Genomic DNA, 144,179 nt, shown 5'->3' with positions numbered 1-144,179 from the left:
GACTGGTGTGCAAGATGTGCATAAAGGTGCAAGAAGTGGCATTCACACGTCAGTGGCAACCGGCAATGACCTAATTGCACTGAAGACTCACTCAAAAGGAGAAAGATCATGCCTGGCTCTGGAAACCTAGTCAGCACTCTGGGGCTAGTGAGGGCTTGTGAACTTTTTTAAAAAAAAAGAGTCAGTTATTGTCACTTTGCTAGATAATTTTACTATATTCTAAAACTTATCCTTGTATCCACAGATAAATACTACAAATTTTATTGATTAATAGCTATTGGTATGGTACAAAGAAACACTTTAGGAAATATTTATTTTTAACTTTTATTAGCATATCTTCATTATAAAAAATAGTGTTCCATTGTGATATTTTCATACAGATCCATAATGCATCTTGCTATGCACCGTCTTTAATCACCCTTCTCCAGCCCACTTGCTCACTCCTCTTCTCGATTATTCTATCTTCTGTTACTATGTCTTACTTTTTAAAATCTAGACTCCATGAAACAAAACATGCAATGTTTGTCTTTCTAAGTCTAGCTCCTTTTGATCAACATGGCGATCTCTTGTCCTGTTTTCCTGCAGGTGACATAGTTTCATTTGTGTTTGTGGTCAAATGGAACTTTATTGTGTGTAAGTATGTCACTTTTCTTTATCCATTCATCCACTGATAAAACTGTAGGCTAGTTCAGGGTGTTGGGTCTTGTGAATAGTACTGATAAAGATGGATAAGCAAATATTCCAATGGCTTAGTTTAGTTTTCTTTGGAAATATACCTCGTGGTGACATAGTTGGTGAACATATATATTTTTATGTATTTATTTTTCTTTTGAGGAAATCTTATAATGACTTCCATAGTGGCTGCATTAATTTGTATTACCCCTAATGGTATAAAGATTCCTTTCTCCTGTACCTTTGCCAGCATTTGTTGTTTAATTCGTGTTGGGAGCACAGATATCCTCCTATCCACAGATCTCCAAGGAAACCAGGAATGTTAAGCATACAGAATTGTATTTTAAATGTGAAAGATATAAAACCTGCACTTCCATTCAGAAAGCTTGCAATCGGAGGTAATTAATAGCCTGGTGATCTGTGATATCTATGGTGCCAGGCCATATTAAGCTGATTAGTAATCTAAATGATCCTTACATTTCCTGTATAGCCAGAGGCAAACCCAAGGTCCCACAAGCAGGACCAGTGGTGGCTAAATGACCCAAACATTATCTATATGACTGAGACCAGGCCATAGCCTTCTCTAGGCCCTTAAACTAGTACAGGTAGCCTGTCTCCAGACCCCATCTTCTGAGAAGAAATGGCATGTACCCTGAGTTTAGTTTCTATGCAGTTATGCTTCTTTGTGCCCCAGGGACTGCATAACCAGCAAATTTTTCTTCCCAAATTACATTTGCTTAAATATTCTGGCAATAAACCAACCAGCTTCATATTCCCTGAGGTTTGATCAAGGTTAACGAAGTCAATCGAAACCTAGTTTTCCTTTGCCGTCTTCATGGATCCCTGTCTGCCCTGACACCTGCAGAGATCCCCTCAGACTTGAAGATAATCATTCTTACTAGGGTAAGATGAGATAGCAATGAAATGTATTATTGCAGAAAAAAGCAAACATCTAAGTTTCTCTGCCTATTGTTCATTTCAAATATTTCTATCCATGCTTTAAAAAAAAAAAAACCTCAACATGCTTCTGAAAATAAAGCCAAGCATCCGACACTCACCAAAAATTTTGCTTAGGTGTTTAAGTAGACAGAGATTGGATTTCTCAGCCAAAGACTCTAGAGCTACATAGTCCAGGTTCCTATGCTAAATTCAATTAACATCCCACTGTTGCACACATAATTTTCTGTTTCTTACTCACTGACACTGCTGGATCAACTAAAATTCCTTTACTTAGTAACCAGAGGTAGCAGTAAAATTTATGATTGCTGGAAATAGATTTCTAAGTTTAGAATTTTTTTTATCCACTTATGTGAATTTAACCTGAATTTTCTCATGCCCGAAACAATGAAAGAATTTTTTAACTTCAGTGGTTACTGTGATGATGTTAAGAGCACCTGGCATGCAGGGTTTAAAGTGCATTGGGGTCATTCAAAGATTGCATGTGATTGTCCTTTCTCTGATTCCTATGTGACATTTATCTCTTGGTATATACCTTTGACCTTTTATTATATTTTCTAAATCCCAGCACAGTGTTTAATACAATATACATATCAAAAATAGGCTTCACAAAAATGAGTTAGTTGATAATTCATCAGTACATCATTGAGCTTTATTTATTAAAAGGGCACCTTCTGTACAATACAAAAAACAATTTTCATTAATAATTTTTTATTCATTACTAATTAGAAAGACTGCATACCTAGATACTGATCTGATGTCAGTCATTAAATTTTGATCTCACCGAAAAGTCTGTCCGGCTAGTTTCAAACCAATGGCCACAAATGTGATTCTGATTAAATTCAGTATGTCTCGACAAACAAAGCAACAACAAAAGATAAAAATATGAGAAGGGACTTTTAGGAAAGAGGGTGAATAAAAGTGAAAGTGGAATTACAATAACCTATTAGAAATTGTAAAAAATACCATAAAAGGTTTTATATGTGTGTGTGCATGCCTTTGATTGTTTCCCTACAGAAAAAAAGCATCATTTTGAAAAATCTGAGAAATTATTTACACTATTTAGACCAATCTATATCATGAAAATTCATTATAAAAATAATATTTATTCTGGGGCTACAGAGACGGCTCAGCAGCAAAAAGCAGGTACTGTCCTTGTAGAGGGCTAGAGTTCAGTTTCCAGCACTCACTTCAGAAAGCCCATTTTCATATGCAGCTCCAGCTCTGTGGGCTCTCTCACTCATGTCTGGACTGTTCTGGTATTTATACTCACACATTCCACCCCCTCACACATGTAAGTATAAATTTTAAAAAACTTAAAAACTTTAATGTCTGATACAGTTTTATATGTGATCTTAAGCAAGTGAAAGTGATTCTGGAAGGAATGAAGAGGACAATATGAAGTGATGCTATAAAACACATTGTATGAACTTCTCAAGGAACTAGTGAAGTTTTTATTCAGAAAGAACTATAGAACCTCACACATTTTAAGTGTTATTAGGATTTCATAGTTTAATTGTGGCCACCTCTGCGGCAGGAAAGGAATTATATATATGGACTCACAGTTCTTTTATACCAAGCATAAGACCTGCACAAGATCAAGTCAGAAAGAAAAACTCTCCCACCATGGAGAGCAGAAGTGAATGAACTCCTACCTCCGGTGGGGGTAGGGAGCTATCGGTGATCAATAGCTGCCAGGAGAGCAAGAGTTCACTTGCTTTAATTGTGTGGCATCTGGTGGGTTGGCCATGTTCCAGTGGGAGGCCACACATCTAAGTATATAGGCAACAAAAATTGACCTTGATGGGTTCAAAACAAAAGAAGTGAGGACACAAAGTTGGGTGGGTATGAGATAAGGGCTGAATCTAAGGAGGTGGTGGAGGGGAAGGAATGAGATTGAATTAAAATGTATGAATTATCCAAGATTATTTAAAGTATTTTAAAAATAAAAATTCAGGATGAAGAGAGTCTGTGCTTCTATTCGGTGCATTAGCATAGGTTAGTTCTTTCTGGACTTGATCATTTTTGATGCTCTTACGTTCAGATACTTGAACTAAATTTTTATTGTTAATCTTTGTTTTCCTCCAATCAAAATTCTTCAAGATAAAACCTAATTTTGTTGAAAGGTCAAAACAGAGCCTCAGTTCATTTTCTCATAAATTTCCCCTCTGAGATTTTGGAGAAACTCTCTATGGTATCCTTGGAGTGGTGAAAAACCAATGGTTAGAGAAACTTTAGCTAACTTTCTGCTTCTTAAACAGTAGAAATTCATATGTATTTTAACCAGAATCCAAAAACCTGCTACCATTATATCCATAATTATGTCCCAGTCAGGTACATGAAAATGTAACACATGGTTAAATCTAAGAATAACTATTGTGTATATTTATGTTCATGCTGAGTTTTTGCAGGCACAGAGGATATCCACAAGGTTTTAGTACACGTTTATCTTCTGCCTGGTTACTAGCTATGGTTTAGCTCTTAATACATTGCTTCTCTGTGAGCGCCTCTGAAAACCAATGAGGAAATGCTGTCCTCTTGTAAGAAGCAATATTTAGGTCCTGGCAAATGCTAGTTACAATAACAGCCCGCACTCAAAAACATTTAAGACAAGTCCTACTCAAAGGCCAGTTGCTTATAACTTCAGAAGGGCATGCATTCTGACAGCACAGACCCTACCTTGTGAGCATTTATAGTTATTGCTTCTCATCACGATTGACAGCTGGGTCCCTTCAGGGGAGCTATTTTAGTAAGTTAACGGATATATGATTTTTCTCCAAAATGCTAATTAGTCCCAGTTTCATGGTTAAAATACTTACAGAAACTGTAAGAACTAAAACTCACTCAAACCAACGAAATAATTTTATATACCCTGTTGATTTCATATGCAAATATTGAAGAATATTTCCTTTTATTTATATCAGGGTATGACCGTAAACATAGAAAATACATAAACATAAAAAAATTTACTTTTTGTTGTGTTGTCCTTTAATGCCATCATTACCAGCGATTCCATGGTTAAGATCATAAAGTTCATGCGTCAGTAAAGGGCACAGAGATAAAGCACCCCAAAGATGGTTTCAGGGAACAGGGTTTGCTTTAGTGGATGTGAACAACTACTTACATTGTGGAAGCCTATTCACTGTGTTCGTTTAGTGCATTGCCTCCAATTCAACAGTGAGCACACATACCACAAGGATTCCTATGTGGAAGACGCTTATGGAAGGAGATGTGGAGAGTGCAGACTCATCAGCAGGCTAGACTAGCCCCCGGCTACTCACACTACTTCAGAACTCAGTGTTCTGATTTCTGGAATACTCTGGAGCCTGGTGTACCGTGCTTCTTATCTAGAAGTGCAATGTGCCAGGTAGGCTGGCCGCCAGATCTTGCCTTCATCTTCTCCTACATTATAAAGTAAAACACCAGAGTTTAAGTATGTTATATGACAGTATTTCTTTCCTATACTACTCTTTGGACTTGCCTAGCCTCTCATTAAAAGAAGTAGAAATTTTTAAAGGATACGTATCGCATGAGGAAGAACTGGTCTCACGTTCTGGTAGTCTAGTCTCCACAAACACGCTTCTAAATGATAAAGCAGAGAATGTTGTTCATGAGCCTCATCTTGAAATAACGACCTGTGAAATCAACTCAATATCTGTTGAATTTACTTATATTAACACTGTAACTATAACTATATATCCACTCCTAGTTTTGATTGAAGAGGTTAACATAAAAAGAACAATGCATTTCCTGCCTTCAGAAATATTTTAACTTTGACCTTAGATCGTATTGATAAAGATGATGTTGAGACACTCAAAAAAAAAAAAACAAAAACAAAAACAAAAACCTATGGCTGAAAGTATCTCTCCGTAGTAGAGTACATGCTTAGCATGCACAAGATACTTAATTCAGTGCCCCCGGTACTACCAGAGGGGACAGGGGTCCTCACTAACAAAATTGCTTTTCTTTTCTTTCCTTTCCTGTCTCATTCTTTCTATTTATGAGACTGGTCTTGAATATGGATAATTTAGTAGACAGTAATGTTTTGACTGCTAATGAAAACCTTTTCCACATTTGTTAGATATTGAAAGTTTCTATTCTTTTTTTTTAAAGTGTCAGTTGTCAAGTAACAAAATATACAAATGAAAAACAGTGAGTAAAAAACATTAGGTGGGAAAAAATAAATTAATTAATTAAAAAAAAACATTAGGTGGGTAATATTGTCCTTCACCATTAGGAGAATAGTTATTAGTAATTACATTATGGCACAGTGCTGTCTTGTTTCTGTTAAAAAGAATAATGGTGTATGTATATACAAAACTAGAAAGCTATGCCATATTTATGCATACATATAATTCACTCTTAAAAAACATTGCAAACACATATGGTATAGGTATTATTTGTAAGAAATCTTGCAGTGCATACAAAAGAATAAATGAAATTGGGTAGAGCACTATAACTGACTGCAGAGCCATATGCAGACTTCAGTAACATTTTTATTCAATAATATATCTGATAAAGATTATTAAGAATCGTTCTATTTCAGGTATACTAATCTCCATATATTAGATTTTCTTTGCCTGTCTACTTTAATAATCTTCAAGACTTATTTCTTGGTGAGGATTTCCACAGTAGTTGAGTGCTTCCTTAGAAAAAAGACAAAGCCCAAAGTTCAGTTCTCAACACCCCAAGTACAGAAAGAAAACCTTCTTTGCTTTTCACTTTTAATTTTCTTTCGAGATACTATCATGGGTCACATTCAGTAATGATTTCTTCCTCTGGAATTGAAAAAATGAAGCTCAAGCTCCACACTGTGAAATGAGGGAAAAGTTGGAAAGTGTTAGAACAGAGAAGAATGGGTGTATGCAGCTCTAGCACCCATCACCTCTTCCTCCCCACCTCCCCTCTGCTTCAGCAATGATGCTCTGGCAGGGACTTAGGTCAAGTTTCAGCATGATCTAATTGACTGTGCGGGCCATCCTTTCTATTTCCCAGTGTGTAGTGACCGATTGCCCACACTGCTCAACTGCCCAATCCAATTTTCAACTTTCCTGCTGTTTTGTAGACGACAAAGGATAGTGTTTCTCACTCTATTATTTTCTAAACACCTGCACAAAAATAAGGCTCTTGGCCAAATACTGTGTAAGTAGAAGGACCACATTGGAACATTATCTGATCTATGTTTGCTACAGACATTGTGGGGTTCAAAAATACGTGAATCAAAGCACAGGCTGCGTTTTTAACCTTATACAGGATTTTGATGCCTATTTGCATAAAGGATTAGGCCAGCTTTATGTGAGAGACACATAACAAGCTGAGGGCTCAATCTACAGCCCATGGTTTGTTTTGGTCTGTGACAGTCCTATTGACTTAAACAGCTACTGTTAATTACATTGTGATTTTTTGACACTGTGAGATTTAAAAAAAAATATCAATAATTTAGTTGTTTATTTATCTAATTTATTCAAATAATCACTGCACAGTATCAGCCGGAATGCAGGCCACTCTTGGTACCTGAACAGTCCTCATTAACGGTTTTAACCTACTATGTATCAAAAGTATTTTAGAAAAAAACCAATTGCATCAGGACTTAACATGTTCAGAATTTTTCTTGTTATAACTAATATAGAGGTGCTTTAATGTTTTCAGAAGAGTATATAAGTTGTATGTGGATTTCACATTATTTTCCACAATGAACTTGTACACCTATGAATTTTAGAAACATGGGGTTTCTGGGCACCAATCGAAAGAATACCACCAGAAGACTGCATTGACATTGAGATGTTGTTTGATGACTGTTACCAAGAACTTCTTTGGTTTCCCCTTTCAATCTCATTAAAAACTCATAAGTGGTACCTGGTACTCTGATACTTTTTATCTTTCATACACCTAAGTCTATTTTCTGGTTCAGTTCATTGGCAATGCCACATATGTAGAAAGTCACATTGTATCATTATGATGATAATCATATTTAACTGATACCATGAGGGAAACTTCCCTGAGTTCTGCTTCTTTTGTAAACTAATCACTACCTCCTTGCTTTGAGGGTAGGGTTGACCATCATCACAGGGCGTATAATTTTCTGGCTAGCAACTCAAACTCTAATTCAGTATTTGTAGACTGTGTTATATGTTTAGCTTCTCGTCATTGTTGAAAGAGCATCATTGAGATTCTTTAATTGAATAGCTGGGTTATTTTTTAAGAAGATCTGATGAGGATCTAAAGATACAATGGTCTCATTTTCATTCATGCAACTGATATCTTCTGTGGCTTATTATGTTCTACAATTATGAATGCATTGTCTATTTTCTTTTAATTTTTTATCCTTCTAAAAAAAGAAACTATCAAATCCACATCCATGCCCCATCCTACATTCCTTCTTCTAATGTCTCTCCAACTCCCATACTACCATTCTGCTATTCTTTTACCAATTTAATTTCCCCCTCTCCCCCTCCCCCTCTTCTCTCTCTGAACCCACCGAGTCTACTAAGCATGACCAGACTCTTCATGTATGTAGAGCCATCTACTAGGGTTTAGGTGACCTCCCAGGGGCCTTATCGCTTAAGGAAACCGGCTCTCCTCTCCCCCGCAGCCATCAATTGGCAACAACTTCTCAACAACCGCTGAGACTACTGACTTCCTGTATGTTAGACTTTTTTCAACATGACACAAATTAGAGTCATCTGCTATGAAAGTGTTCAGTTGAGGAACTGCTTCCTTCAAATTAGCCCATAAGGAAGTCTGCAGTACATTTTCTAGATTAAAGATTGCATGAAAAAAAAATCCCAGGAGACTATGGGCAGTGCCGCCTCTGAGAAAACTGGTTGGTTACACTATAAGAAGCTGACCTAGGACTTCTGCATGTGTGTGACAGCTGTGTAGCTTGATCTGCTTGTGGGAAGGGGAAGTAAGGCCTGTCCCTAACATTTCCCAGGAACCGATTCCTCATACTGGGTTGCATTATCCAGTTTTAATATAAGCGGAGGAGCTTAGTCAAATTTCAATTTAATATTCCATGCTGTGTTAATACCCATGGGAGGTCTGCCACTTTCTGAACAGAAATGGAAGAGTAATGGGTTGCAGGCAGGGGAAGGTGGGGGAGGGAATGGGAGGAGAGGAGGAAGGGGAAACTGCAGTTGGGATGTAAAATAAATAAACAAATTTAATTACAAAAAAAAAAAGTAACTGAGCTGAGCAAGATATCCCTCCATAGAAAATGGGCTCCAAAGAGCCAGTTCATGCACTAGGGATAAATACTGGCTCCACTGCTAGTGGCCCCACAAACTGCCTTGGTCCTGCCTCAAGTGATGTGACAGACTTTGTTGATTCCATACGGGAGGCCTCGCCCTTTCTGGAGAGTGGATGGGGGATGGGATGGGGAGAAGGTGGGGGAGTGGAGAACAGCAGGGAGAGGGAACTGGGGTTGTTATGTAAAATACCAAGTAAACAATTGTTTTAAAAAGAGAGAAAAAGAAACCGAACAAGTCATGGCATGCAAGCCAGTAAGCAGAGATCATCCATGGCTTTTAGTTCAAATCCCTCACGCAGGTTTCTGCCTTAGGTTCCTATGATGACTTTTATACAGGATGGACTGTAAGCTATACAATAAAATAAACCCTCACCTCCCCATATTTCTTTCGGTCATGGTGTTTACCAAAGCAATTTAGAAAGCAAATTAATACACTCCCTCCCTTACCCATGCTTGAACTTTGTCTGATTGAGTTTTCATTCAAGTCCTGTACTTGCAGCCACCGCCTCTATGAGTTCATGTGCGCAGCAGAATCCTCATGTGCAGTCATTCACGCCTGCTGGGCTTTATGGTTTTTCTTCCTTGTCTTCTGTAATAGAATATTAAAGATGGGTTGTATTATTTTGTGCTGTGGAACATTTGTTCAATGATGCAAAGATGTGTTGAGTTCTTTTATGTTGCCTTTGTTGAGCTCTGCGAAGCTGTGGTACTGTGCCTGTCTAAAACACCTGTTTTTTTCTAATATAGAACTGAGCAGCTAAGAGCTAGTCAGGAGAAAGGATAAACGGGGCTGGCAGGCAGAGAAAATAAATAGGTGGAGAAATCTGGGAAAAGGAATGGAGGAGTGAGAAAAATTAAAGGGGGATACTAGGATCCAGTCACCCAGCCAAGCAGCCAGACACAAAATAAGAAGAAAAGAAAAAATATACAGAAATTTAAAAAGGTAAAATCCCAGAGACAAAAGGTAAATTGGATAATTTAAATTAAGAAAAAATGGCTAGAAATAAGCAAAGTTAAGGCCAGGCATTCATAAGTAAAAATAAGTCTCCATGTGTGTCAATATTTGGGAACTGAGTGGCAGACCCCCAAAGAGCAAAAAGAAACAAAAACAAACCCCAACTACAGACTTCTACAATGAAATTTTTTAAAACAATTTTTTTATTTATTTATTAAAAATTTCCACCTCTTTCCTGCCTCCCTTTTCCCTCCCCCTCCCAACTTCCCCCTCCCTACCTTCCCCTCCCCATCTCCCCCTCCCTCTCTAGTCTTAAGAGCAGTCAGGGTTCCCTGCCCCATGGGAAGTCCAAGGTCCTCCCCCATCCATACAGGTCTTTAAAGGTGAACAGCCAAACAAACCAGGCTCCCACAAAGTCAGACCATGCCGCAGAATCAAATCCCAATGCCATTGTCCTTGGCTTCTCAGTCAGCCTTCATTGCCCGCCACGTTCAGAGTGTCCATTTTGATCACATTCTCCATCGCTCCCAGTCCAGCAGGCCTTGATGAACTCCTATTAGATCAGTCCCACCATCTCAGTGGGTGGACACACCCTTTGTGATCCTGACTTCCTTGTTCATTTTTTCCCTCTTTCTGCTCTGCATTTGAACCTAGGGAGCTAAGTCCAGTGCTCCAGTGTGGGACTCTGTCTCTATCTCCATCCATCGCCAGATGAAGGTTCTATGGTGACATGCAAAATATTCATCAGTATGGTTATGGGACAAGGCCAGTTCATGCACCCTCTCCTCTGGAGCGCATGGAACAATTTGGGGATCTCTCCTTGGACCTGGGACCCCCCTCTAGAATCAAGTCTCTTCCAAACCCTAAAATGGCTCCCTTAGTTGAGATATTTACTTCCCTGCTCCCATATCCATCCTTCCTCCATCACACCCATCCTATTCCCCCAAACTATCCCGAATCCTCCCCTTCTCACCTTCTCTCTACCCAACTCCCCTTACATCCACGCCCCAACCTCCCACCTCACCCTCTGAGCCCCCAAGTTTGCCTGGCAATCTTGTCTACTTCCAATATCCAGGAGGATAACTATATGATTTTCTTCAGGTTCACTTTCTTATTTAGCTTCTCTAAGATCACGAATTATAGGCTCAAAGACCTTTAATTATGGCTAGAATCCATTTATGTGTGAGTACATACCATATTCCTCTTTTTGGGTCTGGGTTACCTCACACAGTAAAGCGTTTTCTATTTCCATCCATTTGCATGCAAAATTCAAGATGTCATTGTTTTTTACCGCTGAGTAAAACTCTAATGTGTATATGTTCCACACCTTCTTTAACCACTCTTCTATTGAGGGGCACCTAGGTTGTTTCCAGGTTCTGGCTATTACAAATAGTGCTGCTATGAACATAGTTGAACAAATGCTTTTGTAGTATGATAGGGCATCTCTTGGGTATATTCCCAAGAGTGGAATTGCTGGGTCCTGAGGTAGGTTGACTCCCAGTTTCCTGAGAAACTGCCACACTGATTTCCACAGTGGCTGCACAAGTTTGCATTCCCACCAACAATGGATGAGTGTTCCCCTCACTCCACATCCTCTCCAGCATAGGCTATCATTGGTGTTTTTGAGTTTAGCTATTCTGACAGGTGTAAGATGGTATCTCAATGTTGTTTTGATTTGCATTTCCCTGATCACTAAGGAGGTTGAGCATGACATTAAGTGTCTTTTGGCCATTCGAAGTTCTTCTGTTGAGAATTCTCCATTCAGTTCAGTACCCCATTTTTTTATTGGGTTAATTAGAGTTTTAGTGTCTAGTTTCTTGAGTTCTTTGTATATTTTGGAGATCAGACCTTTGTCTGATGAGGGGTTGGTGAAGATCTTCTTTCAGTCAGAAGGTAGCCTTTTTGTCTTAGTAAACAGTGTCCTTTGCATTACAGAAGCTTCTCAGTTTCAGGAGGTCCCATTTTTCATTGTTTCTCTTATTGTCTGTGCTACTGTGGTTCTACCTAGGAAATAGTATCCTGTGCCCATGCCTTATAGACTACTTTCCACTTTCTCTTCTCTCAGGTTCAATGTGGTCAGATTAATATTGAGGTCTTTAATTCATTTGGACTTGAGTTTTGTGCATGGTGATAGATATGGATCTACTTTCATTCTTCTACAGATTGACATCCAGTTGTGCCAGCACCATTTGTTAAAGATGCTTTCCTTCTTCCATTGTATACATTTAGCTCCCTTGCCGAAAATCAGGTGTTCATAGGTTTGTGGGTTAATATCCGGGTCTTCTATTCGATTCCATAGGTCGACTTCTCTGTTCTTATGCCAATACCAAGCTGTTTTCAACACTGTAGCTCTGTGATAGAGTTTGAAGTCAGGGATGGTAATGCCTCCAGAAGTTCCTTTATTGTATAAGATTGTTTTGGCTATCCTGGGTTTTTTGTTTTTCCATATAAACTTGATTATCGTTCTCTCAAGATCTGTGAAGAATTTTGATGGGATTTTGATGGGAATTGCCTTGAATCTATAGATTGCTTTTGGTAGCATTGCCATTTTTACTATGTTGATCCTCCTAATCCAAGAGCAGGGGAGATCTTTCCATTTTTCTGGTATCCTCCTCAATTTCTTTCTTCAAAGACTTAAAGTTCTTGTCAAATAGGTCTTTCACTTCCTTGGTTAGAGTTACTCCAAGATATTTTATGCTATTTATGGCTATCGTGAAAGGTGATGTTTCTCTGATTTCCCTCTCTGCTTCTTTATCCTTTGTGTATAGGAGGGCAACTGATTTTTTTTTGGAGTTGATCTTGTATCCTGCCACATTGCTAAAGGTGTTTATCAGCTGTAGGAGTTCCTTGGTAGAGTTTTTGGGGAGATTTTCGATAACAGCTTCTAATTCTTCACGACTAACAGGTCTATTTAGATTGTTCACCTGGTCTAGGTTCAATTTTGGTATATGGTACTTATCTAAAAAAATGTTCATTTCTTTTACATTTTCCAATTTTGTGGCATACAGGCTTTTGTAGTAAGATCTAATGATTTTCTGAATTTCCTTCGTGTCTGTGGTTATGTCCCACTTTACATTTCTGATCTTATTAATTTGCATGTTCTCTCTCTGCCGTTTGATTAGTTTGGATAGGGATTTGTCGATCTTGTTGATTTTCTCCAAGAACCAGCTTTTTGTTTCATTGATTCTTTGGATTGTTTTCTGTGTTTCTATTTTGTTTATTTCAGCCCTCAGTTTGATTATCTCCAGTCTTCTACTCCTCCTGGGTGGGAATCTGCTTATTTTTTTTCTAGAGCTTGCAAGTGTGCTGTTAAGTCTCCAATGTGTGCTTTCTCTGTTTTCTTTAATAGGGCACTTAGTGCTATGAACTTTCCTCTTAGCACTGCTTTCATAGTGTCCCATAGGTTTGAGTATGTTGTGTCTTTATTTTCATTAAATTCAAGGAAGACTTTAATTTCTTTCTTTTTCTCTTCCTTGACCCAGGGGTGATTCAGTAGTTGACTGTTCAGCTTCCATGAGTTTGTTGGCTTCCTGGAGGTAGCATTGTTGTTGAATTCTAACTTTAATCCATGGTGATCTGACAAGACACAGGTGGTTACTAATATTTTTTTGTATCTGTGGAAGTTTGCTTTGTTACCGAGTATGTGGTCAATTTTCGAGAAGGTTCCATGAACTGCAGAGAAGAAGGTATATTCTTTCCTATATGGGTGGAATGTTCTATAGATGTCTGTTAAGTCCATTTGATTCAGTACCTGCAATAATTCTCTTATTTCTCTGTTGGGTTTCTGTCTGATTGACCTGTCCATTGGTGAGAGAGATGTGTTGAAGACTCTTACTATTAGTGTGTGTGGTTTGATGACTGCCTTGAGTTCTAGAAGTGTTTCTTTTACATAAGTGGGTGCCTTTATATTAGGGGCATAGACATTCTACAATGAAATTTAAGATTTTGTGGGGAGGGAGGGTGTGTGATATAAATTTGTCTTTAGAGCTAAGCACTCTCACTGTTGTAGTCTCTATACTTTGACCAATTATGGATAGTATATTAATCACTATCTACTGCAAAAGAAGACAGCTCTCTGATAAGGACTTAGAGATGAATTACTCTGAGGCTATAAAAATAAGAACTATGAGGAACTATGCTAATATATTAATTTATCAGAATAATAGTACTAAGTTGTATCCTGGAGTATACAACGTAAAAAAACATGAGTTCTGGACCCAGTTAAATTATCAAAAAAGTATTATGTCTTTAGTAGTGAATGTTAAATCCAGTCATACAGAGGTTGATTGTTTCCATAATAGTCATGCCACTAATATTGATCTCAGTTTCTTTTTTCAGGGAATGTTACCATGGAGTAGTGATTTTTGAGAGAAACATAGTGTCTTGTGTGTGTGCATTGTAATGGGACCTAGACATCTGGAGTTGGGTTCTCAATAATTTCTTTTAGTGTAAATATCTGTTAGACCTCTGTAGTGTACGTGCTTGGATCTCTATTTGCTGTTAGCCCCTATTTGTCGGGTAACTGTATATTTCAGATACTTCCAACATTCTTTAATGGACCAGCATGAGACTCTGATAAATATGACGGTGTTCTGGTATCTTGAAGCTTAGAGGAAACCAATTCTTACAAAGCTTCCTTTAAAGTTAGTGTTTTCCTATTAATTTAATAAATAATGGAGAATGAAATTTCCAGATGTTCTGTGTTTTCTTCAGAAGTTGTAAAAAGTAAAATCAGTCTTTCTCCCTCTTAATTTGACTTTTGGAACTGACAGAAAAAATAGGTTATCTTTGATTGTCTGAAAGCCATATCCAGTCATTTCTGTGCACATGGATTCTAGGAGCTTCCATATTTGGTGTAACCCCTGTGCTTCAGTAGACTGACCATTCATCCTTCAGAAGTTATATAAATGTTAATTATTTGCCACTCAGTTCTCTCTTGGTCTCATACTGAGACATCAACAGAATAGTATCAGTGCAAGAGAAAATAAATGTTTTTCTCCTAACTCAAATGTAAGTCTCCTCTCTCCATATTTTGACATTAGTATCAATTTATATATTTTTTAGAAGTTAATATATGAATAATAAAGACCATGCCACAAGAATGAAAAATTGAGTTTGGGTTCCTTACAAAATAAAGATGAAAAGGATGAAATTAACTGGATAAGTTGTCAAAAATCCTATTTTATTTCTTATCTTGCACTTTTGATGTCAAACAGGGCACAGCTAATGCTATCTGAAGCATTACTGTTATTGTATAACTAATAGTTCATCTCTATGATCTACCATCTTTTCTTTCAGATGTTTTTGGTGATGAGTGGGGTATGCTAATATCTGCATCAAGTAAATCCGAAATTAAAATGAAATGTATTTATGATTTTCATTTACTGTGTGTATTTGAAGTGAATTCAAATTTGACTGGGTTGCTCAGATAGTTGAAGGGATTCTGATCTAACATTCTCAAATAAGAACAGGATGAATAAATGATATAAACAGATTCCCTTCTCCATTGTTTTGGACAAGGGAAACTTTTCTATGTTTCTATGTTGTAACAATTACTCCAGTAATATGTTTTACTTCAAGAACAGAGAGTTCATGACCATGCTTGAATTTATAAACTTCATTCATCAGTTCCTACTTGGAGCTATTTTTCTCACTGCTGGGCTTTATTTAGTCTAATAGGTATTTCAATTATGCAACTTTGGATTCAATCATTCATCTTTTCAAGTTTTTGCTGGGAGGCATCAGTGTGACAGAACAGTCAACACAAGTGTTCGTCAGTTCTAATAATGTCTCCTCTATACAGACACAGCTGACTTCAGCGCCCTGCCCCTCTTCCGGTGACTTGGTTGTTCCACTTCTAGGGAAGCAGATGAAGTGAAGCCCATAGTCCAACCAGAGACATTTAGTCACTTAATTTCTCCTCTATCTTTTGCCTGTTTCCACTCCAGTCAGACAAAGAAATGACTTCTCCACACAAGTAATCAATTTCTTTTAAACCCAGGGAGATGATTTATAAGCCCCAGCCTGAAAATGTAACTCTATAAACAAGCTCCCTTTTCATAAATTTAGACTCTAAAGTCTGAGAAACATAATCCTATTTGCAGCACAGGCAAGCAATGTTTTGTATTGTCCAATAACAAATTTCAGTGACCTAAAAAGAACAGGGGAGGTGTTTCAGAGAATCAGAAATTTTTCCCCTTTTTAAAAGTGATTTATTCCTTATTTAAAAGTGATTTTTTAAAAGGATTCCTGTAAAAAAATATTTTGTCTTGTTTCTCTCTAGGAAGAAAATTACCAATTGTATATTAATATATTTCTAGTATACTAGTCATTGAAATCTCTGAAGAAATGACTGATGTTTTTGAAATAGAATACCAAACATCAGAGTTGGATTAAAAGTTTCCTGTGAATACAGGAAATTATAAGCATAATTGCTTAAAGTTAAAGAAGAAAAGCTGTATTGTAGCTTCACACTGCTTCTGGGAACCAGAAAGCCTGTTCCAAAACAGAAAGTAAATGTGGCTTTCTTTCCCCCATGGCATCCTTGAAGTGCTGCAAGTTGAAGTCAATGGGGAAAAAAATCTTCGGGAGGCAGAGAACAATGGCCATGCACCTTTTCTATGTCCAGGGAATGATGGTAACAGTGGGAGAAAGGACAACCATAAAAACATTAGCATAAAAGGCTTTTATTAGATCTCCTCCAATCAAAGAGTGTGCACACATATCACACGTATATGGTCGTTACTTTACAAATTACATCTTTAATAATGTGTAAAGAATGAGATGAAGATTGAACACACAGATGGCCTGCTGTATCCGCCTAGGCACTATTAAGTAGTTTTCAGCACCACATGAAGAATGTGACTTTCTTGGGTGGCAATGAGTAGACACATACACACTAACTTAGACAAAGTGATGTCTACTTTCAATGCTGTGTAAATGTGGTCATTGCTAAAACCTTTTGAACATTGACTTTTCAGCACTTTCACGTTTCCATGCTATTTTGTTTTATATCAAAAATTTTTCAAAGTCCGAAAAAAAAAGATTTTTAGTGTAGAGATTTAACTATTCTAAAGTATTGGTTTGTCGTTGTTTAGAAAGCAGAGTTTTCTTAGAATTTTTGAGAAGGGTAGATATATTATAATCTGCAACACAAGTTTATAGATCATAAATCACATTTATTATCTTATTGTTCTATTGCTGTGAAGAGACACCACATCCATGGCAACTTCATAAAGGAAAACATTTCATTGTGGCTACTTTACAGTTTCAGAGGTTTAGGATATTGTCATCATGGCAGGAAACATGGTGGCATGCAGGCAGACATGGGGTAGGAGAGTGTTGAGAGTTCTACATTCAGATACACAGGCAGCAGACAGAAAGAGAGAGAGCGAGAGAGAGAGAGAGAAGTTGGCAGACAAAGAAAGCCACATTCTCCTCATCCACTGACTTCTCAGTAAAACTGAGGCCAAAAACTGGGGTATTGATGATCATGAGCTATGCACACCTCAACTGAACCCTGACCTTGCCAGATGCATCTCAAATTACTTCACTGTTTCTCAGTTTTCTCATTTACAAATTAGAGCTATTAATAGTAATCATACATAGGAATCTCTGTCACATTAATATCGATGTTCACGGATGACTTTCACATTTGGAGAGGAAAGTTACATTCTTTTTTTTTTTTAAAGATTTATTTATTCATTCATTCATACAGTATCCTGCCTATAGGCCAGAAGAGGGCACCAGATCTCATTTTAGGTGGTTGTGAGCCACCATGTGGTTGCTGGGAATTGAACTCAGGACCTCTGGAAGAGCAGTCAGTGCTCTTAACTGCCTAGCCATCTCTCCAGCCCCGAAAGTTACATTCTTTAATAAAGCAGACATATATGGAAAATACTGTTGAGGATATCTCTCAAAATGCATAAATTTAGTAACAAAGGCACTACCAAAATATGATAATGAGTTCCGTCAAAGATTCTCAGCATCTGGAGGAGGCTCAGCAAACATTAAAAATGAATGAGCATCCCAACCTTCTCTAACATTGTCATCATATGCAGAACAAGTTCTTCAATGACTGGTGTAGACTATCAGATATGTATATGTTGTGTAAAGATGTACATATCAACAGCATATACTTTCTCTATGGTCATGATTAACCAAATATTACTCTATCCAGTATATTTTGTAACTATCTGGTTACAATTCTTTTTTCCAAAATTAGTTATATTTGAAACTCAATCAAAATTATGTTGGCAATACAATTAAATTAGCTAATGGCTATAGATTATGTTCTTAGAAATATTATTAGGCATTATGTACAGTTGAGTAAAAGCCAAACATGAAAATTTCTTACACAAAAACAGTTGAGACCAATACCCACGTAATGTGTGATTATGGTGTGTGTGTGTGTGTGTGTGTGTGTGTGTGTGTGTGTGTGCGTGTGTGTGTGTGTGTGTGTGAAAGAGAGAGAGTGTGTTTGTGTGTGCGCATTTAGAAATATTAATAATGAAAAGGTTGTACAGTCATTGGCCATGCCAGAGGAGCAGCAACTGGTAACTGAAGTCCCAGGTTTCAGCCCACCAGAAGGAAATTCTCTGATGGGCCAATCTTGTTTAAGTAAGGCCGCAGTACTGCAGACGCCTGAATGTCTTGCTTCTGCATATTTGTGGCAGCTCTCTTTCTCTGGTATCTAACATGGTGTGAGCAGATGTGGGGAGATCTCCACTGCCTGTAATATCGTGTGTTTATCTCTTGGAACCTCCTGCTCTACTGGGCATCTTACCTGTGGATTGCTAAGAAGATGACCCTTCTCTAAGCTATACTGTCTAATTTGATAATAATAATGGCAGCCTATACAGAGTTTTGATGAATAAAAGTAAATACAAGGATATGTTTCACAACTAAGGCCTATGAATTCCACCTTAAGAGCTGCTCAGGTTAATGATTAAAAGAAATGCACCTGAGTTCAGGACCCAAGCTGGTTCTAATTTTCTTAATGCTGAATAGAGGCAGTCATATACCATTAGCTAAAACAAAGCTGCAAAATAACTTGGGTTAGCCAAGAATCTTTGCTAGGAGTTTTAAGATAAATAATCTCAAAAAACAAGTGAAAATTCACAAGGACACATAGCTGAGTGGTCTGACTCATTAGACTAGGGTCAAAAATACAATACAGTCTGATGATTGCTAGCTCTCCTTGCTAGGTTTGGTTGATGACCAAAGGTGATAGATTCCTTATACACATATCTGTCCTCAATCTCCTGATACAAAAAACTATTAATGAGTGGATATGTACCCGAAGATTTAAAGAAGAGCTGACTGATTCTTTTTCATATATAAAAATTTAGATTTGTGATTGCTTTAAGACTCCTTATGAGATTACTTTTCAAGACAAGTAATGAAGTAATTGACCTTTTTTTTGTAACTGCAGCATGCAGCCTGCCAGTAAAAGATCTGACAAAAGCACCTTGCTTGCCCACACAGTTAAGCTATAACAAGTTGTTGAGAATGTATGTGGGTTCTTTTGATAATTTGTTTTTCACTTGTAGTACATAAAATGTTTAATCATGGAAGGGATATGGGAAACATGCTGTTTTTACTGTTTGTTTTGTATTCATTGTAATCATTCACTTGCTAAACAAAATGTGACTGCCTTGTAATTCCTATATTGCTTGAAACACTTTGTTGGGATATATAAGTTGCAAAAAAAAAGTATACAGCTGAAAGAACATGAGGAAAGAGAGAATAAAGAAGGACGCCATTAAGAGAGTGTGTGAGTGTCTGTTCCTTAAAATTCCCTCAGACAGAAAAGTCTAGTTCATGCCTTCTCTGTGGATTCCTCTCAAAGCACTATGCTGTTGGAGACCGACCTCCCAGACAGTGGTAGTGCAGAACCATTACAGTGGATCCTAACCAATTCTAGAACATGGTTTCATCCTTAAATCAATGTTTGTTCAGACCTCTTTTGTTGACTATACCTTGAATCCAAAGATATTCTTTGCTGCATGTCTGTCTATCTGAATGTCAGCAAAACATATCACTGATATTAGACACAAGTCCTTGCTGCTCCATTAAATAGTGACACTCTTCTTTAGTGTGGGTCTTTCAAGCTCAACTCCAGAACCTATGCATCAACGTATTCCGGGCACACCCTCACAAACATATCTAGATATGTGTTTTTCCAGTTGTCTCTTGATCTGGTAAAGTTTATAACCAAGATTAAACCATAAATTTAGGTTTCTATTTGGGAATACAGGGTTGGCATTTGTAATCTATTTATCAATAAAGTTCAAGCTTATAGTCTGCCCTTGATAATGGGAAGTTCTATTACTACTGACTATTTTGATGAATGAACTCCACATGAGTTAGAAAATTCATGTTTTATAATGAATTACTCATCTATTTGCTTCCATTTAATAAATTCTTTCTTGAATTTTTATGTCTTTTTAAGGTCAAAAAAATTCCAAAACTTGCAAAACTATATCTAACCCAAATGCTTCTAGAACAGCCTGAATGTCAATCTTTATATTTCACTGACTCTTCCTACCAATTATTGCTGTTAAAGTTGTGACTCAGGAACACCATTGGTGGAGTCCTTTGATCATTCCACTTTCTAGGAAAACGCTCAGCTTTATCAGTTGCTCCCACTTGGCAACCACTCGCTTCGTCTTCATACAATATTGAATTGCATGAGTCAATCTGACTCTGCATATGGCTCGCTGGGACTGATGTCATCCACAGGTTTTATTAAAAGCTTTACTGTCCTTTTTTCATGTTTCAGTAGAAGAAGAGCAATGTAATATCTTTGGACCATCAATTTTAACTTGATATTTCCCTTTTTAGTTTAAAAGACTTTTCTGTTTTTCCTTTTGCTCTGTCTGGTTTTATTTTCCTCAGATGAGCTAGTAACAGGAGGAAATAACATTGTATTGACTCTCAGTTGCAAATCCAGCTCCTCATTTAAACTATTTGTAAATTGCTTTATTTGATTGTTTATTTATTTTATTAGATTGATGGTATAATAAAATTATTAATATAGTAGACTCCTATACCAAATGTTGGGTATAATTCTATCTCCTATTATTTTTGGAGATTATGTGAGAATTCAGCCATGTTATTTAACCTCCTTATGTCTTAGCTCTTAACTCAAAAATTGGAATACAATTGACATCATCACAAAGGATGCTTATGACACAAGAGTGAGTTAGTGCTTAGATATGTCATACTTGAAATCCTCAGTACATACAAAATGCTCAATAAACTCAACTTTTATTTTATGAGATTCATTTTCTATATTTATGTGCTTGGGTATTCTATACTTAGCATACATTATGCAATAGACTTTTAATATAAAAGATGTATGAGTTAATATAATCATCACTAATTTATTGAGCACAAGACTAAGCCTAAAAGAAGGTAGTACCAAAAATAGACAGTGAGATTCCTCAGTTTTAACCTTAGCCTCTCAGTGCTCAAATCTTAGTTCATTATCTCTATCCAGGAATAGTAAAAAAAAGTAAACAATAAAGAGGTATTTATTGATTTATTAGTTACATCCAAAGTCTAACTTTCTTAAAACAGAGAGCACTAATTTAAGACTAAGTATGTACTGCCTTATTCTTGTTCCTTAGTCTGTGATATTCTTTGGAGAATATCAGCAGTAGTATGTCAATATCATTAAAATGTTACCTGATTAAATTAGCTTGTGAATCAAGAATATCAATTCCTCAATAAAACTATCCCTTCATGTGAGATTTTTTTGAATCACCCTAAAATATATATTTATTTCAATTACTCAGATCAAAAGAATGTTTTCTCAATTCTCTTCTTTCTCAGTATCATAAATTCTCTAGGCCACAACATCCTTTATTTAAAAGGTATATAAGTGATAAAAATGTAGAAATAAAAAGAATTATAAGTGTAAAAGTTAAAGTCATAAACAAGTCTAAATCAATCATTAACTTCTGTCGTTAAGAAGGTTGAATACCCTTAACTTCTCCATTTCTGTCTGTGAACATACAAGAGATTTCATTGCTCATGCATTAAAATTTAAGGTACATACACAATTTGTATGTTTCACTTAATTTTTTTAATACAACCCATTCACTAACAGTCTTTAAAATATGCTCTTCATAAGGAGAAAAGTGTATCTTTGAAATATGACATTATTAATTTTATTGGCATTTCAAAAATCATTTTACAGTTATACTTCTAATGTCTTTACTCCCAAAATTAGGCTACAATGTGTGCAAGTTTTTCATAAATTTCTGTGTGACGTTCTGATTATGTCCTTGCATCAAGTTACCAGGTGCCACTAGCAATGAACTTACTTTACAGAAGAACTTTTTAAATTACTATATTTGGTATATATTAGTAATTTAGTTTCTAGTGTATCAACTCTACCTCATTAATGATATATTGACCCCCATTGGGCATTGTTACTTTGAGAACATTTGCTCTTTGCGGGGCAGGAGAGATTAATTCAGGGAATCATCGTAACAGTCTCTTTACACATGGCTTACCACCCAATGCTTCACTCCGTGACATCTGTGAACAGGAGTAGAGCTGCCATTCTCCCATTTAAAACCCACCTAAATGTCACCTTCAACACCGAACTTGTTCAACACAGCAGGGGAATTCATGTTTTCATCCTGTGTTTCCATGTTTCTCCCATGTTTTCAGCAGTGTCTCCCTCCTCTTGTTACCCTTGTACAGATTACTCAAAGCCTTTGTTTGCTCTACTGTCAGAAGAGAATTGCAAACCTGTATTATAAGAAGAGATGAAATTTTTATAACTATAATATTTTTCAGAATAAATGTTCCATAACTGATAGCAGTATGAACTAAGTTAAGTGATAAATTCATCTATTAATTGAGCTTATTCACTGTTTTTTACAATTTCTACTGTGACGAGCTTATGTTTTAACTGTTTTCCCCAAAGGTTCCTGTCCTGAAAGTTTTGTTCTCGGTGTGACAATGATAAAGCTACTGGAAGATTTTCAGGTCATTGGAGGCACTACACTCACACAGCATTATTACAGTTTTTTAAGGACATCAGTCACTTCCAAAAAATATTGCAGCAAGAGGACATAGAAACTTCCTTAAATTCCTCTTGCTTCCTCTCAAGCCATGCACTGTTTCCCTCTTACAGATGTACCCACTATGATGTCATCTACGATGCTGTGATTAGCCAAAAGACTTTCTACAAAAGCTTCACAGATGAAGATGCCAAAACTGTGACCTCAATAAACTTCTCTTTTGTATAAAGAACCTATCCACTGATATTTCTTGATAGCAACAGAACACATACTAAGATCTCTAGAAAGAAAGTGTGGTTATAGAAATTCTACACGTAAGCTGAATCAGAGTCTAAGTCGTACATGATTATTAACCCTATAAAAAAATGTGAAGTCACAAGTTTTTGAAGGACTTGCTAACAAAACCTCCTTTCAGTTAAAATCTCTAAGGAAGCTATGATTGTATGTACCAAACATTCAAGCATTTCTGGTGTCCTCTTTTGATAACGGGGAGATACATACTAGAAAAACAAACACTGCAGATTCAAAGCCTATGCCAATTTTACTGAGAGCTCTCTGGGTTTTGTTGTTGTTGTTGTTGTTTGGTTTTTTGGTTTTTTTTTTTGTCTCCTTGGCTGTACATATCTTTGCTTCCCACACAAGGTGTAGCAGAGAAAGAATAACTATATGGATGATAATTCATTCCACATGATGTAAACTTTAGAAGTGATTCACAAGTCAAAAGAAGAGTAAGAATAATCAAAGAAGAATTAACTCCAGATTCTCTTTTGTAAGATACATATTTTAATGAAAGATTATTATAAAATAACATCAATAATTGTTTCTTTGTAGCTGAAACCTCTGAGGAAGTGATTATACTCTCGCTTCAACAGATGATTCATTTAATGGGTCTAAAAAACAACCATATTTCCAAACGATTTAATTTCTTATACTCTCATCCAATATAATATAGTTTTGTACTTTTCTGAAATGTCAAAATCTTCTCAGCCAATTGACTATAAAAAGGCTATTTTAAAATCACTGTTTGAAATACAAACCAAGATTGTGACATGAATCACATCTCTTTTCCTGAGCTTTATTAGAGAAAATATACACAAGAATTGGTAATGATACCATCAGTACAACTGATTGGTAATAATACATCAGTAAAACTGATAAGGTACAATTTGAAGACATCTACAGGTTTGTCTCTGAACTGTGTAAGTAGCTGTTTTGAGAGTCACACTGCTACTGTTGCCACCCAGTAATGTGAATAATGCAGGCCAAAATCAAGTGATATATGACGAGTCTGCCATAGGACACACAGGAGAAAAAATAACAAACTCTTAAAATAGGACACTACCACTAGATGAAAAACAAGAAAAATTCTATTAAGCATTATATTAAAAACTATTAACAATGTTGAATCTTATTGCTGTAAGAAGAAAAGAGGAAAATGCAAGAAGTCTAAGTTATCACTCTAGGTTCTAGTGTGAGCAATTACAAGTTTCAAAGACATTATATGCTAAACTTATTCTAATATTTAGAGATAAAAATTGATTTTTTTATTTAATTAAGTTTGTTTCAAAGATGTTGAAATAACATGGGTAGAAGAATACCAGGCTTACTCCAACATAAACTATTTATATTTTATTTATTATTATAAGGGTCAAATTCACAAAGCAGAAACACAGGAATGAGAAGTCCAAGCTTAGCTATATAGTGTAGGAACCACAGAGAAAGAGAGAGAACCCTGGGCCACAGGGCCCTTTTCTCTGGGTACCCCAAAAGTCACACACTAACCTGGTCCCACATCTTAAAAATCATTGGCTGACAGAGATTCCCCATCACCTCCCTATTTTGTCTAAATAAGAGAGTTCCAAATCCAATACAAAACTGTACACTCTAGGAACAGATATCAAGTATAAAATCAGGATTACAACCAGCATAAACAATATTAAGCAAGGATCCCATGCTAAATGTTTAATAAACATTCTATTCTAAAGAGTTTAAGTCTTGTATTGAAAATAGTTTGGCTAAATCATAAAAGGAAGGTTACTCAGACTATCTAATCTTCAACCCCACTAAATACCTGAGAAGGGAGATAATATTACTTGAGTAGAAAGGAAATGCAATCAAGTAGCTTCCAAAGCATACAGTATATGATAGAGATAACTGGCTACCTAAACAATCACCCAAAGTCTCATTTGTAATGTTGAAGCAACCAACTCTGTCTAAAGCCTAGACTAACTTACAAACTATTTTCAGGGGCAGGAAAATTTTCAGAGCCATTTTACCCTGTCTTGGCAAGGTTTGGAAGTCCTTGTCCTTGTGTTCTGCTTATCCAGTCTGGACACCTTGTACTTTGTCAGTGATTAAGGCATGGACAATTTCTTGCCCAAAGACCAATTTTGTCAAGAAGAAAACAAATTCCAAGTGGAGTGTCTTTGGTGCTCAACATTCTCTCAGAAATAGATTGGTGCTATTAGGAACAATCGTGTATCATGTCAACCAAACCCCAAGTTATTTAAATGCTGTGTTCTACAGATCTTTGAAGTGATTGAAGAGTACCTACCTAGGCAGAATACAATCTCTATGTATCTAAAGAACCTAATTAATCTGACTATATGTATAACAAATATGAATAACTATTGACCTATAATACTTAATACCTCTATAACTTCATATCAGAATATTAAATGACTTGTAAACAACTGTCCAGTAAATAAGGAAAATGACCTCAAAATGTAAACAATGTATAGGTATCTTGAACAGAGGTAGAAATATATAATGCAATATGAAAATACAGCCTAAAAATTGTATCAATATGCAAAATGTCTTTAACAGAGGTAGAAACATGCATGTATACAATCTGACAAAATATTGTAAACAGAAATAACAAATATAATTTGAACTTGTATCAATGTACAAAAACTATACCATTGTAAATTGTCCATAAACAATAACTCACAAGAATTTACTCTATTTCCCACTACTATTATTATTAGTGTGAAAAAGTTCACACTAAATTATCTATTATCCTATTCAATTTTTCCTCTTTTTCATATCTCTGGGCCTAGAGTATTTGAATGCAATGTTCAATGTGTGCACACATAAGAATGTAAATTTATTATATATGATGGCTAATCTTGGCTGTAAACTTGGCACACCTGGGAGAAGGGGACCTCTTCAGGCTTTATCAGATTAGTCTGTGGGTATATATGTGGGGCACTTTCTTGACTGCTCGTTTATGTAAGAGGGCCTAGTTGACTGTGAATGGTACCATTCCCAGGTAGAAAGGGCTGAGTGTATAAAAGACAGCTGAATGTGAACTTAGAAACAAGCCAGTAAGATAAATTCCTGTGTGGTCTCTGCTTCAGTTCCTGCCTCCAGGTTCCTGCCTCAAGTTCCAGAACGCCTTGGCTTCCCTGGATGATGGACTCTAGCCTGTAAGCTGGAATAAACTCTTTCCTCCCCAAGCTGCTTCTCATCATGGTGTTTATCATAGAGACAGAAATCAAAGTACAGCACCATTCGAGGAAGTATGAAAAAACTGAAAGAGCATTAAATGAGCACACCTAAGTTTGAAACAAAATCTGAATGAGTTTCTGTAAATCCACTGAAGACAGCAGGTCTCCTCAGCCTTCTGAACAAGGAAGAATGACTGGTAATCCAGTACATTACATCTACCACGAAGCATGCTAGCATGTTTTCTTAACCAAAACATAAATTAAAGTCTTCCCTATATAATTTAAGATACAGACTAACTTCAAAAATTATTAGCAATAGAGTGTAAATTCCATCTAAAAATGACAAATACAATGAAATAACACACATTACTGAGAGGTTATGGTTTGATAAACCAAATGTGTTCTTAATTCAGTATCCAATTGAAGGCTATGAATTTTATGTTTGAAACAAGAGATGGTATGCTAAGCACATAGTAATTTAATTAAAATATTTATTATAGACTCTGTGATGCTCATCCTTATAAAATTAAATGTCCTGTAGTTTATTTGGGAAGAGATACAGGTAAATTTGAAATATAGACTGGTGCAGAAAGTACTAAGCTGAAATAAATAGAACTTTATAATGAGCTGAGCTGTCCTGCGAACTTCCCTTTGAAACAGAATAAGTGAAGTTATGTTTAAATATCAAGTAATGTAGAAATGGGGGAGGGGTGTAAAGTGGTTGTTCAATCCCGAAATGTTTTTGGAAAATAAATGTTTCCTTTTTTTTTTAATGCAATAGAGAGTAGGGAAACTGCAAACTAAAATCGCAGCATTTCGTTATGAGCCTGTCATGGAATCCACAAGAGAAATAAGAAGAGTTGGTCTGTGGAAGCAACACTGGAGTGTTAGCTGGGTTTTTTATTGCTGTGATAAAACCCCATAGCCAAGAGCAATTTGGGGAAAAATAAGATGCATTTGACATACATATCCAGGGTTGCAGTTCACTGAGAGAAGTCAAGGCAGGAACTGAAGCCTACATAGACCCTTTAGTTCTACGTATTATTTGTATTATTCTTCAGTACATGGTACTGGAAAATACTTTGCAAGCTACTTAGCTGCAAGATAGACTGGGGCTTGAAGTAGACAGATAATATCAGTTACAAAAAAACTGGTTAGAAACATAACAAGTTAAGGCCAGGCATTCATTAGTAAGCATAAGTCTTTGTTTATTTGGGAGCTGAGTGGAAGGCCCCCAAAGAGCAGAGTAAGAATTTTAAAAAAGCCAACTACACATATGTAGGCATAGTCTTCTCAAATAGTGTCAGTTTATTTGAAGGGATTTATGTAATAACATGCAATACTAAATCTAAATACTAAAATCTGAAGTAATTTTCCTACAAGCTTAGAACACCAAAGACTGTGCAGTGGAGCCAAGGGACAGACATGCAACAGATTCTCCCAAGTCAGACCTCAGCCTCTCCAACTGTGAAAGAATACATTTCTGTTATTTCAAGCCACTTGGTCCATGGTACTTCGTCATGGGGAAATTAATTAAAATGTCAAGCATGACTGCTATAGGAATATGAAGTAAGTCAAGGATATAACTTCACTAATAAGTTCAGTATGCAAATATTTAATAGGAAAGTGCATTGTTAAAGAGTAGCAAGTACTTAATATTTAGAGTGAGGGCTGTATAAGTGGAAACATAAATGCAGATATTTTGATAAAAAATTCACTTAAGGATAAAAAAGGAAAACAGCAGTGAAAGTAAATCTTAAAAGAAGATGTGTTCAAGAAGTGTCTACTTGAGTAAAAATTGTTTCTTTTTGAAAGTAAAGGGAAAGGACAAGAAATAATGAAGTGTTTAAGAGAGAAAAGTGGTATCAAAAAAAAGTAGTAAAAAATATGACTTTTTCACTTAGATGGACAAAAGAGGCCAAGATAATGCTAACAAACATACATACATGCATGCATGCATACATACACACATACATACATACATATATGTGTGTGTGTAAGTGTGTGTGTGTTAAATTGTTGGATGAGAGTGTGTTAAATGTAGCGGAGGCAGCAGCATTGGCTAAGCATAAAGAGAAGATGGAAGAAACAATTCAAGGAACATGCAACATTTACAATTAAGAGCCTAGACAACAATGAGGACCGTAAAAGAGACAGACATAGATCAAATATACATGGGAAGTAGAAAAAGACAAGATCTCCTGAGTAAACTGGGAGCATGGGGACCTTGGAAGAGGGTTAAAAGGGAGGGGAGAGGCAGGGAGTGGAGCAGAGAAAAGTATAGGGCTCAATAAAAATCAATTAAATAAAAGAAACCCCAATAATAGCACAGGTAGAGGGACTGTTTGGTATAGACAAAAGCACTTTTTCTTTTATTGAAAATAGGCATTTTTCAAACAATATATTCTGATTATGGTTGCCCTTCCCCAGCCCCTCCTTACTTCCCCTTCCCCACCCATCCATATCCACACACTTTCCCTTTCTGTTTCTTCTTAGAAAACAAAAAGGTATAAAAGAAATAACAACAAATTAATAATAAGGTAAAAAAACAAGCAAATTAGAACAAGACAGAACAAACAGAAGTAAAAGAGCCTCAGAGAAAAACACAAGAAACATATATAGTCTCAGTGACACATATATTTGCACACATAGGAATCCCATAAAAACAAAACTGAAAACCAACATATAACCCCAAAGATCTATAGGAGAAAAAAAAACACCCTGACAACATTGTGAGGCAAAGAATCTCCAGAGATACCATTGAGTTCTTATACTGTTGGCCATCTACTGCTGGGCATGGTTTGCTCCCCCCAGAGAGACTTCCTCGGAGAAAACTAATATTTCATTTACAAGTGGTTACCATTTGGGGATAGATTTTGGATCGGGGTGGGTGAGAGTGTTCCCATTTCCCCTCAGCTCTAGGACCCTATCTGGTGCAGACCCACGCAGGCCCTGTGCATGCTGCCCCAGTCTCTGCGAGTCCTCAGCTCTTCTGGATCTAGAATGTCTTGATTCCTTGATGTCCTCTATTTTCTTAGCTCTTCTAACGCTCTTTCTGCCTCCTTTTCTGCAGAGTTGCTTGAACCCTAAAGGGAGGGATTGATGGAGACAACCTCTTAGGGCTGAGTGCACCAAGGTCTCTCATTCTTGGCACCTTTTTTTCAGCTGTGGGTCTCAGTCTTAGGTTTTGTCTACTGCAGGAGAAAGCTTCTCTGATGATGGCTGAGCAAGGTATTTCTCTATGAGTATAGCAGATTGTTATTAGGGGTCATTTTATTGCTATGCTCCTTTAGCAGAACAGCAATATCTGGTTTTACCCTAGGTTACTAGCCTGTCTAGTCTCAGGGTTCTTGGCTACCCAAGTAGGACTAGGTATGGGTTCTAGCTCATGAACTGGTCGTTAAGTCTAATTAGATATTGGTTTGTTATTCCCACAATCTTTGTGCCACTATTACCCCAGCGTATTTTGCAGGCATGTTACCATGTACATTGAAGGGTAGCTGGGTTGGTGCTAACATTTTTCCTTTGGTAGCTTGCAGAGCATTTTCCAGTACTATGTACTGAACAATAGTACAAATAATACATAGAGTTGAAGGCTCTATGTAGGCACCAGCTCAACTTCTCTGTGTTCAATGAGTTGTACAGGTGTTGTAGTGTTGTCTTCAGAAATGAGCCCTACCAAGAGTTTGTGGAGAGCAGTCAATAGCCTTGGAAATTGCCTGGATTGTTGGGAGTTCCAATAGGACCCCTTTGGTCAACAACTAGATTAGATGTAACCCACTCCTGGTAGTGGAAGCATCATATGATGAAAAGAGATGATCAGGGAAGGCTCTGTCTCCCACATTTCTTTTTTGTTTATATCATTTAGATGTCTTCATATATGTATATATTTTAGGAATCTTCGACTGTATTGGGTTTCCATGTAACCCCTCAACTGGCCCTTAATTTTAGTTTTTCCTCCCCACATTCACTCCCCAACCCCCTTTCTTTTCCCCATCTCTAATCGTGCCACTCCACCCTTCTTCATCTATCCATAACTATCTTTTATATTTATCCTTCCTAGAGAGGCCCATCTCTTTTATCTAGTCCTTACTCTATGCCTAACTTCTGTAGTTATACAGATTGTAGCATGTTTATCAATGACTTAACAGCTAACATCCACATATAAGTAAATACATAACATATTTGTCTTTCTGGGCAGGTTTACCTCCCTCAGTATGATTTTTCCTAGCTCCATTCATTTATCTGCAAATTTCAGTTTTAAACAGATGATTAATATGGTAACTAGAAAAAAATTTTAAGGAGCATCTGTCTGCACAAATGAAAGGAGCTGTATTGATTGACTGACCATCTTTGTTGCTATTCTTGTACTGTGATAAAGCACCACAGCCAAGTCAACTTACAGAAGAAAGAGTTGATTTTGGGAATACAGTTCCAGAGGGTTAGGTCCATAATGAGGTAAACAAGCAGCAGACATTGAGGTGGGAGCTGAAATTTGAGAGCTGAGTGCTCACATTTTGAAACACAAACAGGAAACTGAGAGAGTGCAATGGAAAGAGCACATGACTTTTGAAACTTTAAAACCAGACCCCAGCAGTATAGTTCCTCCAGCAAGGCCATACTTCTTAGCCTTCCCAAACAGACAACAACTAAGAGTTAAAGATGCAGATGCCTAAGGATATGGGAAATATCTCATGATATGGGAATTATCTCATGATATGGGAAATATCTCATTCAAACCACCACATTTGCTACAAATAGCATTCACTGGCTTGATGGTAACAGCCCAGAACTCCAAATCTAGAAATGGATTGCTATGATTACAAAGCAGTTCTGTTGAAATTGCAAAGAAAAACATGTAAATCCAGGGCCAAAGGATGATGAGGATCTGAAATTGATAAGAAAAATATTTCAACATAGTGATAATAAGCTGAGTGTACTGAAAAGGAGTTCTCTGCGAAGGCTGTCAAACAGAAGGTTATTGTCAGAGACATAAATCTGCAGCTTAGACAAATTCTCCTTTCCAAACAGCAGTTGCTCCACCAGACAGCAGCCTTACCTGAAATACCATCTTATTATACTTATTTTGGGAAAGCCTGCTCAAATAAACATTCCCATAACAATAACGCATGACAAGTGCTCATTCTCCTTCATATGTGGCTAACAAATAGCTAGAGCTCATGTCCATTGTATATCCTAAGCAAATGTGGCTAGCAAATAAAGTGGAGAAAAATATAATCTACATATAAGACCTTATAATAAAATGCATAAGAGCTTTTTGACCAGTAGTAGTAGTAACAAATATTCACATAAATGATAGAAAATTTTATTCTACTTACATAATTAAGTAATTTTAGTTTGTGAGCATGTAAAACATATCAACATTTCAAGCTGAGCTGTCTCCCACCCTGGCTACATTTTCCAACGTCCTCCATATCTCGTCATGGTATGAGGTACTCACTTGTCGTGCATACACACTCAAAGGTTTTAAATTCCAGTCCTGCTCAAAAGTTTGCTTCTGATGTTCTACCACGTACCTTGTGTTTTTGTTCATTCTTTAAAGGCTATGACTTTTGAAGTTCTTATGGTAATACAAAGAGAAAAAGAATACTATATTAAAAAAAAAACCTGTGAGGAGGTTGGAATAACAGTAAGATTCCGAATCTGACTATTTGGGTAAACTGTTGTCCAAAATCCCTTAATCACTTAATCAGGAAATCACTCTTAACTACTGTATCATAAGCTTTACTTTTCAAATGTGTGTGTGTGTGTGTGTATTATGTGTGTCTGCATACACTAAGATATTCTGTATTTCAAGAATTTGCTCCAACCTCACAAACTAATATACTAAGATTGAAAGAATCCTAAAGAGACCTGTGGTTTCAGCACCCTTCCACATTATTAAACAGTCCAATAGTTTTCTGTACCTTCCTTTTCTTTAGAGAAAGAATGCACTGCTAGACTTCAGGCTCCATTATAGCTGGCTGCCTTCTTGCTACATTCCCCGCACCTGACATGGCATGTGGGAGGAAGTACCATCAATAACTACCCAAGAAATACGACAAACAACCACCTATTGAGATGCAGAGAGAAAAGATCTAGGAAGAAAAGTCTTGACTGGAATTGCTCCCTTTGAGAAAAAAAGAAACTCTTTTAAATCCTTTTCATTTTATTTTCTTCTAATTCTATTAAGCAGGGAGTGTGAAATCTTTAATAGTCTTACCTATTAATACTCTGAGAAGAAGTATTAATACTTGATAACTATCCTGTCCCCCATGTATTTGTTTTGAAAGATGGTTTTGTCAATATAATGGTTACCAGGTTGGCTAAACCCATGTTTCATGCTCAGTTGTCCTTTTGTGCAATAATCACACCAGGCTTTTGAACAACATGTAAAAACGCAGAATGCCTCCAGGCCAGCTTCCATTGACTCTACTTTTTTTCAGTCTGTTTCACCTGAAAACGTGGGATACAACATGTGGTGATTACAAAAAAAGCCACTACCATGGATCCAGGATTTCCTTCTACACTGTGTGGAAGGAAACCTAATGAAATCTCACACATCCTGGAGATAGAAGATGGTTTTCAATGGACACATTGGAAACTAAATTTCAGAGGGGTAAGTATATGGAAAATTAAGAAAATGTTTATCCCTGAGTCCTTGTACATCTGCCCGAAGATTAATTAAGGGAGTTTTGCCTGAGAGCCATCTGAAAAATTGCCTGTGGTGTCCACGCAATTGCAGACCAGTGTCTGTGATCTCTGCTCCACAAAGCACTCTCATTTCACCGGGCTCACCTTGCTCTGAAGTCAGGCCAGTCGGTCTGCTTGGAAAGTAAAGTTTAAGGTTTGAGCACAAACTTCTGGAGAAACATAAACACATGCGCGCACACATACATTGGTCAGTGGAGCCACTTAAAGACGTGTGCACCCTCATATTGCTCAGTGGAGCCACTTAAAGACGTGTGCACACTCACATCGCTCAGAGAAGCCATATAAACACGTGTTCACATTCATGCCTCTCAGCTAAGTGGAGACACATAAACGCGTGTGCACACTCACATCGTTCAGTTGGTGCATTTGACCAGGGGGTGGACGAAAGACGACCTACACAGTATCGGTTTGTTTTATGAACCTTTACGTTCCTGGTTTACATTCTGAGTTCTGGGACATTCTAATGTAAAAAGAATCCTGGCAAGAAGGGGAGGGGGGTCCGTCTGAGGAGAACAAAGCAGAGGGAGCAGATTTCCAGTAATGAGGGTTAGAAGAAAGGAAGTGGTGGACAAATGAATGGAGCTTGAAAGTGGGAGCGAGAAAAGGAATCTCAGACTGAAAATATAAACAGGACTCAAATGCTGACTTAAATCGCGAAGCCGACAACACAGAGTATAGTCGTCTGTACCGGCTGCCTGCTGCTGAGTGATTTCCTCCTCACTCTCCCCACATTTACCTGTCATCTTGCCTTCTACTTGTGAACTGTTAGTTGTTTCTCGGGAAAGTACATCTCACTGAAAAACTCTGAGAGCAAAATCCTAAAGTTAAAAGCGGGAAGACAATTTTGGTAAGATTTGATGCTGGGGACAAAGCATGTCTTTCCTGTGCCATCAGCCGGCAGCCGCCTGAAGAGGAGCAGAGAATGAATGGAACCCTGAGTGTGGGCTGGAGAAGCGAGTCTAGAGCAGGAGCTTGCAGAGGGGTGGGGGTGGGGTGTTCGTCAGTCTTGCGACCCACGACGTCACGGATCCTGGGGACTCCTGGAGACTATAAAGCGCGCCTTCAGAGCAGATCTCAGCTCTCGAGCTGCTGCCTGGTAGCTCCTCCCTGGCAGGACCCAAGCTGAAACAGTCCCTGGTTCTTCCCTGCCAGCCAGAGACGCAAACCCCCAGGACTAAGTGTGGCCCCTGCTCCGCATCTTCTGTCCCATCACAGCATCCCAACAACGGGTACCTTCCTACTTGCTTCCAGGCAGTACCCGAGACCGCTGAGAACTTCAGGGGAGCCGGCTCCGGCTGGCAGCGGGAGTGTGGCAGGTCCCGGGCTGCAGACTCTGGCCATGGCCTCAGTCCCCACCGCCGAGAGCTGGACCGACGGGGCGGCAGGCATGGAAACGCAGGCAGAGAACCTGAGCGCTGGCTTGGCGGTCACTGAGTGGCTTGCGCTCCAGGCTGGCAACTTCTCTTCGGCTCTGGGGTTGCCGATGACATCCCAAGCACCTTCCCAGGTCCGGGCCAACCTCACGAACCAGTTCGTGCAGCCGTCCTGGCGGATCGCACTCTGGTCTCTGGCCTATGGCTTGGTGGTGGCTGTGGCAGTCTTTGGAAACCTCATCGTTATCTGGATCATCCTGGCCCACAAGCGCATGAGGACCGTCACCAACTATTTCCTGGTAAACCTGGCTTTCTCCGACGCCTCCATGGCTGCCTTCAACACCTTGGTCAATTTCATCTATGCTCTTCACAGCGAATGGTACTTTGGCGCCAACTACTGCCGCTTCCAGAACTTCTTTCCCATCACAGCGGTGTTTGCCAGCATCTACTCTATGACAGCCATTGCAGTGGACAGGTGAGAGGAAGAAGGCAGGAGAATGGGGCAGGGGGAGGGCAGGGGGTGGACCAGGGCAAGGGGAGCAAAACGGGACAAGCAGTCGGTATGGTTGCAAAAGAAATAATGACCCGAGGGAGCTTTAAAAGTGAAGGAACTACTAACCAGTTTCCCCTCCCATGACCTGTGCACTCCAGCCCCATCTACCTGGGATAGGGCATCTAGAGAAACCGCAGAGATAAATGACTACCGTGAAATCTCTCATTCCAAGTAAGCAATCAGCTAGAATAACGGAAGTATTGTTTAGAATTTCTGCTCCGCAGAAAATTATTTTTTTTTATCTCCCTTTTCTCTGTCAGTCAGTCACTATGCTGGTTTAAGGAAACAAAACAAAACAAAACAAAACAAAACCCCACAAGGAGTCTCCCATCCCCCTGCCATGTTTTCCAGAGTCTTGGTCTTAATCATTCTCTGCTCTCTAAACCTGCCCCAAAGTCAGCACTCTCCTGTCCTCCCTTCCAGGGTCCATCAGAAGCAGCAAGATCTTACTAAAAGTCTTGTCAGTTTCCATGACAAGGGAATCTACATAGGTAGATTTAACGTCTAGTAATCCAAGGAAGATTTGTGTACCTGGAAGGGTATAATGAATTTTCAGAGTATATAAAACATTAGGTCCAAAGGATAGGTGGTTACAAAATAAGATGCATTACTTCATGGCTCTTTAATATAGAGATAGATAGATAGATAGATAGATAGATAGATAGATAGATAGATAGATAGATAGATAGAAAATGCTCTTCACCTAAGGTGGGAATTCTGAAATACTTAAGTAATTAAAAGCTTATTAAACCTCAAGTATTTGTAATTATATTCAAGTTTTTACAGATTCCCCATGCCTTTGTTTTTCCTTATAGAACACTAGGAAATATGCAGGTTTTGGAAACACTGATGAACCCCCCTGTTGTGAAAGCTGGTAACATTTAAATTTGACACAGCCTACAACCAGGTGATCCTACATTTGACTTAGTGATTGACACTTGCATGGGCTTAATGCCTATTTTAGCAGTCTCAAGATTCTGTAAAAAGATTGCCTCCTTACATTAACAAGCATATTATAAATGCTATTGCTACACTCAGCTATCATAATGAGGAAAAAATACTTGAATATTTGAAATATTAAACAAAGAGGTTTTTAAATAGTGTAAAGCTATATACCCTTTCTCATGTCAGGCCCACAAGGCTAACCTGGAGGAGCAGTGGATGGATGTCTCTAAGTAGGATAAATAAATGCACTTTTTAAAGGTCTTCAGTAGTGTATCATCCCTTTCCCTCTGGCTCTGATCTTCCACACGTTTCTGCTGGGGATGAAAGTGATTGCAAAGACTGAACAAAATCAGCCCAAAGTTTGGGAAGATGAAATCCCCCTTCACCTTGCCCCATAGAGACAGAAGTGAATACTTCCTTAGGTTCACACATCATCCTTTGCTGCTTTGCTCTGGTTTATATTTAAACAAATTTCTTATGTGTGAGTTTTTAACGTTGTAATAGAGGAAGAGGTTTTGGCATATAACGCCACAGAATGATCATAATCCTTTTGAAGTGCTAACAAGGCAACATACAATTTGATGGAAATTCGAGTGTGTGTAAAATTGGTTTCCGAGAAGGAAACAATTTATTTTTCCGTTTTATCTAGTCAACATTTCTTAGACAGCTTTGGCATTGTCTTAACTGATCATGCAGAGCTACTCCACTTTATTGAATGACTTGAAATAATATGACTTTATTACTTATTCTTTTTATTTATTTCATAGGGAGCATTATAAAACTGCCTGTAAACAAAACACAACAATCTGTTATGAAATTAAAGTGTACTCTGAAAGTTCATGTGTTGCAAATCTCTTGTTTAAACTGTTATTCAAAAGAATGTTCTTATTTGAGCAGATGATTTATTTTAAAACTATAGACGTAAAGAAAACCCTATTTGAGATCATTTTTTGGTCAAAGAGGACAACACATTAAAATTCTCTTTGCCACTTCATGGACTTTTCCAACAATGATATCTTATCAAACACAGACTGGGAGAACTGACCCTGTAATGTTTGCGGTCCTACCATACAGCTTTGCAAGAGCATCATGACTTCTCAGGTTACAATTGCATGGATGTACTGCAGCATGTAGCTGACATCATTACTAACAATATATTTTCACAGAATGCACAGTTTCTGGAATAATTAATGCTTTATTAAAAAATAACCATAAAATTAAATTATCTTCAATTGATTCTCATTAATAAAAGAATATGTCACCAGGCATATCCAACCGGTGGCTGTCAGGTTTCATGCATCCCAGGATAGCTGTGTGTGGGGCTCAGTGTTTATGTAAATGACAATTAGCATCATATGGTATGTGAAAAGGTGAAACATCCCTGATGTAACTCAAACAACGGTTGTTTCAAGGTGAATGTTCTCTGTCATAGTATAATACAAACTGGCTTATATGATACCTTTCTGAATGGAAGGCATACTCACTTCAATCTGGTTTTTTTTTAATGAAAATTAAAAGATCCCCTGAGCATGGAAGGAGAATGAACTTTGACATAGACTTGTAGCTTTCCATGAGCTGCAGCAAATGTTTGCAAGGCTCCTGTGACTCTTAGAAAACTCAGACTTGAAAAGGGTTATTCCCTTGATAAGCAACTGACAGTCACGGACACACACCTATTCAGTAAAAGGAATGGTGTGTCTTTGAAGTCATTCTGTGCCAGTAGAATTGATTGCTTTATATTTCCATTCTGTAAAGGACTCCACCAAAGACTTGAATGTGAGATCACAGGTTTTAACTTTCTACTGATGTGTGCTATTTATTGCATTATTAAAACTTCCTGAAAGCCTGTTTTATTGCCTGAAGGCCACTTCCCTGACATCACTGTCATCTTGATACCCAGGCCCCAAACTCAAGGTAGAATTGCTGGCCACTACCAAGTTGTATTTCTCTACCGTCTTCTTCAAATTTGCATTCTGCAATAAAACATTTGACTACAACACATATCTTTTAAAATGCCAAACTTTTCCAAAATCATGCCAGGAAGTAAAGATACAAAGCACTTCAGTCTGATCGGAACTAGTGCTCCTCCGAGCCTCTAAGCTATCCTATCTATCTAGTGGTTAGCTGTGAAGCTGGTAGTGATAGTTAGATCAGGATTGCCTTTAGACTGTTAGAATCTAGCACTTACTAATACCACGTGTGTTGCATGAAAACACACAGCAAATCCTTCATTACCTGTGTGTCAGTTGAGAATGTCGGATGTAGAAAATCACTAAGAGAACAGATAATACAAGAAAATGTGATTTCTGTGTAGTTATTGTATGCAGCACTTGATTTAGGGAGATATAAGAAATAATTTCTTCTTGTTTTCTAGGCATGTAATTTGAAATGAAGTAAGAAATTCTAGGAAGTTTTTTTTAAATATAGTAAAGGATGATCACAGGGTACATGACCTAGTTTGAGCAGAATACTTGAATAACTTTGTAATATTCAGTTCACTTATTCTCCCTGATAAACATTGAAAAGACAATTTCATATGTTTCGTGTAGCTGCCCCAAAACAAAGTCACAGCAAAGAATACTTTATGTTCTTTAGATTCAGACACATACCAAAATTCATAATTACTGAAAGAAATGCTTAAATGAACCAAGAAATAGTGTTTATCCAAATAAATAAAAAATGAGCTTATTATTCACTATCTTCTGTTTTTAACAGAGATCTTTGGTTTTCCTAACACATGGTTAATTTATGTAAATTATCCATGAAGTGTTAGAGGGTGCTTCTAAGATACTTTGAACAAATAGAAACTTACAATAATAGAAAAGAGTTGCTCTAAAGGCTTACTCTAAAGGTATGCTAAAGTTCACATTATTGCTAAAAATAATATATGCTTAATGATTTTGTAAATGTTTCTAGAAATCTTTTTATCTAAGTCATCTTATCAGAGTTGAGAGCCCTAAGCCCGTTTTGCTCTACTCTTGAGGGAAGCCAACATCTCTACGGTTACAGTTCCTTACCATTATTCCAGTTGTACATGCCACATTATCTAGTCCATAAGATGAATTTGCTGAAGTCAATGCAAGATCAATCACTTGATATCACTGAATTATTTACAAAATAGTAATAAATCTATGTTTTGGGAGATATTACTTTCAAGAAATATCATAAACCTTTGGCTTTCTTGTAGTTCTTTTATAAAAACTTTAAAAACACTTTTTGTATCTAAAAATTATTTATCTCTAATGATTAACAGTGAAAGTTCTGTTACAGTGCCATTTGTAAGGTTTATTTTATTTTTAAGTGTTTGTGTGTGTGTGTGTGTGTGTGTGTGTGTGTGTACGTGTGTGTGTGTGACATAAACACATACAGACATGGAAGTGCCCACAGAGGTCAGAGACAATGAATCCCCTGATTCTGGGAACTGAACTTGGTAGCCACTTGCTGCTAACTCATCTCACCAGTCCTGTTGTTACCAGTTCTTATGATATTAATCATGAGAACATAATGAAAACAACAAATGCATATTTATTCATTAGGTGACTATGTAAGATCGGCACAACTAAGCTAACGTCAGAGTGCGTTATATAATTTGGGGAACTTCAGTTAATACCAAGATTATACTAACAACAGGAGGTACAACATGCCCCCCAAATAATCTGTAGTAAATAGCTACCACTGAGGCATTGGACATATAGCTGCCTTTCAATAGGCATGGCTCTCAAAAACAACCCCTTAATACATAACATTGTATATTAATATAACCCAAATGCAAAAAGAAAAAGGGAGAAGTAGAACATTTACAAGAGAATAAGAATATCTAGCAAGCATCAAACTTATCTGTTGCTTATACTCAAAATTTCCATTTCCTTATCAGGTATTTGCTCATTGAGCTGTGGAAACCTGATTGCTTTTTCTATTCCTATTCAAATAACCATCAGATCGGTTCCAGCAAGTATGTCAGTTCTCTGACCTTCTAGACCACTCAGTAGGATGCATTTAGGGACTTCTGCCCACAGGCCTCTCTTCAATTCACAGATTATCTGGCCCTTTCTTCCTCCCAGGCCTCCTCCCTGGCTGCATTTCTGAAACCCCACTTGCATGTAACAATTGCATTTTAGGTTCTTCAATTCCAAATAAATTAGTCTGTTTTCCTTCTTCCTTTGTTTTCTTGTTTGTCCTCGAGTTATCTCATTCAGACCTGGGATTATGTTTATTACTTAGGAACAAAGTGGGGGCTTTGTTTGTTTGTTTTTTATATCTTATATCCCAATCAAGTTTTCTTTAGATTAAAAGTAATACACAGATACCATGAAAATGCATATAGGTAAATTAAAACTACTTAAACACTGAGAGTAGAGAAGAATACTGTGTGTTTACACATACATGCATATCTGTATATATTTATCTCGTCTATCTCTATACAAACATAAGACCTGACTGCAGTAATGTGGTTCTGGCTATTGGAGTAAAAGATCTTAGTCATTCTGGAAACTTCATTATCAAATAATCTATGTCATTCAGCCTCGTTTTTAAGACATTGTTTCCTTCCCCAAGGACCTAAGCTTCTTGATTGACATATAAAAAAGGAAACAAGCTGTAAATGGAGACTGTGCTTTTGTTTCCCTGCCACCCAGACTCGAATAATCACACAGAAACTATATTAATTACAACACTGCTTGGCCAAGGGCTCAGGCATATTTCTAGCTAGCTCTTACATCTTAAATTAACCCATTTCTGTTATTTTATATTTTACCATGAGGCTGTGGTTTGTTATCTCATATTTTAAAACTCATGGTTTGTTACCTCACATCTTGCTTTTTGGGTGGCTAACATGGCGTCTGCCTGACTCTACCTTCTTTCTCCCTGCAGTCAGTTTATTTTTGCTGCCTGGCTATGTTCTGCCCTACCATAGGCCAAAGGAGCTTCTTTAGTAACCAATCAATAATAATAAAACATATTCAGAAATTACAGAAGGAAATTGCTTATCAACAAACTAGTATCACGGCTTACATTGTCTATACACACACAGTACACCTATCTTAAGTGCTAAAGAATATCTAATACGTAGTTTTGAGAAATGCATTGTATGGATCAAAAAAGCACTATCTTTTACCAAAATTATCACTAATGGAAAAATATGTTCTCTACAGATTTTTAACTAGCATCTACCTGACTGGACAAAGGCATGCATAGTACCAAGCAGAACTCAGTGACAAACTCTCAAGGTACTTTTCCTATGTGTGAGCAGTTTCTGAGTGGTCTCATCTGAGTCAATGGCAAATGCAAGAAAGATAAAATACTGTTTTCTCTAGAAATATTTGTTTTGCCTTCAATTTGAACACAGCATAACAAGGAGGAAAAAAAATCAAAGTTGTCATGCTTGGACAAAGCTTTCCAAGTCCTCTTCACTCTGGCCACCGTCTGTCATCCTGATGCATCCACTTTCCACTGTGCAGTCAGACTCTCCTTAGGACCACCAATTCAGAAATAACAACACCAAGACTTAAGATTATTATGAAAGCCTGGCCTCAGCTTAGGCTTTTTTCCAACTAGCTCTGATAAATTAACCTGTTTCTATTGGTGTACATTTGGCCACATGACTCAGTTACCTCTCCTCTGTACACTGTGTCTGACTTCCTTAGTGTCTCGCTGGTACCTCTCATTCTGCTAGATTCATCCCTCTCTTTCCCCAGAAGTCCCACCTATTCCCTCCTGCCTAGTGTATGCGCTTGAGTGGAGTGAATCTACCTACATTGTATGTATATATACATGTGGATATTTTCATTTAATTTAATTATTATAAGAATATCACACTGTTGTATCATCTTTAAATAAATCTGCTGCTTCATTAGATATGCAATACAATTTTGGTATCAAAATATAAAAAATTTCTTTATATTATTAAATTTTGCTTTTATTTTTATTTGTATAGATTATGCATGTGTTTGAGGTAAAACTCACAAAACAAGTGATTCATAAACTTAAAATAACATTTCCAAACCTTTTTTGTGTTCAGGTTATAGGTATTCAATTGTATAGATCACATTGTGTCTGGATGTCAGAGACCTCATGATATCCCATATATTACTTTTCTTCTGATACCTTTTTCCATTTCAGGAAATAATACAAGAAGTCAGCCCATTATTTAAATATCTCACAATTTATTATATTTTATCCCACTTCCCTCGTGTAAGTCACCCTCATGTCTTTTTGGTCTTCTCCATCAGCCTTCTAGGGGTTTCTCACATTACGTCACAGAATGATGCTTGGGAAATAGACACAAAAGTGCGCTCCCTATACAACTGCCTTTGGTCCTTCAGTGATCCTCACCGATTTTATGGAAAGGTTCTTCTCAATCTGTGATTCAAAATGCCTAATCTGTTTCACAATTTCAGTTTCTCCTTCTTTTTCAAGTTATATCATGACCACAAAAACCATTAATCATAGTTTTCCTGTTTAAAATTATCCAATTCTCATCAAATGCATGCTTTCTCTGGGCTACATTTCAAATGTCATTTTTCCAAAAAAAAAAAAAAGCTTCCCAAACTTTATAACTTTATAACTTAAATTTCATTCTCTTGGTGCATGTCATCATAGCAATTCTCATAAGGTAGATTTTATATTTATATATTCATATTTAAGAATATTTAGTCAATCCCCTCTAACAGTCTTGTAGATGCAATGGAAGGAGGTTCAGTTATCAGTATTACAAGAGCTGTAAGTTATAAGAGAAGTCCAATCAATGAAGATTAAAACAACTAAATCTCACTAAAAAGTAAAATTATGAAACTGGCAGAAGGCCATGTCCAATGGCTTACACCTACAGTCTCAGCACTTGGAAGGGCGAGATATGATTGTTGTGAATTCCAGGTCTGGCTGGGTTGTAGTATGTGAGCCTGGCTCAAAGACAGGAAAGAAAGAACTGACCAGTACACAACAAAGATAGCGTTCTTATACTTATTTCAGTCACGTTACTTTTATTCTGTCTAAAAGCACCAACTATGATTTCATATGACTTAACCCAACATAAATCATGTATAAATTAGCAACGATCTTTCAGAAGTGCAGCGCCGTTTGCCAATGTAAGCAGGATCGCAGGTCACCTACAAGAGCAGAGAGAGCTGTTAACTGCTGAGCTGTCTCCTCAGCCCCCACGAATAACAATGGACTTCAATAAATATCCACATTAAAGGATTTTTCTAAACCAAAATCTCAATAATGCAGCACAAATGAAAATCGCGACAAAAGAAAATAAATAAATATTGGGTCTTCTGGAAATGAAAGTCAGTGAAGAAATATTATCTTCTAAGTTGAAATATAGCCCTGCTCTTCAGTCAGAGGGCCGCGAATATAATTATAACAAAGCCATTAAGAATGTTCAAATTTCTTTTATCCATGGCCCACAATGGCTTTGTTTGTAAATGTTTTCTTATACTGGTTTATTTTTTATGTACTTTGATAACGCTCTCTTTAAAGTTTTTAAACAATTTAATTGTCACTATTTATTTAGAGTGTGTGAGGGGTGTGTGTGTGTGTGTGTGTGTGTGTGTGTGTGTGTACCACTTCTCAGGGTTTGGTTTTCATTTTCCACCCTGTGAGTACTGGAGCTCAAACTCAGGTCATCAGTCTTGGTGGTAGGCACCTACACCCATCAAGTTATTACACCTGCTCCAGCAATTACATAATAAGCCAGAATTCCTTCATCTTCTACTGCAACAACTCTAAATCATATATTGTAGTATTCAAGCCAAATAAAGCCATGAACAAACTCTTTAAAATAATTGAAATGAAAATGGTGTTGTCAAAGGCTTTAAGTATCACTGAGTCCCCTACAAATTAAGAAAAAAAAAGATGCAAATAACCAATGCTTTACAAGAATAAATTACATAAATAAGAATATTCATCATTAAGGACACAGATTTGATTAAAACATAAAGTCCCATATTTGGGGATAATAATTTGCTGATGAAAGTCAGAGAAGTGGGCACCTTCGCCTCTCTACTTAGTTAAATTTGAGTTTTCTTTTTTGGAGGACATGGAATCCAGTTTGTGTTGCTTCATCATTCTCAGAGTGAAACCTGTTCTGGAGTGTGGTAAACCTACTAGAGGACATATCATTAATGAAAATCAGTCACCAAGGTTTTGTCCAAGGCGCAACCTAACAGGTACTAAAGGATGTTCAGCCCTATAGGGAGCATATATACTGTGACTCTCCTCCACAGGCCAGAGATCACTGCAGAGAAAGGAACAAAAAGACCATAATAGCCAGAGATGATAGATGACTCTATGACGTCTGTGTCTTCTGAGCACAACACGACAGCTACACATCTGAACTCACAGTAGCTGTCACAGGATGAACAAGACCTGTCCAGCACAAGCCAGACCAGAGTCAAGCATGTAGAGGAGATTTGGACACGAGTTCCCTCCATAGATCAAGAGCTTTTGGCAGTTGTTCACTGTTGGCAAAGAGTTGGTTTTCTCTAAGAGGTAGCCCCTAAGTCAACCAGACTCTGAGTGAGAAAGGCCACACATCCAAGAATATTTAGGCAGCACAAATTGGCCTTAGTAGGGCAAGAATGACCAACATTGGAAATCAAGGAGGTTGAATCTGGGAAGAATTGGAGGAGGGGGTAAATATGCTCAAAATTTATAGTATAAAATTCTCAAAGAACTAATTTTTAGAAGTAAAAAAAAAATCTGATTTTCTATAAGTAAATTTTATAAAATTTATTTAGATTCTATAAGTAAAATTGATTTTTTTTCTTTCCCAGCAGCTATTAAATGCCAATACCTTCTCAAATAAGGGTGGGTTTTCAAGTTACTACACCTCCATGGTGGGATTTTGTCTGGCTTGTGCTTGCGCATAGTGTATATGCTGTCAGAATTCTCATGTGTTCATCTGTGCTATTGCCCTATGGATTTGTGCTTGTCAGACCAGAAATGTCAAATCCCCTGGGTCCCCTGTAGCTTGAGTTACAGAAGGTTGTGAGCTGCCTGATATGGGTACTAAATTCAAGGATCAAATTCAGGCCCTCTAGAAAAGGAGCGTGTGCTCTTAACCACTGAGCAGTCTTTAGAGCTGCATGTGGCTTTTTCAAAAGCCTTTAGCGTTAATTAGACCTTCCGATATGCTCTTCTATCCCATCCCAATTTAGCTCTTCTGTTCCATTGTTTGCTTTCAATACTTTATAACCCTTTTATATACGTTTATAACCCTTTTTACTACTGTGCCTTATCCCCCATCCCTTAAGCCAATACCTATGGTCCTTTACTATTTTTTTTTTACCTTTATGGATACTCCAAACAAAGATTAAAAGCTATATCCACAAATGAGAGGAAACGAGATATTTGTCTTTTTGTGTCTGGATTACTTCACTTGGGATGATGATTTCTAGATCCGTTTATCTATGAATTTCCAACTTCTTTGGAGACCATCACACTCATTTCCATACTGGTTGTACAGGTTTGCATTCCCATCAGCAATGAGTAAGTGTTCTGCTTTGCACTCATCTTTGCCAACATCTGTGTCAGCATTTTCTGTCACTTGTTTCTTCTTTTATCTGTTTGGTTTGTTGGTTTGATATGATATTTACTTACTTACTTACCTATTTGCTTTGGCTATTCTGACTGGGGGTGAAGTGAAATATGAAAGTAATTTTAATTTTTACTTCCCTGATGGCTAGAGATATTGAGCATTTTTAAAAATGTTTCTCAGTCATCTGAATTTCATCTTTGAGAACTCTCTGTTTAGACCCATGTCCTGTTTTTGTTGTTGTTGTTGTTTGTTTGTTTTCTTGCTTGCTTGCTTGTTTTTAATTTGTTCAGGTTGTTTCCTTGACATTTAGTCTTTTAATTTTGTATAGTCAAAGTACTGACCATATGCCATATTTGTAGGCAGTAAAGGTATGTTTCCATTTGGTAGACTGCTTCTTCACTTGAATATGGTGCCCTCTGTTGTAAAGGGGCATTTGGTTTTATATGATTCCATTTGTCAATCGTTTTCTTAATGGCTGGTGTCTTACCTAGAGTTTCAAATGCTGTGAAGAGACCATGGCAACTCTTATAAAGGAAAACATTTAATTAGAGTGGCTTGCTTACAGTTTCAGAGGTTCAGTCCCTTATCATGGTGGGACATGGTGGAATGTAGGCAGACATGGATCTGAAGAAGTAGCTGAGAGTACTACATCTTGCAGGCGACAGGAAATAGTCTGAGTCTGGTATCTTGAGTATATGTGAGACCTCAACGCCTACCTCCACAGTAACACATTTCCTCCAAGACAATACCTATTCCAATAAGGTTGTACCTCCTAATAGTGCCACTCCCTTTGGGGGCTATTTTCTTTCAAACCATCAGACCTGAGCTACCAGAATTCTAATCAGAAAACCTGTCTCTGTGCTTTTAAGTTCAAATATATTCCCTGCTTTCTCCTCTGTCAAATTAAGGGTATCATTTCTTATGTTAAGGTTCTTGATCTGAGTTTGTGTAGATGATAGATATGAATCTTTTTTAATTCTTATACATGCACCTATCCAATTTGACCAGGACTATTTGTTGAAGATAACCCCTTTTTCCCAATGTGTATTGTTGGCTTCTTTATCAAAAATCAGGTGCTCATAGGTTCCATGACCAATGTATGTTTCTGTTTTCCGTGTTGCTTCTATCACTATAGCTCTGTAGTATGACTTGGAATTGGGGATGATGATGCCTTCAGCAGTTCTTTCATTTTCAGAGGTGTTTTGGATATCTCTTTTGTTTGTTTCCCAATTCAGTTTTAGACCATTATTTCAATTTTGGTGAAAAAGTGCTTTAGAATTTTTATTGGTATTGCACTGAATCTGTAGATTGGTTTTGGTAGGATAACTATTTTCACAATTTTGTTCTTACTAATCCATGAACATAGAGGTCTTTCCATCTTTTAGTGTCTTGTCTTGCTCAATGACTTTCTTAAGGTTTTTATTATATAAATCTTTTACTCCCTTAGAATTATACCAAGATATTTGAGACTACTCTGAAAGGGATTATTTCTCTGATTTATGACTTGATATTTTTGCCATTTGTATATAGGAAGGCTGCTGATCTTTATGTGCTGATTCTGTGCTCTGCTGCCTTGCTGAAAATAGCAGCTGTAGGAGTTTTTTGGTGGAGACTTTAGGGGCATTCATATAGAGAATTACATACCCAGTAAAAAGGATACCTCAAGTTCTTTTTCCATTTGTATTATTTTCATCCCCTTCACTTGCCTTATTGCTCCAGGTATGGCATCAAGCCCCACACTGAATAGGACCTGAAAGAGTGGGTGGACATCCTAATCTAGTTTCTGAATTTTTTGGAAATGCTTTGAGCTTTTCTCCATTTCACATAATGCTTTCTGTGGGTCTACGGTATGTTTCCTTTATTATGCTGAGATATTCCCCCATAACCTGAGATTTTCCCATGACTTTTTTTGATAAAGGGTTGTTGAATTTTTGCCAGAAGTGCTTCTTCCAGCCTAGTACTAAATTTCTGTAGGCTTAGAAAATCCTTTCCTCTGATCTTCAGAATTCTGCAGATGTCTGGTTCTGACCCTGCTCAGTGCCTGTGTGGAGAGCATGGGTAACCAGCAGGACTTTTACTTTCTTATGGATACATTTCTTTTTTTCCAAAATCATATGTTTAAAAGTGAAGGCAAATGCAGCTTTTTATTATCAATCGATGATTTTTCTTCAGATTCACAAAAAAAACAAAAGCTTGTGTGCCTTTGCTTTACTCTTTCTGTTGAAAGTTCACTTCTAAAACATCAAGCAATGGCATTGACTTGCCTTAACCCATGACCCTTACAGCAGAGCTTGACCGTTTGTGTCCATTCCTATATACTTCTAAATTATGCCATGAAGATAAGTAATGACACACTGTGTAGTGTTTCCCATTTATTTTTACAGAGATGTGCTTCAACTATTGGCTTAGTAATTTTTAGAGGAAAATAAACTAAAGACTGAAGGGGAAAATTCCTACAAATACAATATGGCAATTTAAATTAACAAAATTATTCCACATATGTCATCACCATCACCATAATCCCCGTCATCATCATCATCTCATAACACACTGACTACTCACAATGTACAAATGCTTTTTATGTTTGCTAGTTTCCGTCTCTCCGTTTCTGCTTCTATTGGCTGCTTATTGGGGGGCTGCTACTGATGTGTTTCTAGGTTTGCTTTGTATACTTTTGAGGCAGTATGTAACTTCAGATTGTATCATTTTATTTTATTTTTGATTTACATTCACTAAACTTACCTAGCATGGTAGCTTACTTTTTTTTTAAATCCCAGAAATCAGGAGGAGGATGTAGGAGGATCACAATTCCCAGGTCAGCAATGGCTATTTTGAGCTGGAGGACATTCTCTACTGTATAACAAGATGCCATCGAAACTATCCTCACCAAAAAGAAATCCACTCAGAATTTATTTTGATTGATGTAAAAATCTAGGCTGTTTAAGGCATGAATAAGTTCATAAACACCATCATTTTGTAGAATATTTCCATCATCACAAAGGAACTCCCACCCTTGGTCACTTTGTATTCACACCCTCACCCTCTCCTAAACCCTAGCAGTGACTAATCAGTCCTCCTTGCCACTTGGTCTTCTTGTGAAAAGGTCATATTAACATAAGCATTCAGTATGTGATCTTTGATGCTGGGTGCTTTCGCTCCCCAGAACATCTCTGGTATTATCTAACGGCCTGAGTGTTCACAGGGCTGTTCACACATTCTTCTTTATTGCATCCCATTGTGCAGTTCTCCCGGAGTTTGTTCACCCACTCTCTGTGGGACACTTAGGGTCTCCTAATTTTAAGGAATTATAAAGATATAAATATACACATCAGTGGGACATGTTTGGCTATTTGTCAAACAACATGTGGGCTTTTATCCCTGGGCAATCAGTCCATGTGTCTCTTCCTGTGTCACTACCACACTCTGAGTCATCTGCAATTTTAATGTGATTTGTAACAAGTCTTTCAAAATTTTCATCTTTTTTACATCTAGAACCTTTGAGTTCCTACATGACTTTAGGGTGAGCCTTTATATTCGGGAATTGGATTCGGAGATTTACAAGTACAGTGTTTCGTGTTCTGACCAATTTTGAGGACATTGTCAGTTGAAAAGATTGAGCCTTCTGGTCCGTATTTGTTCCTTATGTTTCAGTTCATTCAAATCTTCTTTAATTGCTTTCAGCAGTGCTTTGTAACCTAAGTAAATGAGCTCTGCATTTCCTTTCTGTTAATTTTCATCTTAAGTATTGTTTTTTAAAGATTATTTTAAGTGCCATTTTTAAAGTTTTCTTTCAGATATTTCATAACTGGTCTATATTTGGAATTTGTCTTAATAGTTATTTGGTCCGATATTGTGTAGTCAGTATAGCTCTTTTATTTTTTACTCATTTAGTTCAATGAAATCATGCTGTCTCTTTTCCCGCTGTTTTACTTTCAACCCACTAGTCTATGTGAGTCTGCTTTTTAATACATATGGATTTGAGATAACATTTGCTGTTACTTTCTTTCAGCCTAACGAACATCTTTCAGCATTTATTTAAGGGGGGTCTGTTTGAGCAAATTCTCTCCGTCTTGTTTAGCTGGGAATTTCCTTAATTTAACTTGCAGCGCAATGTATGTTTTACATTCAGATATATGATGCTTTTTAGCTTTTTAAAATAAAGTACAAGGTTGAGATCAAAGTATTTTTTATATATGGATTTCCAATTGTTCCCAAATATTTAGTGAAAAAAACTATCATTTGTCCATTTAATTGCCTTTACACCTCTGCCAGAAAATCAATGAGCCATATTTTTGGAGGTCTATTTCTGTTCTCTTGATTTTGTTCCATTGATCTTTCTCTGTACCAAATCTACAGTCTTGATTACTGCAGCACAGACTGGGTCCTAACATCTAAAAGTGTGATTTCTTCTACTTCAATCTTGTTTGCACTTAGTTTTCCATTCTGCTTTTTTACCTTTTCATATAAGTTTGAGATTGAGCTCATACTGTTAACAACAAACTCCTACCCTATAACTGCATGAATCTGTAAGTCAACTTGGAGATTATTAACATTTATCATGCCAAATCTTCCAATGTCTCTCTTCAGCATATTTAAGACTTTTTAAGATAACATTTTGTATTTTTCAAGGAATATATCCTGTATATGTTTTGTTAGATTCATCTGTGAATGTTTTCAAGTTGTAAAATGATATTTGAAGTTTCTGTTTCAATTTGTTTTTGATAGCATATAAGTATTCTTGTTATTTTCTTTATTGATTTCTGATGAGCTGACTAATGAGTTTTAGGTAGAGACTTTTGTAGATTTATTGATATCATTAAAAGTATTAGTGAGAAGAGATATATTATTTTCTCCTTTGAATGTATGTGTCTGCCAGTCCTGATTTGTGTTTTATTGCACCACAAGCCCAATGTTGAACAAAGGTAATAAAAATGGACATTCTTGTATTATTCTGAGAGTAGGGAAATGTACAACAATGTATCATTAAACATGTCATAAGAATGATATTCCATAGACTCTATGAGATTTAAGAAATTATTTTATATTTTAATGTGCTAAGAGTTTAGTACATGAGTTTCAAATTTTATTGGATGTTTTCTGTATCACTTGATGTATTCAAATGGTTACTTTTAGATCAAATTGATTTTTTAAATAAAGTACCACCCAAAATACTTTATTAGTAGTAAATTAGTCAGAGTTCTCTAAAGGGACAAAGATGATAGAGTTAATATTTGTATAAATAGAAGATTTATTAGGTTGGCTTACAGGATGCTGTCCGGGCATTCCAACAATGGCAAGCCTGCTTTGGAGAGGCCCAGAATCTCATAGTTGTTCAGTCTATAAGGTTGGATGCCTCAGCAGTCCCAATACAGCACTGAAGGCCTGGAGAACTCCTTGGAGTTTCTGGTCCCCAGCCTATGCTGCAGTTCCTAGGTTGGTTCTAATATTTGTGAAAGAATGTCATAGCACCAGGATAGATGGACTTGCCAGCAAGAGTGAGGGCAAGCGGGCAAAAAGCCAAGTTCTCTTCTCCCGTGTCTTTCATCTGGGCTGCACCAGAAGATACCACCCAGATTTAGAAGGATTTTCTTGCTTCAACTATTCTGATAGAGACACTTCCTCTCAGGTATGTCCAGCATCTTGTTTTTAATTGATTATAGATACAGCCAAACCGATAATAAAAACTAGCTATCACAATTACATATGACAGACATAATATTACATAAATTGCTCTAAACATTTATTAAATATGCATCTGCCACTTCTATTGTTCAAGACTGGTGCTGGAAAACTAGGTGGAGCCCAGGCTTGTCATCATCCGCGTGGCTGAACCTGGGCTGCCATTTTGTCTACTTGATAGACATAGGCAAAGCAGAGAGTGGAACTGTAGTTTAAGTCAGGTTTAGACATTGTTGAGCTACACATTGCACAAAGTAGGAGTTTCCCTTTAGAGAAGCTGAGCTGAACAAGAACTGAGTAGTAGTGCAATAGTCATCACAAGCACAAGGAGCATCTCCACCCCAAGTCTCATATGCTTTGTGTAAAATTAATCTCCCATTCTTGTCCCGGGAAACCACTAATCTGGTCTATTTTCCTATTCTTTCGTATTTTGTTAGTACCGTGAAAATTCAATCATACAATATTTAGCTTTTTGAATCTGGCCTATTTTTTCTCACCTAGCATAAGGCTTGTAAGATTCATTTATGTTTTTACATGTATTAGTTGACTTTTACTGGATACAAACTGTTGATGTATTCATGATCTCTCTTAAGAATATAAACAAAAGTAGTATAAGTATTTCAGGATCTGGAGAGATGACTCAGTGGTAGGACAACCAACTGCTCTTACAGAGAGCGTGGATTCCATTCCCAGCACCACGTGGTTGCTCACAACTGTCTGTAATTCTAGTCTCAGAGGACCCAATACATTTTCTTGACCAGCCACATACATTGTGCAAATAAATACATGTAGGCATCTCATACTCATTGGAAAGAAATAAATCTTTTTTAGAAATAGAATGATCTCTCCTTTTTGTTCAATTCACCTTCCTCTCTCCTTCCCTCTTTTTCTACTCTCCCTCTCTCCCTCCACCTCCTCTCTCTTTTTCCTTTCCCAGGGCTTTTCTGATGAGTCAGAGTCAATTACCTAGTGTTTTCTTGGAAAGACTTTTCTCCATTGTAATTTAATTACCCTGTAACCTCATTTGTTTAAGAAAAGTTATAAATTTGTAGATTATATGGGGTTTTTATATTCAGAGTATGAGTCATGTTGTTTGTAACTATGTGGAACTGTCTGCAAAAAGTCTTACTCTTAAAAATTGCTAAGATTTCCACTGGTGCAAAGAATGCTGGGAGTGGTGCCTAAGAAAGAGGGAAAATTCTTATAAATCAACAGCTTTACACAAATGAAATCCAAAAGAATCTCAAGTATGATGTCTTTGAAAAACACTGTTAAACAGTGAGACTTACTGGACCCATCCTTTCCATAGGAGAAAAGGCACAGGGCATGAAAGGCCCTGCTGGGTTTGTAGGATCATGACCTTGCTCTTGTGATTCAAGCTTATATCTAATACATCCGATCCAGTTTTAGGAAGAGCTAGTTTTCAGTTTGAGGTTTTGTTTGTTTGGTCTTAGTACAAAGTGAATTTTAGTAGATTTCTTTAAGAAGAAGGCTATGAACACATTGAAGATCCAGTCCAACTTATTTTTCTGATTTTCCTAGAGGCAACTTAAAGATGAAGACTTGAGCTGATAGTTTTCATTTGGGAACTTGATCATCATGCCAAGGGTTGAACACTTTCTCAATAATGACCTCATGTGGAAAGGGAACTCTGGAGAAATTAGAAGCAGAGAAAAAAAAATACAAGCTCTGTAAATGCAATGAAAGCTTCTTATTGGATGAGAAATAGCTCACATGTCTTCATTTAAGGAAGGCAGTTTCATGACAGAAACTAGCAAATCCACCTTTTATTAAAGAAATACTTTAAAGGTGCATAAAAATGCAATCAGTAGTAAAAGTACAAAATCCAAAGAGAATATCCACAGTTTCAGAATGGCAATTCTAGCTGTATAGAAATTCATTGAGTTCTACATAATACAGAGAAAGTCAGGGTCCCCTCTTGGGGTTCTTAGTTTCATTAGTAAAAGAATTTAAAAGATGGATTTAAATGGAATCACAAGGATAATTCCATGAGAGTTTAAAAGAAAAATTGCAAGGCAGACAAGCTGTAAGCCTTTGGCTGCTGCCCAGAGGGAAATGGAAGTGGGAAGGAAAAAGCCATAGCATGAAAGTTGGTACGGATGTCAGACCCATGGTCCACACGTAGCCACATGATTGGGAAAAAAAGCTTTAGAGAAACAGTGAAGAAGCTCCTATTGTTGAATGTGTTGGGGAAAGTTCAAAGAGTAAGGGAAGCCTGGCTATACAAGAGAGAGGAAGAAGAACGGATAAAGTTGGGTTTTCTGAATAATTCAGACAGGCAGACCCTTACGAGTCTGCAAGTCACTGCTGACTGATATTTAGTAATAGTAGTAGCAGCATAGTAGTAGTAATACAGTAGTAGTGTAATAGTAGTGTAGTAGTGTGGTAATGGTAGTAATAGTAGTATAATAGTGTATAGTAGTAGTAGTAAACAAGTTTTAGGAGCTGGGAGTCTTCCTTAGTGTTATAACTTACACTGAGCATGTACAAAACTCTGAATTTAACCTCCCAAAACACACAAACACATGTATACACATAGGCAGAGTTGAATTCTGAGGATAAACACTGCTGATGGAACAGGTCTTTGTCAGAGAGATGGGGAGGGAAAAGGAGAGGGAGAGGGAAAAGGGGGGGGGTAGAGAGAGTCATAAATAATTGGAGTTTATATTAGGGCTCTGTGTCTAATTTAATAATAGATGTTGGTTTATCTTTTGCTATCTTTATCTGGCTTTGACATCAAGTTAATATTAATCAAATACGAATCATAAAGAGCTTCTAGTTTTCAGTTATACAGCATTGTGCCTCATTCAGTGTTATTTTCTTTGAATTTTTCATAGTGTCCAAGAGTGGAACCAACCACTCCTAGATGGATATTTGGATGTTTAATAAACATGGTCGTCATTTGGAGTGAACATCTATAGTATTAAGGAATTTCTCTATTCCTCCTAAGGAAATACCTGCAGTATTTGCTTATTTTTTCAAGTATGTCTCCGTAAATGATATCACTTACTCTGTTTAGGATTTTCTGTGTCACTTGCTCTTCATGGAATACAATGGATAATACGATTGCCATTGAATTATCATTTTCAGGGATTTTTTTTTCCAAAGAGTCAGCTTTCAGGTTCACTGATTTTATTCAAACTTCATTGATTTTCTTTCTTTTCTCCTGCTGAATTTGCTTTTCTCTTGTTGTTTTCTAGCTTCTTAACATCATAGCCTTTATTTAAAGTTTCTTTTTTCTCTCTTTGATATTAAAATTTGGTTCTGATTTTCACCTAAGTGTTACTTTAGGTAATCTTACTGGTTTTTATATTCTTATATACCTGATTCAGTACAAGATATTCTTTTAGATTCCTTTGAGAATTCTTTGACGTATTTTGAGGCGGGCAGACTTTAAGATAGTTCTCATTATCTCTGTCTTCTGGTCATATTCCCCTTAAAATTATCTCCTGGAAGTGATCGATCTCTGATTAGCATCTATCTAATAAAATGTGGCAAATGACATGTTGGGGGATATTATTTTCAGGTGTGTGAATTTTGCTTACACTGTGTCTGTTTAACTCTGTGAAGCTGTGTTACTGTGACTTTCTAAAATACTTCATGGTCCTAATAAAGAGATGACTGGCCAATAGGGAGGCAGAAATAAGGATAGGTGGGGCTGGCAGGCAGAGAGTATAGAGGTGAAATCTGGGAGGAGAGAGAATGAGGAGCAATCCAAGAGAGCAGGAGAGGAGGACATCAGGGGCCAGCCACCCAGCCACCCAGCCACTCAGCCACCCAGCCAGCCAGCTACCCAGCCAGCCACAAAGTAAGAGTGAAGTAAGAAAACAGTAAAAGCCCAGAGGCTAAAGTTAGACATGTTAATTTAAGAAAAGCTGACAAGAAACAAAACAAGCTAAGCCCAGGCATTAGTAAGTAAGAATAAGTCTCAATGTGTAATTTATTTAAGAGCTAGGTGGCAGGCCCCCTAAAGAGTAAAAAAAAAAAAAAATTACACATCAATGACATAAGATTGTTACCCTGATAATTATCTCACTTTATAACTCACACCTCACTGGCGGATACCCCTAACAGTTGCTTTTTTTCTATTGATGACTAAAGAAACAAATTTTCATGAAGCTTTTGGCCACAAGAACATTCTTCTGACACCCTTTCTAGGGTGGACACAGATGCTTTGTTAGTCAGTGTCCCCGATGCAAATGAGATGCAAACGTGCTCAGAGCTTATGTGATCTAGGTAGAAGACAGGGTGACATTTTCCGAGATTTCTAAGTCATAGAAATTGTACCTAATTGAACCTGGGTTCTTTGGACCATGGAGTTGGTAGTAAAGGTTTGTTGCACATTATATAGAACTAAGATATAAATCATTGAGTTAGTCCAGTGTGTTGCATAACATAACAACTGGGTTATAGCAGAGTTTTGTATAACTCCTGATCTTAGAGATTTTCCTGTATTGTAGAACGAGTTTCCAAGCATCGCGATTGTCATCTTCATCAGCACAGTTGTGACTGCTTGACAAAGGCCTTGAGGTTGAGTTCGTGCACTGTCAACATTCTGTTTAGGAGGACTAGAGGAGGATTATGGGACCATTTCTTCCTTTTCTCCTGCCCTCAGAGCCAACTGAATATAACTCACTTCTAATTTCATGTGATGATGTAGTTATATGGTGACTTTATAAAACTATAAAAGCTGGATACTCTTAGTGCAACACATTGCTTATGTGTTTCTGGTATAAAGAAATTTTCTAAGACGCCAGTTTTATAAAATTATGGAATATACAACTATGTGCAATGCATTATATTTGACTACATTTGTACCTTTTATACTCCCCATACTCTAGCCATTTATTTTTGTCTTAGAGTACAATCCCTTTAATGATTAGAAATGTTTATGGGGATGTAGCTTATTGGTAGAGTGCTTATATAACAAGGTCCTGGGTTTGAAGGAGAGAGAGAGAGAGAGAGAGAGAGAGAGAGAGAGAGAGAGAAGAATATTGATAGAAAGTTTAAAGTTTTACTGTCATATGGTGCACCAGGCTACCAGACAACAACCTCATATACACATAGGGATCTTTATGGTCTATGTGTAAGCAAGTACACTCTATGTTGACTGGAAATTTGGGAATGGCAAATGCACAACTCAGAAGGCATCCCATGATGATAGGACTCAAGACTTTACAAGATGGATGCGTAAAATAAATTTCCAACATTATATTTAGGACATGAGAGAGATAATATTTTGGATAAAACTTGCAACATTGGTAAGTAAATGAAGTAGAAAGATCCCTCAATGTGTGAGAAAATAAAGATTAATGGAAGAGGGGATGGAGTAGTAGATGCAATGTCAGCTCTTCTTCTGTTTTAATGTTGTTACATCCTCAGTTTGGATAGTTAATTTCTAAATTATCCTGCTTCATCAGTTTAAAATGCAGACAAAACAGGAGAAACCACTGTGTATAATATTTTATATGCAAGCATAGCAAGAAAACCAATCGATCAAAATAAAACATTTAAGGAAGTAGGGGAATAAGCTTAGAGAGAGAACTATGGAAGCTGCCAACAAATTAAAATCTCTTTACAAGATGTTTTCAGGCTACGGTATCAAACAGGTGGCTAACAGAATAATTGTCGGCTTTCTAATCGCTCTATTAACACTAAGTGAGACTATAAATGAGATTCTTTACCCTAGACAGCTAAAAAGATCCTCACATGGTGAGAAAACAAAGAGGGAAAAATCTATAGCTCTCATCAATAACCTCAGGTAATAGATCAGTTAAGTAAAATCTGCTGTGAACTGAGAAACCGGCCTCCTAATCAGGCTTCCATTCTTAGCTCCACTGTCGGGAACAAATGAAACGCTATTGTGTATAGCAATGATGGCAAGATTACTTAGTGATGGAGAGAGATGTGTTCCTTAAGTTACTCTGGAAACCTTCCAATGGGCAGTCATGAGGGAACGGGTTTATATGCACTTCTCGTGCAACCCAAATGGCCTTAAATATTTGATTGACAACAACACAATTTTTTCCCATTTTAATATGAATGTCTCAACATTCGATATTATAGAAGATCTGATAATATGGCAGAATTTTCACGGATATATTATATTGCCTCTTCTGTCGCTGAAGTCGGTATTTTATCTAAAAAGGCAGAAAGAGGTGGATAAGCAGTGGTCAGCAATTTACACAGAAGGATGCTTGTGGGCTGTGTTTGATCCATGCATCCTCCATCCCTGGAAGAGGAAAAGGCTTGGACATCAAAAGGGAACTGGTGTCAAACTGTGGCTAACTGACTAGCCAAAAGTTTTTAAATGGCTGAATATGGAATACATTTTATACTGAATCCTTAAGGGAACTTTATCAGGCTAATAAATCATCCATGGATCTTAATTGCCTGAAGCTTTAAACCCACAAGTATGTAATCAACAATTAAAGATAAAGTAGAAAACAAACTGTTAAATTTCTTAAGCTATCTAACCACACGGCATTAAAAGATTTGCATTTCCCCAGTTGCTCTATAGTCCTTCCTGAAGGCCAGGAGAACAGCCTTCAATTCTGCTCTCAAGCACCTGGCTTGGACATACTCTGGCAGCCAAATACAGGCACAGCTTGAGAAATGTTAGAGAATACTTTCAATTAAAGGGAACAAGAGAGGCAGAAAAGAACATAATTGATTGGCAGTATAATAATGTGCTTCTCCTGGCATGGAACTTGAGATGATCCACACCTAATTTTGTCACTCAGAACTACTCCAAACTGAAAAAGAAAAACAACAACAATGAACTCGCCACCATCCAAACTCTTAATATGGTGGGGTTTGCCTCAGCTCCTGAATTCCTTGTGGATTAAATTCATATTGAATCTCCTACTTAATCCTGTTAAGGAAGAATTTTCATTATAAACCATCAATTTACCTACTCTTAGCATAATCCTCTAGAGTCATCACTGCTTTACAGAATTGGGATCGCTTAAATTTAAAATCGTATCGTCTAAAGTTTAAAAGCATCTTGTTTTACTGTTGCTAAGCAAGCATAATTCAGTGTAGACGATTTGTATTCTATTCTCCCACCCAAATTCCTCCAGACTCACAAGAAAATCCTTGCTGTGGCTGTTATTGGCCATTTTTATCTTTTGAAAATTTCCTATATGCGTTTTGAATTTACATCATTCCCCTTCCCATTGCTCCAGTCCATTCCGCCTGTGTTCCTCACACTCCTAAACTTCAAGCCCTCTCATTTTTTAACAATTGTTTTACACACATACACACACACACACACACACACACACACACACAAACACACACACACACATACACACACACACACACACAAACCTGTTACAATTTCCAGCTCTTGAAAACAAGACATGATGGTTGTGTACATGTGTAATCTTTGAAATTATTTTGTAAAATTTGTGCTATAGTCAACTGGGGAATAGGGCATGAAAATATAACTAAGAGACAAAATCAACCATAAGAACAGGTTCCCTTTGATCTTTATTATCTGAGTTTTGAGGTTTATTGACTGTTTTCTCCACTTTTATGTTTAAATAAACATTTGTACCATCACAACTTAAGAAGTAGTACAATTTGGAAACTCTACTGATAACCTTGATATCTGTGAGACTAAGGACAACCTACTGGGACAGCTTCAGGCTGCTCTTCATTTCAGAAAAGAATTTGGTATATATAGGTGTATGGTAAATAAAATAAAATTAAAATTCCTTCTACACCCAATGAAATACAGTGTCTTCAGGTGTGTAGCATCATTTCCATTGAATCACTGAGCACTGGAAGTGCTTGTATTTGCTTCTTTCACACTGGTGAGGCAGCTCCCATGAGCCTAAGCATGCATTTGCAGCATCCGCACTGATGAATGTTATTAGATACAGGACGGGAAGTGTTAGTGACAGGATCAGTTTCCAAATGGTCTTCAGCAATGAGAAAGCATTACCGTTTGTTCCTACTGAGTCTCCCTTCTGTATACTCCCTTCTGTTACTTTCATCAAGTTATTACCTAAATGCAGTGGCCAGTGACCAGGCCCTGCCCTTGAATCATCACTTCTAATTCAAACCAAAACAGGTTCCTGGTAACTTGCTGTCTCCATTCTCTCACCAATTCTGGACGCCTAATTCTGGACGCCTTTCTCCATTTTCCCGTGTCTCTGTGTTTCCATATTGCTGTTTTTCAATCAATTCAGTGGCTGCCCCTTCAACAACTGTCATCCTAATCACCAACTGCAGCTCTGCAGCTACCAGCAGCGGTTCGGTCATAAGGGCCACAGCCTGCGGGAATTCTGTTCCCTCACACACCAGCTCTCTCAAAGCCACTAAAGGAAACCTTATCGAAATCTCTACCCATCTATAGAACTTAATAATAGACCAGAAAGGAGAAAAAGCCTTAAGTTGCAAGAACTGACATGACGACTCAGCAGGTAAAAGTGCATGCCGCGCATTCCAGACCAATATAATTGGATCCCCAATTCTATCCTCAGTACCCATGTTAATGCAGAAAGAGAACACAGACTGCAAGGAGCTGTCTTCCAACACATATATTATACACACACATGTTCAAACAATACTAAATAAAAATAAAATTTTAAAAGTCTTTTAAAGTTTCAAGATATCATACTACCTTATGAGAACATAAATTGATTCAACATAATAGTTTACCTATCGGGAAATAGTTTATCTAAACTTAGGATAAATATACAAAGGAGTCATTGCAAACTCTGGAGTTTTTTTTTAACCTATCTGTGTTATAGGACCTAGAGAGTAATTTAAGCATATAAAACCAATTGTGTAACTATCCAAATAACATTTATATGCTGCTAGAGCCACAAAGAAGCCAGATTGTGACATAATTGAGCAACACACAGTTCAGTACTCATACAGCAAACTTTATTGACAAGTGTGCTTGGCTCTAGAGACACCCATAAAGCCATAATTGAATATATTGTGATCAATGCCTTGAAATTTAGAAGCAGCAGTGGTGAAAACAAAAACATGCTTGCCTACAGTTCTGCTATTGCACACTTGACTAACGGGTTTAGCACTGTGAATTTGGATTTAGAAGATAAAAACGCTACATTTGATGCTCTGTAAGGTCCCAGCTTATATCTGTTTACCTCCACTTCCGTGGTCTTTATGCGACTATCAACACCACAGTTTGTATCTGTTTGGACATTGCCAACAACCAGAATATCCAGAGATATGAAAATGCTACCTGTTTCTTTTAGCCCCCCATAGACAAGGATTTTTCATTTTTGTTCAAGTATGAATGATTTTAACTTCTTTAAACTTCAAATTTTCCATAAAATCTACCTCGTGGTAAAACTTATTGAGGAGGTTATTTTAGGTCTTTAATGTACACATGATAAAGTGCCTGTCTATAGTTAGTAATAAGCGATCAAGAAAGTGTGGGGTGTCACCCACTGATACAAGGGGACTGGTCGGATGGGAGCTCACCAAGGCCAGCTGGACTGGGACTGAACGAGCATGTGATCAAACCGGATTCTCTGAACGTGGCTGACATGGGGGCTGACTGATCCCCCAAGGTTCAAATGAAGACTGAGAAGCCATTGACAATGGCACTGGGTCTTGTTTCGTCTGCATGTACTGGCTTTTTGGGATCCTGGCCTGTTTGGATGCTCACCTTCCTGGACCTGGAGGGAGGAGGGAGGATCTTGGATTTCCCACGGGACAGGAAACCCTGACTGCTCTTGGGAATGGTGAGGGAGGAGGAGAGGGAGTGAGGGGAGCAGGAGGGTATTGGGAGGAGGGGAGGAAGTGGAAAGAGTGTTTTCGCATACTTGAATAAAAAAATCGGAAAAAAAACTGTAGTTGGGATATAATGTACGAGAGAAGAATAACACAAAGAATAAAAAAATTGTTGTAGATCCTAAGAACAATAAAAAAAAAAGAAAGTGTGGGGTGAACTTTAAGCAGCTTTTCACCTCAACTATGCATTACGTTATCTTTTGGGGTTCTTCTCGTTTTCTTAACCAACTGTACTATTTTTATAATCATGTTTTCGTATTTTTATTTTCAAGCTTCAATAATGTATAATTGATACAGCCATGTGTGTGTGTGTGTGTGAGTGTGTGTGTGTGTTATATACACTGAACATGAAAACTTAACACATTTTCAAGTTCCTAATTTCACTTAGTACTATAGTTGCTATGCTATACAGATCTTTAGGACGCCATTTCTTGCATAAATGAAGCTTTATGCCCAGTAGAATTAATTACCACTTTTCTTTACCCTTCACTATTCTATCCTCTGCTTCTATGAATTTAACTTTTTGATGCTTCATATCTGTATTCTCTTGCAACAAAGTCAACCACAGGTAGCCAAATAGGATATTTGCATATAAGATTCTTACCTATCACACATACTGAATTAAGCATATTGTTTTAGGCAAGTTGCAACTAATGTTAATATTAATAGTAGTTTATAATTTCCAAAATATCTACCTAAAATCTGAAATTAGCCTAAAAATCACATAAACAATAAACACTTGCATTATCCTTACTCTCAAAGCTGCAATGGTTAGTATGTATGTGTGAGTATGTGTGCATGCATAAGCCAATACTGTGATATTTTCTCTTTATCAATATTCATCCTAAACCTGAGGTATAATCTCTAAAAAACAGAAATATATAAACTTATATTTGCATCGCACAAAATGAACCACAGTTAAAATGATACAAAAATATATTTTTTACTAGTGGAAACATGAGTTAAGTTGACTTTATAAATATTATTTTCTTCTCTAATCACTAGCCAAAATCTGGCAAGGAACCATATTTTATTCAATTTAAAGCTGAACTTGTTTTTCTGAGATACATGGTTGCACTATCCACACTGCAGGAATAAAATGACTTTTCTTCACATATTGAGAAATTCCCAAAATCCAGAGTAGACCACAGTAACCACGTGGAAACATGCTCTTTGAGCTGCAAGTTCACCTTCCCAATCTAGGCTGCGGATGATTATGAATTTTCTCATGATGCAATAGAAACTCAACTTATTGAATAATATAAAAGCCAAACCTCTACTCAGCTTGGCATAGTCACCCCAGCTGAATCCTGAATTCTTTTGCTCCTTTGAGAATGTTGACCACAGCCTTTGCATGAAGTTCTCTCTCCATGTCATGCATCTAACTGTTATCCATGTTACCTAACCCTAATTTTCTATGAAAAAATTAAGTCAGCAGAGGCATAAAAGAAATGATAATTGGTGACTAGAGAATAACTTAGTGGCAAAGCACTTGCATGGCTAGGGGCAGTGAGACCCATGCCTGACTATTGACCCTGACCAACAAAAAAAAAAAAAAAATAAGAGGCAGAGAGAGAGAGAGAGAGAGAGAGAGAGAGAGAGAGAGAGAGAGAGAAGCTGCTGTGGTAACAAGCCTGTATTTTCAGGCATTCATTGGGTACCATTTCAGTTCCATCCAGCAGACATTTATGAATTCAGATAGTGTTGTTGGCACGGCACCAAGTAATCAATACTTCCACTTATATGATTTCCATTGATCCTGACTGCACCCCTAAAGTGTGGATGTTTAGAAAATTAAAATTTTCTATTTTAAAAATAATGAGGCTGAGTTCCAAATGGTTAAGCAAGTCTCAGAATAGGATTTGACCCCAGATCTGCCGATGCCTGAGACAGGGCCACAGTTCCCCATCTGTGTTACCTCTAAAAGCAAAATCCTTATCAATTTAGGTTCTGAAGCCCATCCATTAAAGCACCTTTGAAGTTCCGTTTTAATTCCAATAGTGAAGGAAATGACAGCACACTCTTCTTTGTTTCACCTAGGTATATGGCCATTATCGACCCTTTGAAACCCAGACTGTCTGCCACGGCCACCAAGATTGTCATTGGGAGTATTTGGATTTTGGCGTTTCTACTTGCCTTCCCTCAATGTCTTTATTCCAAAATAAAAGTCATGCCAGGACGTACTCTTTGCTATGTGCAGTGGCCCGAGGGTCCCAAGCAACATTTCACGTAAGTCTACTCTCCTTGACAATGTTCGACTCAGTCTATCAAACACTTAGGAAAATAAAGCTGGGGGGAAGGAATTATACAGTTAGGACCCAGTCATTCACTTGCTATACTACTTGGGGAGAGAAATATAAAAACACGCTGCAATCTGATATGCTGGTTTGTAAAACTACAAAGGTTTTTAATTGGAGAAGTGATGAGCTCTGTTGGAGAAGCACTAGCGTTTCCTACATGGGGTGGTGAAAGCTGGGAGCAACACGCCAGAGACAGCAGGGTGTTATTGACCGAGGAGCTAGAAGTGGGAACCAATGCCCAGTGTGTTGATTGCTCTTTTAGGAAGCCTGGCTGCAGTGGAAGGAAGTCCTGGCAGGTGTTTTATTTTTGTTTTGTTTTCATATGTTTGTATTTGTTCATTTCAGCATGAAAAGTCCTGGCCACTAAATTAAAAAAGAAATAGGTATGCCATTTGATAGAATTGGGATTTCATGTTTTAGACCTAACTTGAAAAAAGTAATTGTTTAATTTGATTTTTTTTTCTGTTCCTGTAAATTTCAATGAACTTGTTTGTTTTCCTATCATTGATGACATTTAAAAATAATAAATGTTGCCAGGAACTATTAATTTTTTGAGACAAGGTCTCTCTATGTAGCCCTGGTTGGCCTTGAACTCCAAGAGATATGCCTCCCTCTACCTCCTAAGGGGTCAAAGAACTATGCAGCCATGCCTGGCCTGCAGCCACCTCTTCTGTAGCTATTTTATCCAACTCTGCTCTCTCAAAAGTGCGCAGACGTATTTTTAAGGTAATAAGAGATAGTTTATTCTGGAGCCATTTTGAGTGACCATGACCCATGAATACAGATTTAGGATACTCTAAATTCTATATTTCAATGTGGAAAAGCTTCATTAAGTTCTATGGAACAGAAAAGAGCACAAATCAAGACAACTTTAAAATACGTTGGTGGGTACATCAGAAAGACGGATAGAGAAAGGTGGGGGAAAGTTTTCTATAGACCTAGGATGCTATCTGACGACATCCTTAGTTTTCAGGCCTGTGGAAGCTAGTGGCCTGCCAAGGTAATAGATTCCAACTCATTTTCATCTATTGGTAAAAAGATATTAGTTCAGACAGAGGTGGGCAAGGAATGCCTGTCTAGAGGACAAGAACTGGAACAAAATCAGACCTGACTTCTTTTAGAAATCTTCATTTCCAGTTTTCTCCCTTGGCCAAGTGGGAGGTACTACTAAAGAGAAACCATGTCTGGTTATTAATCTGTGCCATAACTACCTATTATTATGAATAATCTTACGTAGAGCATATTATTATTCTGAATCACTTCCCCCTTGATTTTAAATCCGTACTTAGCTACCAGGATGAAGACAGGCAAGGAGGTTGAAGAGTTCTTGTATGGTGTCCTTCACTCACAGAATCAACTCACCTGGGCTCATAGGGGCTCACAGAGACAGAATTGACAAACCAGGGAGTCTGCATGGGGCTGCCCTGGGCAGGCTGCATTTGCATTACAGTTGTGTAGCTTGGTCCTCTTGTGGTACTCCTAACAGCAGGGACAGGGGCTGTTTCCAATGTTTTTCCAGGCTTTTGGGACCCTACTACTCATACTGGGTTGCCTTTCCCAGCCTTAATATATGGGCAGGTGCTTAGTCTTGCTGCCACGTGACATGCCATGTTTTGTTGATACTCATGGGGAGATCTGCCCTTTCCTGAACAGAAACAGAAAAGTGGATTGAAGGGTGGGAGCAGAGGAGGCTGGGAAAATGGAGGGAAGGGAAATTGTGGCTGGCATGTAAAATAAATAATTTTTTTAAAAAAGATTTATTTTAGAAGACAAACCACAGTTATAAACTCATTAATTAATTTAAAGTCTTCAAAAAGACAGTAGAAAGCACATAAAATGTGCAAATTTGTGTATGAGCCAGAATATTATACATTATGGTTCCATTTTTCCCTAACGACATCCTTGTCGCTTTGGTGGAAAAGTACGGAATCATAAAATTAAATTTGGAAATTTGTAAAGCTGTGTGTTTATCAAGCATGACGAGTTTGTTATCTGAGTTAATAAGGCAATCAAACGTACCATGACTGTGGAGACATGCATGCAATGTTTTCACAGGGTTTTTCTTCTGGAAATCAAAAGAAGTGCACAATGTGGCCCAGAGTGCCTCTTTTCATGCAGAAGAAAAAAATATTTTATGAATATCTGATGTCACCAAATAAATAGAATAGTCTCTTGTGGAATAAAATACTTATCATGGCTGACATATTCTTTCCTTCACCTCTACCTTTGGTTCTAAATGAAGGGAATGTGTATAAAGTTAGAGAAGACTTCATTTATAAGTTTTTATTAATAAGCTGCATGTTGGAAATGAGCAATTAAAACATTTGATACATGACCCTAGGTTACAATGCTCGTATAATATTTTGATATGTTTGTGAAATGAAAACAGTAATAAGATGAAAAAACTATTTGCATTTGTATTATAATTTAAAGCTCAACGAATTCAAAGTCCCATATGTCTCATTCCAAAGGAGTCTTCAGCATGCGTGTGTGTGTGTTTCTCTACAGGTACCACATCATTGTCATCATCCTGGTGTACTGTTTCCCATTGCTCATTATGGGCATCACCTACACCATAGTTGGAATTACTCTCTGGGGAGGAGAGATCCCAGGAGACACCTGTGACAAGTACCATGAACAGCTGAAGGCTAAACGAAAGGTACTGTCCCACCCAACTGGTGCAGACTGGGTCCCTTCCGAGAGGGAAGGGAGAACCGCGTGGTGTCATTTGATACGATGTGCTTTTGTATCCTGTTTCAACCTTTCCAAATACCTTCTGTGTTCTTTTACATAATCTTTTTGTTAATGCTGGCCTCCTGCCGGATCTTGGCCCGGAAGATCTGTGCATGTCTGTCTGCAGTAGATGTTACGTCCTTACGGATGAGTTGTTTTGTTGCTTGCCTTTGTGGCTCATTCTGACTACTTCCCCCGAAACTGTCAAAGTTTTGCTTAGATGGAATCTAGCTGATTTTTATTTTTGCATGTGTAGCTGCTTCTTATGGTGCATGACCAGAGCTTCTCTTCTGTACTCTGAAATCTGCCCAAACTTGCCTTTATTCCTCGAGTGGCACAGCTCGTTAAAAGTTAAAATAATGGAAATTTGTCCTCCACCCTGTCTCCTGTCCCTCACTCTTCTACTCGCTTCTTCTTCCTCTTCCACTCCCCGTTCTTTTTCCTCACCTCCCTCTGTTCCTCCCTCCTCCTTCTTCTCCACCTTCTCCTCCTTCCCTCCCTCTATTCTTTCCCTTCTCTCTTTTACCTTCCCTCCCTCTGTTCCTCCTTCTCCTCTTCTCTTTCCCTTCTTTCTCCTTTGTTTGTTCTTTCCCTTTATCAGCAACCCTATTCACCTGCTTAAGGAATGAGTATTTCATTAGTGGTATTATACATGTCACTGAATGACTTGAAAAATTTGTTTCTGATCATTCACATTAAATATTAAAATTACTCAGAAATAGGCTTTTTGCATCATTTGATGAACATGTCAATCATAGGTATTTATTCCATTTAGGAGTGGTGAATCTATTTATTGGAATATTACCTACCTTATGAGAATCCCTTTAAAATCTTGCTATCTTAAAACATCTTATCTACTACTGTCTCATAAAAAAATGAATCCAAGTTTTAAAATATCATGTAACAAATGGCTCCATTTTGACACCACATCTTTTACTGACAAATGATGGTAAACAAGACACATCAACTTAATATACACAATCTTTTATATTTAAAATTAGAAAGTAAGACTGATATATTTCTGACTAGCTACAGATATGAAATATATATAATTTCTTTTTGTGTTTTTGAAAAAAATTCATCTTAAAAATTATATGCAAAAACAAACTATCCCTATAGCAACTGAGAAAAAAACCTAAGACAGGAAATGTTTAAACAGTATGCTCATTTTACAAATATCTTGATTTCCTCTGAAATCTTTCATTATTATTACTATCATCATCATTATCTTTTATCATTATTGGGGAATACCACTGTGTGTCACAGGCCCTGTATGGAAGTTTATAGAACAAGTTTCAAGAAAACCAAGTGTATTGTTATTACATGTTTTAATTTTTTCATATACATGTAATATTTTTTAGGAAAAAATAAAATTTCATATTTGCTCTTTTATTTTGTAATATAAAGTCTTACTGAGAACAAAGCCAAGAGGAAATTTGTTTTTTTCCCCTTTACCATTACTGGTAAAAATAATACATAAACATACCCTTGATTTCATTGTCTACAGTTAGTAGTTGGTACAATACCAACCAAACCTGGAACATGACTTTTCTAGAATATTTCAGAAAACAGGACACTTAAAAGTTATGATCCATTTATCTATTTCTGACTGAAATATGACATCCCAGTCACACGTACTTCATAGTCATATGTCATCTCAACCCTAGATTTCTTTACAGTTTATCCATGCTTCTAACTCTCTATAGTAATCCTCATTTTACCTAAATTTTAAAGTATAGACATCTTTTCATTTCTTCTTGTTTTAAAAATATGGCAGCTGAATTTATCTTTTCTTACACATAATAAGTGTGTATATATTTGTGTATATAAATGTGACTGACTTCTAAAAACGTATATAGAAATAAACACACCTTAAATATACTTAAATAAAATTAGCTAGCAGGCATGTTGATACCTGTAATCTCAGCACTTAGAAAGCTAATGTCAGAAGACAGCAAATTTAATGCCAGCCTTGTCTACAATGAGTTCAAAGACAGAAAAATTCCAAAAGAGAGACTGGAGCCATTCTTTCCATCTCTGTCTCCTATAATCTTTAGAGTTATGCATAAGACATTATATATTAATCCTTTGAAGAAAAGTCAATACATTGACTTTCTAAGTTTATGGGACCTAGTATGTTTAAAAAGATCGAAGGGGCACAGTAATGTCAGAAACTACACCAATAAAGCTTCACCATTATGACTGCCTAAAAAGGAGCTAAACAGGGACAATGAAAATAGACATGCTAAGGGGGGGAGGGAGAGCCCAAGAGACCTCAGCACTGGAAAGAGGGACAAATAGTCTTTCCCAGGAAAGAGCACACCAATTGATCATCCCATACCAAATGGTCAGCCCTGAAAACATAAAAATGACATTCTACAGACTGAACACGCACACACGCACATGCACACACACACATACACGTGCGTGCACACACACGTGCACGCACACACACACACAAAACAATTAATGAAAAAGAACATGGATTTGCAAGAGAGAAAAGAGGTATATACGGGAGAGTTTGGAAGTAGGAAAAGGAAGAAGAAATTTATATAATTATATTAATCTCAAAAAGTAGAAGACATAATAAAAAGAAGACACAAAAGAGAGCTAAAGAGCACTCTGTATTATTGTCCCAATATTTGAATCACATGTGAGAAACTGGACTTTAATGGAAGAAAAATGTAGGAGCAACACAACACATTATTAAACCTTCTTATGTATATTTTACAGTTTCAAAAAATTGATATACCTTTTAATGTAATTAAGTATGTCTCTAATTATAGTAAATATTCTGATTTAAAATTTTGTATGTTACACACATATTGGACTCTAGCACTTCAAGGAAAAGTATACTCAGTCAGATGCAAAAATATAAATATCAACCATGTAACAGAATTGCCAAAGTTGACTGCATTTCTTTCTCTGTTTTTACCTTCAATGTCTATTGGTTAAAAATCCTATCAAAGTTCTTTTTTCGAGTAATACAGACTATTTTGAACTCTACTATGATATATAATATTCATTTTAAAACTGAGGTGATATTTTTATAAAGTCTTAAGGGAGATAGCTTTCTTGCTATAGCGCCTTTTGTCAATATACCATAGAACTACTTCAATCCTATTGTGAGAATAATGTACTGCCTGGAAAAGTAAACTGAACCTTGTTTACTTTCTTCTACTAACTGGGAGACAGAATCATAGATTTTTGACTATTGAAATATTAACTAAAATGTCATGTATGAAAACTATTAAAAGTACTTAACTCCAACATAATTCACTTCATAAGTATGTAACTAAGCTTTAAAAATTATCTCTGCGCTACACGTGTGTATGTGTGTATGAGTGTGAGTATGTGCACCTTGTATTGCATCGTGACAGTAGAGGTTGACACCACATCTCTTTTTCTATTACTCTTCACCATATTTTGGGAGAGAGAGAACCTGGAGCACTGGCTAACTACACTGTCTGGCCAGTGAATCCTAGGGTTCTCTTGTCTCTGTTGCCCAAATCTAGGATTACAGATGGCACATCTACCTGATCCCTTAAGTAGATTATGGAGCATATTCACCTGACTCCTTATGTGGATGTGGATGGTGGAGAACATTCACCTGACCCCTTATGTGGATGGTGGAGCACATTCAACTGGTCCCTTATGTGGATGATGGGGCACATTCACCTGACCCCTTATGTGGATGGTGGAGAACATTCACCTGACTCCTTATGTGGATGATGGAGCACATTCACCTGACTCCTTATGTGGATGTGGATGGTGGAGCACATTCACCTGACCCCTTATGTGGATGGTGGAGCACATTCACCTGACCCCTTATGTGGATGGTGGAGAACATTCACATGACCCTTTATGTGGATGTGGATGGTGGAGCACATTCACCTGACCCCTTATGTAGATGGTGGAACACATTCATCTGGTCCCTTGAATGAATGGTGGAGCACATTCACCTGACCCCTTATGTGGATGGTGGAGTACATTCACATGGTGCCTTAAGTGAATGGTGGAGCACATCAACCTGACCCCTAATGTGGACGGTGGAGATCCAAACACAGATCTTCATGCTTATGCAAGAAGCACTTCACTTGCTGAGCCATCGCCCAGCTCCTGAAACATTATATTTTTAATAAAACATAATGACACATGGAAAGTTAGATATTAAAGGTCTAGTACTCAAACCATAACCTGACTTAAAAGAACTGTTAGCATTCTAGAATCCTAGTTCATAAGTAGGATCTGAAGTGATGTATCCAGTACAATAGTACAGTTTCACAAATTCTCTCATAAATCACTTGGCCTCGTGTAAAGAAATGGGGAAGGCAACTAACATTTCATATTTGGATGTTTTGGTAAAGAAATGAAATATGAGATTTAATCTTTTGAGTGTCATCATTCTATTCAAGTATCTCTAAAACAATCATGGAGATTGTCTCAGAGTCATTTGTAATGTTTCATTTTTTTCTGACTTGAGATATTATCTGTAACTAGCTAAATCCTTGAGGCAAAAAATTGAACTCATTCACTTTGGGAATAGAGATGTTTGTTTCCAGTCTTTCTCATATAATATTTTCATAAATAAACCCTACCTTTTCTAATTTGAGAAAAGAATGTAGTGACATTTTCCTAAATGTGACTTTAAGACGCTTGGCAATGGCAAGATGCATTCCAAAACATGCACGTGACTGAGACAGAAGAATCCTCCTGGCATCTTAGAATTACTGTTTAGAACATTATGCTAATTAACATTGTGCATCCAGGACCCTTGAGACTTAGCATTCCAAGGTTCTCTACCTGGTACCTTTTGCACATGACTTAGTGCAAGCTGACATTCCCTTCTAATGCCATGCTGTTCTCTTCTCTATGTGGACAGCTTAATGCAGATGCAGAACTCGTGTCCATATACAAATATCTGGTTCTAGTTATTTTTTTCTGTTAACTGAATGAGAAATTCCTATAGATTTTTATCAAGACAGAGTCAAGGCAAAAGATACTGGTTTTCCAGATCCTAAGGTTTCAATAAATGAATTTTAACAAAAATAGAAAGGGGGAAATGCCCTGAGACATATTTTGACCATAGGGGCAAAGGCAGCAACCTTGGGAAGGGGTATATTTTACACTTTACAAATCTGGTGGTACCATCACTTGCTCTTACTTTAGAAAATACCTATTGGAGCATGTTGAGCAAAGAAAGTGAAAGTGCATTTCCCTCTCCACATGTTAATTCCCAAGTCATATTTTATGCTGTTAAATTGAACTTTGACTTAACAGTTTTTGTCTTTTAACTTCCCAGAAATAATACTGAAAGTAACAAAGTGTATTTATACTATCAGAAAGAGAACTCACCACACATTGTCATCTATAGTACTGTGTACCTCGTTTTTTTTTACTCTTTGAGGGCGGCCACCCAACTCCCAAATAAATACACAGAATTTTATTCTTATTTATGAATGTCTGGCCTTCATTTGGCTTGTTTCTAGCAAGCTTTTCTTAAATTATCCCATCTACCTTTTTCCTCTGAGCTTTTATCTTTCCCTCTTCTATCTACCTTTTTTCCTTCTTACTCCATGGCTGGTTGTGTGGCTGGATGGCTGGGCCCCTGGTGTTCTCCTCTCCTCCTTTTCTCGATCCTCCCTCTTCTCTCTTTTCTTGGGCTTAGATTTCTCCTCCTATTTATTTTCTCTGCCTGCCAGTCTCGCCTATCTCTCTCTTCGCTAGTTATTAGCCTTTCAGCTCTTTATTAGACCAATCAGATGTTTTAGGCAAGCAAAGTAACACAGCTTTACAGAGTTAAAGAAATGCAATATAAAAAGAAGGTAACACATCTTTGCATCATTACACAAATATTCTACAGCATAAGCAAATGTAATACATCTTGTGCTAATATTCCACAACAGGAGAGAGAATAATTGAGCAACTGCTGAAATGCTGGCTTTGTGAATACACGAGCATCTTTTTATCTGGGTTTTAGCAGTCAGTTCAGTTCTGCATATTTCTGTTTATTTGCTCTAAATTAGAAAAAAAAACACTCCATAGACTGACTCCTTGGCTTAGAATGTAAAGATATTTGCCAACCTCAGCTGGATCCCATAAGAGAAACAATGTCCACAAGTTGTTCTCTGATCTCCACACATGCAATATCATATACAAAACCGGGCAAATACTCACACAATAAATAAGCTAAATGTAATAAAAAGAACTCTTAGGCTATGGAGGTTACCCAGATCCCTCTGGTGTTAATATCATGAAGAGTCCCAAGAGCTACACCTCACAGCTGTGGTGTACCTGTGTTGATAACTGTCTTACATTTCTATACCTTCATGCCACATTCCTCCTTACGGCCATGCATTTTTATCCAAATTTTGTTAAAATATCTGTCTTGTTATTCTTACTATTTTTCTTTATAGTAAACATTGTTTTCTGAATATATTTTCTCTTTTGTCATTCCCCACTGGACCCTGACAAATTGTAGGAATATCCTTTATTATTTTTAATCATATTACAAGGATATGTCGTGAGATACTGTATGTCTTAAGTTTTAAGTATATATAATCATATAAGTATGTACCAACTATTTTTAAGAGTAAATTTTCTAGGAGAATGAAATTGAGAGATGAAAGATAACTTTTGAAGTTTCTACCTTGTTTCAAAACATCTCCAACAACAAGAGTAAATATCATACAAATTTTAGATAGAAAATAAAGATTATTTATCAAATATTTTTCACTCAGTTTTTTATTTTGTTTGGACTGAAGAATCAGTCAGCAATGTTGGAATATATTTGCTTCACTTTTTCTGAAAGTATGCAAATAATTTAATCCAGCAGAGAAAGATGAAACATGTGGTTGGTTCTTTGAAAACTGCATTCAAAGTGGAAAAGTGGAAAAGAAGCAAAAACAAAGCCACATACATCTAAAGCTTCTGGCAGGACTGAATCTCATTACCACTCTGTGTTTTTAATTGAGACAATGAAACTTCAGGACAAATAGCTGTCTGTGCACTCTGGCTAGCTTCCTCTGCTGTACCTCGTGCTACAGGATGAGATCAGAGAACGCTGTGCATTGATTGCCATCACCACATGTCTGAATCCTTTGATTGACTAATCTCCCAGACCTCCATGGCTGGCAATGGGAAAGATTCATCTTGGAAAGCCTGGAAACGTTTCTGTGTTTCCTTCAGGTTTTCCATTAAGCCTTGAGAAGTAAAAGTGTTTATTCTTTTATTAAAAAGTAAAAAAGGGTAACTCTAGGAATAAAAGATGCATATAGGTCTTGACTTCTTAACAATGATGTGAAAAGATTTCCAGACACTGTTCTTGGTATCTCAAATTTCACAATTACAAGCTCAGGGAAGGCAGAGTCAGATCCAGACATCATGTATTTCTATCAAAAAGAAATCTTAACACATGAGATATATAAAACGGGCATAATTCTCTATACTTCGGGATACGCTGTAACTGAACACAATGTGTTCTCGTGATGATAAATGTAAATTCAAAATAAGCACATATAAGATATTTTAGTCTTAGTAAAACTAGTAGAGAATGATTTATTATCTGCAACAAGCAAGAACACAGACGTTATTTCCAAAGTAATACTCCCCTTGGACAAAGAAAACATTTACATAGAGACTGGCCTATTCCTAAGCATGCTCACTTTAAGATCATGGAAATTAAAGTGCTAGGGAGGAAAGTAGCTTTAATGGCTGATTAATACAAAGAGTCAGCACTTGAAAGTGCCTGCTCACGTAACAGCTGGCAGTTGGTCCTGGGTCATTTTATTCCCCATCCTTGAGCAGGTCATGGATAGTTATCATTCCTATGGGTGATTGGGAGGGATAACCTGCCTCTGGATGACAGGCATGGTAGACACCCTACCTCTAGAAGACAGGGGTGTTTGTTATATGGATATCCTCCCTCTGGATGATAGGGATGCTTATGATAGGGATACCCTACCTCTGGAAGACAGGGATGTTTGTGATAGGGATACCCTACCCCTAGATGATGGGGATTCTATGGTTACCCTACTATGGATGACAGGGATGTTCTGTCTTTCTGGTCAGAGGACTGAAATCAAGTTGATACTGACTTGGAAGCTTCATCCCTACCGGCTAACTTTTCTAGTGCTGGAAGGTACTGTCTCTTATTGGAGGAGCAAAACAAACATTATACAGGAGACAAATTTTCTACCTGATTTCAGTTAAACCTTGAAAAGGCTAGATTTGGGATTAAAGTTGGGGCAATTAAAAATAGATTGGTGCTACTGAGAAATTTCCATTAATGAAAAATTTTATTAATAAAATATATTAATTACATTATAAATCTAAACATATAAATGATAAATATATCAAAATTATAAAATAGTTGTAATCCTTAAAATGTATTTTGCAATATGTTCATATATAACATGAGGGGCCGGCTTGTTGGGGTTTCTGTCCTGCCGGGCACCCCACAACCAGCATATCCCAAGGAAAATCATGCAGAGGACTCCATAAGATTATAAAATTGATTGCCCCATTAGCTCAGGCTTCTTGTTAACTCTTGTAGTTTATATTAACCAATTATTCTGATCTATGTTAGCTATATGGCTTGGTACCTTTTTCAACTGTCATCTCACATGTTGCTTCTTTGGTTGTCTGGGCAGGAATGGTAGAGGGAGCTTCCTGCTTCCCAGAATTCTCCTGTTCTCATTGCATCACCTCTACTTCCTGTCTGTTTTCCTGCCTATACTTCCTGCCTGGCCAATCAGCATTTATTTAAAATAAACAGATTGACAGAATACAGACAATTCTCCTGCATCATTTCCCCCTCTTTTTTTTTTTAACATTCATGTAGTTGGGCATTTTTATTTTGTCTCTACGTGTATGCTTCTGTTCATATATTGTTTGCATGGTACCAAATAGGCTTACAGGTAAGTGAACACACACATAAATTAAAACTTAAATTAATCCAAATACTTACAGTCTATATGATTTAAAAATATTTGACAAATAGGTTAACTTGGATTTTGGGGAGAATAAGGATTGCCGTGCATCAAAGCTCGCAGATTTAATCTCAGCACTCAGGAAGAAGAAATAGACAGATCTTCATGAGTTCAAGGTCAAGATGGTCTCCATAGTGAGATCAAGGTTAGCCAGGACTACATAGTGAGGCCCTGTCTCAAAAACAAAAAGTCTCCTGACAGCATTGTGATTTCATATGTACATCTGCCCTGTTGTGTCCAGAAAATACCTGTTCCTTGCAGCTTGTAGCTTGGCTGTGCATTTTTGAAATTATAATATAGCTACATCATTTCACCCATCCCACTCCTCCCTCCAAACCCTACCATGTATTCCTTCTTTCTCTCTTTCAGTTTTATGGCCTCTGCTTTCCTTAATCGTTATTACATATCATATTCACATTTGTTAGCATTTGTTTTGCCTGAGTTTTTGGCCAGTATATCTGTTTATTAGATATTTAAGTTATTCTGTTCATATCTTTCCATCTTTACAGACAGGAGATCACATCATTTAGAGAGAGAGAAAGGTCTTTCATAATAGTTAAAAGAATAATCTTAAGTCTTATTGAGCGGGACTCGGGTAGAGTTCATATGTTAACGGTTAGGCATACATCTCATTATTTTGTTGAGAAACGTCTCACACTGTGACTGTTTCTCTTTTGTGATCTGTGTAAGGAATCAAGGGTCAGCAGAGGTCGGACTCCAGGTGTTCTGGTCCTGTTCATTAAAGTATGGAATTCTCAAACCGTGCTGTGATGCCTTAAGAAAATCTGCAGCCAGGGTCTGCAACGATTAACTGTCTCAGAGTAGAAAGCTTAAAGGTAACAAAAACCTTGCTCTGAGGCCAAGGAAGCTCAGCACAGCCATTTGTCTCACAGTGACATCCACAATTAGCCCTAGCTTCTTAAGTTTTAAAGAAGGAGCAGCATATAACGACATACTATAACCTTATGTTGCTGACATATGGCTGATAATTCAAAATTGCTTTTCTCTTCCTCATTCAAAATTGCTATTAAAAAATTTAAAACCACATTGAAACATGTAATTTCATATACAAAAGCTATTAATATGCTATGCAAAATATATTCTGTTAATGATTTTTCCTTGGGAAAATGATTAGGTCTAAATTGGAAATTTCTTAAAATGTTTTAAAATATAAATAAAATGAATTAAAGTAAGGACAGAAGGACAAGCAAATAGTGAGGAAAAATATAAAAATAGAGTCAAAGAACAAAAAGTATGTATTTTTAGTAAAGCAATTTTCACAAATGCATTTTATAAAAAAATTTATCATAAAATAAGATTTTTGTCTTAAAATAAGAAACAAGGCTTACATCAGTAAAATTTGATTTTTTTAAGAAAAGATAATAATTAGCTAGCCCTGGAGACTTTCATTTCTGAGTGCTTCTATCCCTTACATCCCGTGCATCATGGGGCAGTCATGACTTCACTCCCAGTTGCTAGTGTTCCCCTTGGCTGACAAGCAGCTAGAAGAAGCAGTATCTGATCCAGATATTTCGTCCAGTACCCAGAACTCCCCATCGGACAATAAAACTTTGTTTCACAATTAATGGGATTTTTCTCCTGCCTGTGTCATAAAAACTTCTAATACATCATTTCCCAGAGCTTTGAGACCAGGCAAATTCAAACAAAATGGGTATTCAGAAAAGCCTGCAATAAATGCTAAAATGTACGGTTGTCAGCAAGAATAATTTTATAATTAATGGCCCATGCTGAGTTGATTATACAGTGGTTTCTTTCTACTGGTGCAAAAAGCTCCAGAGCCTTCAGAACTTTGACAAAAAAATGCTGAAATTATAACCAAACTTAAAACACTCAATTTAAGAAAAGGGGAGACATTGACTTGCTGTCCAGATTTCAGATGTGCCTTCTTGTGATCCACGGTGCTGGTACAATCCAGGGACAGACAGGGATCGTTTCTCTCCACTGTACCCGTCTTGCAGTTTACAGTGAAGCACGAAACAGAGTCCAAAGCTGTGAGGCAGCTGACGGACTCTTTCCTGTGGGAAAGGGGACCCAGGTTGACCGTTGACCCAATTATATCAGGCTTTCTTTTTCTCCATCATATAGGGTCAAAGTTTTATACCTTTTTCTTAAGATAAGCTCTAACTTCTGCATGCCTGCTAAATATGCCGATTTTGGTTTTGGCTAAAAGGAGAGGCAAAAAATTGGTAGTTGGAGGAAGTATTTCTCTTTAGAATTTAAAATAGGTCGTGTGTCCTGCCAGGGCTCTAGCCCACTCCTTTGGGCATGATATCACTCTTTACAATATGTCTCTTATCTCAGGGGAATTAAATGGCATATAGGAAAGAAAGATTTGGTTATGAAAAAATTGCATGGACAATTGTTAAATGTTCCCACAGTTTATTAAACTTACTATAAAAAGTTAATCTCCAGATTCATATCATTCCTATGTATTCAAAATGACAATGGACTTGCTTTTATTTCATTGGCAATAGATGTAATTTCCTTGACATTAGGAATAAAAATGAACGTCGCATGCAACAAGCAGACACCAGTCACATACATAAGTCTACCTTGGCCAAGTTGCATCAAAACCTCATAAATGCTGGTTTTAATTTTATCTATTGCCCTAAATTACATAGACACTGCCCTAAAGGGAACTCAATCTCAGACCCTTCAAAATGCTGTATAAAAGACCCTTCCCAAGAGAAAATAATAATAAAAAACCAAAATGACAGCTCTAAAATATAATCTGATGTAAAAATTAATTGCTAATAAAATACAATCAATTTAGGTCTGATGATGTGAGTATTCACATATATGAGAACCTAAAACTTCCTTCTACAGAGGTAAGACATCATACCTACAAACCAGGAGATTAAGGTGATTAAAAACTTGGAAAACAGGGTCCTACCAGGATTGGCCTAGCCCTATTTGGACAGCATTTATTTAATCTTATTAACTATGATTTCTTCTCTTAAAAGACAAAGTGTGGTTCCTTGAATTCATTGTACCAGAATAAAGAGACAGCGATAAAAGATACAACTCGAGTGAGTCTCAAAATGCCCACTCCTTTGTACCAGAGCCTATACTTACTCTAAAATAAGAGGTAAAGTTACGAGGAAATTGAAGCTATAAATGATTCATTCTGTCCTACTAGTCTAATTGACGTATTTGTTTATATAGTTTTAACCTTCTAAGTACATAGTATTTTTTCCGTTTTAACCAAAACTTAAAATAATATATAATACATTTATAGATGAAAGATAGCAATATATCCTATAGCTTATCCTTTTAGCTGAGCAAAATTACTTCATTGGGTTTTGGCTTGTATTCTCTGGCAATTTATTTGTTTTCATTTTCATAAATTACAAATGTTAATTTACTGAAAATGTATTATTTATCTCATAGTTTAAATATGCCTTAGATTATATACATCACATATGCGCATGACCTTCTCTTGTTATGATAGTAGGCTGTTCTGGGTAGCTATGATACTTATCTTGATTTAGCATCAGGAAATCCCAAAATATTTCCAGCTATTGCCAATACTATTGTTTATTCTCCAGAACTTAACAGGAAGACCCTATTGCCAAAGACACTACACACTTGAGCCACCTAGTGAGTTTTAAAAGCTTAAATATTTTTGAAGTTTAATTCTTTGAGCCATTGAGTATACTTCCTGATTTACTTTAAGTTTTAGAAGTTTCTGAAGCTCAGATTAATTATATTATAAAAAGTGTGTGTTAGAACCAGTAATTCAACTTTCCACAATGATTTTGAGCCTCTGTTTTTGTTTGTTTTCCCACTAATATTTATTTATTAATCTGTCTTTGACAGCAACTTAAATGTTTAACAACCTCATAACTATATTATAAAGCTACAAATACATCTTAAACTCAATCAGTACTTTGATCTCTGTTTTATCACATACCTAACTGCTTATATTTTAGCATCACACTGGTTAGTAAAGTTTCACAATTTCTATCTACTATCTGGAAGGTCAACATTCTATTGTATTTACTCTGCTTTGTTCAGTCCTGTCTTAGATTTCCTTGTTTTATTTATTCATTAAAATTAAAACTCATTTTATCTAGTTAAAATGATTTTTGTTTACTTTTTAAGATTTATTTATTGGGGCTGGAGAGATGACTGAGCAGTTAATAGTACTTTCTGCTCTTCCAGAGGAACTTAGCTTCAATTTCTAGTACCCACGTGGTGGCTCACAACCATCTATAACTCTAGTACCAGGGGTTCTGAAGCTCTTTCTGGCATTCATGACCACCCATCATGCAAGAGAGCACATACTTAACAGCCATACACACAAGATGAAATTACTTTTAAGATATAATTTTCTTTATAAATTGTGTGTGGTGCTGTGTGTTATATGCCTGAAAGTTTGAATTAGAAATGGTTGTGAGTTGCCAAACATGGATGCTGGGAACCAAATTTAGTTCCTGTGCAAGAACACCATGTATTCTCTCTCTCTCACTCTCTCTATATATATATATATATATTTGAAAATGGATTTTTTTCCTCATACAATATATCCTAACCACACAGTTTACCCTCCCTCTACTCCTCCAAGCTACCCCAACTTCCCCTGTACCCCAGATTCACAATTCCTCTATTTCCTCTTCAGTAAAGATCAGGCTTCCAAGAGACAACATTCAAATAGCATAAAACAAGATACAATAAGACAAAACAAAAGACTTCATATTGAGGCAGGACATGGAAACCCAACAGGAGGAAATACGGCAAGCGTAATATTTAGTACTTGTTAACATGACTTACAAAAGTATGTCCAAATTATAAAATAAATCATATAGTCATGCAATTGTGTGAATTTCAAATGGACAATATGTTTTACACACTCAAAAATAACCTGATACATTGAGCTGTCCTCAGAAAACTCCATTACATTAGGCGTGTTTCTATGTATGGGTTTATACTGTGCAGTTAAAGGTGTCATGTGGCAGAAATGTAAGGAGTTATAAAACTGCTTAAACAGAAATCACAAAGATTCCTCATGGCTGCTGTGCTGATGCTCATGAAAACCCTACCACCCAGAGCTGGCCGAGATTGTTTGATGCACTCAGAAATCAGAGAAAACTGAGACTCTGAGAAATCCACACATTCAATCCTCACGAAAGCAAAGTTCAGTCCGTGCTGTAGAAGACAAGGCAATGCTCTCTCTACTACTGTGCTCTGTAAAGGAATTGTGACTACCCTTAGATAATCTCTTACCGGCTTAATCCCCCTAATTATCACTGCATTAGACATTATAACGTTCCTCAGAGCAATGTTATCCAATAGAAATTTCTCCAGTTATAGAAATATACAAATGCAGTAGCCATTAACTTTGTGTAGCTATTTAAAATGTGAAATATGCTTTCTGGGGATAAAAATGAAGTCATATTAACTTCGTTTTAATATTTTAAATTTCAATGCCAATAGTTAAATGTAGGTAATAATTCTTTATTTTCCTGTGCACTTCTAAAAAGGCTTGACAAAGTCAAATGCAAAAGTTACTGCACAGCAGCGTTCACTCATACATTTCAATAACGTAAGATGTGAACAAAACCAGAAAACCTACCACTAAAGTTTTACAAAGGTCACATCTATGTGCATGGTTTGTTTGTAAAATTCTGATAGCTGAGATATTTCCCTTGACTCTTAATTAAAAATGAATATTTCTTATATTTATGGGTATGTTAGACCTCTGTATATTTAAGGAAAGATTAAATTGAGCTAATGACATATCTACTTCACTACTTTATTACTTTCTTCATTGGATTCCTAGCAATTTTTAAAAGTGCAATATAATCTCACTATAGTCAGGCAGTACAATAGACATTAAAAATATATTTTTCTATCTAATTGAAACTTGTGCCTTTGACAAACAAGCTTGTTTCACAACCCTTCTCACCTCCAGTAACAACTATTCCACTCTTAACTTCTACAGGTTTAACTTTTGCACACACAAGTAAGATCATATGATACTTATCTCTCTGCAGCTTGTTTAATTATCTTAGTACAGTATAGTACTCAATAGTTTAATCCATATTTCCTAAAATGGCAAACATATTTCTTTCAACATTGAGTACTCCATTGAGTAAGTGCATTACATTTTTAAAACCATTCATTCAATTAATGTATACTTATGTAGACTCCTAATCTTGACTGTTGGACATTGTTGCAATGAGATAGGAATTCCAAGAGTGCTAATTTCAATAACCTTGGATATGTATATACATATGTATGTTTGTGCATATATTTATACGTGTATGTGTGTATACATATCTCCAAAAATGAAATTGCTAAATAATATGATACTACTAACTCTAGTTTATGGAAATACCAATATACTATTTTCTATAATGGTATACAAATAGACATTCTTGCTGTTAACATACAGGGTTTACTTATTTCCACATTGTTAATTTTAATCTTTCTGTAATAACAAAGGAGGGTCAAAGCTCACTTTGGTTCTGTGTCACATTCACTGGTGATTACTGATGCAGTACATCGTAAGTGAAAAAAAATCTAGGCACATCATAAAACTTGCTAACAAATTAGATCAATCATAACAAGAGACTTGAATAAAAACAGATATATGTACCAGTGGAGTATATAATGAGCTTAGAAATAAACTCACACTTTTATCATCAATTGATTTCCATGATGAAAGTAATGTTCTTTTCAAAACTGATTGATGAAATTTTATCCACATGCCAAAAAACAAAAACAAAATAAAAAAACCTGGACCCTTGTTTAATATCATTTACAAAATTAACTTTAAAAAATCAACACAGAATGGACCAGGAATGTAAGCACAAGGCTTGAAACTGAATCCACTAAAAGAATTTGTAGCAGGGAATCTTCGGACAGTTGTTTGGATAATGACTTTTTATTTTCTTCTAAAAATATGTGAAATGAAAAACAAAATGGTCAAGAAGGACTTCACTTAGAAAAAGACAAGATCTCCTGAGTAAATTGTGAGCATGGGGACCTTGAGGGAGGGTTGAAGGGGAGGGGAGAGGCAGGGAGGGGAGCAGAGAAGAATGTAGAGCTCAATAAAAATCAATAAAATAAAAAATATTATAATGAAAAAAAGAAGGAATTTACTGAACCAAAACAGTTCCTGCACAAAGAGGAAAAGGGCCATGAAACACACTGGGTGAACAGATTCACATACTACAGAGATGAAACTTACACACTGGGGTGGATTCACATACTACATACCTCATAGCTAATTTACATTTGAAAGAGGTTAGGAACTCAAACCACTCAATAACAATTAGGCAAATGTCAACTGAAAACTTGGAAAAAAGGCATGAATAGACATTTCTTAAAAGAATGTATCTAAATGCCCAAAGATATAAAATGTACACATTACCACTAATCTTTGAGGAAATGATATTCGTTTCTAGTCTTGATAGTCTATGGATCATGTTTTTCAACTAAATTGATTTTCAAGTCATCTTTTTTAAAGAAAGGAACGACTGTGACTTCCTTGAATTTCTGATACCAGACACACACAGCTGCTCAGTGTCACACATTAGAAAGAACATGAGCTATGAGTCAGGCAGGATGGCCTCATATCGAATCTTAATCTCTCACTCTTTAGTTCTTATTTATAAAATTCTGCAGTGTTCTTTTGCTTGCTATTTTTATAATGCTAGATGAACAAAATGTGTAAAATGTTTGCTACCTAATGTTCATAATATATGAATTTTGTCTGTCTGCTCCGTGTGTGTTCTTTGAAACAAAAATAAACCTGATTATGATTTTTAACTAAAATCATAGAGCCAGAGCCATCCATATACCTGCTCTTGCAGGTTTTGCTCCTGTGCCACACGAGCAGAGCTAGCTCTCTAGCTGTACTTGGGGGCTTTATTTCTGTGCCACACGGGGTACTTCATTTTGTGGTTTAGTAGATTAAGCATCTGAATGCTAAGAGTCACATGAGAAAAGCAATGGTATTATTTTCATTTTAAAGATGTCTTATTACACAGGTTTTTAAAAAGGCACAGACTGCTGAGTTAAGTTTCAAAATTTTAACTAAAGGAGTCTCTCTGTAAAAACTACTCTTAACTTTCTTTATGTTGCTTTCAATGATAATGATCTTTTTATTTCTTTCTCAGTAGGTAAAGCTGAGAGAGTAATTATTTATTTCTTTAATTACTAATAAAATTACAAGTTTATTACTTCTTTTAGCTTATAAATACAAGTGGCAACATTTTTTTCACTTCAATTTCTATTACATCTTTCCCCACTCTTACAACTTGTCCAATATAACTAGGGGAAAGGAGAAAAAATGTACCACTGTTGACTTACATTTGGCAAATATTCCATATACATGATAATATGAAAGAAAAAAAGAAGTAAGAGAAATATTGATCCCTAAAGTATTGACATGTACTGTGCCAAGGCATGGGGTTTTTATGTAATACGTATGTCTTAATTCTTCATACGAAGGTTCATGTAGGTATTTTTTTTTAATTTTTTTTAAAGTAAATTTTATTAAATTATAAAAGTTTCCATTTCCGCCCCTCCTCCCAACACCCTCCCACTCCCCCCACTCCCCCTCCTCCTCCCTCTCCGTCCCCCAGGGCAGTCAGGGTTTCCTGCCCTGTGGGAAGTCCAAGCCCCTCCCCCCTCCCTCCAGGTCCAGGAAGGCGAGCATCCAAACAGACTGGATCCCCAAAATCCAGCATATGCAGAGAAAACAGGTCCCAGTATCATAGTCAATGGCTTTTCAGAAAGACTCCGGGCCAGCCACATTCAGAGAATCCGGCCAAATTCCGAGAATCTGGTTAGATCACGTCCTCGTTCAGTCCCAGTCCAACTGGCCTTGGTAAACTCTCATTAGATCCGTTCCCTTGTATCAGTAGGTGATAGCATCCCTCGCAGTACTGATGTGTATGTAATATATTTTTGTGCACATCAGAAGTCTACCTAATGACAAAACAATGATGATATCTGCAACTAGCTCAAAACCTACTATTTAAAAAAGATTACCAATTCTGTAACCCATTTCTTGATTTTTAGATTTTTAATTATTTTATTCATTTTTAGATAATATAATTACTTCATTTGTCTCTTCTGTTTTTTTCTCAAAACCTCCCATATACTTCTCCTTGCTTTTTTTCATTAATTTTTGTTACATGCATACATATATATTCGTAAATACATAAATAAACGCCACTCACTCTGTATAACATTCCTTGTATGTGTATGTTTATTGGCTAGCCATTTCTTCATGGATAACCAATTAGTGAGCTCTTCCTGACTTTACCATCACATTAATGATCTTAGTTATATAAAGACATACATATTTAGAAAGTTGAATCCAGACAGAGTAAACACAAAATGAAAGGGATCAATGTGGTAAACTTTTAATAGGGTCATGATTTGATGACTGTTTAGATATAGTCGCTGAGAGAGGAAAGGAAAATATTCTCTTTTATTGTTCAATTGTTGATAAATGGACACACCACTGAAACAAAGTAGAAAGTCAGAATCAGGTTGATGGCCGATACCTGCAATCTCAGCATTGAGGAGGATGAGAGAAGAAAATTAATTTCCTGAGCAACATAAAGCTGGGGGAGATAGAAATAAAGATAGACAGAGAAGGGGGGAGGGAGGGAGAAAGATAGAGAGGAAGGTAAGAAGAGAGAGAGAGAAAAGAGGAAGAGATGGAGAGACAGAGGAAGAGGAAGAGAGATGGAGAGGGGGGAGAGGGAGAGAGGGGGAGAGGTAGAGAAGAAGGGGAGGGAGGGAGGGACGGAGGAAGGGAGGGAGGGAGGGAGGGAGGGAGGGAGGGAGGGAGGGAGGGAGAGAGAGAGATTGCCTTTATGATAGCCCAGCAGGGTTCTGTGATAGCGAAAGTGAGTCTACTATAGGACAACCCAGCAAGACTGAAATAACAAGACAGTGTGCCAGTGGGAGTATGTACTCATCTATACCTTCCAGTGAAGAATTGATGGTCACCTACGTGTGCAAGCAGATTTTCTTTGGACCACCAGCTTACAAATAACAACCCAGAGACTTATTATTAGTTATGAAAGCTTGGCCTTAGCTCTCATAATGTAAATTACCCTTTTTTTTTTTTTTTACTAATCCATGTTCTGCCACATTGCTCAGTTACCTCTTCTCTGTACCATATGTCCAACTTCTTCAGTGTCTTGCTGGCATCTCCCATGCCTACATTTATCCCAAGTTCATCTCTTTATGAGTAAATTCCACCTATTCTCTCCTACCTAGCTATTGGACATTAGCTCTTTATGTGCACAGGTTCATATTTACCTATTTTGTTCTCTAATTAGAAATTTTCATAAGAAGAGTCTCCTATCACACTTCTAAATTGCATAAAAACCATGAATACTATTACCTGGCCTACTAGGAATCATGAACACAAGTTAATTCATGCATCCTTCATTTATTCCTAACCCCTGGAGCCTAGACTAGGGGAAGGGACAGAAAAAAAATCATTTTGCTACGCTATGTGTATTTTCTCATAAATTTTGCCTTTTATTTGTAATTAAGCTAAAGAAATATTTCCAAACTATATATAAAATCCAAGTAGAAATTTTCCTTATTATAGTGGTGACCAGTAGGAAACTGGTTATATAGTACCTGTAGGAAAAAAGGAGTTAATACTGACTGATCATGCATCTATTTGGGGGCTTTCAGAAACAGTAAAGTTTGTACCACCTGCCTCGCATTTCTGGCCTGTTAATTACATGGTTGGCATGGATCTCAGTGTGCTGCCTCTGAACTTCTGATCCACTGTCAGCAAGAATTGCACTTGTGACAGTTTATCCAGCATGCTGGCAGACTGATTAGAATTGATTAATAACTTTTTATTTTCTTTGACCCCTATTTTTAAAAAATTGTTTGTTTGAAAAGCACTTGCTGAGTTAGAGGAAAAGTGTGATCACAAAATAGAATGAATACAACTAAACCCTGAAACAGCAATGGGTTCAAGAAACTATCAGCCTGTTTTCTTTTTAGTGGCTCAGGAAACTATCTGGCTATGTTTTAGTGGCTCAATCAACAATAGAAATGATCACAGTAAAGTCTTAGTAGTAATCTAGTCAATGAACTTCTGTTATTTTTTTCATTTAGCCATTAGGATCATACAATATAGATAAACTTTTTTCATATGTTCTGTTTCTTTTTAAATTATTTTCAATTAAAATGATATCATATTCAAATCACAGTTGACCACATACATTCTCTGACTTAGACGTATTAACACTATGAGATAATGATGGTGTAATAAAGGCTTGAAGTGTTTGATTCGATTGATTTTATGGTGTCAAGTAAGTAGAGGAGACTTGTTTAGAGCTCTGTCTACCACTAAATCCAAAGTAAGGATCAACTACCTTTCTACTGCCTTTCATAGTGCATTATAGATAAGTGAATGTCAGAAAAGAGGGGAGTGGATGAGCTGTCAAAGATGGGAAAGGGTTTGGAGAGATGGCTCAGTGGTTAAGAGCACATACTTTTCATGCAGATAATATCAGTTTGTATCCCAGAATCCATGTCAGTTGACACAACTGCCCACAACAGTAGTTCCAAAAGGGTCCAGTGCTTCTAGATTTCTAGGGCACCTGTAGTCATCTGCACAAACCCACAGACAGACAGACAGACAGACAGACAGACACACACACACACACACACACACACACACAAAATCTTAGGACTGAGAGAGCCTTGGTGGCTAGGAGCATTTGTTGTTGGTCCAGGAGACTCAGGTTCAATTCCCAGCACCCTAGTGGCAGCCACCAATTGTCTGTAACTCCAGTTCCAGAAAATGCAATGTCCTCTTCTAGCCTCCCAGGCACTGCAAAACATGAATGCAGGCAAAATACCCACACAGAGAGAAGAAAAAAAGAAAAGAAAAGAAAAGAAAAGAAAAAATTTTTAAAGGATAAAATATTTTAAAAATAAATAATAATAAAGATGAAGAAAATCATATGATACTTACCTGTTTTAGCACTTTGTACAATATATTCTCAAAATAAAATTTAAAAACCCAGAATTCTTTTTTTAAACTTCATCTCTTTAATGCACTTAATGATATATTTTCCTCCTTGGAACTGTCTCTTAGCTCTCTGCCCTCTGGCATCCTGAAACTATACTTTAACTAACTTAGTATATGCCATTGTTTTTAAGCTTTTTTGTGTCCTGAAAGAAAAATTCTTGTTTTATTGAGGATTTTCTCCACTGGCCCCCAAACAAAACTTTCTTACCTCAGCATGAGAACCCTTCCGGTATTCTCTCAGCTCAGGTACCAGGCAAATGCCTGGGTGTGCTGTTCTCTTGTTCCATCTCCTTCTCCCCTTTCTTCTCTGCATCTCTACTTCTTGCTGATCATCCTTGATCCATTTCTCAACTCTTCTGATTTTTTTCTATTCCCTCTTGTTTGCATGTGTATATAACACATGGTTGTATTTGGTCTACATGCAAGTCAAAGTTTTCATGTGGAGTTCAAAGAGCAGCCTTGGATATCAGTCCTCCCTCTGTCCTGTTCTGAGATAGATTATCTTTGTTGTTTAATACTACAAACACAAGGCAAAAGATCTATGAGCATCAGAGATTCTCCTGCCTCTGTCTTATGTTCCCCCACCTGGCTTTACATGGTGTCTCAGGGCTCAAAATCATATCTTCACACTTGTTTGATCAATGCTTTAACTTCTAAGTAAACCCTGATCTCGAAGACCCAGATATTAACCCACAAACCTATGAACACCTGATTTTTGACAAAGGAACTAAAAGTATACAATGGAAGGAAAAAAGTATCTTCAACAAATGATGCTGGCATAACTGGATATCAACCTGTATAATAATGAAAATAGATCCATATCTATCACCATGCACAATACTCAAGTCCAAATAGATTAAAGACCTCAATATAAATTTGACCACACTAAACCTGAAAGAAGAGAAAGTGGAAGTAGACTGCAACACATGGGCACAAGAGACCACTTCCTACATATAACCCCAGTAGCACAGTCAATAAGAACAATATTGATTAAATGGGACCTCCTAAAACTGAGAAACTTCTGTAAAGCAAAGGACACTGTCATTAAGATAAAAAGGCATCCTACTGAATGGGAAATCTTCACCAACCCCGCATCAGACAAAGGTCTGATCTCCAAAATATATATAAAAAAAAAACTCAAGAAACTATACTTTAAAATTCTAATTAACCCAATTTTAAAAATGGAGTTCTGATCTATTCAAGTTTTTATTGAAAAGCTTAACATGTCATTAAAATACAAAATGACAACAAATGCCCCTATCTTTTAAAATAATGTGAATCTTGGTAATCTCAATTTCACTCACTACTCTGTTCACAAACAAAATGCCTTCCGTATTTTCAGTATTAGTTCCCTTCAGTCTAGATGAAGAATATAAAGATAAGTGTCAAATTTTCTGTTACATGATGCACAAAAATATTTTTAGATGATCACAGTTATTTACCGTATTTCTTCGAATGTCTACCAGTTTTTCCATTCTCTTTTCACCAGGTATCAGAAAAGTTTTCCTCTATGACTTTTCTTAGATATTAGGTCCTCTAAGGATTCTATTTCCAGACTTTGCTCCTGGTATTCTCAAGTTTATGAATTTGTCAAATTTTTCAAATGTCTCCCAACACATCTTTAATCTGTTTATATTTAGCAATTGCATGGTAATTAGTTCATTCCCTTTGATTCTCAAGAATTATCCTGAGATTACTTCTGTCTAGTCAATTTACCATTCTCCAAGAAGATGTGTTAGTCTTTTATAAACTTCTGAGATAAGATTCCCAAAGCCTTCTATTATGGTTATCTAAGCCCAGAGGACTAAAATGATTTTTTTTACTAGCACACATGAAGAACACACACAACCTCCACACAGTGTTATCAGCAAAAGAAAATTGCATCCTAAATCAAGTGAAAATGATTCATAGAATAGTGGTTTCACCCCTAAAGGGAAAGGAGCTTGAATATTAATTTAAAAAAGGAGACCTTCAAATGCTACCCATCTTGATGAAAAGGAAAATCAAGTCTCTTAATGTAAATACACTAAAAGATGATAAATGGTGGTCAAAATTATATACACCACCATTGATCTGCTTTTGTTTTTGCTTCCAAACTTTGTTTTATTGAAAAGGAAAAGACGTGACTTTTCTTCCTTAATTGTAAATACAAGTCAGTTCTCTATCTCCTCAACATCTTTGCACAGTGAGATTTCATGGTGCCCCTCTTCACACACTGCAACTGAACCAGAATTTTTACCAGGAATGGCCCCGCATAAAACCTCTAAATGATGTCAGGAGGTGATGAGCAAGTTAGTTTCCATGCATTTATAGCTCACCTGAAATACAGTGAGCAGAGACTGTCTTGTAGCTGTTTTATTGCCCTCATCTTTCTGAAAGGTTTCCTAGAATTAGAGCATATTTAAACACATGACTCAATATGAAAATATTTACTGTACCATTCTCAAGGATCACAACTTAAAAGGGAGGCTTAGAGACATCTTTGCTATCAAAATTTTAATATATACCTAAATCAAAAAAGTTGCTTTTTATTATAAACCAAAAGAAAAAATTTCCATAAAATAAGCAGAATGGGTTATATTCTAATGCATAAAAGATACTTTTTAACTTCTTTGGAGAAAAAGAATGTCAGTGTGCTGGCAATTTAAGAACATAAATCAAATTATAACTTTTCTGAACTATGTGGGTGTGCACACGTATTTCCACCCAACTAAAGAGCAAGGTTATATTATTTAAATGGGAATAAAGCTTGTAATTATATTTATTTAAATTTAACACAAGGAAAAGGCATTAGTGTGCTCATTTTCAATCTCTTATTTCAAGATAGATAGACCACAAATTGAGGGTGGACAGATCCAGCAAATGATCTCACAGTACATCCATTTTTAATTTTGACCTTGAACTCTTTTAGATAAGAACAGCATTTATTTCATTTTGCTTTGAGCGTATGGCTCCTTGGAGCAAGGGAAACCCTTATCCATTGCCTTCGTGTTGTTCCTTCTACATCTGACTCATCTTTGTCTGCCCCATGACTCCATAGCAGAGCAGATCTCGGCAAGGTAGTTCTTGGTACCTTTCAACAAACTCCATGAAAGTGATGGATAGTATCCATATCTTATTCACAATTAGACGTTGTGGCTCAGCTGGAGACGAGTGTAGCTCACAGGTGAAAAGCTAAGAGTTCTGATTTCACAGACAGGAAATTTCAGAATATTATGGACTATTTTCACCTTTTACTTTTATTTTCTACCTCCAAGGATTATGAGGTTCTGGGAAATGTTTTGATTTCCTAATTGCAGTTTCTCCAGGATTAAAGATAAACACTTTCTTTCAAAGTTAGGATAACAATTAAATTTTTTATTTCTTATTCAAGGGAGGAATTTTATAAAACTAATTATTAAGTGTAAATGCTTATACTACACATCGAGAGTTACATATTCCCAAATGTTTCAGATCTTCTATCTACTTAAGTCATGACTTAAATAAATCACATTCTTCTCATATCTGTGGTTTAAATGTGCTGTTATGTTTAAAGAGAGTGATATTTTTGAATCTGTATAGATCAACTATCATGCTTTATCAGCTGCTAGCAAGAATAAACTCTAATCACAAAAAAGGCTCTCAATTAATAAGAACTTTGCACTTAAATGATTTTTTTTCCAATTTGGGGGACTGAAGCTATTTTTCGCTTTTTTGCTGAAAGTATGAGAATCCTATGGTCCTTAGAAAAGGTTATAGTTTTATGGCAAATAAAATATATGGGTATAAAATATATATTATGGGTATAAAAATATATACATTTTTATATCAGTAATCAGAACTGAATGGAAAGATCTAATACTTTGTATTGATTTTTGAAGATTTCTTTAAGGATTGATATTTGGCTCTCTGTTTTAAAATTTTTATCTTTCTTGAAATTCTTTATCTATTGATGCTCTATGTTATATTTTGTATAACTACATTAATTTATTTATCATAGCTATTTAAAGGTCTATCTAACTCCCCTACCCCCTCCATCCAGGTCTAGGAAGGTGAGCATCCAAACAAACCACACTCCCACAAAGCCAGTCCATGCAGTAGAATCAAAACCCAGTGCCATTGTCCTTAGCTTCTCAGTCATCCCTCACTGCCATCACATTCAGAGAGTCCGGTTTAATCACATGCTCCATCAGTCCCAGTTCAGCTGGCCTTGGTGAGCTCCCATTAGATCAGTCCCACCATCTCAGTGGATGGACGCACCCCTCGCAGTCCTGACTTCCTTGCTTATGTTCTCCCTCCTTCTGCTCCTCATTTGGACCTTGGGAGCTCAGTCCAGTGCTCCAATGTGGGTCTCTATCTCTTTCTCCACCCATCGCTGGATGAAGGTTCTATGGTGATATGCAAGATACTCATCAGTGTGGCTATGGGACAAGGCCAGTTCAGGCACCCTCTCCTCTGCTGCCCAAGGAACAAGCCGAGGACATCTCCTTGGACCTGGGAACCCCTCTAGAGTCAAGTCTCTTGCTAACCCTAAAATAGCTCCCTTAATTAAGATATCTACTTCCCCGCTCCCATATCCACCCTTCCTCCATCCCACCCATCCCATTCCCGAAGGTCTCCCCAATCCTCCGCTTCTCTCTTCTCTCTCCCTATCTCCCCTTACCACCCCACCCCCACCCCAGTGTACTCAACTTTTGCCTGCAATCTTGTTTACTTCCAATATCCAGGAGGATAACTAAATTTTTTCTTTGGGTTCACCTTCTCATTTAGCTTCTCTAGGATCATGAATTATAGGCTCAATGTCCTTTATTTATGTTTAGGTCTGTTTCCCATTTTTTATTGGATTATTTGTTCTTTTGATGACCAATTTTTTGAGTTCTTTGTATATTTTGAAGAACAACCCTCTGTCTGACGTGGGGTTGGAGTTGGTCTTGTTCAACAGATATTTACTCAGTGTCATGGAGTCTAGTAAGTTCTAAGGACACAAAGACGAATGATACATATGCCCTCCTCTGGACTGGAGGAATGGGAAACATTTTCCATGTTAGGAAATATGTGTGTAGAAAGAGTGATATGCCAAGTCTCCTTAGACATCACCCTGCAGTGCCTGAAGAGAGAAGGGAAACAATGCAGAGAAGAGACCTGAGGTAACTCCCACAAAAAAAAAAAACAAACTGTTTTACAAAGACCACTAATGGGGGGGGGCATGCAAATCACATAGCCGTACTTCACTGTGAAAGTGAAAGAAAATAAGATCGTGATTTACACACCTTGCTGACTCAGTTCACCAAACACTGTAGAGAAATAGCTTCCTTTTCAGTGACCAATCTAATTTTCTGCCAGAATCAATGCTGGAAAGAATAATCTTAAATTATTATGATTTATGCAACTGTATTTATGCAACTTCAAAAGGAAAATAAATTAAGGTTTTACACTTTCAAAATGAAAGGCCAGTTTCAAAAGCACATTTAAAAATTAAACAACACCAGCAAGTCTAACCTTCCCCCCATAGGAAAAAAATCACACTGAAGCAGTACTTGGTATATATATATATATATATATATATATATATATATATATATATATATATATATATATGATAGTGTTTCTCTGAGTAGCTTTGGTGCCTGTCCTGGTGCTCTTGTAGACCTGGCTGGCCTCAAACTCACAGAGGTCAGCCCACCTCTGCCTCCCTGAGTGTTGGGATTAAAGGCATGCACCGCCACTGCCTGGCAGGCACACTATATTTTTAAGAGAGCTAGCCAGATACCAATATATAGAAAAACAATCTGTGAATCTGACAAATGGTGTCAGCATAGCCTTTTTATGCCCGCACAGGAAGTTTTGAAGGCACAGATCTGTCTTTGCATATCCTGGGAGAAACAAGGTGGAAAGGCTCTGCTATGCAGCCAGCAGCAGAGACAGAAGACCTTATGTCTCACTGTCTGTTTAAAAAAAAAAAAAGTAAATGAAGCTCGTCTCCCTTTTGTGCATCTCAAGCCCTGACAGTAGCTATTTATCAGGGCTGAAATGCTCCTTCCAGATAATCCTCCATATGGCTTCAAGTTATAGTGAGTACACATGAGATTGTCAAGGATTCACGGCCCAATCCTTTTGCCTTCAGATAAACGAATAATGTAAAAGTGCACTGTACTATATAGGGCCCTAAAACACTGCATGTACAGCCCCTATTTCACAAATTTTTACTCAGAGAAATGTGTCCATACTCGTGTAGATTCAAAGCTCTCCTTCAACCTTGAGGTTCTCACACATCTCAATGACTTTTCTCATTCTTTTACTTTTTGGCTTGAGCAAAATGTTTCAACCCCACATGAGGCTTTCATGCAATCTTTCTTGGGGGAGGAGCAATCTGTAGGTGCCCTTCCACATGAGCAATTGATGGCCGTGACATCATTCTCCTCCCCACTATCCATACTTATCACCTGTCTATTCTGTTGCTGTGAAGAAATTCCCTAACAATGGCAACTTTTATAAGAAAAGCATTTAATTGAGGCTACCTTAGAGTTTCAGAGATTCAGTCCATTATTCTCATGGTGGAAAGCATGGCAGCACAAGGGTAGACATGATAGCTGAGTTTCTGAAGGCAGCAGAAAGAGAGAGAGACACTGGTCATGGCTTGAACATTTGAAACCTCAAAGCCTGTCTCCAGTAACACACTTTCTCCAACAAGGCCACTCCTACTTCAGTAAGGCAACGCCTTCTAATCCCTGTAAAGTAGTCCCACTCCCTAAGGTCAAGCATTCAAATCTATGAGCCTATGGGGCCATTTGTACTCAAACCAAAAGGGCTTCACCTCTAGCCCTCTTGATAGTCCTACTACTTTAAATAATCCAAACTTCTGCTTTACTATAACATATATCCCGTGACTTTATTTCCCTTCTCCCTCTTTACTGTGATTTTTTCCTCTCTCTCTCTCTCTCTCTCTCTCTTTCTCTCTCTCTCTCTCTCTCTCTCTCTCCTTGATCCCTTTTCTAGTTTTATGACCTAGCCGTGTGTGTGTGTGTGTGTGCGCGCGCGCGTGTGTGTGCATGCGTGTGTGTGTGTGTGTGTGTGTGATTTAAATCTAGTTTTTTATAAATAAAAGAAGGTGAACCATACCCCAAGCATTGCAAATAATGCAGCAGGCATATACACATATATAAATATCTCTGTGTTACATGGATATATACCCAAGTGGTACAGCTGGGTCATATGGTAGTCCCACACAAGCATGGTCAGGACTCCCCCAGGACTGCGACAGTAAACATTCCCACTTGTAGTACCTAACATCCCTCCTTCCTCACATCTCTGCCAAAAGTTATTGTCATTTTTTGTCTTCATGGCAGCCTTTCTGACTTGTGTGAGTTGGAATCTCATGACACGTATTTAGATTTTTTTAAATTAAAGTATAATTACATCATTTTCCCCCTTTCCTTCCCTCTCTCCAACCCTTCCCATGCACCCCCTTTGAGTGTAAACTATCTCAAATTCATGGACTCTATTTCTTTCATTGTTGATACATATACATTGATAAACACACATGTATTTCTAAATATGTAGCTATATCCTGATAAGTCTATATAATGTTATTTGTATGTATGTGTGGTATCTATGCTTCCCCTAGATGTCTCAAAGTTGCAGGTCCTGTAGTAAATCTTCAATACATTCTTAAATAGATTCCTGTGCAGAATTACAGATGGATCCAGTGTTGTTTTTCTACTTGTGGATATCCACAGCTAGAGGCTAGGTTTTTGTTAATATGTGTTCTTAAATCATTAGAAAGACCTGGTGGTCATGGCTGTGTGGGTTTATTTCTCAGTCATGTATTCTCTATTCCAGCGTCCTACATGTCTGCACTTGTGTCTGAACGATATAGTTGTGTTACTATGACATTATAGCATAATTTAAAACCAGGTGTTATCTATGACACAAACAACATTGTTCTTGCTGACTAGGATCAAGCCAGCTGTTCCAGGTTTTATTTATATTTTTCTCCATATGAACTTTAGTGTTTCTTTTTCTAGATCTTTGAAGAATATAATTGAGATTTCAGTGGCGCTTCTATTGACCCTGTGGATTTTTGGTAAAACAACCACGTACAATATGGTTTTGCCAATCAATAAGCACAGCAGGTCTTCCCGTCTTCCAGTGTCTTCAATTTTTATCTTGTGTTTTAAATGTTTTTTATAAAAGTCTCTATTCTCTTTGGTTAGTTTTGATTTTCTTTTGTTTTAGCAATAGGAAGTCCATTCTTCCTTTTATTGTTCTCTGATCGTTCATTATTGGTATATAGAAGGCTATTGAATTTTGTATGCTGATTTTGTGTCCTGCTAATTTACTGGAAATATTTAGCAGACCTGGGAGGTTTTCCTGTGAGTTATGAGGGATTTTTAAGTATACTATAACGTCATCTGAAAATAGGGAAATTTTATTTCTTTCTTATAAGTAACCCTTTTATTTCTCTTGTTTAAGACTCTAATACTTTAGGCTCTACAATAAGATGGAGGACACTATCTCATTCCTGACATTTTAGAGAATTCTGTGAGTGTTTGCCTACTTAGTATAATGCTGTTTGTAGACTTGTTACGTGTAGTCTTCCCTATGTTGAAGAATGTTTACACTAACCCTAGTTTATTCATGACTTGTATTATAAAGGAATGCTAAACTATAGGTGGACATTTCTTTCCCAACCTCCAGTTCCTAAATAACTGACACTGAGACTTATTATTAATGATAAATTCTCATCTGATAGCTCAGGAATTTTACTAACTAGCTCTTAAAGCTTAAAATAATCCATTTCTATTACTATATGTTGCTCCACGGCTCATGGCTTTTATCTCTTCTGCATGTCTTGTTTCCTCTCCACCGAACTGGAGACTCCTCTAGCGCTTTCCTTTTTCCCAGCATTCTCTCTATCCAAAAATCCTGCCTAGCTATCCACCAATCAGCTTTTTATTAGCAATGCGAACAACACATTTTCACAGTATACAGAAGGATATTCCCACAACGTTGAACTTTTTCAGAAGTCTTTGCTGAAAATATTGAGACAATCTCTTTCTTTCTGTCCTTAAGTTAATTTATTTGCTATTTTTAATTTATTGATTTGCATACCTGTAATGATATCAAAGAGTTATTATGTATGATGTTATTTTGTTCTTGAATTTAGCCGCAGGACCTGAGAATGTTTGTATCCAGATTCATTAGAGAAATTGGTCATTGGGTGTTGTTACACATTATTCAATCAAGATGCAAGAGTATCGCTGTCTTTGGGAAATCAGTTTGGTAGCATCCCTTTCCTTTCCAATGTACAGAACACTTTAAGGAGCATGGTGATAGGTCTTCATTTAAAAATTTGATGGAATCTGGAGGCAACCCCTTGGTCACAAACATTGTTGTTTCATTCTCATTATTTGGTATAGGTCTATTTAGGATGTTCATATCTTTTTACTTTAATATATATGTCTTCAGAAATACCTGCCCTTCTCTAAAGAGACAGGAGGAGGAGTGAATAGGAGGAAGTTGGGAGGAGTGACTGAGAAGAGTAAGCAAAAAATGATGTAATCAGGCTTGGAAAATAATTAACTAATTTTAAAAAGTCTTCAGATTTATTTTTTCTATATTTTATCAGTTTGGGAAATATATTCAGTGACCTTCTTAATGATTATCTCTATTTCATTGGAATCTTTTAGAACTGCCTCTTTACCATCTCTATTTTTTATCAATTTTAGTTTTGTCTTTTTTTGATAGGTTTGGCTAGGGGCTTGTCAATCTTGCTTATTTTCTTCATAAAACTTTATTTTTATATATTGCTCTTTTTGTCTTTGTTTCATTCATTTCTTCCCTAACTTATAATTTTTTGCCTCTACTGTTTGGAAGTTTGACTTGTTCTTATGTATCTAAGATTTTGAGGTATAGCATTAGGTCAATTATTTGAGATCTTTCTGACATTTTGTTTAAACACTTGTAGATACAAACTTCTATCTTCAGAACTGACCTATATCACAATGGTTCTAGTAAATAGTGCCTTCCTTTTTATTTGATTCACAGATATTTTTAATGTCCTGCTTGATTTCAAAGATGTACTGATCTTTCAAAAATGTTTTGTTCAGTTTCCAAGTATTTGTGTAGTTTTTCTGGATATTGAATTCTGAATTTACTGCACTGTGATCTAATAAGAAGGAAAAAGTTACTCTGAATTTTTGTATTTATTAAGAGTTTGTGGATCAGAATTTGATCTCATTTAGAAAATATTTCATGGATGGCTTAAAAGAATATATATTGTTCCTGTTGGATGAAACATTCTGTGGATTCTGTTAAGTCTTTTTAATCTATAGTTTAAGTTTGAGTCTGAAGTTTGTTCTCTTTTAGTTTGGAGACCTAACTAAAGATGAATGTGGGGTATTGAAATCTTCTCATTACTATTTATTGTATAAAATTTGATGCCCCTTGCCTGGTCTACATAGAGATACATGACAGTTAGGTGTAGAAGGAGGCTGCTCATTCATTTTCAGCAGCTCAGACCTGAAATAATCACACAGAAACTATATTATTTGCAATACTATTTTGTCAATAGTTTAAGCACATTTCTGGCTTATTCTTATATCTTAAACTGGCCCATCTTTATTAATCTGTACTTCACCACAAGGTCATGGCCTACTGACAAAGTTTCACAGACTCCAGCACAAGTGTCTGTGCCTGGTGGCAGTGACATGGCTTCTCCCTGACTCTGCCTTCATTCTCCCAGCATTCAGTTTAGTTTTCCCACTAGCTCTATTCTGCTAAGTCACTGGATGAAACAGATTTATTCATTAACCAATAAAAGTAACACAAAGCTAGGACTTCCCACACCATTTCCCCTTTTCTGTTAAAATTAAAAGGGAGGTTTTAACTTTAACATAGTAAAATTACATATAATAAGATAGGTATCAAGCAAGAATTGCAGTTACAATATTTATATCTATTTGATATATATACTTGTAATTTTACATCTTCTTGATGAGTGATTCTCTTTTATTAATATATAATTGATATATATCATTATATTATACTATATATATATGTATATATATAATTAGTATATAGTGGCCTTCTTTTTCTTTCCTGAATAATTTTGGATACAACTCCTTTTTCCTAGTATCAAAATAGCTATGCCAGCTACTGGTCACCCATTCACTCAGTAGATTGACTTCCAAGTTCTGACTTTCTGTCTACAGTTCTGTTTACTGGTGAGGCATGCTGCTCGACAAAAACAAATAGTTGGGTCTTGTTTTTTAGAAGAGTCAAACTGTCAGAGTCTATATTGGTGAGTTGAGGAGTTGAGGCTATTTATATTTAAGATTATTTCTGAAATTTGTTCACTAATTCCTGGTGATTTGTTAATTGTTTTCGTGACTGACCATTTCAGTGTTTCTTTTTCTTTCTCACCTTTGACTTGTAAGGGTTTGCTGCTCTATTATTTTGGGCATGATAGATTTCTTCCTTGCTCTGCTTTGTTAGTATTCTCCTCTAGTGAATTTCATTCTTTCTTTTGCTTTTATGATGGAGACTCTCCTCCTCTTTACACAGTATTCCTTTAAATGCCTTTGTCAGTTCTGGCTTGGTAGTCATGTTCTGCCTTACTTGTGATTGTACTGATTGCATTTATTACTCCATCAATTTTTATTAGTAAAGCTTATTCATTGTTTTACATCCCAACAGCATTTTCCCTTCCTCTCCTCCCTTTTCATCACCCCACCTCCCCTCTGCACCCATACTCCATGCCACTCCTCTGTTTCTGTACAGAAAAGGGCAGGCCTCTCTTGGATATCAACAAAGCATGGCATATAAAGTTGAAGTAGGACTAAGTTCCTCCCCTTCTATTAAGGCTGTGCAAGGCAACCCTATATGAGGAATACGTTCTCAAAACCCAGTCAAAGTGTTAAGCACAGACCCTGCTTCCACTGATAGGAATCCTGCAAGTAGACCATGCTACACAACTGTCACACATATGAAATGCACTTAGTCCCCACAGGCTCCCTGACTGTTGGTCCAGACTCTGTGAGCTCCCATGAGATCAGGTTAGTTGTCTTTGTCAGTTTTCTTGTAATTTCCTTGACTCCATCAATTTTTAAGAGGCTGATCTGCTGAATATTGCAATCATGATTAGTTATTTTCTTTCAGGACTTTAACTGTATCATTTCATGCTTTCCTGGCTTTTAGAGCTACTGATGAGAGTCTGATGTCTTTCTGATTGTCATTGTAGGTAATCAGCCTTTATCTTTTGCAGTTGTCAATATTGCTTCTTTGCTGTATATTTTGGCACCTGCACTACACTTTAGAGGGGTTCATCTCTGGACCTATGTACCAGAGATTCTAAATGCTTTTTGTGTTTGAATGTTCATTTTTTTCCTCTAGATTTTGGATGTTTTCTGCTACAATTTTATTGAATAAATATATTCTTTATGAGTTTTTAATCTCAGACCCTTCGTATATCCCATGCATTCTTAGGTTTGGTCTCTTGATCATACTTCAGAGTTTTAAAATGTTATGGCCATGGTCTTCCATTTTCAAGATACTACCAGTATCTTGAATTTCTATGATGACTCTCAAAAGGAGATGCAAGGTGGCTTACGGAGCAAAAAGAACAGATTAGTTATGGATTTCATACAACCCCAAGTATAATTGAGACTTTCACTTGATCTTAGACTGAATAATGAGTCATTTATGTACTGAGCAATGCCTTCAGCAACACAGAGATTATTAAACAGAAATTTCTTCAGAAAAATAGTGAGGAGAGAAATGCAGTAATAGATGTTTAAATGAAAGAACAGAAAAATCCCCAAATAGATCATGAGAAGGAAAGTTTGAAAGTAATGCCAGCCCATTCTGAATTTATTAGAGAAACGCCTAAAAGGGAATAAACAGTGACTTTCTGTGTTGTCTATTGCCATGTAACAAGTTAGGCATCTCCACAAGTAAGCCAGAACTGTAATGCATATCCATAAAATAGGCATTTGGGAGAATGAGCAAGGAATAACACATGATCAACACCAGCCTTGGATACAGAAAAAGACATGATGCCTCAACAAACAAAAGGGGAAAAATACTTGCCAAAAATGGTCCACCTTGCCTAGTAAGATATGCCCACTGTTGCAACAGTGGCATGAACATCTTGAAAGTAACCAACCACCAACCACTTTCTTATTGGATTTATGTCCTACCCCATAAGATGAAACCAATATCTGGTACCATTATCAGGACAAGAACCTATAGCTAGGCACGTCAAAGGCCCTAAGGGAGAACCTATTACTATTGTTTTGCTAAGTACACCTAGTTTGAAACCAACTCTCAGGGGTCTATCATTATACTCAGATTAATGCACCTCTCAGCTCTCATCATATGAGCTTCTATTTGATGTAGATGGTGATTAGCAAAGAGACCAACAACTGGCAAAAGCACAAAAAGTAAAAGACTGCGGAAAGTTCAGTCCTAAATGGAATATAGGCAGTAATCCCTTCTCCCAAAGCTCAAGAATCACTGAGGAAGAAGAGTAGAAAGAATGTAGGAGGCAGAGTAGTGGAAGACTACAAGCCAACAGTATTTTGTGGACGCAGTGGGGCAGCTACACATAAGAACTCAGCATTTGTAAAAGCATGCCATGTTGTGCACAAACCCAAGGCCAAATTCCAGCTTGGCGATGGAACTTGGACAGGAAATCCTACCATAGCAATGGAACCACTGGTGATCGTTAGCCAATAGGTAAGAGAAGAGGAGTCAGTTTTTCGTAAAAGTGAAGGTCTTAGTAAGTCCGTCAGGCTCTAGTGGAATGAAATATACATGTATGCCAGACATGCATGTATATTTAAGCAGCAAAAAATGGTCACTAATTTTTTAAGGGTACAACATTGTATGTATGGGGTAGGGGAATTGGGTCTGGGAAAGTTGAACCAGGAGGGGTGACAAGATCGAAACACAATACATGAAATTCTCAAAGAACTAATAAAAATTTTAAAACCTCCTATTCCTATTACAAGACTCGATTTAAACTGCTATGTATTTTACATATTTTGACTATATGCACTATGAATGTTTATTTATTACGTGCCTGTATTTATTTAGTCACATTCATACCTCCAAAATAGATAGTGCTTTTAAAACTATATTTGACTTCAAAAATATTAGATGCCTCAAAACAAAATCAGTCACAATATTTATCATATTTGGGAATTTCATCTAAAATATGTTGTTGAAATTGGTCTTATTCTGACCACTGCAATACTGGCAAATAAGTCAATGTCTGTTGTTTAAAAATCATGGACATTGCACTGGTCACCATTTTCTACTTTAGTCCTCCTCTAACAACAAACAAATTGTCAAAGGTGAATGAATACTTAAGTGTGATAACTAAAAAGCATTGTTGAAAAGGCTCGCTCTTCAATCTAAGCCCAAGCGACAGATTCAATTTGATTTGGGAGTTGTATGAAAACCAAGACTAATCTGCCTTCACTCAGAACACCGCCCTTCTGTGTGCTTGTCATCCCTTCTTTATATGGAAATTAGCATGGAAAGCGGTTCTTGTGAGAAAGATCACGTTTAACCTAGCAGATGCCAGAGTGATAGGAATAGTGACCCTGCTCTATTCTGTGCACTGCTGCAGGAGGGCCTACAGGCAACCTAAACCACCTTGGAGAGCTGCATTTCACTAGGACCCGATGCAACGATTTACTTTCTATTTTCCTTGAATGGAGCCACATAGTGTACTGTCTATCACAACCATCATATTTAAGATACTTGCTCAGGCTACCATTAAAAGAACACCTCAGAATTATTGCCTTAAACTGCACATTTGCTTTCCTACAATTTTGAAGCCTTTGAGTCCGAGATCAAAGTGTCATCTGGCCTGATTCCTTACACACAGCGACTACTTTGTTTCTTCACAGGGTCACTCATCCTTCTCTGTGTGTTACCTGTTAGATTGGATCAACACCCACTCCAATTCTCTCCTCTTAATTTAATGGCCGTCTGTACAAATACAATCATACCCTTGAGTTACTGGAAACTAAGACTTTAACACATGAATGCGAGACGGTTACAATTCAATCCATACGATTCTGGGTTCTAGTTCCTCCAAAGTCTGTCTTACATGCAAAATTCATTTATTTTATCAATTTCTAAATTCAAATTCAAACATATACATATGCATGTATATAAACTTACTTGAAATATGGATTGAACTTGAAGAGGCTGTTGTGCAACAGTTTTTGCTTCCCAGATGACATATTCCCTCCAGAAGAGAGGGCTCAATGAGACTCAGGGGTCACATGTCTAGAACCAAAAAATTCTTTATGGCCCTTGCCCCACAGTATAATAAATAAATAAGAAATAAATACCTGCTTAGAGAGGCAACAGGCCAGGTGCAGACAGAAGTTTTAGCTGTGAGAAGAGGTTCCATGGGCCTGTGGACTGCTTACAAGATGCCCAGAAAGCTCCAGGCTTCTGGAGTATTCACCACCGTTGCGGTGAACTTTTCATGATACATCTGCTATTTTTAAGCACTCCTGCTCTTGTAAATAATTCCTTATATATACTTCAGTTAGTAACCTCCAAAAAAAGTCAATGGTTTGCCAGCTTGGACACTGGTATAACCATTATTTGGAGCTTTCACAGGTTCCTTCTCTGGAGTGAAGAAGTGTGTGTGTGTGTGTGTGTGTGTGTGTGTGTGTGTGTGTGTGTGTGTGTGTTTACTCTCCCCAGGAAAAGTCTGCCACCTAACAGTTCTGATACTAGGTAAGTTACCTGCTTCCAAAATACAGAGGCAGAAAGGTAACAGGACAGATATTTCCCCTCTAAACAGGAGAACTCAGGAAAACAGTAAGAATAGGCTCCAAGATTCCTAGCATTTTAAAATATTTATTACAGCGGGTCCCCGCATTTCATGAACAAATTCCACATTTATTTTTCTGAATTGACAGAATACCAGACTGGAAAATGCAAATAACAAGGTTCACTTTCTCCAATTTCTGAAGGTTAGAAAGTTTGAAACACAGTAGGAAAAAATCCACAGCATTTAAATAATTGAACAAAGTTCTCTAGGTCTGTGTGCTTGGGGCCAGGATGGCAGGAGAGCCCTGTTAACCCTGTCTTCCTTCTGTGTTCTCGAAGGGAAACAGAGCTATACCACAGGACAGCTCTAGTGTCTGACCTGTAGGATGTCCTTCCTTGTCCGGTCCCATCTCTGTCCCTAAATCCAAAACTGGCAGATTCTCTACTTGTAAAATCTTCCGTGTTTCTACCATTCACTGAAACACCTGATTAGGTCCTTCTGTGAGTTCCTGTAACCACTTCATCAAATGAGCACGTGGCCATATGTCTGTATTCTCTCCAAAACAAAAAAAAACAAACAAACAAACAAAAAACAAAAAAGCCCTCCCACATGTTTTGTGATTAGATAGACTCCTACCTTTTGGCTAAGATTTCTTCTTGTTCTGCATCCTCTCACACCTTGCCAGGAACTGCAAGGGAACCTAGGCCACGCCTTTCAAGCTGTTTATAATTCCCTCCTGTTAATAGTCAAGCTCCCCACCTACCCTACTTTTCACAAAGCCAGAACATTATCTGGTTATATCATTTGCCAGATAGCAAAAATTGTCTTTCCTGCATTGTCTAATAACACTGGTTGCATTTTATCCCAGAATTCAACAGATACACTTAAATATTCAGATCTTATGAACGAATAGTCTACCCATTGTTGTACATGTACGTCTCTAGAACTAGGAAACCCTTCCTGACTGTTCCAGCCTCTTCATGAGCCCTCACTAAAACAAACTTTCACATCTGTTTTATCAATGGTCTTAGAAGAAATCCAGGCTCTTGACTGATTACATATCAAAATTCCTTGAGCCAACAAATGCTGTGGGGTGATGGTCTGTATCCTGTCAATTATATTTTAAATAAATGCTGATTGGCCAGGGGCCAGGCAGAAAGTAGAGACGGGCAATGAGAACAGGAGAATTCTGGGAAGAGGACACAGTCCACAGTCATGACCCAGCCACAGAAGAAGCAAGATGTGACTGCCTCGCTGAATAAGGTACTGAACCACGTGGCTAACTCAGACAAGAATTATGGGCTAATATGAATTATAAGAGTTAACAAGAAGCCTGAGCTACTGGGTCAATCAGTTCGTGATTAATGTAGACCTCTGTGTGATTCCTTTGGGACTTAATGACTGCAGGACCGTGTGGGACAGAAAACCTCAGTCAACAAACAAAATTCCATGAGTCTGGCTTCAAAGCATCTGCATCCCACTTTTCATAAACAAATTCCACATTTATTTTTCCGGAGCAACAGACTACCAGACTGGAAAATGTAAATAGCAAGGTTCACTTTCCCACAATTTTCAAGGTTGGAAATGCAGGTGAACGAGAAGCACAGGCTGTTTCTTCTGAAACTATTCATCTTGCAAGAAGCTGGCCTCTGTGCCATCTGTGATTCCACACGCTATCCTGGGGATGTGTCTATGTCAAATCATTTCTTCTCCCAAAACTACTAGTCATGCTGAATGGAGTCCACAATCAAGAATTTTAACAGAATCACATTTGCAAAAAGCCCATTTATCCAAATAGGATTACCTTTGGGAGACTGAGTATTCAAACATCAAGATATAGCAACAATTTGGAGGGTACATAATGCAGGCTAGGGCAGATGTTTATAAGTTATCTCTAATTTTCTATCATAATCCCATAAAAATCCATCTCTATTCCCTTTGTTTTAATGTATTTTTATAATGCCACACGTCTCCTCTCTATGGCTGTATCCTTTTAATTATTTTGATATCATGATATATCAAAACACAGTCAAAATAATGATGCATGGTGAGCTATAGAGAGGATCCAGACAATAAGGCAAAGGGCCCTTTACCTCAAGTGCATTTTGTTCTCTGGGTGGTTCTTGGACTTGATTTCATGCCTATTGTAGCAAAGATTTGCACTTAATTTATAAGACAAATTTATTCTTGTCAGATGTCAGAACATAGCCATAGAACCCGATCTGTCTGAAGGATATGCTGTGAGCTGTCCTCAGTGTACGAGGACTGAATGGGTCTCTGGCCTTCTGCCTGGCTTTTGTGCTTTCCCAGGTAGCATCTCAAGTATGTGCCAGGCAACTGTGTTAAAGGTCTGTCCTGAGGATGTTCTGGGGAGGGGCTGCTCTTTAAATATTTACTATGTGTTTACTGGTGTTTAGTTATATTTTTTTCTGAACTCAAACAACCGTCCTTCAATCATTGTTTTCTTTGTTATATCCATATATAAAAGTATGCGGAAACGGAGATAAAACTGTCTACAGCATTAGACTGTAGCCCTCCACCTTTCCTCAGATCCCGGATCACAGGTCTCAAAGATGGATCTGTATATATTAGTGAAATCCAGCAGACAGATAGTGCTAAAATCTTACAATAGTCTCAAAGGCTGTCTTTCCAATTCGAAAATAAAAATGACATTAAAGTTAATTATGACTAATGAAATATAGAAAATAGGCAGCAAGTACAATGTGTATATGAAAATATTTCATCTAATACATGAGTATAGGAGCTGTCTTTATTCATGTAAGCTTCATATAACTTCATACAAGCTTTGGTTATGTAGATATCCATGTTAGTTAGAATTAGAATAATGTCTAATTCCTAGATGTCCTTAGCATTACTACCATAATATCCTTACAATATATCTATATCCTCAAATTTTCTGAAATAACTGACAACATTCCGAATGATTTTCTTACTTGGAATGAAAATTTTAAGTACTGTCTTTGAAAATGAAGTGCCCAAATAAAACTTAAGTAACTGGTGGGATAGTATTTTAAATTTAAATGTTTTCTTTTTGTTGTGGTTTACTAGTAATTTTTAGTTCAAATAAGGAGGCCAGTATTTTTCAAAGCAATGTCCACTTAGGTTTCTAACACAGAAAACAGAATCAGGAAGGAATAGAAATATTGGTTAGTTCTATGTGCTCTGTGGAGAGCTAATTAAAGTCTTTCACACAGGATTAACTACTTTGACATTCAGAATGCAAAATATTGTACTGAAAAATATTACTCCAAGATTTTTTCTAGTAGTTGACAGTTATTTTAATTTCCTAGACCAATTCTTTCTTTATGGCCTAAATCTGAAAATCATCCATCCTGCAGTGATTGAACATAAGAGACAAGAGGAGCTGACAGCATCTCAGTCTAACCTGCGCAAGGCACCAAAATCTAACATTTCCTTTTCCCTTTGACACATGAAGAAGAAGTAGGTCCTTGTCTCACTGGCATATGATCTGTGTTTCAGTTCTGCATAGGTGGTTGAAGTGGATTCTTAACTACTAAAAACAAGTACTAGGCAGGGACGATGGTAGATGTGTTTGCTACAAAGCCTGAAGACCTATGCTGGGTCCCTGGTACCCACATAGTAGAGGGGACAAACAACTCTGAAGATATATGCCATAGCACACACGTGCCCACTTGTTGGGGGAGTCTGCTTGTTCCTGCCCGGTTGCTAAGCCCTGAAATAATCACACTGAAACTATATGAATTACAACACTGCTTGGCATATTAACTTGTGTATATTTCTAGCTCATGACCTGCTGGCAAGCTGCCAACTTGCATCTTTCTCCTTTGGCAGCCTCTTGTGACTCCGCCTTCTTCCTTCCAGCATTCACTTTCGTTTTCCCTGTCTAGGTCTATTCTGTCCTACCACAGGCCAAAACAGCTTCTTTATTCATTAACCAATAAAAGCAACACATACACAGAATGACTTCCCACACTACCCACACATGTTCAAAAATAATTAAGTAGGTGGATAGATAATATAAAACTAAAGTCAATAAATAAAAGCAAACATCACAGCCTTTTAAGATCTGTGTCACTTGTCTGTGCATCCTTTTCTTGTTGCTGGTAAAATCCTATACCACAGACAACACAGCATGGTAAGACACAAACACTATCGTGGAAAATCTCATTGCCTCAGAAGCAATATACCTTTTTCAACTTCAAAAAATATCCCACATGTTGTCATTGGCTCCATCAAGCTATAATAAAGAGCAAAGGAATAAGGGTCTGAGTATAAGGACCCTAGCTTCATCCCATAAACGACAGCAGTTAAACCTTTTAGCTTTAGTTTCTTCATGAACAACAGAGAGATCATAACCTGTTGACATGTGTAATGCTGAATTAACTAAAGCATGGTCCTTATTTGAATTTCCCAAATACACGAGTAAGAAACATGAAACTTAACTGCAGAAATTTGATCTTCAGATAAAAATAAAATTTAAAGAATAATGACAAAAATCAAGTGACCTGGTGGAGCCAGTAACAACATTCTTTGAGCTATAGACATAGATTTTCTGCTCTAATGGTCAGTTTCCCCTGAGGTCAGCACTAATCACCTGGACCATCCAGCATTTATCTCCTACGAGAAGCATTACCTTTCACATTTGTCATTTCAGGTTTTGTCTGTTTCTAGAATAATGTCTCTCAGGATTCTTAACCTTGCCAACTCTCATCTAAATTCACAACTTGTAGTCAAATGGCAAGTGGAGTTCATAAATAATGCATTTTTCTACTTCTAAGATGCCTCATGGGCCATGCATCAGGTTATTCCTTTCAGTTGTGGATATGCCTCAAAATTGTTTTATTGGATATATCTTATCCTAAACTTATTATTTCTAAATTCCTAAGGAAGTATGAAGAGATTTCAGGTGCCTGAGTAATGAGAAATATTAAAAGAGGTAATCATATTGATGATACAATCAGTGTGCGGTGCTTTTGTTTCAATCTTTCTTATATACACATAGATGAGATTTTAGTTCAATCATAGACACATAAAACATTCTTACATTTATCTCCTTTCACTCCAACTGTTGCTCACCGTGCATATATCTTTGTCTATTTTTTTTTTTTACCCCAAATACATTAGAGACTGATCTCATGTTGGGTTATCTCTGCTTTTCATGAACTCAAGGGCAGGTAGAAGAGAAATAAAGTTGGCATTTTGTGATACTTTTGCTGGGGAGACACAACACAAACTTTTATTGACTCCAGATAGAGAACCAAAGACAGACCAGAGTAATGATTACACTGGAGTCCAACTTGGTGAACGAGTGAGTTTATTCAGGCTACTTACGGGAGTATTGGTAAGGCATTACTTAGATGAGACGAGTCAAAGGCAGCTACATTACTGAAAAGCTCACCCCAACATGGTGGGTGATGTCTTGCTTATGAAGGCTGCATCCCTAGATCTCTCTGTATGACTTAACAGTGCTAACTCAGTGTTGTTGAATGCTCCTATAACAATGGGGAAGGGCCCATGAATCTTATAATTTTCAACCTCCCCAGATGTGTAAAGTTTGTTTACTTATTGAGTCTTATAAACTCACCCCCTTCTTCCTGGAGGCCATGTTTCAACTTAGAACTTTTCAGACCTTAAGGAATCTCACATCAATATAGAATGCTCTAGCTATGAGGAAATTGAACAGTATCCCATTCACCAGCTCTTACATTCTTCAGTTCTCTCATCTATGGTGTTTTCTGAGCCTTGCAAGGGTATTGTAAATAGCTGTAACTGGACCCTAGCATCTTCAGGGGAGGAGATAAGAAGGTATGACATCAATGATCACAGATGCCGGGAGTCTGATGAAAGGGATAGAGCAGAGTTGTTTATTTAACAATGGAGAAAAAACTTATAACCCTCCCTGCACCCAGGCCTTCTGATCCATTGACAGTTGGCATTGCGTGGTCACCCCTCATTGGCTAGGTATGATCAGGACTTCTGACAGCACCAGGCAGACTCCAGGTTGGCTCCTTTTGGCCTAGTAGGTCTTAACTTCCTACAAACAGCCATCTACCATCTTAACCACTGTGTGTGTGTGTGTGTGTGTATTGCTAGCGATTGAACTTGGGGCCTCTTGCATGAAAGGCAAGTGATATACCACTGAGCTACGTCAGCATCTAGATGCATATCTAAAGGTAGGCCTTGGACCACCATGCCACAGCCACAGTTACTCCCCGGGGTTTCACCACTGGTTGTGAGTCTCTATGGTAACCCATGACTTCTGAGACTGAAATTGACAACAACTAACAGTGACCTGTGAGAGTGTAAGCACAAATGTTTTGAAAACCTTTTGATAGAGACAGAACACACATTTAACAAAACTGTAGCGGTGGTCCCCCCCCCCCCACTGAATCCTAGCTTACAGTATCAGATGGGAATTACCTCCTGTGGAGAAAGCCTGAAATTCAACCAAAAAATTGCTGATTGTAATCAGGTTATCATTGCACCAGCAGACATCCACGGCATGGCATTTTGGTCCTGCAGCATTCAGGGTTCATAGCTGAGTAGGACTATTGTTGATCAGCACAGCATTCAATAACTTCAACAGTAGGTTCTTATCAGCTAGGTCTGGCACGCCATTACCAAGAGAGATAAAAGCCTTTATGATTTGTGGGGGCCTTGGGAGCCTCCCTGAATAATAACGCATCGAAAATCAGCACACCTCTGACACTGTCATTTTTGTTCCTCAACCCTATATATAATAGCTTCCAAGACTGGGGAGGCATGACACAAACTTCTATTCACCTCAGATAGGAAACAAATGGCAGATAAAAGTAATAATTGCAGTGGAGTTCAAATCAATAAAACAATCAGTTCATTTGTGGTGCTGAAACTTAATATGGGCGAAGAGTTATTTAATGGAGCAGAGACAACTCAAGGCAACTCTATCCCCAAACACTGACTCAGGAAAGCTGCATCCCTAAGGTATCTGCATGACTGGAAGGCAGCAGACAGGTCAGATCTCTTCTCCAGCAACCATCTACTATTTCTCTAACCCTAGGGAGAAACCCCAAGAACTTGCAATATTTGACTTTCAGGGATATATGGATTGCTTACTCTTTGAGTATCATGCATGAGCCTCCCACTCTACTGCCCTGAGGAAACATTTCCACTTAGAGCTCCCTAAAAATTCAAGGATCTTCCTTCAGGGAGGAAGATTTCAACTCTAAAGGAATCAGTACACAAGCTTGTCCTACTCAAATGGAATCTTCTAGATATTAAATTTCAAACTTACGGAAGCAAAAAAAAAAAAATGAAACTTAGTACCCAAGAAGATTTCTTTTGAGATTCTGAGAGAAAGAAAGGGACTCTCATTGTTCTGAAAACAACATCCATCTCTGAAAAACATGAAATTTACGCCCTGGCAATGCTGAGGCATGCATGGGCAGCCCATATATGGTGGTTCTGTTGAACTTTTCCATATTGAGCTTCCTGGTCTAAGTTGATGAGGACAACTGACCAGTTCTCTTCCTAAAGAGATCGCCAGATCTCATTAAAGATTGTTGTAAGTCACCATGTGAATAATTGGAATTGAACTTAGAACCTTTGGAAGAACAGGCAGTGCTCTTAACTGCTGAGCCATCTCTCCAACCCCCACCTACCAGTAAATGCCACTAACACAAATCAACTATATAAACCAAACATTTACTTATAAATTGCAAGTTAGTGAAATTTCCTTAGATTATTATATCAATAATCACTATTCAGAAACAGTATCTCTACAAAAAATACTCAAACAGTTGCCTAGTGAGCACAATATTAACAAAATTTAAATGGTCTATAACTCTGAGGAGACTATTACAAATAATGAAGAACCAGTCCATCTCTTGTAGAATAATATACCTTCATAATGGCTTAGTTTACATAAATATATCTTCACCATTACACATTCCATGTTATCACAGTCTAACCTAGTGCCTGTCTTCCTCTCCACGGGTTTTTGTAAACACATTCTTAGGTCAATTTTTGTGTGTGCATGGTACAAAGGATCAAACCAGGCTCTTATTGTGCATTCTAGGCAAATACTCTACCACTGAACTACATCCCTAGCCCTAGTACAGACCAATGAAAATAAACTCATTCATATTTGTGTTACTGTATCTTACTATTAGGCAACAATGGAATTGTGGCATAATATACCTTTTGATATTAAGCTTAGATAAGCATTGGGCATAAATATAGAGAGTATATTCATTTTTACCATTTACAGTGCTTCAGCTAGTCATTAAGTATGCTATATATTTTATGTATTTAGCTAAATTGCTTTAAATTAACCTGTAGAAAGCTATTGAAACTATTCTAATGACTTTTTAACTTGTTCATGGTGATTTTACCTTTTCTTCCCAGGTTGTAAAAATGATGATCATTGTGGTGGTAACGTTTGCCATCTGCTGGCTGCCCTACCACATTTATTTCATTCTCACTGCCATCTACCAACAGCTGAACAGGTGGAAATACATCCAGCAGATCTACCTGGCTAGTTTCTGGCTAGCAATGAGCTCAACCATGTACAACCCCATCATCTACTGCTGTTTGAATAAAAGGTAAAAACAATACTGCTGGCACAGGTCTCTTCACACTTCCACCTTCCCCGGAAGCACATGTCACTCTGGTTCCTTGGTGCTGATTTAAAGTGCAGACATAGGAGACAGTGTGAGAACTCAGAGGGAAGCACAAAGCTTAAGTAGGCTTTTTATACTTCACAAAATGTCCCACCTTAAAACTTAGTCTCTCAAAAGTGTCAGCACAGCCGTGGTTTCCAACCTTCCTAATGCTGAGACCATTTAACACAATCCCTCATGTTGTGATGAGTCCCAAACATAAAACTATTTCCATTGCTATTTTATAACTGTAATTCTGCTACTGTTATAAATTATAATGTAGATATCTGTTTTTAATGGTCTTTGGCAACCCCTGTGAAAGAGTTGTTAAACCCCAAAAGCTGCCATAGCCAATAGGTCAAGAATCACTGCATTATAAGTTTTCACTGGGTGGTTTTTACAAAAGACAACTTCTCCCCTTAAAACCTTCAGAATTGTATCTAGCATTATAAAAGAAATCCTCATCAGTGAAGGCTTATCCACAATCCCAAAGACATGAGAGTTCTTAAAAGAAATAAAATATGCCTTCTATGAGAGGGGATATAATGGTATACATGATGGGCTCGACTCAGAATGTTCTTCTATCAATATCCTTCAAAATGGATATCACTGTCAAAGCAAGAATTGCTGTCCTGCCCACACAATCTTGCAGTGTGACAGAGAGAGTGTAGTTCCCATGGGATGACTAGTGAGAACATTGGAGAGGTCAAGCAAAAGATCTTTATAAAGGCAAATCATCGTTGTGCCATGTATGGTGACACATGCCTGATATCTCAGCAATCTAAAAGACTGAGACACAAGGAGATTGTCAATTTGCATTGAGCAAAGGATACAAAGTGAGATCTTATCCCTTTAAATAAAGCAGGAGCTTTGATGACCAATGTAATACTGTAAAGAAGGTTAACTGTACCCTCCATATTTTAAAAAAAATTAAAAATTCAAAAACCAAATCCCACTTTGTCGGTGCATTGAACACAAAGAGAAGTAAGACAAAATTCCACATGGTTGACAACTCCCTCAATAAACCAGTGGGTTTTATAGACCAATTGAAATGATTATTTGGATGTAAGTACTAACTTCCTAGCTTGGGAAGACACCAAGAGACTTGTGCCTTAAGTTGGTTAAATACTTCATTCTTTATAAACTAATTGCATAAGCCATACCTCAATTTAAGCCACTGTACAAACAATAAATCTGTTTTAAATCAATTTCATTTAATGATATACAGTGAGAAGGATTTCACATATTTATAGATGATTAAGTAAAACCATAAATATTAACAGTTAATTCTAACATTAAATGAGTCTAATTTGTAAATGTGTAATTGTTTCTGGAGAAAAAAACTTTGTGAAATATAATAAGCCATTTTTAAATATTTTAACTTGCCAACCTCATGCAATTAATTATGTAAATGAATGAGCTCATTGCCAACAAGCAGTTTCCCACGTTGATAACCCCATGCCTTTCCACTCTGATGAATTATTTCCCCATTGATGGAAATGATTCTCTTTGAACAAGAACTCACTGAACTGATTCTGAAGCACAGACTTAAGCCTCTGTAGAATTTGACTAAATTCAAAGCCAGCGTTAGTCTATATCCTTTTTGAAGGCCCCTGAAGGAAACGCCCACTTGTAAACAACTTTTCTCTCCTGCCTTGCCTCTCAGATTCCGCGCAGGCTTCAAGAGAGCATTTCGCTGGTGTCCTTTCATCCAAGTCTCCACCTATGACGAGTTGGAGCTCAAGACCACCAGGTTTCATCCCACGCGGCAAAGCAGCCTGTACACCGTGAGCAGGATGGAGTCGGTAACCGTGCTGTTTGATCCCAATGATGGGGACCCAGCCAAGTCCAGTCGGAAGAAAAGGGTGGTGCCCAGAGACCCAAATGCCAATGGCTGCTCCCGCAGAGATTCCAAATCTGCCTCCACCACGTCAAGCTTCATAAGCTCACCCTATACCTCTGTGGATGAATATTCCTAAATCTATGTCCTGTGGTGAAGGCTGCTATTGAGCCTACATCTCCCGTTTTCCTAACTGTGTAAAGCCCTGTTCTAGATACTTGAGGGAGACAGAAGGGCGGTTATTGGGTAGAGATACTCAATCTGAGAAAGAGGGAATATAAATGTAACAAAAGATACCAACATATCACCCAGTACCAAAAAAAAAAAAAAAAACCAAAAAAACAACTGAGTCTTCAACTTATTCTTTAAAAACTTGAGGATCATATGCACAAGCACAAAGTATCAGAAAAATGTCCTAATGGTCCAGGGTCTGTCATTTAACAATTGCAGCACACCCTTTTCCCACGAAAACAGCACAGAGGTTTTCCAAGAAATTGAGGAAGCCTTAAAATACAATGCTGAGCAAAGGCAACTAACACCTGTATAAAACAAGCTCTACATTGCTATGAAAATGAAAGAGCAAATGACTGATTTTCTCACAAGAGTGATGGATAGAGAATGATAAATAGTCAACCTCAGAGAATAGAAAGATTTAGAAGTCTTTGCTCAAAAAATATCCCTTTGTTGAATGAAAACTTTCAGAAATTCTCTCCAAGACACTGAGCAGAGAAGGCTATCTGGTCAAATCTCTCTCTCTCTCTCTCTCTCTCTCTCTCTCTCTCTCTCTCTCTCTCTCTCTCTCTCTCGCATGTCTTTCTCTTGATTGTTTTTTCCAAGAAAATAACTTCAAAAGAAAAAAGAATCATCATTTAATTTTGATTACTAAGTGCTTTGAGTGCTAAAGTTGCAGTCAAATTTAGAACCTTAAAGGGAAAAAAAATTCTTGCAATCCTTTTCATTTTTGTTGTTCACACATCAAAAAAAATAAGAAATTATAAAACAGTAGAAATATCTTCTAATGCAGAAGGAAAGACTCACATTTGCCTCTGTAACTTGCTACCTGAATTTAGGTAACGAATTAATAGTTACTTATAAGCTATTGAGCCAGACACTGGCATCTCCAAATTCCTAAGCTAGCTGCTTCCCAGAGCAGATCAAAGAACAAGTCATAGTCATTGCTTTGTTTTGTATCATCTAGTCCTCCTCCTGTTTTCTCACTGGGAAAAAGGGGGCCAGGGAGGAATATCACGATATATTTCAAGAGTAACAGTGTAAGTCAGTCGGGTTACAAAAGGATGTGTTGATGTGTGTGTGTGTGTGTGTGTGTGTGTGTGTGTGTGTGTGTGTGTCAGAGAAGACGCAAACCTGTGAGTCTCTGGCCAGAAAAGGAGTCTGCATAATAGTCCAGGAACGTGAGCTAGTTACAGATGAGCCAGACGACAGTACACATGCTTCCAGGAAGAGAACTCTGATTTTCTGTGCTTAGGTAACAGAAAGTCATTCTAGAAAGAAACGAGGTAGTGACACTTGTATGTATGGATGGATGGATGTATGGATGGATGGATGCATACATGCATGTATGTATCCCTTACTAGACAAGTTCTAGAAATCTATATAGATATATCTATATCTAATGTATATTAGTATTTTTGGCAGTCTTCTTTCTTGGTCTTATGACTTCTTCCCTTATGAATTTATGTTTGGAATATATTGTGCTATTTCCCTTTCTCCAGTTATGGGCTATGTATGATTTTCTGTCCTATGTAGGCACATTTCTGGGGCCCAGAACAAAAGAGGGAACATCTGAAAATGCAGATGTGTCTTCCAGACTCTGTTCCTTACAAGTCATCTCCTTCGGTTGCTATAACTATCTGTCCAAAAATCACAAACCTTCTGGAAATGAGTTGTGCCCTAAATCTTTGTCTTTCCAAACATTCGACTGGGTTCTTAAAACTATCTGTCTAAAATAATTGCCTTGATGGTAAATTGTGGTGGGTTATCATGCCATGAGTCTCTGGGCCTCATGTCTTCCTTGAAGCCCAAACCACAGATACCTGATTGTCTCCCAATTTCGAGTGTCTAAAACACCAAGTCATATATTTTTAGGCCTACTTTAATAACTCCAATAAACAATCAGCAACCAGATACAGATATGAGTGCACAAATAAAGCACTATCAAAGATGAATATAATGACTTCAAGAATTAAATTCAAAATAAAAACTGAAATAGCAGGTGGTCATACATGCTTATCACACAACCACTCAGTGATGTCCAAGAAGCTTTGTGTGCATGTTTCAACCCAGCAATTGTACTAAGTATCTCACTGTTTGAATATAATGTTTAAAATGTTCGTTCTTGAAACATGTAAATGCTTATCAAATGTAAAGTGTCATGAGAAAACCTGATACGTGTCGTTTTCTTCTTAAATTTCTGAATATGTAGAGCTGGTATAATTATACTCAAGGTACATGAGAACACACCCAGCCTTGGAATGCGAATGTGAGGTTTGATCTTCAGATTTAATGTAGTCATTCACCCCCAAAATACACCTGAAAACCATAACTCCTGGCTTTCACATTGGGCAAGTTCAATAGAACTTTCTAAGACCTCTCTGAGGTGATTCTTGCCATAAGTGATTGTTATCGCTTTTGTTTGGATTTTTTAGCAGATATGGTGTTGCCTCCCTTTTACTGCCTTTTAAGGCAGACTGACATCATTTGCTCAAAGTTCATGGATAAACCAAGACGTAACAGGGAGACATTTTTAAGTTCATAAGTTTAAATAATAAGAGGAAACTGAATAAATGGATAGAAAAAGTATAATAAGCTCTTTTCACCGAAGTTCAACACGGACCTGCAGAGGAAAGCGTGTGGAGGGAGGTCTGTTTCAATGGTGACAACTTATGATAACCGTGCTTACATAATTGACAGCTTTTACATGGCTTCTCCTGCAAATCCAGTCTACCCTCTAATGGTAAAGTTCAGACTGAGTCTTTTTTCACTCTTCACAAATACTGGCTTAGAATCCTAGACAGGTGGCTAAAATATTCCAGGTTTTTTTAAGTATCAGGAGAAAAAACTAAAATAGTTTGAGGGGAATATATAAAAAAAAATAAGTGACGCGTGCTTTAAGTTTCTCCTCTGAAAAAGAAAAAGTGAATTAAAAACGAGCATCTTGTGTTGGTATTTTACATTTGTCGAAAGGAAAGCAACAACCCTAGTTACTATAGAATCTAATCTAATCTATCTTTAGTGCTTCTGTAAATTGCTCTATTATTCTTCCTCCCAAGATAAGTGCGCTGACATTTCTAACCCAGCAGTCAATTCACATTCTCGTTGGTGTCTGGCAGTCTCTTAGAAACAGGTACCTGACCAACTTCAAAGAGTTCCCCTCCTCGCATTGTGCACCAAATGCCAGAAGGCTTGATATCAAACCCAAGAAACACAAACTAAATGTGAAGACAGAGCTGGCCAGCTCTGAATCTGAACTGGATTTTTTGTTACTGCATAATTCCCTCAAAAAACCTCTAATTGGTGTCTGGACAATTATTCCATCAAATAAAATGGTAACAATTAAACAGCTAACAGAGCAGTCAGCTTCCTTTGCCTTTGACCATGTGCCAAAAGTTAAGGAAATCAAACATGATTCTGGCCATGCAGAATAATAAGATTGGAGTAAATTCCCTCTAGGCCAAACAAAGATATCCATTAAGGCCAGACAAGGTCACTGCCTGGTTTAATATATATTAGTGAAAAATCTATGTTTATAAGAAGTTCACATATGAACAACTTATAATTAATAAAATATTTTCAGGTTATGATAGTTAGACTAGGTATATTTAAATAAGTCTATACTCTTTGAATAGGTGGTAATAGATGGCAAAATTTATTTCTATATTTTCATTTAAATCCGTTAAAATACCATGGAAATTGTTAATCCCTAATACCTTCCTTTATGGCTATTAAAGCACATTCTATGAAGAAATTTAGGGATTCTAAGCACACTCAACCATCTGTTAAACTACATCATTTTTCTTGTTTGTCTTTCCTCCTGAAGAGTTTTCCAAGTTGCTTTGATTCAGGAAGAAAAGAGTAGTTATGAGAAGCACAGTTACCAAAGTGTAGAGAATATTCTTTAGAGAGCAGAAACAGAGGAATTGAATTACCCTGTGTGTGTGAGCAAGGGTAGAACATTGGGTTTCAAAACTGTGGCCTCCGGGCCTTCGTAACTAAGAGGGTAGGATTAGGTTCAAGTCTGATAACAGCTCTCTAGCACTTTGAGGAAACCATTATCTGTTCTGGGTCCAACTGAAATTATCAATAAAAACAGGAAATAACAGTTTCCTGGTCATGCTAAGTAAGGATTATTCATTAACACATGAACAGGACAGAGCTAAGCGGAGAAGTATGTTTAAAACATCTCGTTGTTGCACATGTAGGGAAACAGGGAAGCCCTTTATCCTGTATCATTGTCTCCCCATGCTAAGTTCTTTCAGGGCCTTTCAGTTACTAAAGTAGGGCTGTTTCCAGAGCTCCAAGGTCCTGTGTGCTGTATATGAGCACACACAGCTCACTCACTATGACCTCTGGCCCCATTCACACCAGCATCTCTGTTGTTTTGAAACTGTGCTAAGCATGCTTCCACAAGGAAGACTCTTACACTAGTTATTAATTCTGACTAGGGTGCTGTCCACCAGCATAGTACCATGGCAAAACTCCATTTTCTTCAAATCTTTTCCCCATCATATCCAATCCTAAGACATTATTTAAAATTCTTTATTCTTTCAGTGGTCTGCCTTTTTCTGATTGAATATCCTAATGGACAATAGCACTCGATGCTCAGAGTGATCATAGGAGATTCCAGTTTGAATTGGTTTTGGTCTTGAACACCATATGAACTCCTAATCAATGGAAAATAAGGTATTACTAATGTCCTACAACATCATGTGAAATGAAATTATTATTATTATTAGCTAATAAAAGAACTCAAGACAAGACTTTGAAAAGTCAGGTGACATTTATACCAATCAATCTATGGCAAGGATATTTGTTGTTACAATGGCTAAGAATAAAAATTATATTCTTATACATATCTATATAGAAAACTTATAGAATAAAAACAAATCCAAGGACCACTGACCTTACAAGATAACCACAAAAGCAAACTCTACTCCTAACAAAACAAAAGCACATATCAAGATTATTATATGTATATTTCTATTATATCTTACTGTTTTATGCTACCTATAGGACTGACACAAAGGTGTTATTCTCTGTTTTACAAAGTACAGAATTCAGTCACATATAAAACATATGGGAATTTATCTGCAATATTTTGATGTGAATGAGCAACCCAGGATTGACTCAGGGAAAAGAATATAGTTCAGAAATACAGCAGTAGGGAGGAACAAGTTGGCTCAGCAAGTAAAGGCAGTTGTTGTGCAAGTCTGGCAACCTGAGTTCAATCCCTGAAATCCACAGAAGGGTAGAAAGACTCCATAAAGTTGCCTTGTGTCCTCTACACATGCACTGCAGTAGGCACAAGCTCCCTTAAACTTGTCATAGATACACACACACACACACACACACACACACACACACACACACACATGATGGTAGTGGTTATGACAATGATAAAAAATATTTTTTTCTTTCATTTAGTATGGTATTTTCTTTTCTTCAGGTCTTTTTTAATTTAGAAGTATTTTTTTCATTTTACATACCAATCCCAGTTCTCTCTCCCTCCTATCTGCCCTCTCCCCACCTTCTCCTCACCCCACCCCCACCCACTCCTCAGAGAGGGTGAAGCCTCCCATGAGGAGTCAAACATGTCTGTCAAATAGCTTGAGGCAAGATCAAGGACCTTTCCACTGTATCTACGTTGAGCAAGGCTTCTATCCCTCCATAGGGAATGGGTTCCAAAACTCCAGTTCATGCACTAGAGATAAATCTGGTCCCACTGCTAGTGGCCCCACAGACTGCCCAGGTCACAGTGCCGTCACCCACATTAGGAGGGACTAGTTCAATATGCAGGTTCCCCAACTGTCAGTGCGGAGTCTGAGAGCTCCCACTAGCTCAGGTGAGCTGTCTCAGTGGGTTTCCCATCATAATCTCGATCCCTTTGGTCATATAATCCCTTCTCCCTCTCTTTGACTGGATTCTGGGAGGTAGACCCAGTGCTTAGTATGGCTCTCTGCATCTGAATGAAGATTCTATGGTGACACTTAGGGTGGTCATCAATCTGATTACTGGGGAAAGCCAATTCAGGCACCCTGTCTACTACTGCTTGATGTCTTAGCTGGGGTAATCCTTGTGGACTCCCAGGAATTTCCCTAGTACCAGGTTTCTCCCTAACCCAAATATGGCTCCTGCTGTGAAAATATCTCTTTTTTTTGCTGTCCCTCTTTGTCCCTCCCTCAACAATATAAGTTTCAAAGAAGGATGATGTATCATAAAAACTCAATAGTAAATATATAAACACCTGTTAACAAATCACAAAATATATTATGTAAAATTAACAAAACTAGATACATGAAGAGTTTCACAGTAGTAGCTGGATACTTCAGCATCTTCTTCATTTAGTAATTAATGGAGACTATAGATGGATTAACCATAGCAAAAGAGGGAACAATGATGTTATAAACATACAGCTATAGAATCCTAACAATATTGTTACCCAACAATAACAGGATATATATATATATATATATATATATATATATATATATATATATTCTAGGAGTTCATAGAAAGAACAGTCACCAAGATAGGCCATGTAATTTATTAAGTCCCAGAATTTAAAAAGATTGATGTCATACCAAATGTCTTCTCTGGTCAAAATAAAGTAGGAATCAATAACACAGGGAACTAACGAATCAAAGGTTTAACTGTAGAGGTTAAACACCACTTTATTAAGCAGCTGCAGTGGCTAATTGAGTCAGTTTAACAGGATTACTGAGTGCCCATATATTTAGCTAAACACTGTTTGTTAGGATAACTGGCAACGTTTCTAGAAAGGTTTGAGTCTGTGGATTCAGCAAAGCAGGACGGCAATTCCACTGTTGGTAAGCATTGTGTAATCAAGCAGCTGAGAATCTAAGAGAACAAAGGGTAGACGAGTAAAGTGAGTTTCCCCCACCTGGCTGTTTGGCTATCTCATGGAGCTAGACTTTGTGTCTTCTAGCCTGGCTCATTGTACGCTTTGATGTTTAAACCGTTGCTTCCTGCTGTTTCTCAGACATCGGACTAAGACTGAACCATCCCCTTGACTTTCATGCGTCATTCTCTCACAGAGAATGAGATGTCTCAGCTTCCACAGTAATTTGAAGCATGAAGAAATAAAAATGAACTCCATCATGAGAGGGAGCTTTATATCAACCAAGGTAACTACCAGAACACGGGCAAATAATGATATGGTTTAAGAAGAATATAGACAAACTGAAAGAATTGGCATGAGTCAGTTGAAATTACATTGAGTGCAACATGATGAAGCCACTCTAACGAAAATTTGGCAGGGCCTTACTCTACTAAATATAATTACCGCAGGACCCCAGCCATTCTTACCTGTGAAATAAATGACGCGGAAGAGAACCAAAAACATGGACGAAATTTGTACACAATTGTTCAATAAAACATCAGTCATAATACCCAAAGTGTCTAACCAGACCCCAAATGTCAGATGGCTGAAGAACGAGAAGCAAAGCATGGAATTTAAGTAAAATCAAATAGTACGTGGCATCTGATTTAAAAAACTAAATTTAAAAATACATATTTATGCCAAAAATACAGGTGAATCCCAAACCCACTGCTCTATATGAAACAGGTGAGCCACAGCTGACAGCGCACTGGTGCCGAAGAGACCAGAGGGTGAGAGAGCAGGACGGCTGGGGTGTACGGAGTTTCTTTGCGGGCCAGTGAGAATATTCTAAAATGCGTTTATTACTCCATAACTATTCTTAAAACTACTGGATTTGATCATTTAAACACGTGAGAATATATCAATAAACTTTTTAAATAAAGAAAACATTTTCTTGAAGCAATGAGCTAATGACAACCTACATAAACTGGGGAAGTCTGTGAAAAACACCTTCAAATCCTCAAGTAAAACAGTTGGTTCAATGTAGAAAGGAGTTGCGGGCAGGCCTGCTTTTCATCCCACCCGGCTCCCGCATGGCTAGCTTAGCCCGAAAATAACAACACACAAATTGTATTCATTTAAACACTGCCTGGCCCATTATCTCTAGAGAGTTAGTTACTGGCTAACTCTCACATCTTGATTAACCCACTTCTAATAATCTCGTGGTAGCACCACGAGGTAGTGGCTTACCGGAAAAGATTCAGCATGTCTGACCTGGTGGCTGGCTCCATGGCATCTGGCTCATTGCCCTCTTCCCAGCATTCTAGTCTGTTTACTCCGCCTACCTAATTTTCTGTCCTATCAAAGGGCCAAGGCAGTCTCTTTATTGACCAATGAAAATAACACAATAGACAGATAACCCTCCTCCATCAGTTCAATAGAGTGGAATAAAGAACTTAGCAAAAAAGTGGAAAGGAGAAAGCCCTTTCTTCACAAATAAAAGTGACACGTGAGGGCTGGGCGGTGGTGGCACATGCCTTTAATCCCAGCACTCTGCAGAGGTAGGCTCCAAAGCTACAGAGAAACCCTTCAAATAAAAAAAAAAAAAACCTGACTGTTGGAAATTTTTTCCTAACATGAGCTCTCTGCTGACCAAATTCCCAATCAAACCAAATCAAAACAAGCCAAGTTAAAAAAGTATCCAGGTTTAATGGGATTTCTGTGCTCTCGGGTGGCCCCGAGGGAGAACCAGGAGCCCAGGAACCCCAACACCAGGAGGAAGGAAAAGGGACCACGTGATCCTCTTTTGGGAGTTCACTTAAATACTCTGTGGAAGTGGTCTTGACTCCCCCAGGGAAGGGTCAGGACCTGGCATCCTGGGATTTGAAGCCCAGACCAATAAAACTCTCAGGCCTGGGGGCTGGGGGCTATGCTCCCAACTTAACATTGATATGTGAAATTAATCAGCCTATCCCTTATTAGGAGCATAGCCCTGGAATTAGACATACATTTCTTTCAGAAAATCCTAGTACACAGAATTTATTCAGGATCCATAAGCACATTATAATTTCACCATACATTAAAAATAACACACTGGGGACCAGAGAGATGCCTCTGATCTTTTGCTGTCCTTGCAGAGGACCTGAGTTTGGTCCCCAACACTAATATTAAGCAGCTCATAATCACCTGTGGTTGAAGCTACATGGGGAATGATGCCTTCGTCTTGCCTTCAGGAGCTCCCACACTTACTTATATGTACAGAAACACACTAATATACAAACTAATACAAATAAATTAATAATAATAATAATAGTAATACACTGACTTGGTGGGGTTTTTTGTAAGTAGTAAATACTAACTGTGACAATCTTCGCCTACTAGAATTCTATTAAACATATTAGTAACTCCTAAACTCATTCCCAGAGTTAGAACAGGCCTGGGCTATGTAGTCACTGACCATGCCCAAGTTACTCCCCAAAGATGGTACTGACTGCTCCACTACCAGAATCATAGGGCAAAATCACTATTATTTGCTAAACTTTCATTCCCTAAACCAGGCACCCAGCGCTGCCTCTAGAACTGCTATTGTTTCCACGCCTGGAAACTGAGTCTTGGGCTACTGCTGTACCAGCGCTGTTGAAACACACTGGCTGTGATTTTGTTGTTTTGCTTCACGAGCTTCCAAAGCCCAAGTCCATTGCATCAGTCTGGTGCTGTCTAATATGTTTGTCCCTTGTCCCAAGAGTTTCTACTTGTAAAATGCGACACAGGATCTGCTCATACCCTGGGAAATCCCCCAATATAGAAGGATATAATATATACAAGAATAACAAGTCTGTAATAAATGCCTGAATGAAAACAAATTACTTTTGAGTTAAGTGGGTGTCTTCCATTGGTAGAAGAACAATTTCTAATATTCCTTTATTCACCCATGGTAAATCACACTTAAACCTACATAGTTTCCTTTTATTACTACACAAATAACAAAAGTATTAAATAATATTCTGAGGTATGAGTATTCTGTTTAACTAGAAAATACCTGCAGTTTTTCAAGGTTATTGTTATCCTGACTTACAAACATGAAAAACAATTGTTATGGGTCTTAAAGGTTAAAATTGCCTGTTGATAGGCAGCCGATACCACAATTAGGAATAATCAGCATAATTACTTCTAAATAGAATGTCACTTTCACAAAGGTGCTGTATAAATTAAAAGGTAACCTTGGCCTTCACACATCCCACAGGCAATGATGAACAACACCGTATCCTCCCAACGAGCTTGTAGCTGCCAGGTCTGAGTTTTTAGAACATGGTACAGACCTCCTTTGACTATGCATCTTATTATAAGGCAGTGTTCTCACTTTACAGCAAGATGATCACAGTGCGTTCTAAATGTATTGGAAAAGCCACAAAAATAGTCCTCATCTATGAATAAAAAGTCATTGGAATATTATTCTACTTATTAAAACATTGATCTGGTCATAAAATAATATGACTGTTCTACATATATCAAAAAGCACATTGTACCCCATAAACAATTATTATTTTTCAAATGAAAATAATCTTTTAAAAATTCTGCTTCTTACTAAAAATATTGATCAGACTAAGTTTCTTTCCCATCACCACCCAAATAAGCTGAGAGGAAAGTTTTGTGGGGCTATCCTAAGAGTCTTAGAGGGCGAATGAATTGTAATGACGTCAGCTCCAGGGGTTGTGTAGATGAAACCGAGCTAAGCATAACACAACAATAAGCTTCCATTCTACTCTCCACAAAGGAGGTAGTTTCAAATAATATAGACTTTATTCAGGAGACTATCATAAATTCTTTGCATGTCAATGTAGTTGGTACGGGTGGTGTGTAAAGTACATAACCGAATTAACTGATTGCAGAATGTATACCAGTAGCAACAAACTCTGAACATACAATAATCCGCTGAGACTCTAAAGCAGAGGAGAAACAAAGTAGAAAATCCACATGGTATGGGGTCCAGCAGAGGCTCTGTATGAAGAATACGACAGAAAAACAAAAAGAAATATTATGAAAATTGTATGATGCCAAATTGGAATACAGAAAAATTTATCTGATAAAATTCAACACCCTTTGATAATGCAATCCTGAAAAGCCTAAGTATACAAGGATCATACCTCAAGTCAGGAAAGGCTGTCTACAACAAACCCACAATCAACATCACGCAGGACAATGAAAAGCTGGAACATTTCTTGTTAGATTCAGAACAAGTCAAAGCTCTCTACTTTCAGCACTCTTACTCAATGGAGGGGGGTCACAAATTTAAATGAGAGGAGAAGCAGTAGAAAGCATGAACATTGTCTGTGGTCAAGAGTGGTTCCCTTGATGAGGAGTGAGGGCAAATGTCGTCAGGGATTGTGATGATTTAGTAAAATAGTGATTGTGGGTTCTCCTCCAAGAGCCACAACTTCACTAGCACTGAGAAATTAGCTAGCTTTCCAGTGTGCGGATTCTCTCTTTTTGAGCAGCCCAGAGACTACTGCAGAAAAAACCACAACCAATCAAAATGCAGAGTTGTGGTGCCCAGTACCAATGGATACATCTACAAAACCCTCCCACACCTCAGGCTCAGGAAACACTAGGGAAGGGAGAAAGGGAGGGGATGGAAAGACTTCAGAGCCAGAAGACCAGTGAGTTTGCTGTGAGATTGGATCTCCTAGTAATGTCTGAATCTACACCCATAAAGTCTCACCAACACAGTTGCCTAAACACGAACTGAACAAGGATGAACAGGGCACAGACAGACATGCCGAAGTTACCAGGAGAAAGCCACACGGGTCTCAACCCTACACAGAAAACTACAAGCAACTGAGGAAAGGAGAAGGGCAAACCCTCCGCCCCAGGGAAGAGCCCATCAATTGGTCACCAAGTGCCAAATGGCCATCCCTGAAAACATACTTACAAATAACATTATGTCGACTCAACATGCTATATTTAAGAATATATGTACATGCAAATACACCTATGTACCCAATAATAATTAGTGTAAAAAAAACAAGAATTCAAAGGGAGGGGAAAATGAGAGGGCTTGGAGGAAAGAAAGGAAAGAGATAAGTGTTGTAGTTATATTATAAGCTCAAAATTAAATTTCGAAAAAAATTTTTAAGAAATAAAAAGAAAAACAAATGCTGGTAAGAATGTGGGAATAAAAGTACTATACCACCGGTGGCAATAAAATTAGCAATGCTGTTAAGCAGAAGAGCATGGAGTTCCTCGACCCCTCCCCCCCCCCAAAAAAGCTAAAAATAGATCTTCTCCATAAAGTCAGCACTCTCATTTCTGGAAATACAGTCAAAGGCAGTGAAATCAGCATACCAAAGAAGTGACTGGACATGCACGTCCATTTCAGCACTATTCACAACAGGTAAGACATGGAGTCCACCTAAGTAGCCACCCACAGGAAAAGACATGAGTGCACATACTTACATACATACACACACATACATACATACACAGAGTGAAATATCATTCAGCAACAAAGAAAAGTAAATTACTATCACTTGAAAACAAATAGATGAGCCGGGCAGTGTTGGAGCACACCTTTAATACCAGCATTAGCGAGGCAGAGGGAGGAGGATCTCTATGAGTTCGAGGCCAGCCTGGTTTACAAAAGCCAGTTCCAGGACAGGTTCCAAAGCTACAAAGAAATCCTGTCTTGAAAGAAAGAAAGAAAGAAAGAAAGAAAGAAAGAAAGAAAGAAAGAAAGAAAGAAAGAAAGAAAGAAAGAAAGAAAGGGAGAGAGAGAGAGAAAGCAAGAAAGCAAGCAAGAAAGCAAGCAAGCAAGCAAGCAAGAAAGAAAGAAAGAAAGAAAGAAAGAAAGAAAGAAAGAAAGAAAGAAAGGAAAGAAAAAAGAAATAGATGGATCCAGAGGATAACCAGTCATGTGAAATATCCCAAACGTGGAAAGACAGGTAATACATAATGCATATATTCTCTTTCTTTTGTAGAAGTTTAAAAATGTTGGTCTGGAAGTGGAATGTTGATTACTACTAGCCAGGAGGAATATTTGGAAAAGAAATGGAAAGGATTTCATTAGTGTCGTTGTATGCCCGTGTAGATATATCACAGGTTAATAACAAGGTACCTTTGGCTCCTCATTGTATTTCACTAACAAAGAATTAATTACATGATGTCATCCATATACAAGGGTTTCGGAGTAGTATACTGGATCACTAGGCAGCTAGTTCTCAGCAGCAGATTTGCATTAAAGGAGAACAACAACTCTTCAGGGAAAATCTGTTCTTATGGTAGAGATTCTCCTTTGGCTACCAAATATTCGAGTACGATATGTGCTCAGTGCAGAACCTACTCCAGCATGCCTCAGTTTTGACATCCCCAAAGAGCATTTATTTAATCAATCAACTAAAAAATTGGATTATTAAATGCGTGGATGTAGCCACCTGTCGTTGAACACTCTATCATCTAAACCAGCAAGCCATGTCGTCTACCTCAGATCCAATGGACAGTGGTGGAAAGATCAACATAAATGTAATCATAAAGTAAATTCCAGACAGAAAATAATAAGCAGTACGCAGCAGGCGCTGGCCCAGAGAAGTAGTGAAACTCCATGTGATAAGTGCTGTGCACTCTTTCTCTAGCGGCAGAAGGTGTGTTCCAGTATCCGGGTTTAGTGAATGTCAGCCTGAAAACACATGCTTCATAGAGATATGCTTACATGCAAAAGTGTGCAACTTTAGCTTCTCCTAGTATTTGTTGATAATTGATAGTAAAATAGAAAATATTAAGATACGGTCTATAAATAAGCATACAAAATAACTGTTAAACAATAACACTTATTTTTATACAATCATATAAAAATTTTTCTTAATATCTGAAATACCCATAACATTCTATTAAATCAGGTTTTTATATAAGCAGAGACATTCCATAATAATATAGAAGATTTAGGTGCCTCGTAAAAATTTGCATTTAGGTTTTGTAAGAATGTACATAAGAAGGGCAATGGGAAGTGTCATTCTTTGCCCTTGGAATATGAAAAAGCCTTGAGGCTTACAGTCCAAAACTCATGTAAAAAAAATAAAAAATCAAGTGACTGCTTTGAAAGCCCTTTTGACTCTGGTTATGCTGACTAATGTACACATGTTCTGGAATTGAGAAACTCACCATCCTGCTCTAAGTTCAAAGAGACAGACACTTCTTTCTGTGTATTAGCCTTGCATAGATTCTGCCTGTTGGAACTGAGGAAAACTGTCAATAAGACAGTCATTTCTCTTATCTGCCTGTTGGAGTCCATGGGAACTCTGCTGTATGGAACGCAGTCCACCTACTTCATAGTGACTGGCTGGACCTATTAAGGATGACCCTGAATGCATGCAGGTGATAAACACTGAGAATTGTTAAACACAATACAGTGGTACCGCTAATACTCCAAGGTGGTCACCTGAAATGTCACTGCTAAGAATGGGCTTCAGACCACTGTAATATTTCAGTTTGTCATTTACCATTCCACAAGAAACAAATATGCATAAAGGACAGAAACATCCATGATGGGTATTACTAGAGCGTCAATGACTTTGTGACATAGTCCTAGTGATTGCTCAATTTATATTATAATGTTGCCAACAGAAAATATGCATAAGAAAAGGTTTAAAAATCAGGTTCAACTTAGTACGAATTTTTAAGCGAACATATTTATTTCATCAAGAATAATACATTAGCATCTTGTTTACTTTTCTGCTAGAACAAGCACTGATATTTTGAGTAGTATACATTGTTTATACATTTTAACCGTGTTTTTAACATCTTACAAACAAAGAACTTTAAACATCTTGCTCAAATTACAGTTTGTTACTGATGAGAACTGAGTCCAGAGTTTGACTCCATAACCTAGTCACAGCTTTGACAGCTGTGTGCAATTCAGCCACACAAACCTGAAGTAAATGCTGTGTTCATCTGTCTCTGAGTCTAACAATGATCCAGCCAGGCTCATCTTGAAAGTGCAGGTGTTTTGTATCTCATGCAGAAGTTTTAGAGCAGATGAATTACTAACTCCACGCATCCCCCAGTGCATAGCATTTGTAGAGAGTGTCTGATTAGTTGGGGTCTAGATACTTTAAATTAGTCCCAGCACTGGATCTTTTCTCAGCCTTGGAGTATCCCAGGATAATTCTAAATTGGGACATTTAAATAATAATACAACATTCACAGGAGAAAATAGTAGAATATCAGCTATCACTTCTTCCAATATGGAAAGAAGTGGAAAGAAGATTACTCAGAACATTTGACAGATATGTAATAAGAACAAGGGTCTCCATGCTATCATTTTATTTTATTAACTTTTTATTGTTCCTTTGACAACAATTGCTATCCATGACAAAGACACTGGATATTGATGATTAAGACAATAGACCCTGTTGAATCTACCTTGCTGAATCATCAAAACGCAAGTTATAGCAGTTACAATGGCCAACAATTGACTTCAGTATGATCCAGTAAGTGATTAAGAATCAACAGCTAAGGTGTCATGGGAGCAGACCAGGAGGAATGTCTTTTTCCCTGGAAGAAGCAGAAGGAAGGACCTGAAGGGCTCATTTTCTCATAAGAGTAGACTCCTGAGCAGAAATGTCCTGAGAAAAGAAAACTCCAATCCCAGAGTACAAAGGGCCCACAATTTCCCATGCTACTGAACACCTCTAAAGTTAATGATGAAGCGAACTAAAAATAGTCATCATTAGGCAGCATACGAATTATCTTGAGGTTTGACAGGACAAACAATAAATTCCCTCCACCAGGACAGTCATTTATTACCCTCTGTAACAGTGGTTCTCAACCTTCCCAGTGCTGCAACCCCTTGATACACTTCTTCATGTTGTGATGACCTCCCAACTATAAAATTATTTTCGTCACTACTTCATAACTGTAGTTTTGGTACTGTTATGAATCATAATGTAAATATCTGATACTTCCAATGGCCTTAGGCAATCCCTGTAGAAGGTCCTTTGACACTCCACCGCCCCCTGCAGCCAAGGGATTGCAACCCACAGGCTAAGAACCACTGCTCTACAGCATTAATTTAGAGTCAAAAGAAGACTCGGAATTCTCCTCAGGCTTTCCCAGCTGTGCCTCACACTCACATGTGAGTATGTGAGTAGATACTAACTAGTTACAAATGATCAAGGACATTCCTGTCTGTGACCCTGGGGTGAGGAGCACAGAATCCTAATCAGTACACAAAAGAAATAGGGACTCTGTCCCACCTTTGCACAAGGTATGAAAACCACTTGATACTCACGATTGGGATGCAGCATGGTCAGAGCCGTCACTGTTGTTTCCGGAAGGCTGAAGAAATATCTGTCTTTTAATGGCAGATAATTGTTAACATGTATGTGCTCATCTAGTGTCTGAAATTTAACTCTTAAAGTCGGAGACAAAATGGAAAGAAGATGGGGGTCCAGAATGCATGGAGACACTAAGGTCTTGACCTTTAAAGGAAAAATATAAAAACAGTGATAGAATAAGAGCCAGTACAGGGTGAGTGTAAACATTGGTAATGAGGAACATGTATACAGTGAAGGGATGAGTCAAGATAGAATGCATTGCAAACATTGGTAATGAGGAACATGTATAAAGTGAAGGGATGAGTCAAGAAAGAATGCATTGCCTCAGGACCACAGAAAAACAAAGAATTTTGAGGCATCATTTCACACAAACCTCCCCATTCTTGATATTCATTAATATTCTAAAACTGTAACCATGTGTAGATATATGATATGATACATAATAGAAGGAAAGAAAGAAAGAAAGAAAGAAAGGAAGGAAGGAAGGAAGGAAGGAAGGAAGGAAGGAAGAAAGAAAGAAAGAAAGAAAGAAAGAAAGAAAGAAAGAAAGAAAGGAAAGAAAGAAAGATAAAAGATGATAGATTGTGTGGAGGTGGGTGAATAGAGAAAGGGAGAGAAAGAGGAAGGGAGGGAGGGCTGGATTGGATGGATGGATGGACAGACTGATAGATGATAGATAGATAGATAGATAGATAGATAGATAGATAGATAGATAGATGATAGATAGCCTGACAGATAGATAGATTGATGATAGTTGATTTATTGATTAATTATAGAGAGTCAAAATACAATTTTGCTATAGAAATATATGTAAACATATATTGTCCTTGAAGTGTTATTATCAATGGTAAGTAGATTTCACAGTTCAAAGCTTAATGAGATATTTATAAATAAATAATTCAGCAGTGAAACCAATAGGTTCATTGATAGAAATATTTTCAATAAAAGATTTAAACAATCACTCTGGGGATAAAGTTAGAATGCATCTTATTTTTTTTTATACCTACTTCTTAATCTATCCATTATATTTCCAATTCTAACTAAGAAAATCAAGTAACAAGAAAAACTAAGGGTAACAAACATTGTTAGTTAAATTTTTGCACCCATTGCGCGCGCACGCACACACACACACACACACACACACACACACAGAGAGAGAGAGAGAGAGAGAGAGAGAGAGAGAGATAGAATTAACAAAGAACCAACCACCTCCTTCAAATACTGCTCCCCTATTTGTTATTATTTTATTACAGAAAATACTTGTGGTCTGATCAACAGTAGGACTTGTGACAAGACTAGAAACACTTGAAGAATTAACTGCCGAGAGTATGCCTTCACAGTACTCAGAGCTGGGTGAAGTGACAACCAGGGCTTGTCCTCCCATCCGTTGCCCTAGCTGGTAAGTGTAGAATCATCACACAAAGGCTTGCCAAGACCTTGGTTTAGGTTCTAAAGGTCAGAATAAATCTGATCATGACTTGTTGCTCACTTTAGAATCCATGTGGAGATAAGGGCCCAGTTGCTCTTCTTTACCCTAAACCATGGTTAGACATAAATGAGGCCACTGGTACAGAGATTGTAGGAGTAGCCAACCAATAACTGATCCAGCTCGAGACCCACGTCATGACAGTGAGCCCAACCCTGACGCTGCCTGGAGCACTAGGACCCAGAGGCTGGATGGCCCAGAGACCTAGGATAGAACCAAACACGACTGGAGAAAACAAAAAATGCCAGTGTAATTATGTCTAGCGATATTCTGCTTTACTCATAAATTGGCACCTAGCAACAGTCATGAGAGAGGCTTCATCCAGCAACTGGTGGAAACAGATGCAGCCAAATATTAGGCAGCCTTCTAGGAATCCTCCTGAAGAGAGGGAGGAAAGATTATAAGAGACAGAGGAGTCAAGGACATCACAAAAAACCCACAGAATCTACTAACCTGGGCTCTTAGGAGCTCACAGATACTGAATCAACACCCAATGAGTCTGCATGGGACTGACCTAGGCCCTCAGAACTTAGGTGACAGGTGTGTGGCTTGGTCTTCTTGTGGGACTCCTAACAGGGAGCAGGGGCTGTCTCTGACTCTTCTGCTGGCTTTCTGTACTCTACTCCACTCATACTGGGTGGCCTTGTCCAGACTTAGAACAAGGCAAGGTGCTTAGTCTCAGTATAACTTGATATGTCATGCATTGTTGATATCCATAGAAGGCCTGCCCTTTTCTGAATAGAAACAGAAGAGGAGTGGATGGGGGGAACAGATGGGAGGTGGGAAAGGGACTGGGAGGAGAGGAAGGAGAGACATAAAATAAATAAACATTTTTCAAAATAAGGTCACCTAGAATCATTCAACACTAACCATACAACCACTTTAGGGAGCTCGGCTCACAGGAAGCAGAGTCAAAAAGCTACCCAGCATCCATGAGAACTAAATGACACAAATGTTCAGGCTCCTTCTTAAGGCTCCTTCACAGTATATGGTTAGCCATTTCTTTTATTTTTCAGTTTAATATCAGTACATCATTGTCCCTCTCCCATTTCCTCCCTTCTAGCCCTCCCATACCCCCATACCCATTCTTGCTCTTGTACAAACGTATGGCTTCTTTTTTCATTAATTGCTGTTACATATATATATATAAAATATATGTAATATATATATAATCCTAAGTATGTAAGTCCATCCTGTTCAGTCTGTGTAACGTTACCTGTAAGTATGCTGTCAGAGCTGATCATTTAGTTTCAGATACAATGTACCTTTGTATAGTAAAAAGTACTGGTAGACAAAGAGTTTTCCGTGCTTACCTTTGTGCTGAGGAAAAATCCTTTTTCTTTTTTACTTTATGCTTTTTTATCTATTTATTCTACATACCAACCACAGTTTCTCCTCCCTCCTCTCCTTATGTTCCTTCTCTGCCTCCCTGCTACCATGACCCCCCATCCACTCCTCCTCCATCTCCATTCCGAAGGGGTAAAGCCTCCCATGGGAGTCAGTAAAGCAAGGCGTATCAAGTTGAGGCAGGAAGAAGCTCCTCTCCTTGCATCAAGGCTGGACAAGGTATCCCACCATAGGGAGTAAATTCCAAAAGCCAGTACATGCATCAGGGACAGTCCTGGTCCCACTACTAGGGACCCGACAAAAGACCAAATTCCACAACCATCACCCACATGCAGAGGACGTAGGTCAGACCCATGCCAATTCCCTAACTATCAGCCCAGAGTCCATGAGCTCCCACAAGCTCAGGTCAGCTGTCTCTGTGTGTTTCCCCATTATTATCTTGACACCCACTTACACATATAATCCCTCCACTCTCTCTTCCATGTGACTCCTGGAGCTCAGCCCAGTGCTTAGTTGTGAATCTGCTTCCATCCATTATTTGATGAAGGCTCTATGGTGATAATTAGTTTATTTATCAATCTGATTACAGGGGAAGGCCAATTCAGGCACCCTCTCCATTATTGCTGAGAGTCTTAGCTTGGGCCATCTTTGTGGATTCCTGGGAGTTTCCCTGGCACCAGGTTTCTCCCTAACCCCATAATACTCCCCTCTATCAAGATATCACTTTCATTACGCTCCTCCTCCATCCCATCCCCAGCTCGATCATCCTAATCCCTTCATATTTCCATCCTCCCACTTCCTTCCCTATACCCTCCCATCCCCAGTTTACCCCGGACATCTCATCTATCTCCTCTTCCCAGAGAGAATCATGTGTCCCTCTTATGAATATGTATTACTCTCATTGGCTAATAAAAAGCTAACAGACCAGTAGCTGGGCAGGAAGTTAGGTGGGAAGATCAAACTGAGAATGATCAGAAGCAGGAGGGTGGAGTCAGGGAAGATGCCAACCAGCCACCCAGGAGGAAAGACATACTAGGGGACAGGTAAAGCTAGAAACAACTTGGCAATACATAGATTAATAAAAATGGTTTCATTTAAATGTAAGAGTTAGCTAGTAACAAGCCCAAGCTATCGGCCAAGCACTTATAATCAATACTCAGTCTCTCAGTCAGTTATTTGGGACTAGGCAGTCAGGAGAGGAAATGTCTGATTACACCCTTGTCCTATTATTTTTAGAAATCAAAGCATTCCTGTTAAAACAATATATCATGTTTCTATCACACGGAGTTTTTTAATTCTTAATATTGTCATAGTGAAAAGATATCTAAAACTACTTTCTAAGACTTTTTTCAAAAGTTCTCAGAATCCCAACTAGTTTGTTACTTTGTGATGGTGTATGCATTTGTATTAAAAAAGAAATTGAACTTCAGGATCTCAGCCCAGTGCTTGGCTGTGAATCTCTGCATCAGCTTCCATCAGATACTGGATAAAGGTTCTCTGATGACAAAGAGAGAGAAGAGGGATTATATGAGCAACGGGGGTTGGGGGAGTCAAGATCATGATGGGAAACACACAGCGGCAGCTAGCTTGAGCTTGTGGAAGCTCATGGACTCTGGACTGACAGCTGGGGAGCCAGCATGGGACTGAACTAGGCCCTCTAAATGCTGGTGACAGTTGTGTGATTTGGCAGTGAGACCAAGATTTATTCCTGATGCGTGAACTGATTTTTTTGGAGCCCATTCTCTATGGTGGGATACCTCATTCAGCCTTGTGCAGGGGGGAAGGACTTAGTCCTTCCTCAACTTGATGTTCCAGGCTTTGTTAACTCCTCATGTGAGGCCTTACCTTCTCTGGGGAGTGGGTGGGGGATTTAGGGTGGGAAGGTGGGGAGAGCTGAAGGAGGAGAGGGAAGGGAAACTGTTTGGTATGTAAAATTAATTTAAAAAATTTAAATAAAAAAGAAAGTGAAATAAGATTTTAAAAGGTGACCTTGTTGGTATTATTTTTAAAGCTAAGACTGAACTTAATTACTAGCTGCTTTTACTTCGTATTAATTTTGCAAGGAAAGTCTTTCACGATGCTTGTGGCAATGAAATAATTTGTTTATGTTCATCAGTAAGGGATTTAAATACAGACTTGATTGCATCATCACAAAATGTCAAAAATGATAATGGTTCACATTAAAGAAGCTTCATAAGAAGGCTTATTGCAGTCATGGTCATCATTATTATTTGCAGTTATCCAAACAAAAAAATACACTTGACAAGAACCAACTTGAGGTAAAGCTCAAGTATCATTTGTGTCTCTATCAGAACTCAGACACCAGTACAGAAAAACCAACATATCAGAAACACAAGAAAAAAATAACTTAGACAAATTCAAGTCAGCGATCTCAAGAATTTACCTTAGTGAAATGACTAAAGTGACCATAAAAAAGAAACTGAAAAACATTTTCAGATCTTAAGTGTCTGTATAATTCCCTCATGTCTTCACTTAGCCTACAATCATACCGCTACAACAGAACTACCCTACAGTCACACCACTACAACAGAACTACCCTACAGTCACACCACTACAACAGAACTACCCTACAGTCACACCACTACAACAGAACTACCCTACAGTCAGATCACTATAACAGAACTACCCTACAGTCACATTAACAATAGAACTAGCTTACAGTCAAATCACTACAATAGAACTCCTTCTGTATTTTGAAGCTTTCATTTATGATTTCCAAAGTCAGAGTACAGGAAAATATAAAACTCTACAAAAACAAACATTAAATTCTCATTCAAATGATTAAATATGCCTTAGCCTTAACCACAAGTTAAAACATATGCACAAATGTCCATTTGTAAATACTAATTTATGAACTCAGAATTTGATTCCATAGACTTAAAAGAATGTCTCTTCAACATTTTTGTGATAGTATGTGTTCTACTCTTTGCAAATCATTTTGCAAAAATATTTGTCTCTTTCCCTCGACTGCACATAATAGATTATTAGTTTCTATACAGCTTTATCGTTACCATCTTAGGTTCTAAATTATGACAAGTACTCAATAAGTTGTATTAAATCTTTATTAAGTCGTAACTGTAATTCATTTCCATGGGTTATCTTACTGAATCCTCACAACTTCTCTGTGAGGAAGGTTTCAGTTATCCTCCTTTGAACTCATGCAGTGTCTGAGAGCTGGCAGCATCAGGACCATGGCACCTCTTCTCAATACAAAGGTAACATCCCCCCAAGGAGTGGCCTGCACATTAAAAAAAAACCATTGATTGCCATAAAATGAAAGAAGACCGAGCCCCCAAAGATTCCATCAAGCTATGGAGACTTTATGTGAATTTAATTAACTTTTGGCAAAGAGTCTAAGGGCTAGGAATAACGCTGTATGTATTCACCTGTTTCAGCTGGTTACTTTTTTACAATTGAAAATAATAATAAAAAAAAAGCCCAAATCTCTCTACAAAGGTCTTAAATGTAACATGCTTGGACGAACTGAGATGCATCGTTTAACCTCTCTGAGTTCACCACCCTGTGATCTGAAGCTTCACAGATCTGTGTAATTTTGCTTAAATGCTTTCTGAGTGGAGTTTGGGGAAAATACTTGCTCGATGAAGTTTAATGAAGAGTTGAAAGGAGAGGATGGTGTTGTCTGTACATTAAGAGGCCATAATATAACCCAACACGTGGGGTGTGATCTCAGTGAGAAATACTTTAGAATTTACGCAGCATAAGATAAAGTAAGTTAGGACCTTGAGAGGCTGAAAGCCAGATAGATAATGGAGGCCCACAGAGGACCATGAAGTCCAAAATACTGTTTGGAGACTGTTTATATTGATAATTCCTTTCAATGGCTTTAAGGGGTAGTTTGATTTCCCCACGGCCCTTTCTTTATCAACAGAGGGAAAAGTGAATTAAATGACTCAAGACTTCCCACAGCAAGACAGAGGCCACTTGGAGACCGACGCTTTATGCCTATTTTGTCAGCCTTCCAAGAGTTGGATGAAGGTTCCTTGTCTCTTGGAAACCATCAACAGCACATAAAACAAATGCTAAGAATTTCAAAGCTCCAAAGAAAAGTAATGAGGAAAAAATAGCCACTTCTCAAGAATTTCTCTAAGCCAATTTTTTAGGCTCTATTTCTCGTAACTATTTTATTCCATTATCTCTGGTCAAGATAATTGGATTGGCTTTGGACCAATAAAGGGAAAGTAGGATTTAAAAATAGATCTCACCAAAATGACTGCCTAAATGCAAGCTGAACAAGAACAACAATATTAGTCGTGCTGACATGGAGGGACAGTAGGCTTCAATCCTACTCCAAAAACTGCAGGTGGGTAAGGAAGGCAGAGAGTGGGAGAAACAGTCTTCCCCAGGGAAGAGCACACCAACTGGTTATCCACCACCAAAATGATCAACCCTGAGAACATAATACAAATAATGTTACACTGACAGAACAGGCTGTACTTATGTATTTATGAATATGCATGTATTTATGTGTGATGTATGTGTATATGTATGTATGTATTTATAAACAATTCATAGAGAGTATATATATATACATATATATATATAATTTACAAAGAAGCCATGAATTTAAAAAGAAGCAAGATGCATATGGAAGGATTTGGAAGGGAGGGGAAACATAGGCGACATAATTATACTATAATCTCAAAAAAGAAATTTTATTTTTTAAAGAGTAAGGCTATCCCGTCACCAAGCACATCTTCAGCCTTACCAACCATACTTCCTACCAAAGCTCAGGTAACACCATAGAAGGATAAGCAGAAGGAAAGAGCACAGAAGAGGACGGGAGGGGTTCTGTAAAACACTGTCTTCTGGACATAGCATGACTACTGAATTCATGAACTCACACCAGGTGTGGTTACCTGCACTAGACCTGTCAAGATGAAGCCAGCCAAAATTCTAGCACAGATGGAGGAGGAACTCTCCAGGCCTCACCCCTTGCTAAGAAGCTATTGGCAGTAATAGTTATTGGGAAGGAGAGATCTTACTTCTTTGAGGATATGGACACTGGTAGATTTCCCACGCTCCAGGGGATGGGCCCATACTCATGTATTTATATTGTTAGCATTAATTATGCTTAGCAAAAGAGAGAGAAGAGAGAGAGGGGAAGTTGAAAGGGGGATGTTGAGGTCTCCTAGTGGAGTTGAAGGGGTAATTGGAGAATGAATATTCTCCAATCATATTTTGTTGTATGCATGTATGAAATAGTCAAAGAATAAAAACAATACAAAATTTCTTCTAGAAGCCTCAAGAATTCCCCCCCAAAAAACTATCATTTACTGTTTTTTCCTCATCAATCTTTCAAAAACCAGACTGAGTCTATAGAAATATTGAGTGTCTTTGTATTGGCATCTTTGTATCAACTGACTGTAAGAATTTTATCTCACACATGAAAACAAAAGTCCTAAGAGCTATAAAGTAATTAATCTTGTTCTAAAATTCCACTGTAATCTATACATCTTTTGTATTTATTTATACTGAGCAATATAATTAGAAAACATAATTCCATTTTACACTTTGTAGATACTGTCATCATACACATAAATATTTATGTATATATGTATGTGCTCTGTAAATCCACATATAACTCTTAATATTAATTTAAAATTCATGCTCAATACTTCTGACATTTTGATCCAATAAATACATTTAAGTTTCCTTCAGCTCAAAGGTTCTTCACCATTTGTTGGCATCAACAAGGGAGAAACTAGTGATTCTTGAGAATAGATCTCTAAAGTTTGAAGTAAAATTAAACCCCTCATACAGTCAATATTTCATACATATGAGATTTAACATTGTCTCTCTAGGGACTAGGAAATGAGCAAGTGAGAAAGAATGCTAGGTGTGCAAGCATGGAGGCCTGCATTCAGAGCCCCAGAAACTGCATAGAAAGTCAGGGGTGGCTGCACATGCCTGGAACTCCAGTGGGCAGAGACAGGAGGAAGTCTGGGAGCTCTCTGTGTATCAATCTAGTCAAATGATGAGCTCCCAGATCAATGAGAGAACCTGTCTCAAGGAAAAATGGTAAAAAGTGATGGAGTAAGACACCCGACATCTTCCACTGGCCTCCACACAAGAAAACATTAGAAAATCATCATTATCCTTAGTCTCTGACAGACAAAGTTAATGTTTAGTTTGAACATTTTACAGGCTGAGTTTTTCTTGATAAGGATGGTCCAATGTGTAGGCCTAAATCTGGAAGCTTGGGAAAGGTCAGGGGAGGTTCTTCCCTCTTCCCCAGCCCCCTACTCTATTCCTAACTTTTGTGGTTATATGGATTGAAGCATGCCTATCAGACTTAAAAGCTAACATCATCCAAAGGAAAAGATAAATGCTCAATAAAAGAGAGATGAAAGGGAAACAATATATAAAATTTTTTAATTATATTAAGTGAAAGAACTGTGGGGAAATTTTAGATTTGTTCTATCATTTTACAAAGAATAAGATTTACTGTCTAATATAAGACTATCAAAAGAAGAATAATTTGAAAAATATTTACTAACAATGGAATAAATTGTCACTAATAATCATTTATGGATCTGGCTACGAATCCATTAACTCACCGGTTCGATTAAGAGGGGACAGGGATCTAGCCTAGTGGGAGAACGCCTTCCTTGCAGGCATTAGGATCTTGTTGCAATCACTCCCATGACCAAGTAAAAGGGTACTAGTTACAACACCACCAATTACACTTAGCTGAAGAGCATGGCTGCTGTTGGAAGTCACAGTGAAAACAATGTGAAGGAAAATACTAATATCAATATCATAATTAGGTAGCCTGAGAATAAAGGTGACAGACTAACGTATAATGAAGGTTAGCAGTGCCTGCCATGACAAATATCACTGGAGTTTCTTCAGGTTAAAAGTGCATGCAACACAATTGAATAATGTGGGCATTTTTTTTCACTAATCATGCTAGTTTTTAGAGTCAGAAAATCAAAACTCTGTTGGAAAGCCTGTTTCCACCACAGACACATTTTCAAGATGTTGATGACTTGCAAAATATTCACTGGCCTCGGTTCTTAAGAGCTTCTTGGAAGCAGACATCACATAAGTGAAATATTCAGATACATTAAGATAAAATTTATCTTAGCTCAAATGAAATTGTAAAGTCTTGCATAAAACAAAATAATAAATGACAAGGTTTTTTCTCTTTTTAGAAACAGGCAACCATATTTCTATACTAAATTGGCTTATTGCTATCTTGAGTACTTTTGCACTTTACAGGTCATAGAACATTCTTCTAACACTAAAAGTTAACTCAGAATTTATCAGTGTTCAAGCAATGAATTTTCTCCCAGCAATGAAGACCAGCGATGCAGTTTTTAGTTTCAATATTAAAAATCTGTCAGTGTGAACACACCATGTGTTAGGTAGAATCGTCCTTGTAATTCTTGAAAACAAGGTTACAGTGTTATGTATGATTTACAACGCCATACCCCCTGAATGTTATATATCACTATGGATACAAATAAGTACTTATGAATGGTAAAAATCTAAATAGAATTATCTTAATCCAAAAGAAAAGGGTCAGACACTTGTGACTTTACAGTTTAGCAGGTAACCACAATGAGTGCCTCTCTGTGTGTGCTGACATCCCTGGGATGGAAGGAAAAGAACTGAAATATCCACAGTGATGAGGAAGTGAAGGATACAGTCCTCTTGTGCACTGCTGATGGCAATATAAAATGGGCAGCTCCTAGGAAAACGGAAACCATTCTTCAGCAGATCAGCAATATCGTTATAGCACTATCAAGTGATTCTACTTCTGAATGTACATTCCAAAGGAATTAAAGCATCAACTCAAACAGATATCTGTACTTAATATTCAAAGCTGCACCGTTTCATTGAGAACATCTGCAACCATGTTCATCAGTGAAACTAACTTAGCACTTTCTTCTTCTTCATCTTCATCTCCGTCTTCTTCCTTCTCCTTCTCCTCCCCCTCCTCCTCCATTTGCTCCTCAGCTTCCTTTTTTCTGTCTATATATATCTGTTGTTACCAGGGAAATACTGGGTTTATAAAGTTAGTTTGGTAATGTTCCTTCCTTTTTATTTGATGGAATTTTTTGAAGAGTGCAGATGTAATTTCTTCTTTGCTAACCATACATCTAACAGTGGATTACTATCTAAATATATAAAGAACCCAAGGTCCAAATACACCCAAAACAAATAATCCAATCAAGAAATAGGTTAATCAAATGAACTGGCAGTTCTCAAAATATGGTCAATAAACATTTGGTAATATGTCCAACATCCTTTGCCATTCAGGAAATATAATTAAAGCAACACCGAGAATCCATCTCACTTCAGTCAATAAGAATGGCTATCATAAAAAAAATGGCAGCAAATTCCAGCAAGGATAGAGGGTGCAAGGGAGATACTGCTATATATTGCTAGTGAGAGGACATTCTAAGCATTGAAGCAACCTAAATTCTATTAGCCACACATTTGGGCTGATAACTGGGCCACACATATTGAATAATATTCAATATTATTAAATATTAAAATTAGCTAGTCATAACTCATTGAGGAAAAGCAAAAGAATCTATACTCTCCATAGTTTGGCATCTATGTTCTATGAGATATGAACCATTAGGAATGTGCAAGAAAAAAAGAGGAAATAAAATTAAGCCTGGACATGACAAAATGAACTGAAAAAAGAATAAGGATCCTTTAATGGTTATTGTATAACAATCCTTAGTGAAATGTGATATGGTCTTTATTTGAAACTGGAAAATCTCAGCAGAAGATGAGAACCCATGAAACAAAGGAAGCAAGCATAAACTGTAAACCCCACAGCAATGATGGGTCAAGAAAATGGCACATTCTGGTGGGAGAGTGGGACCTCCGCAGGGTGTTCTTTCCAGTGACCTCAGTAATATCTCTTGAGTTACCAAGTTACCTTTGCACAAACGTAAACCAAAACTGGGAATTATTAATTTCTTTCAATCACTTAGAAAATCCTAGTAAATGAATATTGCACCCTGACCAGGGTAATTTAGACACAAAAAGAATGCAAGGGCCAGTCCCCTGAGAGCACAGAAGAGAGCTGATGTTGCTAGCATGAAGAACATGGAAACAGAAAGGAAAAGAGATACAAAGGGAAGAACGGAAACCCCTAAACTTACCAAATATTTAAAAGATGGGGACTGGCATCATGACTATCAAATCAAAGAAGTCTTAACAAAAATAAATAAATTTTAATATAGAAAAATTATTTTAGTTACAAATTCTCTAAAATAAGTATGTTTTAGAAATTCAAATATATTTGTACATTTCTTCATCCTCCTACCATCTGTTCTGTAATATCTGTGAAACCAAAAAAATAAAAATAAACAAAAAAGTAAGTCATATGGGGAAAAACTGAAGGTATGACATTAATTTTCAAAAATAAAATTTAACCTATTTCTTTAATGTTTCCTTTGGATAGTGTAATTCTATTTACCATTAGCAGCATTAACCTCCAATTCTAATTTGATAAAAACCTAAAAAAGTCTCAATCCTTATCTATCTTGAGAAAGAAATATAGTAACTTTGTCTAGTACATATTTATGTAATCCGGTTAGTACTTGTTGTTATTTTAAAATATTGATCTTCACCCAAGACACTGAGTGTATTTTAACAGATTTCATGCAGCAACCACCTCAGGAACTTTAGCTGGAAATTTTTATGGGGATCCTAGCTCAGAAATATGTCATAGCAAGTATGGTGAAAACATTGTTCCTTCTGAGCCCATGTCTATCTAGTTTATCTTGTCCTCCTTTTATTGAACCACAAAAGAATGGAATTAAAGGGCAGTCCATATTTTAAAAGAGGAAACGGTGTGTGTGTGTGTGTGTGTGTGTGTGTGTGTGTGTGTGTGTGTATGTGTTTATTATTACTCCGTTCCACTATTTTCAAGATAAGGCTTCATTCTGACACTATTAAAGAAGCTGGAGAACTACAAAAACAAATCTCAAGACACATAAAATAATGAAGCTATGTTGTTTTACGAAATAAGTCTTCATAAAGACAAATGCAGCTGAGCCCTGATTTGTATTCCTAGCTAAACATGTTCCACATGAAGCACAGAATCTTCAGTTCATGTTGAACAGCCCAGTGACAGAATCCCAAGTGGCATTCAGATGTTTACTTAGTGGCCTTCAAGAATACTCCTATGAACCTCTCAAATCAACCCAAATGTTTTCCCTACGAAAGCATTAAGGGTCTTTCCAGTTTCTCCAGCTCTGTGTTAATTAGCTGATCCTATTACAGTTTCCCAACAGTCCAGAAAAGTATATTTCAATGCTTTCTGTTTTAAGTGAGTTAGACACAGGTATTTACCATGCAATCAGTCTTGTCTAGCTTACTTTGGGACAAATAGTTAGAAGCTACTTCCCTCCCCCTCCCCCCAGAATGAAGTTTTAGACAACCATTAGTAGAAGAGTCCACAACACACCTCTATGAATAGTAGAGCCCACACCCAGACACAGCAACAAGTGGGTCCACTGTAGCCTCCCATGCATATTTCGCTGGCATCACAGATTTTTGCTACAGTTTATATTGAGTGTCCTCACAAAGGCCATGCGTTGAAGGCTTTCTAAGAGCCTGAAGTCTCATCAGAGGCAGCAAAATTTTCTAGGAAGTGAGGTATAATGACAAGAAGTTAGGCCATTGGGAGCATACCCTTAATGAGATAGCTGGGGCCTGCACACCTTCCTCTTCCTCTTTGCATCCCTCCCCAGGTTCTACTTACCTGATTACTCATGTCCACCATTATATACTGTTCTTCCAAAGGCCCACAGAGAAGGGGCAGAGGACCCATGAGCTGAAACCTGTGGAATCATGAGCAAGTGAAACCTGACTAACTCTAAGTACAACTCCACCAACGCTCACTAAGACCCAGCAGTCTCTGATGTGCAGCCTCCTGTGAGAAAGGATGAGCGAGACAACCACCTGAACCCTGTCTAGGCGGTGCTACTCTACTTAATCTCCCACCTATAAATGCACATTTCCACCCTTCTAAAGTTGCAACAATTACATGCAGTAATTTATCTTTAAAGTTCACTGACTCCAGAAAATAAAAATTCTTTTCAAGGTCCAAATACTAAAGATCCCAACTTAAATATTTCCAAAAAAAAAAATACTGACCTTAGAGCTGTAATAAGTTTGCGATGCTCTCAAAATGTAGCTTTCCAAAGCAATATTTGAAGAAAGCTTTAAAATATATTTTAATTGTTTCACTTTATAAAAGTTTGCGATTGACTGTATTCCTCTCTCATTTTATCATTGAAGCTTCCTCTTGAGCTATCTCTATCTCATGAAATAAATATTCTGTATCACTTTTTAATAAGACAGAAGGTTACAATTTTCTCAACTACCTCAGGGTTAGATCAGAAAATTATGATGCATGTGTTTTGCTAATCTATGTGATGGCTTTAGGTGTGACATTGACTTGGCAACCTGTGTCCAGATATATGGTTAAACATTATTCTGGAAATGTGGAGATGTTTCTTGATGATAGTAAAATTTAGGTTGATCAACTAAGTATAATAGATAGTCCTACATAATGTGGGCTTGTTTCCAACTCACCAAAATCCTGAATATAAAGGTAGAAGAATTAATAACTCACATTCTGTGTCTATTTTCAAGAGGGGACAACAATCT

The 144,179-nt window shown here is 37.4% G+C and overlaps 1 protein-coding gene across 1 annotated transcript; it reads left to right on the top strand.

Annotated features, from left to right (window-relative positions):
- Positions 1-33,720: 33,720 nt before the first annotated feature.
- Positions 33,721-115,666, top strand: Tacr3 (tachykinin receptor 3). The gene is made up of 5 exons (XM_048456952.3): positions 33,721-34,884; positions 62,960-63,148; positions 65,728-65,878; positions 111,167-111,363; positions 113,087-115,666. Exons 1-5 carry the CDS (start codon positions 34,376-34,378, stop codon positions 113,397-113,399), a joined length of 1,359 nt encoding a protein of 452 aa, XP_048312909.3. The 5' UTR covers positions 33,721-34,375; the 3' UTR covers positions 113,400-115,666.
- The last annotated feature ends 28,513 nt before the right edge of the window (positions 115,667-144,179 follow it).

Source organism: Myodes glareolus, chromosome 17, assembly GCF_982192425.1.
Source record: "Myodes glareolus chromosome 17, mMyoGla1.1, whole genome shotgun sequence".
Lineage (NCBI taxonomy): Eukaryota > Metazoa > Chordata > Mammalia > Rodentia > Cricetidae > Myodes > Myodes glareolus.
The sequence above is the reverse complement of the archived record's forward strand: the minus strand, read 5'-3'. Positions and strand labels throughout refer to the sequence as shown.

Bases quoted from the DNA above. Each gene is read 5' to 3' on its own strand.
- Tacr3 (XM_048456952.3), top strand. From the start codon at position 34,376: ATGGCCTCAGTCCCCACCGCCGAGAGCTGGACCGACGGGGCGGCAGGC. The intron at 34,885-62,959 runs GTGAGAGGAAGA...TGTTTCACCTAG, and splicing joins ACAGCCATTGCAGTGGACAG to GTATATGGCCATTATCGACC. The intron at 63,149-65,727 runs GTAAGTCTACTC...GTTTCTCTACAG, and splicing joins GGTCCCAAGCAACATTTCAC to GTACCACATCATTGTCATCA.